At 42.7% G+C, this 144,179-nt stretch overlaps 1 protein-coding gene across 1 annotated transcript; it reads right to left on the bottom strand.

The window, feature by feature from the left end:
- Positions 1–24,186: 24,186 nt before the first annotated feature.
- Positions 24,187–142,699, bottom strand: LAMTOR5 (late endosomal/lysosomal adaptor, MAPK and MTOR activator 5). Its single transcript, XM_089653883.1, has 4 exons — positions 142,562–142,699; positions 68,803–68,864; positions 60,468–60,585; positions 24,187–25,519 (listed from the first exon to the last, which is right to left on the bottom strand). Exons 1-4 carry the CDS (start codon positions 142,594–142,596, stop codon positions 25,459–25,461), a joined length of 276 nt encoding a protein of 91 aa, XP_089510009.1. The 5' UTR covers positions 142,597–142,699; the 3' UTR covers positions 24,187–25,458.
- Positions 142,700–144,179: the final 1,480 nt, after the last annotated feature.

Raw genomic sequence — 144,179 nt, 5'->3', positions numbered from 1 at the left:
CTTGTGATTCCATAAAAAGAATGAACATAGTTTCTTACAAGAAGCAAAGAATTTCATAGGAAGTTGAATTGGCAAAGTTTGGAAGAGACGCGGAAGTATATTCATTTTAATAATTGCAGCCCTACCAAACCAAGAGAAGCAAGGGCGATGCCACTTGTTTAGGTCTTCCTGTATGACTTTGAAAACCGTTAAGAAATTTTTGGCATAAAGGTCGTCCAGATTACGGGTTAGATGTATACCAAGATATGGAAGGGCATCCCTCACCCACTGAAATGGAAAATGAGACTCACAGAAGGAGACGAGATCAGCGGGAAGGGTTATGTTGAGGGCGAATGACTTTGAAAAATTAATTTTCAGGTTCGACAAAAAGCGGAAAAAAGCTAAATCTTTCAGCAAACTCGGTAGAGTGGTGCGAGGGTCAGCCAAAAAAGAAGGATATCATCCGCATAAGCAGCAATTTTGTATTCTTTGTCTGCTATCCTGATCCCCTTAATATCTGGATTAGCGCGAAGTTGTCTCAAAAGAGGTTCAAGGGAAATGACGAACAGAAGCGGGGATAGGGGGCAACCCTGACGAGTGCCATTTCCAAGGCGGAAAGGGTTTGATAAGTGTCCATTAACGCGAACTTGAGCTGTAGGGCCCGAGTATAGGGTCATAATAAAGTTCAGCATTTTCTTTCCCAGGCCCAAAGCTACCAGCGATCCCCGCAAATAATCCCAAGCAATCCTGTCAAAGGCCTTCTCAGCGTCCAATGAAAGGAAGAAGGCCGGAGAGTTTGATTTGCAAAGCCAGTGTTGGAGATTAAGGGCCTTGATAGTGTTGTCCCTTGCTTCTCTACCAGGGATAAATCCCACCTGATCCAAGTTAATGAGGGATGGGAGCAAAGGGAGAAGTCGGTTAGCAAGCATCTTTGCAAACAACTCAATATCCACATTTAGCAGGGAGATGGGTCTGTAATTAGACACCTGGGAGATATCTTTACCGCTTTTGGGGATGACGGAAATGTGTGCTTCCAACAGCCTATGATGTGGCCTAGGGGACTGAGAAAGTGTATTGAAAGCGGAAAGAAATGGAGTACTCAGAATGTCCAGAAAGGATTTATAATAAGCCGCAGACAAGCCGTCAGGACCCGGACTTTTGCCCGCTTTCAACTGCCGTACCGCGCACTGCAATTCGCTTAAGGTCAGATCTTGGTCCAGCGATAAAACCGTCTCCTCAGAGAGAGCGTTTGGACCATGAAGACGAAGAAATTCAGAGATGAGGAACACTCTAGGCCTGTCAATGTGCATCGGGGGATGTTCTGGTGGAAGATTATAAAGTGACTTATAAAAATGTTCGAACTGAGAGGCAATATCAGGATTGGATGTGGCCATCACACCCCCAGGGCCTCTTATTTTATGAATAGTCAAATGGGATTGTTTTTCCCGAAGAGCCCGAGCTAGAAACCTCCCGCTTTTATTGGCAAACTCATAATAAAGCTTTTGGGAGAGGATGAATCTTTTCTTGACCACTTTGCCCAGCTCAGTGAGAAGTCGCAAGCGAGCATTTGTGAGTTCCGAAAGAGTCGACGCAGCCAGAGTCTGTTTATGTGCCCTCTCCAGAAAGCGTATCCTATCTGTAAGTAGCTGCAAACGTTGCTGTCTGTCTTTCTTACGTCTCGTTGCTGCCGCTATAAGGCAACCCCGGATAACACATTTATGAGCTTCCCACTGCGTAAGGGGGGAGGTATCCGAAGAGCCATTTAAAGAGAAATATTCATGCAGATGAGAGCGAATGTCTTGTTCAATAGCACAGTCTGCTAGAAGCGAGGCGTCTAAGCGCCATAGCTTCGAGCGAGCAAGTTTCTCCGGGAGCCGCAAGGTTACGGTTATGGGGTGGTGATCGGAGAGAACCATCGGCTCTATGGAAGCAGCATGTAGAAATGGGAGGTCCAATTGTGACAGAAAAAGGTAATCAATCCTAGAATACTTATTGTGCGGCGGAGAAAAGAACGTGTAATCCTTAACAGTGGGGTGGAGTGTGCGCCAGGAGTCATGTAATTGCAAGTGTTGCAACTGCAAATGTATCTGCCTAAGGGCCTTAAAAGGCAAAAACGAACTGCCTGAGGAGGAGTCTAGCAATGGGTTTAATGGGACATTCAAGTCCCCCCCCAGTATCAGCATACCCGATTGAAACTCAGCCAAAGTAGCAGCAGTCATACGCATGAACGTGACCTGTTTGGTATTGGGAGCATAAATGTTGGCAAGTGTGATGGGTCTGTTGGAAAAAGACCCCTTTACAAACAGATATCTGCCCTCCGGGTCAGCAAGGGAATCCTGTAGCACGAATGGGAGATGTCTGGCAAACAGGATAGCCACTCCTTTCGATTTAGCCAGTGGATTGGTGGCATGAAGAACAGTAGGGTATCTGAAGTTAAAAAGCTTGGGTATGGAGTCCCTGCGAAAATTCGTTTCCTGGAGGAGGAGTATATCCGCCTTTTGCTTATGCGCGTAAGAAAGCAACATAGATCGCTTTTCGGGAGTGTTCAAACCCTGAACATTGAGTGAAAGAATTTTTAAGGACAGCAGTCCCGCGTTAGAGGCGGGAGAAAGCATGACTGTCGAGCTTGTTCGCGGAAGCCTGATGACACAACTGCAAATGTGCAGGGAGGGAGGAGAAAAAAAAAAATGGGGGGGGGGTTGAGTAGGAGAAGAGGGAGAGAAGTAAGGGGGTAGAGAGCGAGAAAAAAGAGAAAGAAAAAGAGAACTCCCAAGAGAGAAAAAAAAGAGAGGGAGGAAAGGGGGGGAAAGTACTACACGGCTCGGGGAGAAGACCAGCTAGTCCACGTATGAAAGGAAGAGTACAGAAAGAAGGAGGAAAAATAGAAAAAGAAAGAAATTAGAGCCAAAGAGAGAGAAAAAAAAAGAGAAAAAAAAAAGGGGTGAGAAAAACGAGAGAGAAGAAAAAGTAGAGGAGAGAAAACTAATAATAGTAGCCTAATGTAGGAGGTGAGTGAAAGCTCACAGAGCTCACTGTGTGGGGAACGAAGTAAGCGTTGAGCCAAGAGTGAAGCAACCGCCGGCCGGTCGCCTTGTAAAGTGCATAACCAAAAAGACAAAACTAAAGAAGGGTGAGTGTTGAAAAGGGGGGGCTCAAGCAAGGCATGTAATACTGTGTACTGTAAAGGCCAAGCTAAAAGGGAAAAGACCTTGGACAACCCCAAGAGGTGACAAGCCAGGAGGCGTATGCGGGTGCCCGCGGCGGGCACGCTGGCAAAAAGGGGCAACAGTGACGGGATAATAGGTCACAGATATTCCAATATACGTATTGAGAAGATATCTAGGGGCTAACCAATCCTGCATGAGGACAAGGCAAATTATATCCGTATAAGAACAGAACCTACAGGCAGGATATGTAAAACAGTGGATCTGTGAGAGGCCGTAAGGAGTAATACAGGCTTATCAATTAAAGAAGCAATAATACAACATAACATATGAACAAATGCCATACAGGAAAAACAAATTTCAATACAAAAACTGAGGTCAGGAGAGAACCCTAGAAAACAGTATACCCCAGCTTCAGGCATCTATACTACTCAGGATCCCCAGACTCAGTGCCAGAACTGTTACCCCGTGGAGACGAGCTCATCTAAGTATTGCAAAATATGGAACGGATTCTACCAAAACCCCTGTGACACCCACGAGAATGAGCAGCACCTCTCCCATAACCAATGCTGAAAGGAGGGGGGGGGGCACACCCCCAGGACTGGGGGGATGCATAGAGCCCCAAAACAGCCGTAAGCGCTTACATAAGAGCAGGTCACAGGGGAGTACACCAACCGGCTCCGTGAGGCCTCAAACAAAGTGCGCAGAGGTGATGGTCATTCACGCGGCGTCGTTCAGAATGTAACAGAGCTCCCATCAATCTCCTGGCAGCAACATTGTGAGGTAGATCCCTCTCCCCCCCATCCCACCCCCCTCCCCCTAAATAACAACTGCCCCTCATCAAAATCCCGTATCTAGTGCAGAACTCAAAAAGGATATCAGATGTAACCACGGGTATCATATAGAGCACGTGTCCGAAGCAGGAGCAGAGGCAACTCCCTCCGGTCAAATAGACCCCAAAAGGCTGCAAAAATCCCTCAGATGAAGCCGGGTGATGGCCTGGGCTTGTAGTGCAGTACAAACTTGAAGGAGCCGGCCTTCCCGAGAGCTTTCACCAAACCGGAACGAGAGGAGTTTAAGACAGGAAGTGAACCGGGCACCCGGAAGGAGATAAAGACCCCTGCCGTGGGAGCAAGACCATTCTTCTTCAATAGTCAATATACTGCTGAGAGATAGCTCCACGATGCAATAGGCGCAGAGATCCATAGCAAGAGCAGAAGGCTTGTTAGAGCAAGGAGAATCCGCAAACTAATGTGGTGTATACCGGGTGTCGATCTTGAACAAGTCTCCTGACCTGTACGCTAATAAATATCACCCCAAAACCTGGGGAGGTGGCATATCCACATGGATGACTGAAGCCTGCGGGAGCGACTGTAATGAGGCAACAGTAACCGTTGGGGCAAACCAGTAGAGCCCAACTCAAAGCAAAAGTAGCTGGCCAATCACAACAGGAAAACTGGAAAAACGGAGGCTGAAAGCCTGCTGGTGTGGCGGATCATTGGTTCTCGTGCCGAGGCTTCCTGTGCGCCGGGGAGGCCGTGGGACTGGAAGTGTCCATAGAGGCCCCTGCAGGGAGTCTTGGAGGTGTCGAAGGGACCATCCGGCGCCGTCGTTGAGCAGGGTTAGGCCCGCCCGTTGCACCATCTTCAGCTCTCAGATCTGGGGCACGTGGCAACCTCATAGACCCGTTCCAATCGGGTAAGGCAATCGGAGGAATATCCAAAGCAGAGCAAAAAGATGGCAGTTCTTCAGGAACCCGTAGGTTGAAATTACGGCCATTCACTTGAGCAGAAAGGCAGAACAGAAACCGCCACCTATAGGGGATGTTGCGCGTGCGGAGAGTATCCAATAGGGGGCGCAGCGCCTGCCTTTGTTGCAGGATCAGATTGGAGAGGTCCTGATATAGCTGTATCTCCGCCCCCTCATAGGCAAGATGTCTTCTCCCCCTAGCGCATTTAAGGATATCCTCTTTAAGCGGGTAACTTTCAAGACAGCAAATTATGTCCCTGGGAGGGTCTGTGTCTCCCCCCCTAGGACGGGTCGCCCGGTGTACACGTTCAATAGCAATCATGGTTGAAGGTGGGCGACCTAGGAGGTCATTAAAGATAGCTATTACCGCTTTAGGGACATCACAAGGTTCCACTGATTCAAGAAGGCCCCGGACCCTAATGTTGCGTCTGCGTCCACGATTGTCTAAGTCCTCAATGTGTCTATAAAAATCTCAAATGGTCGACACGTGCAGCGCTGATTGTTGTTGTAAATCAGAAATTGCCACCTGATTCTGCCTGGTATCCAGCTCCACCCGCTCCACCCTTGTGCCCACAGAGCGGATGTCATCCCTTAATTCAGTGAGGGCAGAGGTTAATGTGGTGGTTAAGGTGGTCTTTATATCAGCTGCCACAGCCTGGAGGTCCCTTAATGATAGGGAATGTGTAGCAGGTGAAGAATCCAGCTGTGGCACTGTGTCCAGCACAGCATACTCGGCTGTGCTTGTAGAGCAGCCTGTGTCAGAGACTGCAGAGGGAGGGGGAGAGGGGGATGAAGCTGGAGAGGGAGAGGGCTGCGGCCCGTATTTCTGCTGGGAGCAGAAGAGCTCCTTTATATGCCTCCCCTGAGTGTGCTGACCCCGCGGGGACTGCGATCTGGCCCCAGAGGGTGCCCTGTCGGTCTTCCCCATAGCAGAGGGGAGATGTCTCACCCGTCAATGCAGAGCGGCAGCAAGGTAGGATCCGGCTGGCGGGAGCTCCATAATTATGCGGCCATCTTCACTCGTGGCTCGGCCACGCCCCCGAAGTACATTACTTTATATTTCTTTTCACAGAAATCTTCTATACATCAATGTACTGTCCTTATCCTAAGATGACCTAAACTATACTACAAAAGTAGTGTAAAACTTAGGTATTACAGGACGCAACATTTTTTTGGTCGGGACTCAAAACCCTGTTTTCACAAAGGTTTTGTATCACCCCAGAAATGACAATGGACTATGTCTTTGTTCTCAGCTCTATAAAATTAGAAATATGCGTTACTGTTTTCTGTGCTAAAGCTATTATTCTAGTGTTAGACTGTTCTGCAGTAACAAGTACTGGTTCAATACCTTGCACAGTTCTTATGCTGAAAATGTGAGGTACAGAGTTTTCAGTTACAGCTGTACAAACACATAGTATGCTTTCCTGAAGATGTCTTCCTGTTACATCTATTTGAATATGTTTGGCTGACAATGCTCTAAACCATTGAAGATACTTTTCATGACATTCTCTGAAACCATAGAATTTCTCTTAGTGAGTAGTCAGATGACTGTAAAATAATCTTGTTTGACTTAACTATGCTCTTTGTTGCTTTGATTGTATAATAAACACTTAGCAGTTGCTGTTGCAGTTGCATAAGGCTGCATTCTTGCTGTGATTGGTCACAGCTTGTCACATGGTACAAGGCTGTTGTGAATAGCCTTGTACCATGTGACCTCTGTGATCATTCACAGATTTCACACGTAGTAAGCATCTTGCTTACTATTTTGCATGTGATCACTGATGGGCCAATCAGTGATCACATGATCGGGACCTCGCACAGAGGTCCTGTACGACGATCGGTGTTCCACTGTGTCGGGAGGACACAGCGGGCACTGGATCGCGGTGCTGTGCGCTTCCAGGGAGGAGTCACAGTCCAAAATGGTGGGCACCATTTATGCACAGCAACCCACCCCTGGACTGCCACCTTCCGGCCGTTTATATACAGCAGCTGGATGGCAAACGGTTAAAGCAGACACCCTAGTAAATAAAATGGTGGGTGCTGCAATTTTTTATGTCACATAGTACTTCAAACTCAAATTTCTTGAGAAAAATACACTTTTTTTTTACTTTTAATGCACAAGAACATACTATATTGACCAATTATTTGGTAAAGTATAAAAGATGATGGTATGCCAAGTAAATAGATACCAAACATGACATGCTGTAAAAGTGCGCATGCCCCATGCAATGGCGTCAAACTGCATACGTTTTTAATATCCATAGGCAATGCTTTACAAACTACCATTTTAGATTTACAGAGGCAGTCTACTGCTAGAATTACTGCCCTTGATTTGTTGTTCGTGGCGATACCTCACATGCATGGTGCAACCGCTGCTTACATACTGGCACAGGGTCAATGCTCACGCACCTGTACTATCAGGGAACAAGAAGATCACCGCAGCACATGAATCTGTGCTTGCGCAGGATCCCGACAAAGCATACAGGCGGGCAGGCACTAGGACCCAGGCGCGCCTGTCACCAATGGCGGCACCGGGCAGGCACTAGGACCCAGGCATGCCTGTCGGCGCTGGGCAGGCTATTTAACTTCTTGCCGACCTTGCATAGCCGAATGACGGCTGCACTGGCCAGTTCTGGGAGGGCGTCATATGACGTCCTCCCGTGATCGTGCTTCTCACGCTCGCCCGGCGGCGCGCATCGGGAACTGTCAGTGACGGCTGTGTCCCTCGGACACAGCACATTTGGAAGAGGGGGCCACTTACAGCTGCTGTTTACATTTGTGATTGCTCGTCATTGGACAGAGCGATCACAAATGTAAACACAGCAGGGTCATGGCTGAGTTTTCTCTCTCCTTTCCTCACACCAATACCGAGTGTGAGGAAAGGAGAGAGAATCGGTTCTTACAACTGTGAGTGTGATCTACACTGCTCTATCTGAAATCTACACTGCCCTATCTGTGATCTACAGTGCCCTGTCTGTGATCTACAGTGCCCACCTGTGCTCTACAGTGCCCATCAGTGCTCTACAGTGCCCATCTGTGATCTACAGTGCCCATCTGTGCTCATCAGTGCCTGCCAGTGTGTATATCAGTGCCTGTCAGTGCTCCTCGGTGCCCGTCAGTGCCCATCTGTGCTCCTCGGTGCCCACCAGTGAGTGCTCATCTGTCCTCATCAGTACTCGCCAGTGAGTGCACATCAGTGCCCATCAGTGCTCCTCGGTGCCAGTCAGTGCCCATCTGTGCTCATCAGTGCCCACCAGTGAGTGCCCATCTGTGCTCATCAGTGCCTGCCAGTGTGTATATCAGTGCCCATCTGTGCTCCTCAGTGCCCACCAGTGAGTGCTCGTCTGTGCCCGTCAGTGCCCATCTGTGCTCATCGGTGCCTGTCAGTGCCCATCTGTGCATGTCAGTGCCCACCAGTGAGTGTCCATCTGTGCTCATTAGTACCCACCAGTGAGTGCACATCAGTGCTCATCGGAGCCAGTCAGTGTGAATCTGTGCTCATCGGTGCCTGTCAGTGCCCATCTGTGCTCATCAGCGCCCACCAGTGAGTGCCCATCTGTCCTCATCAGTGTCCGCCAGTGAGTGCACATCAGTGCCCATCTGCTCATCTGCTCCTTTCAGTACCCATCTGTGCCCACCAGTGAGTGCCCATCAGTGCCCACCTGTGCATATCGGTGCTCATCAGTGCCCATCTGTGCACATCAGTGCCCATCAGCAAGGGCTCATCCTTGCTTATCAGTGCCCATTAGTGAGGGCTCATCAGTGTCCACCAGTGCTGCTTCATCACTGCAGCTTATCAGTGCTCATCAGTGCTGTCTCATCACTGCAACTTATCGGTGCTCATCAGTGTCCACCAGTGCTGCTTCATCACTGCAGCTTATCAGTGCTGTCTCATCACTGCAACTTATCGGTGCTCATCAGTTACCATCAGTGCTACCTAATTACTGCAGCTTATCAGTGTACATCAGTGCCACTTATTCATACACATCAGTACCACCCTATCAGTGGATCCTCATTAGCACCCATCAGAGCACATCAGTGGCAGTTTATCAGTGCAGCCCATTATTGCACATCAGTGCAACCTCATCAGTGCCCATTAGTGCAGCTTCATCAGCACCCATCAGTGCACCCCCAACATCACACTCCCATCAGCGCCCAGCAGTGCACCCCCATCAGCACCCACAAGTGCAGCTTCATCAGCACCCAGCAGTGCAGCCTCATCTGTCCCAGTATGTCCAAAAAAAAACCCCTATGGCTTCCCTCTAACTCTGGAGCAGCTAACATCCCCCCTTTTACTGCCCAGCCAGGAGTCCAGGTGAACACAGAAAATTTTGCCCCTATTGATTTTTTTAATTTAATTTTTACCAATGACTTTCTAAATTTAATTGTGGACCAGTGCAACCTCTATGCCCAACAGTTCATAGCTACCAACCCAGATTCATGTTATGCCCGTCCCTATGAATGGAAGCAGTTGACAGTGGAGGAATTTAGAACATTTTTGGGCCTCGCATTTAATATGGTACTCACCAAAAAAAGTCAATTACACTCCTACTGGTCTACCCGCCCAATCTATCACATGCCAATTTTCTCATCAGTCATGTCCAGAACAATATACCAAATGATCATGAGGTTCCTGCATTACAACGATAACACCCAGTGCCTTCCCCAAAATGACCCAGAATATGATAAACTATATAAAATTTGACCACTCCTTAATTTTTTCTCTGATAAATTTGCCCAATTATTTGTCCCAGACAAACACAATCTGCGTGGATGAGTCACTTGTCCCCTTCACTGACAGGCTGAGTTTCAAGCAGTTTATCCCCAGCAAAAGGGCCCGATATGGGGTTAAACTCTATAAACTATGCGACAGAGCCATGGGGTACGTGTACGCCTTCCTCGTGTACGAAGGAAAGGACAGCCAACTGCATCCCTCTGAATGCCCAGATTACATTGGAGCAAGTGGAAAAGTTGTTTGGGAGCTTGTGTTTCCACTCTTTGAAAAGGGTTATCATCTATATGTTGATAACTTTTACACCAGCTTACCCCTTTTCCGCAATCTTCACCAAAGGAGAACACTAGCATGTGGCACCGTGAGAGCTAATAGGAAGGGCTTCCCGCAAAGGCTGGTGAACACAAGACTACAGAGAGGGGAGTCAGTGACTTTGTGGAACAAAGAGATATTGGCTTTGAAGTGGAGGGACAAACGAGACATCTACATGCTCTCATCGATTCATGACACCCACGTGCAAATCACCAGAAGAAATGGCAAATTCCAAAAACCAGAATGTGTCCATGATTATAATTTATTCACGGGGGGAGTTGACTTCAATGATCAGATGATCCAGCTCTACCTTGCTGTAAGAAGAACCCGCCATTGGTATAAAAAAGTCTCCATTTATTTTTTTAATTTGGCCATTTATAACACATATATAATCTACTGGAAATCCACCGAGACAGCCATGTCCTTTCTTTGGTATCAGGAAGAAACTGTCACTGCCCTTTTTTACCCTGGAGGCCCACCAGAAAGTGTTCGCTCAGGTGCAGTGAGTAGACTCCACGAACAGCCATTTCCTGAAAAAGTCCCTCGCAGAGAAGGAGGTCAAAGACGTCAAGAAAAAAGGCGGGTGTGCTCCAGAAGAGGAGTTAGACGAGACACCAGCTTTTATTGTCCTCAGTGTCCTTCCCAACTAGGCCTCTGCATAGGTTACTGTTTCCGCTGTTACCATACTTCTGTACAATATTAGTGAAGTATGGTAAACGTAATTCTGAATTTCCTGCCATTCACTCCTCATGCCTCTGCCTGCTCCTGAAATGACCCTAGCTTGTTATTTGACAACGCCACTGCCTGCTGCCTAAACTGACCATACCTCTGCCTGTTCTGGAACTGACCCTGGCCTGTTATTCGACCACGCCTCTGCCTGCCGCCTAAACTGACCATATCTCTGCCTGCTCTGGAAATGACCCTGGCCTGTTTATTGACGATGCCTCTGCTTGCCATCTGAACTGACCTCGGCTTGTTAATTGACCACGATTTTTGCCCGCTGCTTGGACTGATCTTCTGTCTTGCTTTTGTGGTATTAGGATTCAAAATAATACAGGAGTCTCACATATGTGAGGGGCTTCGGAGTGGAGAAAAATAAGTTTTTGGTGTTCTCTGGGTTTTATAATTCCCGAAAAGGGTCTGTTAGTCCGGAGGTGGGACGAAGCCTCTACCCCTGTCTTAGCTGACCGGGGCCCTAAGCCTGATATTTCTGCCTGCTGCCAACTTATTGCCAACATGCATCTGCCCGACACATGAACTGACCACACCTCTGCCTGCTACCTTTACCATGTTCCTGCCTACTGCCGGAACTGATATTTTGGCTATGCTGTGTCTCTGCCTTGACAATTCCTTTGGCTGCTGACCACATCTCTGCCTGCTGCCTGGACCAATGGTTTGGCTGCGCTGATGATATATCTGCCTGCTTCCTGTACTGACTATGGACAATAATCCTGTTTGCTGCCTGGACAATTGCTTTTGATGTCACTGACCACGTCCCTGCCTGCTGCCTGGATCAATGCTCTCCTCTATGGACAACTGCACTACTAAAACCACAGGTAATCTTTTGCTTACCATTTTCTCAAATGTATTTTGGGGTATAATTCTTGGTATGTACATGCTATGTGTTAGAAATATGAAGGGCCTTCAAAAATGATAGGTTGTCTGGAAATTAGATGTGTAATTTATGTCCCTAGAACACCTGACAATGCTACCTGGATGTTGGCCTCTGTATGTGGACAGGCTGTTATAAAGTGTCACACTGAGTATTTCCATACTCAGGAGGAGTAGCAGAATGTATTTTGGGGTATATTTTGTGGTATTTACATGCTATGTGTTAGAAATATCTTATAAATGAACAACTTTGTGTAAAAAAAATACATTTTCATTTTCTTTTCACATATTCCGAAAACTTGTGGAAAAAAATGACACGTTCAAAAGACTCATTATGCCTCATAGAATATATGTTGGGGTGTTTGCTTCTCAAAATGGGGTCATTTTGTTGGTAATTCCATTGTCCTGGGGCTTCAGGGCCTTCAAAAATGTAATAGGTAGTCAAGATATTAGATGTGTAATTTATGTCCCTAGAACACCTGATGGTGCTCCTTGCATGTTGGGCCTCTCTATGTGGTGAGGCTGCAGAAAAGTTTCATACATTTGGTATCGTTATATTCAGGAGGAGTAGCAGAATGTATTTTGGAGTGTATTTTGTGGTATTTACATGCTATGCGTTAGAAATATCTTATAAGTGGACAACTTTGTGTAAAAAAATATATATTTTCATTTTCTTCCCGCATTTTCCGAAAACTTTTGGAAATAAACGACATGTTCAAAAGACTCATTATGCCTCATGGATTCTAGGTTGGGGTGTTTGCTTCTCAAAATGGGGTCATTGTGTGGGTAATTCCATTGTCCTGGTGCTTTAAGGCCTTCGAAATTGTAATAGGTAGTCAAGATGTTAGATGTGTAATTTATGTCCCTAGAACACCTGTTGATGCTCCTTGCATGTTGGGCCTCTCTATGTGATCACGCTGTTCAAAAGTCTAACACATTTGGTATCATTATATTCAGGAGAAGCAGCAGAAAATATTTTGGGGTGTAGTTGCAAGTATGCCTGTGCTGTGTGTGAGAAATAACTTGTTAATATGCCAATTTTTTTTGAAAAAATAAAATAAAATTTAATTTCCAAAGAATCTTTGGAAAAAATTACAACTTCAAAAAACTCACCATGCCTCTTACTAAATACTTTGGAATGTCTACTTTCCAAAAAGGGGTCATTTAGGGGGTTTGTACTGTTCTGGCTTGTTAGGGCCTCAAGAAATGAGATAGGGCATCGGTACATCAGGTGTGATCAGGTGTGATCAGGTGTGATCAATTTTCAATGATTGGTACCATATCTTGTAGACTTTCTAGCTTTCACACAGACCAAATAATATGCACTGATTGGTGTTATTTTTACCAAAGAAATGTAGTAGTATAAATTTTGGTGAAGATATATGAAGAAAAATTACTTATTTGAAAAATTTTATAACAAAAACTAAGAAAAATGCATTTTTTTTTTAAATTTTCAGTCTTTTTTCGTTTATAGTGCAAAAAATAAAAAACCCAGTGGTGAGTAAATACCACCAAAATAATTCTCTATTTGTGTGAAAAAAAGGATGAAAATTTTATATGGGTGCAGTGTTGCATGACTGAGTAATTATCATTCAAAGTGTGAGAGCGCTGAAAGCTGAAAATTGGCCTGGTGAGGAAGGGGGTATAAGTGCCCGGTAGGCAAGTGGTTAAAGAGCACCTCGGTGCTGATTCTGTGCTGACTGGTCTTCAGCTTCCCCAGTGTCCTGCTTGTTTCCTGTGCGATTCCTTTGGTGCTGACCCGGCTTGTTCCTGACCCGACTCTGAGTTGTCTTCTGCCCCCGGTTCCTGACTTCGGCTCTGTTCCGGACTTTGGCATTTTCCTCCTGATCCTATACCGCGCTGCCCAACTGTTATGACCCTGGCTATCCTACAACTCCGCTCCAGTCCTGTGTCCTGGCTGCAAACCTGGCTCTGCTGTGCATCTGACAATCCACTGTACCTGCCTGGTCTATTTCTACAGTATCCGAATCAGTGGATATCCTGCTTACCAAGGTCACCATCTGAAGCCGACCTCGTCAATTCAGTCTACCATCAGGTACATGACAGTACCAGTCAGCCAATGATGGAGTATGAAAGGGAGGCCTCACAACTGGGGGACATTCCCCAAACTGTGACTTCCTTGTCCAACATAATACATGACCTGCAGAGAAACTTCCAATACCTGGAGAGCAAACTGCGAACCGACTCTAATGTCCTCTCCGACACAGTAACCTGTGGTACAGCCACTCAAACCGAGATCAGTATGTTCCTTGAAACCTCGGTTCTACCGGAATTCCGGGTACCTATGCCTGAGTTCTTTACAGGAGATCGCCGGAAGTTCAGGACTTTTCGTAACTCCTGTGAATTATATTTCTCTCTGCTCCCCAGGACCTTCTCCTCACCAAGCACTAAAGTAGGGTTTGTCATCACCCTTCTTAGAAATGAACCCCAGTCCTGGGCATACCATCTTCGTGAACAACATGATCCGGCCCTAACCTCGGTGGATTCATTCTTTTCAGCAACGGCGCAATTTTATGCAGATCCCTTCCAGCGCCAAACTGCAGAGGCTATGATCAGTAAACTACAACAAGACCAAAGGCCTGTGGAGGATTATGTCACTGACTTCCGTATCCGGAGTTCTGATACTCAGTGGAATGAGTCTGCACTCTGTCATCAGTTCCGCCTTGGTCTTTCTGACACCCTCAAGGATGAGCTGGCCCGAGTGGGGGTACCAAGAAGACTGGAGACTCTGATAGACCTAACGATCCATATCGATCGTTGGATTCGGGAAAGGTTAAATGAAAGGACCAGTGGGAAACCACTGTTATGCCCTGAAGTTGGGCCAGCTAAGAATTTGTCCTGTCTGAGTCATCCACCAATCCAGCTAGAAGGAGCTTTTGGAGACCACAGTTATCCGCAGCAGAACGTCTCCGTCGGCAGAAGTCCAATCTCTGCCTCTACTGTGGTGAAGCGGGACATTTCGTGGCTACCTGCCTGATCAAACCTCACAAATCTTCGCCCAACTGCTTCTACATGATGCATCCACAGGGAACTGACCGAACACACCTCTCTTTCCAGCTGCAATTACAACTGGCCGAAAGGACTATCACGGTCCCGGCCATCATTGACTCAGGTGCCTGTAGCTGCTTCATGGATTCCCATTTTGCTACTCAGAATCATATTCCCCTCCCCATGAAAATACAGAGGCTTGCAGTTCATCTGGCAGACGGGTCTGGTATTAGTTCCGGTCCGGTAACACAAGAAACCTTGCCAATATTTTGCTGTTCTCGGTCGGGACACCAAGAATTCCTATGTCTGGACATTATCACTTCCCTGATTTTTCCAATTATCCTTGGTATGCCTTGGTTAAACGCACATAACCCAACCATCAATTGGTTGACTGGAGAGATCTCTTTCCCTTCTGAATATTGTCAGAGTCACTGCACCCTCAAAGAGACCGGTGGGACAACCCCTCTCCTCAGTATTCATTCTGACCCAGAAACCCTGAAGCTTGTCCCTACAGTTTACCACGAATACCTGGATGTGTTCAATAAGAAGAGTGCCAACACCCTTCCTCCACATCATCCTTATGATTGTCCAATTGAGCTCCTGCCCGGCGCCAAAATTCCTTTCGGTAGGATTTACCCTCTGTCCGAAGTCGAATTAAGGTCATCCGGGAATATATAGATGAAAGCATGGAAAAAGGGTTTATTCGGCCATCTACTTCACCAGCAGGAGCCGGCATATTCTTCGTGGAAAAGAAGGATGGCACTTTGAGACCTTGTATAGATTATCAGGACTTGAACAAAATCACAGTCAAAACCCGTTATCCTCTACCTCTGATCCCCGAGTTGTTCCAAAGATTGTGAGGAGCATGCTTTTTCTCAAAGTTGGATCTAAGGGGTGCTTACAATCTAGTAAAAATTTGGGAGGGAGACGAATGGAAGACAGCCTTCCGAACCAGATTCGGGCACTTTGCGTATCTGGTAATGCCCTTTGGTCTCTGCAATGCCCCAGCAACCTTCCAACACCTGGTAAACGATGTTTTTCGGGACTACCTGGATTTATTTTTAATCGTGAATCTGGATGATATCTTGCTTTTTTCTTGTTCCATCGAAAGTCATCGTGACCATGTAAAAAAGACACTGGAGGGACTACGTCAACACCACCTCCATGCAAAAGCTGAAAAATGCGAGTTCGAGAAACAATCTATCCAATTCCTCGGGCTGGTGATCACTCTGGAAGGCATCTCCATGGACCCTCAGAAGGTGTCTTGGAATGGCCCCTCCCTGAAGATAGGAAAGCTGTGCAGCGCTTTATAGGCTTCACAAACCTCTATAGGAAGTTTATCAAGGATTGCTCTGGAATCCTAGCGCCAGTGACACAGCTCACCAGGCAACATGTGCCCTTCAAATGGACTCCTGAGGCCCAAACAGCCTTTGAGCAGCTAAAGATCATGTTCACAACCGCACCCATCCTGAAACACCCTGCCCTAGCCTTCATCCTTGAAGTTGATGCTTCAGAAAACACGGTAGGAGCCATCTTGTCACAAAGGCAGGGGCCCAAATCCCTTCTGCATCCTGTCACTTTCTTCCCCCGAAAATTGAACGTCTCTGAGAGAAATTATGATGTGGGAGACAGGGAATTACTAGCCATCAAAGCAGCATTGGAAGAATGGCGCTATTTACTAGAGGGAGCAGCCCATCCTATTCTCATCTTTACTGACCACAAGAATCTAGAGTACTTGAGAACTGAAAAATGGCTCAGGCCACGACAAGCTAGGTGGGCACTATTTTTCTCACGCTTCGTCTTCCATCTGACCTACCATCCGGGATCAAAGAATGGTAAACCTGATGCACTCTCCTGCATGTTTCCTGACCCAGTTGTTTAGTCAGAACCCAATACGATCTTGCCAGCCAAGAACTTTCTACTTCTGCAAACGGATCACGTAACTCAGATAAAAGAAGCCATGGACAATCTCCCACCTCCTGTAAATATGCATCTACAATTTAAGGATGGCCTGTACTTCCACAAGGGACAGATCTTTGTGCCTGAAGGACTTCGAGCACTTATTCTCCAGAGTTGTCACGACCATCCCTTAGCAGGTCACTTTGGGATTCGCAAAACATCTGAGTTAGTCTCTCGCTCTTTTTGGTGGCCTAACGCAGCAAAAGATTGCCAGGACTATGTAAAATCGTGCACAGTCTGTCTGAGGAATAAGTCGGATAGAGCAAAGACTTGGGGCCTGCTGGAATCCGTGCCTGTACCAGAAAAACTTTGGAGCATGATCTCCATGGATTTTATTGTGGAACTCCCCCCATCTGAGGAATTCACCACTATTTTAGTAGTAGCTGACCGCTTGTCCAAGATGGCCCACTTCATTCCCTTGAAAGGGACTCCTTCCGCTACAGAAACGGCTTCTGCTTTCATCAAGGAAATTGTAAGGCTACATGGTGTTCCCTTAAATATTGTGTCGGATCAAGGGGTACAATTTACGTCTAAATTTTGGAAGGCTCTGTGTGAGGTATTAGAGATCGAGTTACGCTTCTCTGCTTATCATCCTCAAACAAATGGACAAACGGAGAGGACAAATCAAACGCTGGAGCAATACCTCTGATGCTTCTCCTCATACTCACAGGATGACTGGGCATCACTCCTTCCTTTAGCGGAGTTCGCATATACATTCCGCCACCAAACAATCCCCTTTTACTCTAATTACGGATACCACCCCTCCTTTCTTCCGGAAATACCAGTGGAGGCCGCTGTCCCGGCAGTAGAAGAAAGGATGGAGTTCCCCAGGAGGAACAGCAAAATATTACAAAAAACGATTTCTGAGGCCCAAGAGAGTAACAAAAAAATTTTTTGATAGAAAAAGAAGGGGCAACTTGAAACTAAAACAAGGGGATAAAGTCTGACTGTCCACGGCTAATCTGAAATTAAATTGGCCATCAAAAAAGCTTGGTCCGAGATACCTGGGACCATTTTCTGTCAAGAGAAGGGTTAACCCTGTAGCATTTGAATTGAAACTACCAGCTAACCTAGAGATCCACCCGGTATTTCATTGTTCTTTACTGAAACCACACGTCCCAAGTGGGTTCCCCAACCGGAATTCTGAGGCACCTGCTCCACTCTTGGTGGATGGAAATGAAGAATATGAAGTGGAGGCTATCCTGAACTGTAGGAAGAGGGGCGGACAGACCCAGTTCCTCATCAAATGGAAGGGTTATGGACCTGAGGATAACTCCTGGGAACCGTCCACTAATGTCCATGCCCCACGGGTACTTCAAGCCTACCTCCGTCGTCATCCTGAGAAACGAGCCCTAGTAGGCATCCGGAGGCTGCCCATAGGGGGGGCAATATTAGAGAAAAAGAGGATCGCTGCAGCACATGAATCTGCGCATGCGCAGGATCCTAACAAGGCATACAGGCAGGCTATTTAAAGAGCACCTCGGTGCCGATTCAGTGCTGACTGGTCTTCAGCTTCCCCAGTGTCCTGCTTGTTTCCTGTGCGATTCCTTTGGTGCTGACCCGGCTTGTTCCTGACCCGACTGAGTTATCTTCTGCCTCCCCATTCCTGACTTTGGCATTTTCCTCCTGATCCTGTACCGTGCTGCCCGACTGTTATGACCCTGGCTATCCTATGACTCCGCTCCAGTCCTGTGTCCTGGCTGCAAACCTGGCTCTGCTGTGCATCTGACAATCCACTGTACCTGCCTGGTCTATTTCTACAGTATCCGAAGCAGTGGATATCCTGCTTACCAAGGTCATCATCTGCAAGAGCCGCAAGCAAAACCCTGGCGCTCTTGTCCCCCTGGTCCTTAGACACCCTCTGTTCCAACCTCAGCGGGCTCAGGATTAGTGACACAAGTGAGGCCAACAATTCAGTCTCCCATCAGGTACGTGATATGTATGGCGTGCGGGGGGTTGGTGTGCGAGGGTGCTTTTTTTTGGTTATTTTGATTTTTTAAAATTATTTTTACACTGTCCCCTTAATTTTTTTTTATCACTTTTATTCTTAACACAGGCAATGCAAATATTCCCTATAAATTCAATGGGCATTGTCATATACAGTAAAGGAAATAAGTATTTGATCCCCTGCTGATTTTGAATGTTTGAACACTCACAAAGAAATGATCAGTCTAAAAATCGAATGGTAGGTGTATTGTAACACTGAGAGACAGAATAGCAACAAAACAGAAATGCATGTCTAACAGATTATGCACTGATTTGCATGTTCATGAGGGAAATAAGTATTTGATCCCCTATCATTCAGCAGGATTTCTGGCTACCAGGTGTCTTTCATACAGATAAACTGAGATTAGAAGCAGTCTCTTAAAGGGAGTTCTGCTAATCTCATTTTGTTACCTGTATAAAAGACACCTGTTCACAGGAGCAAAACCAGATTCCAAACTCTCCACCATGGCAAAGCCCAAAGAGCTGTCCAAGGATGTCAGGGACAAGATTGTAGACCTACACAAGGCTGGACTGGGCTACCAAACTATAGCCAAGCAGCTTGGTGAGAAGGTGACAACAGTTGGTGCAATCATTTGCAAATGGAAGAAACACAAAACAACTGTCAGTCTCCCTAGCAGACCTATTGCACCATGCAAGATCTCACCTCGTGAAGTGTCAATGATCATGAGAACAGTGAGGAGTCATCCCAGAACTACACGTGAGGATCTTGTAAATGATCTCCAGGCAGCTGGGACCACAGTCACCACGAAAACAATTGGTAACACATTACACCAAGAATTGAAATCCTGCAGTGCCCGCAAGGTCCATCTGCTCAAGAAAGCACATGTCCAGGCCTGTCTGAAGTTTGCCACTGAACATCTGAATGATGCAGAGGAGGACTGGTTGAAAGTGTTGTGGTCAGATGAGACCAAAATCAAGCTTTTTGGTATCAACTCAATTCGCCATGTTTAGAGGAGGAGGAATGCTGCCTATGACCCCAAGAACACCATCCCAACTGTCAAACATGGTGGGGGAAACATTCTGCTTTGGGGGTGTTTTTCTGCTAAGGGGACAGGACAACTGCACCACATGAAAGGGACGATGGACAGGGTAATGTACCGTCAAATCTTGGGTGAGAACCTTCTTTCCTCAGCCAGGGCATTGAAAATTGGGATGTGGATGGTGTCGCAATCGTACACCCAGAGATGGATGCGGTTCAACCATTTTGGCTTCAACTTCCATCTTGGCCAAGGGGTTAACCATCCTGACAAACATATTTCCCCCTCATTCTCCCCCTTCCCTCTCTGTTAATTCACAGGGACATATGTGTGTTGGAAGTGTCACAGGAGGCTAGAGCCCAGCAGGGGGCCACGAGCTATAAGACCACCAAGGGAGCTGGGGTGTAGCTGTCCAAAGAACCTGTGCAACCTAGCACCTCGTAAAAAGATAACGCAAGGCTTCCCAGGAGTTCATGGCATTCCATAGAAGCAGGAAACTAGACAACACTTTTAAAATCCATTTTTCCCGTCTCATATCTTGGAATATGAGAGACTTACATAAAAACCAGGCATATCTTCAAATTGGCCAAGAAAAGATGAACAGTTTGATAGGTCACTCTCCTTGGTTGGAATACATAGGAAAGCAGAAACGTAGATCTCATGAGCCATTCTGTGTAGAATTTCCTATTTCATATCTAATCAATCCTCAGACGTGTCTGCATAATAATCTACCCACGGGTGGAGTGTCACTTGTGCACATGAAAAGCTATGAGCCAAAATATGAACTAGAAGAGATGTTGGCTCTAGTTTAGGTCTACGCCCAGACCTGCCCGCCCTAAACGGGGTATTGGTCCTTGACTTCAGAGACACCCCCTGCTGGGGAACTACAAATTGGGTTGTCAGGCCTAAGAAAAGAAAAATTGAAGAATTCTCCCATTTAACATCAGGACCACCTGGGGAGATCCGTGCCCTTACGCTCTGAAACTTGATCTGCTAGCCCAGGACTTTGGCAAGTACTTTAACCCTTTAACCTCCTATCATCTCTTTGCTGTGCTGTTGTTCTTTGTATATTTATATATATTGGTTACATCTTTTTTCTGTAAATATTTTTATTGCACCCTTTTCAACCTATTAGTAATAAATCTTTCCTTCTGAAAGTGTTGAACTGTTTCTTTGGCTCTTTATTGTAATTTACGAATTCCTGCCTTTAAAAGAGCGCTACTGTGTTTGTTTAACCCTCTGTATAACTGGCCTGCGGTGACCATGTTATAAAGACGATTATCTCAACCATTATAGTGTTATAGCTGATATCGCCGAGTTTCCTCTTTCTCTGTACAAAAAGGAGGTTGTGGCAGTGTGAAGGGTTAATTGCGTAATTAACCTGACCCAGTAACAATCACTCAGATCCAATTAGCTGGAAAATCGTTGTGCAGGGTGCAGCTGGGTGTGGCATTGTTATGCACGTGACATCGCGGTTTTAGATTGGCTAGTCCTTCGGTCACGAGTTTGGTGATGAGGGCTGGGGTCTGACACCACGTTCGTCACAGGTGGGTGTTGTAGCATGACAATGACCCAAAACACATGGCCAAGGCAACAAACGAGTGGCTTAAGAAGAAGCACATTAAGGTCCTGGAGTGGTCTAGCCAGTCTCAAGATCTTAAACCGATTGAAAATCTGTGGAGGGAGCTGAAAGTTCGAGTTGCAAAACGTCAGCCACCAAACCTTAATGACCTGGAGAGGATCTGACAATAGGAGTGGGCCAAAATCCCTCCTGAGATGTGGGCCAAAATCCCTCCTGAGATGTGTGCAAACCTGGTGGCCAGCTACAGGAAACGTCTGACCTCTGTGATTGCCAACAAGGGATTTGCCACCAAGTACGAAGTCTTGTTTTGTGAAGGGGATCAAACACTTTTTTCCCTCATGAACATGCAAATCAGTGCATAATTTTTTAGACATGCATTTCTTTAGAATTTTTTGTTGCTATTCTGTCTCTGTGTTACAGTACACCTACCACTCGATTTTTAGACTGATCATTTCTTTGGGAGTGGGCATTTAAAATCAGCAGGGGTTCAAATACTTATTTCCTTCAACCATTTCTACACCTGATCTGGCCTAGATGACCCTTTTGGATGACACCTGGATACATTATATAATGCGCATAATTACTGCGCTTCCGGTGAGTGCGGATTTCTTCTATTCATGAAAGCACAACCACCAACCAAAGCTAGTCACCTTCACAAACTACTAATCATATATTATATTTATGTTTTGTTACTCATATCATATGAACTTTGCACCTTTATATTACCATTTAATTTTAAAGCGCTGCACTTTTATACTTAATTTTTTTTTGTATGCAGCCTGTGGACTGAATGAAAAAAAAGAGAAGAAATCTCTGCCAGAAAAAGTGTGTGGTATGTCCACCATTCGAATATACCGCCCTGCATGCACCCACTTCTAATGGTGGGCACACATTAGGTCGCATGGTGCCACATGCGACAATTCCAACATTTTACAAATGTCTAAATAGTGACACGATTGAATAAAAATTGGAAAGAGGATGACACCAAGTCCCAAACTATCTTGCCACTCCCCATGTAGTCTGGGCTTGCGGGGGGCTCCAAGTGACTATCTTTTCACTCATAAATCTGAAACATATGTATAGCCTGTTACCCTCTCACAGGTCTTATATATCTTGACCCCATCTCTGACACGTTTGCTGGGGAGAAAAAGGTTAAAAGGGAAAGGCAGTATTTGACCTATGGAATTTGGGTCATAAAAGGTGATGAGAGTATATATGTATGTCTCTGGTGGAGAAGCACCTATAGGAATATATGTGGATATAAGCAATAAAGAGCACCTGTTTGTGAACAAATTATAAAGGCACGGATCAAGAACACATTATGGACTTTTATGTTGTATTCACCGTTGTTGCATAATCACATGGTTTGGATGCTTTAATTCATATGAGGTTATAGATATATGTGCAGCCCTATTTTATGATATATCTTTTCTGTATGGAAATGCATGTGTCAGCAGCATTTGGTATACATAGGAAGTTGAGGTGTTGTTGCGCTGAAGTATTATTTGTACACATTTCACTAGTGCAGTGTGGTCTTCACCCGGGATGGTTGTTCGCCGGTCTTTAGATTCCTGGCACCGCCATCTTGGCTGTGGGAGTTAGCTGTGACTTTCTGCTGTTTCACAGCCAGCTCCCCACTGCACATGCGAAAGATTGTGCTGTGCTTTCAGCCTAGTCCCGAAGCCTCCTGAGAATGTGACATGTCCCAGGTGGTTACAGGCAGGGAAGGTGGTGGGTCAAACTTCTGTAATTCTCACCAAAGGTACCCACTTCCAGAAAAACAAAGTGCCAGTAGTGTTACATGAGGTGGGGAGGAGGATGATGAGTGGAACTTTCAAGTGAAGTTCTGCTTTAAAATACTGATCCCAACCTCTATGTCCATCATAAACAGTATTTGCCCCAAAACAGAAAGTTGGGCACAACACTCACCTCCCTAGACCATGCTGAATTATTTATCACTACTCACTGCTCCCATTCCTGAAGCCAACCTTCTATCCATGAAGATTTTGCCTGCACACCTATAGACCTCAGTTAAAAACTGTGGGACAGTGTCAAATGTTTTTGCAAAATCAAGATAAATGTCTACTGCCTTACTTCTGTCCAAGCTACTGTTCATTTCGTCATTAACCTCCCTAGCGGTATTCCCGCGTGTAGCTCGGGGTAAAGTTTCAGTACCAAAAGCGGTAACCCCAAGCTACACTCAGGCTTACCATGCGGCATTGCTCAGGGATTCCCTGCAGCGCTTACCTTGTCCAGCTGATGCCGGCATCCGGCTTCTGTGTTCCAGTCCCTGCAAGCATTGGGACGTACGGGGCCGGAACCGGCAGCAAATTTAATGCCTGTGTTCACCCTTCATGGGACACACATTGTCCTAGCCCTCTTACTGTTGATATATTTGTAGAATTTTTTCAGATTTGTCTTACTTTCTGCAGCAATGTGTCTTTCATAGTCTATTTGAGCTGTCCTGCTTGCTCTCTTGCATCTCTTAATGAATCCCATGTTACTATGAATGATCAAATCTGTCCCATCCATTGTGTTCTTTAAAAGCCAGTTTTCTTTTATTTGCCATTTAGGACACAGGTTTTCACATTTTTTCCTCTATTCGTATTGCTCAATTGAATACACCTGCAAATGTCCTTGTTTAACATCCTTAAAACACTCCCATTTCTCCTCTGTGTTCTTTGGTGAGACTATTTGGTCCCATTTAGTATTGCACACTAAGCAGCACACAGCTTATTGAAGTTTGCCTTTCTGCAATTTAGAGTTGCTCATCTTCATATCCATAAACCTTTCAGGATCACTAATTTATAACATTGATAAAATGTACAGCACTGAGCGAACTATTGGCGCTTTATAAATACTGTATAATAATAATAATAATGTACTTCTCATAGTCCTATATAAAAAAAAAAAAAAAAAAAAGCTCTCAGATATTTGTTGTAGCAGATAGACAACACTTTACATCTAGAACTTACCTTTTTTTTATCCTCTCTTACAGTTGTCAGATGAATTCCAGTACATGTTCCCCAGTCCCTGACTTCAAGCTCAGTCAGTATAAATCCATTTTTCTACCACTCTTCTTTTCAGCAAGCAATACAAGTCACATGTCAGTTGAATTTTTATTTCTGTGCCTCCGCAATCAGAGACAGCAATTAATGTATTTACATTATACACTGTGTATTGTAGACCTATGTTTAAGTGGTGCTAAAACTGCAGAAAGGTGATTTTTTTTTTTTTCAGACCAACATACTGATGTTGGATTCTGTCTTATAGCCACCCAGTTTCTTCAGTATGTTCAAGTCTATGAAAAGTAATTTCTGTTCTAAAGGGAGTATCCACATTAGACCTCACAGTAATTTGGAAATCCCCATCTCCGACCCCCTTTTGAAGATGAAAAACTGTTACAGAAAAAATGTATGTAGCACAAGTTACAAATAAGGAACATTTCATCCTTGAGATCATTCACTTTGGACAGTTCTGTACAAAGATGAGCTCATTAATTTGCTTCTGAACCTTTACTTATGACCAAGCTGTACTGCTTATCTGCAATACAGTCTACAACAGGAAGGTCCATGACCTGGCTGTGCCTGGAATAATTAATTACACAGAAATGCAAACTCCCTGGTAGGTATAACGTTTCAGATATAGTTCATTTCACTGTCTGCATAGGTTTCAGCTTTAAAATATGGGAACAATTATTTGTAAATGTTACAGCAGACAACATACAATCAGGGCCAGTATCCATTGTGTTAATGGAGGGGAGACTTACATTTTCCCATTTACAATAGAAAATCTCTGTCATTTATTTTGACAGATTTACATTTACACTACAGGCCAAATACCAATGTGTAATTTTGCATTATGCTGCACTGCCTTCAGGCAAATCCTTTTCTCTAGTCTTGTCTAGTTTTTACTGTTGCCGTGTCCCGATTTGGAAACTATCTCCTAAAGCAGGATATACATGCACATTTTTTTTGTTCAACCAGCACGTTGAAGAAAAAAAAAAAAAAACCCACTAATAAATCCCAACATTCACACAATTGATGTGAATGCAGGGATCTCTCCTGCTGTGCATTCTGACAGCAAGAACAACTCCAGTACACTGACTTCTTTTGAACAGAGAGTACACACATACTGAAATTTGTGTACCTGGCTTAACTTTTTGCCTGAGATGCCGTCCAAATGAAAATGTTCAGTCAAAAGTGATTACAGAAAAAGTTTTGCTTCATATTCATAAAGAAACACTGCTATAAAATGGTCCAGTTACACTATGGCAATTGTAAATATCAGTGGAGCTGCCATAATCTTCATGCTTCAGAAACAGCAGACACTATAAAAAAAGATAGGGAGTCATATTCAGTCTTCACACAGAAAGCTTTAGGAGGACATTTTGTGGACTGCTACGGTCAGCCGGTCATGCTTCTGAATCATAATGGTTCTAAGAAAAAAAAACAAAAAAGCATGAGGTTACCATTTTTTCATTGTGAAGTTCTACAATCATTAACCCCGATTCATTATATGCAGTAACAGAGTGGATATAGCCATCAGCAGTGAATGTTGTATTCTGATGGCTGTGAAACCGCCCACTGTCAGAATACAAAAGCTCTGCAGGACAAATGCCCTCATCAACACTGAATGCGCTGATGGGGGAAATGAAAATTGTTTAATGTATGGCTGACTTAAGATACACTAGCAAACTGAAACACAACTCCAGCTAACACAGTTAAGCTAAGCAGTTACAGCAGATTTGTTCCTTTTGGGATAAAAAGTTCTAAATAAACAAAAGCTGATCATTTCACAAAGCATCTCTGTCAGTAGTAAATGGTTTGTCTCAACCCTGTAGCTGCTACATCTGCAGAACAGTTTGTTCTGTTGAAAAACAACAGGCTTATGGGCAAGATCACCAAGTGAAAATAACTGAAAGAAATCCTAAAATAAATAATGCAACCATCACATCTAATTGGTACGCTGCACTATAAATATTTACTTTCAAGTTTAATACTGCTTTATTGTACAAATAGTCTCAATTTATATGTTTTCAGTAACGTTTTACTTAGCTCCCACCCCCCCTCCATCAATAAAAAAGTAAACTGTAGCTGCCTTGGGTTTTCCACACATTGACGTTAGAGAAAAATATGAATGAGGAGCTGTAATGGAACCGGAACCCGACCACTCTTGGGTGTCTTCCGTTATACCGCAGCTTCCCCTGTCCGAACACCATCCATGGACCACACCCTGGAAATCCCTCAGGAAATAGACAGCACCCAGCTCTTCTTAAAACAGGAAGGGAACTCTTTTATTTTACACAAACAACATGTTTTATACAGAGGGCGGGGAAAGACAACCAGGAACAGGAAACACATCATCAGCCCGCCCCATCAGTAGGAGGGCTGCAGGAAATACCTCATCAGCCAGCCCCATCCAGCCAAGACAAAGAACAATGGGGCAGCACATGGCAAGGACAATAGACAGCCATGTGGCCGAGACAAAAGAATAACCACATGGCAGTACAATACAGGAACACATGCGTCCCATAATAGTTTGCTGGCCAGCATGACACAGAACAATGGGATGAAACACATGGCATAGAACAATAGGCAACCACATGGCAGGGACAAAGGAATACACAATATCAAGACAGTCACATGTACACACCCTGCACCCCTTAACAGGCACAGGGTGCCTTAAACATAATGGGGAGAACATGAGCTGACGTAGAGGTCCCCCCACCCCCAAAAGTCACTCCCATCAAAGGAGCGATCTGTGAAAATGAGATCTGCTGAAAATGTGTTAAAAAGAGATGTACGGGCATATTTAAAAAAAAAAAAAAATCATACTTACCTAGGTGGATGCAGAATCTGTACCCCGCTGGCTCTAAGGGTGAGACCTGAGACTTTAGAGCAGACTTTAATTTGTTGCTGGCTGAAAACAGGTCACAGGAGTGGAGAATGAACTGCACTCCTGTGATTGACAGGATAAGTGCAGCCAAACTATCTTTGGCTGCACTTCTCCTTTAACTGCAGCAACGCTCAGTAAATTTAAAAAGAAAAGGTTTACCTGTAAAAATCCTTTTCTTGGAGTACATCATATGACATAGTACATTATTATATGAATGTCCCAAAGTACTGAATATGAGGAGAGGGCAACAAGTCGACTGGCCCCAAACAACTAAATCAAAACAGGTTAGAACCTAACAGCAACTTGCAAAAAAAGGTAGTATTCTCAGTGGCTCTAACATCCACTTGGTAAAACTACATAAAAGTCTGAATCAGATATAGCTTGCAAACCTAAGACCAGGAAGACCCATACTCTTAATAGAATGAGCTGTTACTAAAAGTGGTGAAACTTTGCCCTTTACATCCTAAGCCTGACAAACAGGCTCACGAATCCAAATGGTAGTGTGACCATTCCTCAGCTCTTCAGGAAGCACAAAGAGGGAATCTGACTCAAAAAAATGCAGCAGTTGACTACAGGTAACACCAGATAGCAAAAAGCACATTCAAACTGTGAAGAGCTTCATACCCTGGTGCCTGTGACTTAGGCTAGAAAGATGGTAACATACTGTCCTGGTTAGATAGGAATAAAGCCACCATAAGCAGAAAAAGATAATGAAGGTTGTGGAATCATCTTGTCACAGTGGAGCACCGAGGAAACAGTTTCTACAAAAGATCAGGCAATTCCAGAACTCAGAGCCAAGTAATGGAAATCAGAAAAAAATAACCTTCCAAATCAGAAAAACTAAAAGAATATACCAGGTAGGTTCAACAGATAAGTTCATCGACAAAGAAAGTACCGAATTGTCCTGACCGGCGGATTAATACATTATTATTATACAGTATAATTATACAGTATAAAGCGCCGATAGTTCGCTCAGCGCTGTACATTACAAAGGGGGACAGAACATGTGACAGAACAATAACAATACAATGCAAAACATGAGGGGATCGAGGGCCCTGCTCTTTCGAGCTTACAATCTACAATGTGATGTCTTGCACACACCAAGAAAAGAGAAGCAATCTATCTCTGAAAAGGACAGCCATGGACAAAATCAGTGAAGTGAAACAACAAGAAGCGCACCAACCTTGTGCATTACCTCAGTAACCAAAATTTATTTAATGAAGGAATGGTACTCACAAACAGCGAATAAAAACAGGCATGTAAGTCCACCCAGGGACTTCAAAGGCAAGAGGCCAGCGCGAATCCCATCATGGGTGTAGGTACTCAGTCCAGCTGACGCATTTCGAAGGTCAAGCCTTCTTCCTCAGAGCTGACTGGACTGAGAGTGTATGCTCCCATTTATGCCCACAGACTGAAATGGGACCCTCCCAAATGGGTTGGGCTGTCCTGGGCTGGGGGGAGGGGCCCGGGTATCAACAAAGTACAGTAATCCAAATATAAATCATAAAATTAAAATAAAATGTATATAGATGGTGAATAATACATTATATATTAAAAAATGCAGCTTATCAATACAATAGTAGGAATAAAAAATTCAAAATTTAAAATTAGTTATTAGCATTATACTGATCATCGGATGCATAAAATGTATATAAAAAATATATATATACATAAAAATATATAAATATACATATCAATGGACATAGAGGAACCCACACAATTGCATGAACTATACATTGTTTGTTTGTTCATAAACGATGAGCAATTCAGCTAGAGTGTTTGTTAAAAATACCAGAATTCATAGAATTAATAAAATTGAATAAAAAAAAAATTATTAGATTAGATTGATAGTAGTGGTAGCATTCATTAGTGTAAAGTTATATATGAACACAAGTACAAAGGAAAAAGTATAAACATTCATTCATATTACCAAAGCCGGGGGATGTTTCATATAGAATGGAGGGAGAGGATGGTAAATTCCAAGTGGAGTTCATTACATTTGTGTATTACTATTCTGCAGCAGAGTGAGAGCTTGTAGTCATGATCAAAGAGCAGACAGTATCCGCCTGTGGATCTCTGTATTATTGTCTGTTCGGCAGCAGAGGGAGATCTTGTAAGCCTAATATGGCTGCAGACCGGAACAGCCTGTGGAGCGCACGCCGCTGTGGAGCGCACGCCGCTGTGGAGCGCACGCCGCTGTGGAGCGCACGCCGCTGTGGCGTGGTACTAAATGCGCATGCGCGAACCAATCCGCGCCTGCGCATTACGAGCGGCATTCGCACAATCACAGTGGTCCATGCGCGCGCACATATCCAGCGGCGCTGCTCGATCCCCACAGGGTCTTAGATTCTCTATCTCCCCACTGACTGGCTCCCCACTGCGATGGATGTTAAAGGGTTATGGATGTCTATCAAGACTTGATAGTAATGGGGCCAGGTCATCAAAGCAATTGCCAATGTGATAGCCAAACCCTATAGCTGAAACTCATCGTCAGAACTCACCATAATAGTCAATTATAAAAAACACCATTTTTTTAAAAAACGTGACAGAACAATAACAATACAATGCAAAACATGAGGGGATCGAGGGCCCTGCTCTTTCGAGCTTACAATCAATTTTTTAAAAAAAATGGTGTTTTTTATAATTGACTATTATGGCGAGTTCTGACGATGAGTTTCAGCTATAGGGTTTGGCTATCACATTGGCAATTGCTTTGATGACCTGGCCCCATTACTATCAAGTCTTGATAGACATCCATAACCCTTTAACATACATCGCAGTGGGGAGCCAGTCAGTGGGGAGATAGAGAATCTAAGACGCTGTGGGGATCGAGCAGCGCCGCCGGATATGTGCGCGCGCATGGACCACTGTGATTGTGCGAATGCCGCTCGTAATGCGCAGGCGCGGATTGGTTTGCGCATGCGCATTTAGTACCACGCCACAGCGGCGTGCGCTCCACAGGCTGTTCCGGTCTGCAGCCATATTAGGCTTACAAGATCTCCCTCTGCTGCCGAACAGACAATAATACAGAGATCCACAGGCGGATCCTGTCTGCTCTTTGATCATGACTACAAGCTCTCACTCTGCTGCAGAATAGTAATACACAAATGTAATGAACTCCACTTGGAATTTACCATCCTCTCCCTCCATTCTATATGAAACATCCCCCGGCTTTGGTAATATGAATGAATGTTTATACTTTTTCCTTTGTACTTGTGTTCATATATAACTTTACACTAATGAATGCTACCACTACTATCAATCTAATCTAATAATTTTTTTTTTTTATTCAATTTTATTAATTCTATGAATTCTGGTATTTTTAACAAACACTCTAGCTGAATTGTTCATCGTTTATGAACAAACAATGTATAGTTCATGCAATTGTGTGGGTTCCTCTATGTCCATTGATATGTATATTTATATATTTTTATGTATATATATATATATATATATATATATTTTTTTTTTTATATACATTTTATGCATCCGATGATCAGTATAATGCTAATAACTAATTTTAAAATTTTGAATTTTTTATTCCTACTATTGTATTGATAAGCTGCATTTTTTAATATATAATGTATTATTCACCATCTATATACATTTTATTTTAATTTTATGATTTATATTTATCTGGATTACTGTACTTTGTTGATACCTGGGCCCCTCCCCCCGGCCCAGGACAGCCCAACTAATTTGGAAGGGTCCCATTTCAGTCTGTGGGCATAAATGGGAGCATACACTCTCAGTCCAGTCAGCTCTGAGGAAGAAGGCTTGACCTTCGAAACGCGTCAGCTGGACTGAGTACCTACACCCATGATGGGATTCGCGCTGGCCTCTTGCCTTTGAAGTCCCTGGGTGGACTTACATGCCTGTTTTTATTCGCTGTTTGTGAGTACCATTCCTTCATTAAATAAATTTTGGTTACTGAGGTAATGCACAAGGTTGGTGCGCTTCTTGTTGTTTCACTTCACAGTTTGTTCGGGCTTCCCCAGCCTTGGTTTGGAGCTGCACGACTTTGGATACTCCGGTGGTTGCTTCTCTGGAGGTTTTAATTCCATCTACTCGCCACCGGCCTGGGTCCCGGAGCGCAGGAGAAATCGCTTTTGGTTTATGGACAAAATCAGACCAGTGAGCACATGCAAGCAATACAATTTCCAAATGCTGTGGTTAATCTTCCTTGAATTCACCTTCCAAGCCTTCAGTAGGGTAGGAACCACTGAATCAAAGACACCCCTTTCTCCCAAGACCCTGGCTTCAACAGCCATGTAGTGAAATATAGCGACTGTAAGAAAGATGGAAGCTAGAGGCTTTGTAACAAGAAAGGTTGGATTAATGCAGAAGCATCCAACATGTTCACAATTGTGGAGTACCATTTTCCCCTGGCCAGGCCAGGGTGAGCAAAGTCACCAGAGTTTCTTTCTCTTGAATCCTGTGAAGCAGACAAGGTAGAAGCTGAAATGGTGAATTATTATACAGGATTTATATAGCGCCGAAAGTTTGCTCAGCTCTTTACATTATGGTGGGAGACAGTATACAAGACAGTACAGTAACAATACAAATTCAAAACAAGAGGGATTCGAGGGCCCTGCTCCTTGGAGCTTAAAATCTAGGAGGGAGGGGATAGAGGTACAAGAGGTAGTAACTGTGGGGGATGGAGTAGTTAGAAGAGTAGAGGATTCCAGTATTAGCTGAGGGCGGGGTAGGCTTCCTTGAAGAGATAGGTTTTCAGAGCGCGCCTAAAAGTGAGCAGAGTAGGCGATAGTCTGATGTATTGGGTATGGAGTTCCAGAGGATGGGGGAAGCCCTGGAGACAAGCATGGGAGGAGGAGACAAGGGAGCTAGAGAGCAGGAGGTCTTGTGAGGAGTGGAGAGTACGGTTTGGGTGATATTTGAAGACAAGATTGGGGATGTAGTTTGGGGCAGTGTTATGAACGGCTTTATACATCAGTGTTAGCATTTTGAATTTTATCCGTTGGGCAATTGGAAGCCAGTGGTGGGATTGGCAGAGAGGGGTGGCAGATACAGAACGGTTAGTAAGGTGGATGAGTCTGGCAGCAGCATTCATGATAGACTGGAGTGGGGATAGCCTGCGGTGAGGTAGGCCAGTGAGGAGGGAGTTACAGTAGTCGAGGCGTGATATAATAATGGAGTGAATGAGTTGCTTAGTGGTTTCCAAGGTTAGGAACAGTCGTATTTTGGAGATGTTGCGCAGGTGAAGTCTACATGAGTTTGTCAGGGATAGGACATGGGGCTGAAAGGACAGATTGGAGTCAAGGATGACACCTAGTACCCTGGCTTGGGGGGTGGGACTGATAATAGTGTTGTTGGTCTTGATGGAGAAGTCGAGGGGGGGGGGGTGCGGGCTGGGGGGAATACTAGGAGCTCAGTTTTGGAGTGAAAGCATTAATCAAGAAGAACTGGCCCCATAGTGTCACCAAAGCATTTACCACAACACTAGAGGATCCCTGGTCCTGGAGACAAACCTGTCCAGCTTCACACTGAACCTGGACACCAGAAATCTACATCCAATTTTCCTCACCGTCAGCAGATTTCCGTGAACACCTCTGGGAGAAGAGTTCACTCTCCTGGAGACAGTTGCTGATGGCTGAGAAAAAAATCTGCCTGCCACATTTTCACACCTGGAATTTGGACTGCTGACAATGCAAAAACATGGAATTGTGCCCAAGCCAGGATGAAAACAACTACCTTCTAAGCAGCCAGACCATGACTCCTTGATGGATTATGTATGCCATAGTAGTGGCATTGGACTTTTTTTTTACAGGAAGGCCCAGCAGCTGCACCAATAAAAGCAGTAGGGTAAGGCAAATTGCCCTCAATTCTAAAATGTGAACACCCTCACCTGTGGTGACTAAGTTCCCTAGACCTAGGGATTTTCCAGAGCTTCACCTTAGCCCAACAGGCTAATATCTGCCATCAGGGCCCTCCAGGATGGAGGGAGGAACTTTTTTCCCCATCTACAACATTTGAGTGTAGATCCGCCAGTCTAGAGACCTTCTTCTGCTGGCATTTAACAAAATCGAGGAATGGAACTTCATCCTCCTAAATTCATGCCGATAAGATATGACATAGGAGGGGCCTGGAAATAGGGAACTGCCTCTGAGGCTACTATCTTTCCCAGGACCCCATGCAAAATCAAGAGATATATCAGAGAGCAAATCCATGAGCCTCAGAGCATGACATTTGTCCAGAGGTACAGCCTCACCTGGATGTTATCCAAGGTCAAGCCTAAAGATGCCAATCAGTGTTGGGACCAAGCCTGACTTATGCAAATTCAGAGCCTGTCCAAACATCTCCAGATTGTGCATCGTGTGAGACTTAGTGAAGTGGAAGCTCCCTCAGAAGTTATCCAGAATATACCCCATGTAAGCAGTAGCCCCAAAACAAGAGCCAAACCCTTAGTGAACACTCAAGGTGATGTGTACAGGTCAAAGAACAAACTGAAAATGGCTGCTCTCCACTGCAACCACAGAAAACATTTGGTGAAGTGGATAGAACAGAACTGGCAGGAAAACTCCATGCTGAACAGACACCACCACCACACTGTTTCCATCTGAACATCTGCACTCATTGAGTTTCCAGGATGGGATGAACATCGCTGGTTGGTTTTTGACCATTAAAAAATTTGAGAAGAAAATGCAAAAACTTTTGTCCTGGAACCGGAATAATCACTCCATGAAATGGAAGATACTTGAGAATTTGCAGAAGTGCAATTATTCTTTATGTAGTCAAAGAAACATTTTAAACCACAAGACCCTAGTTGGGAGAGGTCAGCAAAAGAAAAAAAAAAAAAAAAACTAGTAGCCACATTCTGCTAGATCATGGACCCACTTGTCTGCAATCTTCCCCTGCCAAACCTCAGTGAAAGCATGAAACATCCCCCACACCCGAGCTAGTGGGGGAACACCTTCATTGTGAAGAGGACTTGTTCCCTGCATAGTGGGCTTTGGAGACCATGTTTTTATTACAGAACTGGGAATTGGCTTGCAACCGTAGGCCTGAGATTTGCAAAATGAATGTGTATTTCAAGCAACAGTGGCAGGTTTTTGAACTAAGTGATGGCAGAGTACTCTTGCTCAGAGTCACCTTTGAGAGGAGTCATCCAAGCAGGCTCACGTTTCCACGTTTCTTATAGGGTTATTCCCCGAAACAACACTTCAGGCATAGATCCTGTGCATGTGTATGTACAAGATCCCAAGATGCAAAGCTGCTATATGGAGTCCTTTATCCTCCCTGGCGGTATTCCTGAGTGTAGCTCGGGGTAAAGTTTCAGTACCACAAGCGGTAATCCTGAGCTACACTCGGGAATACCATGCAGCGCTGCTCCACGATCCCTCGATCACTTACCTTGTCCTGCGCTCCCGCAATGTCCCTCCTGCAATGTCCCAGGCAATGTAATCCGGCGGATGCTGGCATCTGTCTTCTGGGTTCCGTCCCGAGAGCGTCAGGACGTACGGGGGACGGAATGGCGGGAAATTTGAAAATGACAAAAAGTGACATTCACTAAAATCACATAGTAAAACATTACTGTATCAAACCATTTCACATACATTTTGTCCCTAGTGCTTTGTCCTGTGCCCTGCCTGCATTTTTACTGTTCTTATTGCCTGGAAACTGAGAAGCGCCCCTTTAGGTCAAAAGCGGCTTTAGACCAGCTAGAGAACAGCGATAGTAAATCAGAACCACTTGCAGAATTGAGTGATGATTCGTGGGGAAATTCGTCATCAGACACTGAAAACAATTTTGCGACTTTGCTCAGTGATATTTAAAATTTCAGTGTTTTTGGTTTGATTATATTATGGAGTTAAATTTATTATTAGATTATTTTTTATGATTATTTATTAAATTATAATTTATGAGTTTGTGTTTCAAGTTTTATCCTACTTGGGATGTTTACTAGACTCTTGTTCGGACAGATTTCAGCGAGTTATTCCTAAGAATTACAGGCCTACAATATAAAACGCCAAATTTCCATGCAAAATAATGGTACCACTTTCAGCACCAAAAATCTGAAATAATCATACCGCCAGGGAGGTTAATACACCCACTGAGAAGCTAAGAGCAAGAAGAAAGTCCACTAGTGGTATCTATCTCTCATATCATGTGATGAACCAGACTTTAAAAGGATACATTCACCTTTTTGACAAAAATAATAAATTCACTTTTTTGCAGGTAGAAAAATGTGCATTTATTATTGTCTATTGAAAGCACTGCACCAGCGATCAGCAGATCACTGATGCCATGCAGGTCTCCTGCAGACCTGTCAGAATATCTGCTTGCCATATGGGATTAATAAGAAGCAAGCAGATATTCTGACAGGAAGTTGCAATGAACTACCACGGCGCTCCAGTGCCGTGGTAGTTCATTGAAAACGACAAGCCGTCAACCGCTAAGGTTTCCGGGACCTGAAGTTTATTCATTCATGGAAGTTTGTGAATGAATGACGTGGCCGTGTGGGCGGAGCCCCGCATGGCCACACTATTTTCAAATTTGACAGATAATATGGGGAGTCTTCTCCCCGTACTGTCAGAGGGAGGGGGTCGTCAGGCACGGCTGCGGCTATGGGAGCATCTTACATGTTCCACCCTAACAAGTGGAACATGCAACATGTTCCCAAAGGTGAACTTATCCTTTAAGGCTCTGACACATGCCAACAGCTGCAATCAATGGTTGCAACATTGCTGCCACCAGCGCAAATGGATAAAACCTCCAGGCATTTGTCTGAGGCATCTTAAAATACCAGTACCTTGTCTGCTGGGAATGTTTAGACTGCTATATCCACCTAAAGCATACTCCATTTCTTAGTGAACGCATGCTCCATGGGGTATTGCTGAGTGAACCTCTTTGGTGGAATGAACACTCTTTCAGGGTGGGCCCAGTACACATGTAAAAACATTGTTCAAATGAGGATGTACAGGGAGGACTGGGTATGCAGTGGCAGATGCCATGATCCCAATTCTGTAACCTCTGAAATGAAAGACTCAGGAAGCGTCCACTAAAAAATAGTTGAAACTACTTCCATGAGAAAACTCACAAAAGGCCTTTTTGGGTCTGGGGTAATCTTCTGCTGCCCCTTCTACTGGAACATTTGCGACTTTCTCTACTTCGTCCTACCTGCATGTCCAGATTGGAGTCTGGGTACCATACCTCCGAGCAATGAAAGGCTGCAGGAAACGGATCCGGATAAAAACGGTAATTTTTTTCGTGCAGAGAGCTGTACAGGTGTAACCAGACATTAGCCAAAAAAGAAAAAAAACTGAAGCTTTGCCTAACAAGGGGGGGGGGGGGGGGAGGGATTATGGCTGGGAGGGGGTTTCCAGTCTTGCTTTTTTTTTGCTAGTGTGAAATCACCTGAAGGTGGCAGCATAACCCCATCATAATGGATATGAAGATGCTCTGTGTCCCATGAGCGTTACATAGTCTGGTTAAAAAAAAACATCTAGTCCAACCAATAAAAAGGAAAACAAATTATACAATCCTATACCCACAGTTGATCCAGAGAAAGATGATGTATGTTAAAGCATAAAAACAGGCTGCAAAAAAAAAAAAAATAAAATTATACCACAACCCCCACATTTCTCCTGTGGCCAGGCCTGGAAAAAAAAAAGAAGCTGTGAATAGCCTCAGTACAGGGGCGGACTGACCATTTGGAAAATCGGGCACTGCCCGAGGGCCCGGGGTCAGTAGGGGGCCCCATGAGATGCCCCTGGTACCTTTTTTATAGGCTTTTTTTAGTTTGGGCAAGGACACAGGGGCCCCATGATCCCCTATTGCCCGGGGGACCCATGAGTTGTCAGTCCGCCCCTGCCTCAGTAAGATAGTTTATGCTGATTAACAGAATGTAACTAGTGTAGGTGTGATGATCAGCCATCAGGAAATGCCACAACAAAAAAGGGCATCTTCACAGTGCTATATATCTATCTTACTCCTCATTGGAGTGTGGGAGAAGATCTGCCAATCTGGCTTGGTAACATAGCTATAGGAAGATGAGCACCCAATAATAATCCGTCACTTTATTGATGCGTACTCAAGGTTCCTTATATATGTTATGCAGTATCAAACACCACAAATTTCTTGGGGCTCTGGATCTACATCATCATTCAGCAGAACCAGAAGACCACTATACAGAATACAGATCAGTTGGATGTTACGTTCACCTTTTGAAAAAATAATGCACATATTTTTGCAGGTAAAAATGTGCATTTATCATATATTTGTTAGTAGCATGCAGAGCATTGTACCCATGGGCCGACCATTCCCGAGCTGGAAGAAGTGTGCCTGCAATTCACTGAAGCTACAGGTAAGTTATCAATGGTTGCAGACGAGACCTGTAGTTTTTTCATTCACAGATTCCTGTGAGTGAATGATGTAACTGTGTGGGTGGAGCACTTCCAATAAGAAAACTTTGCACTTTTGATGCAAAGTCCACTTTAAGGGTCAGATTTTGGCCTTTGCAATCTTATTCCAGTGACCTCTAGTCACTCACAACCTTATCTTTTCAGTTGTTCAGAGGCCTGTCCTCTCAATGAGTCACCCTTATGCTCTTATCTCTGAATTTGGCCTTGCTTACTGCCACCTCATAGGCAAGGATGGCCTCAGAATTAGCTGCCTTGCAAGGAGCTACAACTTATCCTTCACAGGGATAAGAATATTTTGAGACTCAAGCCTTCATCTGTGCCTAGTGTTTTCTGCTTTCCACTTTAGTGAGGATATTGCATGTACCTCCTTTTGTCCAGCTGCTGTCCAAAGACATTGCTCTACATTCCCTTGATGCAGTGCAGGCAGTCAGGGTCTAATTGCTACAGCTTATTCTAAAAGACCATCTCTCTTTGTTGTTCCCCACAAGGGCTCCCAGGTTTTCAGTGCCACCATATCCAGATGGATTTGGCATATTACCAAAAGGCTGATCACCAGTGTCAATATAGATATCTCACAGGACACTTAATAAACCAACATCATTGCGCCAATGTACTTCAATGAAAATTATAAATGGTAGGAGCTGCTAATAATAATAATAATGAGTGTAAATAATGAAAAATGTGATGGCAACCAACCACAAATAATAGCGCAACCCTACACCTACAGTTAAATAAATATATAAATATGTGAATGTTCGTATATAAAATAAATAAATAAATATATCCACCACCACATATGTGCACATTAATAAATATCCAAAATCAATAACTCCATTCAAAAAAAGTCCATGAATGATCCTTTCATAAATGAAATAATGGGATTATGAGATCCTCCTTCACCAACGTGACATCCAGGCTTTCAGTGCCACCATATCCAGATGGATTTGGCATATTATTTCTGCGGCATATTCTCTTAAGGTACCCCTGTTTCTGTCACTGCCTATTCTACTAGGGCATTAAGCACTTCCTGAGCATTTCAGCACCAGGCTTCTGTTTTTCAGGTCTGTAAGGCTGCTACCTGGTCCTCAGCAAATAGAGTATTTCCTTTCTTGAACTCTACAGGGTGAACGTGGCTGCCTTGGCAGATGCTAGCTTTGGGCAGAATGTCCTGGAGGTGGTAGTGCAATTCATCACAAATTTGACACTAGAGTCCTATAACATTCAATTAACCCTATGAGAAATAGGAATTGTATGCTTGCCATACAATTCTCTTTCCAGTAGTTAATTGAAGGACACAGTTCCCTCTACACTGATAGGTTCACTTGCTGTTGTTGGTCTATTGCCACAGTTTTAAAAAATGCTATGGAAAGTGGTTTTTATCTTTTGTTATTCATAGCCTTACTACTACTGAGCTAGTATGTAGGCGCAGGGGTATAGCCACTAGATGAAGATTAATTTGCATAGTGTCTAAACTTCCTAGAGTCAGGACCTAAACAAGAACTGAACCCTATGAACCACTGGAGAAAAAGGAATTTAGGATGAGTGCAAACAAAACCCTATTTTCACAATGATCAACCATGGCCTGGTCACTCAGTAGAAAAAAAGCATGGGATGTCTCAAGTTTACTGATCCTTTAAAGGGAAACTAATATGTTTGTGTTAATTTAAATGTTTTACTAGTTTATTATACTTTTTAAACTGCTGTTCTATAACTAGTGCCTTGAAAAAGTATTCCTACCCCTTGAAATTTTCCACATTTTGACACGTTAGAACCAAAAACAAATGTATTTCACATGGATTTTATGTGATAGACTAATACAAAGTGGCACATAATTGTGAAGTGGAAGGAATAAGATATATGGTTTTCAAAATTGTTTTACAAATAAATATCTGAAAAATGTGGCATGCATTTGTATTCCGCCCCCGTCGATCAATAGTTTGTAGAACCACCATTCACTGCAATTACAGCTGCATCTCTTTTTTTGGGTATGTCTCTACCAGCTTTACACATCTGCAGAGTAAAATTGTTGCCCATTCTTTTTTGCAAAATAGTCCAAGCTCTGTCAGATTGGGTGGAGAACATCTGTGAACAGCAACATTCAAGTCTTGCCATAGATTTCCACTTAGATTTAGGTCTGGACTTTGACTGAGCCATTCTAACACATGAATATGCTTTGATCTAAAGCATTCCATTGTAGCTCTGTCTGTATGTTTAGGGTTGTTGTCTTGCTGAAAGGTGAACCTCCGCCCCAGTCTCAAGTCTTCTGAAGACTCTAACAGGTTTTCTTCTAAGATTGTCCTGTATTTGGCTCTATCCATCTTCCCATCAACTCTGATCAGCATCCCTGTCCCTGCTGAAGAAAAGCAACCCCACAACATGATGCCGCCACGTTTCACAGTGGGGATGGTGTTCAGGGTGATGTGCAGTGTTAGTTTTCCTTCACACATAGCGTTTTGCTTTTAGGTCAAACAGTTCAATTTTGGTCTCATCTGACCAAAGCAACTTCTTCGACGTTTGCTGTGCCCCCACATTGCTCCTCGCAAACTGCAAACAGGACTTCTTATGGCTTTCTTTCAACAAAGACTTTCTTCTTGACACTCTTCCATAAAGGCCATGTTTGTGGAATGCCCGATTAATAGTTGTCCTGTGGACAGATTCTCCCACCTGTGGATCTCTGCAGCTCCTCCAGAGTTACCATAGGCCTCTTGGCTGTTTCTCTGATTAATGTTGCCCGGCCTGTCCGTTTAGGTGGATGGCCATGTCTTTGTAGGTTTGCAGTTGTGCCATACTCTTTCCATTTTTAGATGATGGAACAGTGCTCCGTGAGATGTTCAAAGTTTGGTATTTCTTTTTATAACCTAACCCTGCTTTAAACTTCTCCACAACTTTATCCCTGACCTGTCTGGTGTGTTCCTTGTCCTTCATGATGCTGTTTGTTCACTAACAAACCTCTGAGGGCTTCACAGAATAGCTGTATTTATACTGAGATTAAATTAAACACAGGTGGACTCTATTCACTAATTAGGTGACTTCTGAAGGCAACTGGTTCCACTAGATTTTTGTTAGGGGTATCATAGTAAAGGAGGCTGAATACAAATATTTATTGGTAAAACATTTTGAAACCATTTATCATTTTCATTCCACTTCAAAATTATGTGCCACTTTATGCTGGTCTATCACATAAAATCCCAATAAAATACATGTACGTCTTTGGTTGTAACATAACAAAATGTGGAAAATCTCAAGGGGTATGAATACTTTTTCAAGGCACTACATTTTTATACTACTGCTATAACATTTTACCTTGCAAATAAAAATGTAACAAATGTTAAGGATAGATACAGCACTAAAGGTCTCTTAAAGGGCAAAGCTTGGACCTGTGTGAGCAGACCAGATACACAGAAGAAGAAACATGGACAAAGCCACTTGTGAACTCACTCAGATGTGTGTAAAGTTGGGCATTGTAAACAAGCTATTTGCAGCACAGCAGATAAAAATAAAACAGCTAATCACATTTTATGTGATGATGGGGAATTTGCAACTAGAGATGAATCACCAGCAGCAAAATCGCCTGTCAGTCCCATGGAATCAATCCCTCTTTAGGCAGATGCAGTGCAGGTGTCACTGTTTTTGGCACAAATGCTGCTTAATCTCGTTTGCTAGAAATAGGAGCAATAAGTTGCTGGCTCGGCCACAGAGAGAAAGGGATTTTAACCGTTTGCCGCCCTGCCACTGTATATATACGTGTGCAGGGCGACAGTGGAGCGCAAAAGCACGTTTTAAAACGGGCTCCGCGCTCCCAACACTTTCGCGGGTAGGGGGCGCGCGCTCCCGCCGTCCCGCGGGTGACACCATTCGATCCAGGAGGGATCAATCATTAGATTTCAGCCAGTGATTTCTGGCTGAAATCGGATGATCGGTCCCTGTCCTATCCTGTCCTGTGTTGACATTTACACAGGGCAGGATATGATGTAATTCTTCTCTGCCTGGACACATTCCGTTCCAGACAGAGAAGAAGAAACATTTAAACGTGAGTAAAACAGCACACTGACAGTTAGAACACTCTAGAGGACACATTTAACCCCCTGATCGCCCCCCTCAGTTAACCCCTTCACTGCCCTGTCACCAGTGTCACTGATCAGTGAAGCGATTTTTACTGATCACTGTATCAGTGTCGCTGGCGACTTCCAATAGTGTTAGCGCCCCTCCCAGATAGCACCAGATTGCCCGCTAATACACCAGTAGTCCCGTCTAACCCCTTAATCTCCCCCCCCCCCCCCCCCGAGTTGACCCCTTCACTGCCCTGTCACCAGTGTCACTGATCAGTGAACCAATTTTTACTGATCACTGTATCAGTGTCGCTGGCGACTTCCAATAGTGTTAGCGCCCCTCCCAGTTTGCCCGCCAGTACATCAGTAATCCAATTTAACTCCTTGATCGCCCCCCCCCCCAGTTAACCCCTTCACTGCCCTGTCACCAGTGTCATTGATTACAGTGAACAGATTTTTACTGATCACTGTATTAGTGTCACTGGTGACTTCTGATAGTTTTATCTCCCCTCCCAGATAGCGTCAGTTTGCCCGCTAGTACACAAATAATCACATTTGACCCCTTGATTGCCAGGAACACGCTTACTTGCACGCTAAACCTCCATTGCTAGGATAGTGTCTGATTGGATCAATATCTTTGATCAGATCAGCGCTATACCAGCATTCACATTACTATAGTATCCCCAAAAATGCAGTGTTAGCGGGATCAGCCCCAACACCTGCCAGCACCTGCGTTTAGCCCCTACGCCCCCCCCCCTTCTCCCCCAGCAAGTGCAGTGTCAGTAGATAACTGTCACTTGATACATATTACACACAAAACTGCAGTGTTCACAGAATCAGGCCTGATCTCTGTTAGCACTTGTCGGTAAATTTTTTGTAGCGGTTCAAGCAGTCCCTGACAGCCAGGTGCTCTTTTTCCCGTGAGTCGCACTAGGTACCTGTAAATTTAGTGGCCAAAATGTCTAAGCAAAGGTACACTAGTGAAGAGGCCTATAGGATTCTGAGCATGTCAAGTGAGAGCGAAGGGGAAGACTCACTGGCAGAATCAGGCTCAGAATACGAACCTATAGACAGCAGCGGCACCCTGACAGGTAGCTCAGACGACGAGGAAGTGGTCCCTGCTAAGGTCAGGCGTACCCGATCCCATTCACAGGTTGCTGAGGTGGTACAAATGCATGATGACTCTCATATGCAGCAGAGTGCCAGTACTAGTGCCGCAGTATCTTTTGGTGAACTGGCGAGCACCAGCGGCCTAGTACATCCTGGTCGTATGCATACCGGCACTGCAGTATCACTTTGGTGACGTGGCGAGTCCCATAAGTGCAGTACAAGCTGGTGCGGTGGCAAGCACAAGTAGTGTCCCGCGGCCACCAAGAATTCGCAGGCAGGCCCATAGAGCCCCTAGTGTCCTTCCGGATGTGCTTGCAAATCCCGATTGGCAGCCCACAAATTCTGCAGCACCCGTACTTCCCCCATTCACTGCCCAACCCGGAATTCAGGTGGAAACAGCAAATTTAAATACTCCCCTTAATTTTTTTGAGTTGTTTTTCACAGAAGATCACTCCTCCCTTGCCTCTTCCTTTTGGCCTCCTGGGCTTTTTCTGTACTTCTGGCCTAATGGCTTGCATTGATTGTGGATCAAAGCAATTTATATGCACGACAATATATCGCCGCCAACCCAAATTCAAACCTTGCCAGACCATTCGCATGGAAACCCATTATGGTTTCCGAATTTAAAGTTTTTTTAGGCCTAACCCTCAACATGGGCATTAATGATAAAAATCAATTGCGGTTGTATTGGTCCACAGACCCGCTTGTTTACATGTCCGTGTTCTCTGCTGCCATAGCCAGGCATAGATATGAGACGATAATGCGTTTTATGCACTTCTACGACAACACACTCAGTCGTCCTCAGGGTGACCCTGAATTTGACCGGCTCCACAAAATTCGGCCCTTCGTAAATCACTTTAACCAAAAATTTGCAGATGTGTATACTCCCCAGAAAAACATCTGCATCGATGAGTCCCTCATTCAATATTCTGGCCGCCTTCTAATCAAACAATATCTCCCCAGCAAGCGTGCCAGATATGGGATAAAGATGTATAAGACCTGTGAGAAGGCAACAGGCTATACATGTAAGTTTCGGGTTTACAAGGGAAAAGATAGTCACTTGGAGCCCCCCGGGTGCCCAGACTACATGGGGAGCAGTGGCAAGATAGTTTGGGACTTGGCGTCATCCTATTTCCATATGGGGTACCACTTATACGTGGACAATTTTTATTCAAGCGTGCCACTATTTAGACATTTGTTCAATTTGGGAATTTGCGCATGTGGCACTGTGCGATCTAATCGCCGAGGCTTCCCCCAACGGCTTGTAAATACCCATCCTAAAAAGGGGGAAAAAGCCTGCTTGAGAACTGAAGAATTGCTTGCAGTGAAGTGGAAGGACAAACGGGATGTTTACCTCTTGTCTTCCATTCACGCAGATACGACCGTCCAAATTACCACGGCAGCTGGTGTTGTTGAGAAGCCCCTCTGTGTCCACGATTATAACCTTAACATGGGAGGGGTGGACTTCAACGACCAGATGATGCAGCCGTACTTAGTTTCCCGAAAATCCAGACGCTGGTACATAAAAGTGTCTGTTTATTTATTTCAATTGGCTGTATATAACGCTTTTGTTCTCTATAAAGCAACTGGACATAGTGGATCATACCTAAATTTCCAGTTAGAGATCAGGGCCCTTTTGTATCCAGAAGGTGCTGCGCCCCAAACCCCCATCCCAGATGCAGTTAGCCGTCTGCATGAGAGACATTTTCCCAATACCATTCCTGGTACCCCAATCCAAAGAAGACCCCAAAAAAGATGTCGTGTCTACACCAAACGTGGAATTAGGCGTGACAGCCGCTATTGTTGTCCCTCCTGTCCTGGCCAACCTGGCCTCTGCGTCAAGCCCTGCTTCCGCCTCTACCATACACTAGTGAACTATTAGTATAGGGTACAGCACGGCACAGATCAGGGCACATTTACACAGGGTCTCGAAAGATGTTAGGTAGTCAGGAAACTGGCTATCGCATTTGGAGAGACCCTACCAGCTGTTTAAATGTTTGAAGTTTGGAAAAAAAAAGTTAAAAAAAATAAAGTACAAAAACCCCCCAAAAAAATAAAAAAATGTAAAAACCAAAAATAGTTATAGTTTTTTTTGTTGTTGTAATTTTTGTGATTGTTCGACTTTTACTGTTTTATTGTTATTGTTTTATTGTTAACCATTTCTGTTTGCAGGAATGCTTTCAGCTGCAGCGCTGACCTGTTTATTCTGACAGCAACAGGAACTTGCTCTCAGAATAGACATAAGTCAGCGTGGGCAGCGCTGTTGGATGAGATTTTTCATCCGCAGTTATAAAAAAGAGAATATATGCCAAAGCATGGGGGCCTGGGGTGGCCAGTGGGTGGATGGCCCCTATGCTTCGGCATATATATTTTATATTTGTTGGTACATTTCATGTGTGCCCACCATTAGAAGTGGGTGGATTGAGGGAGGTTTCTAATGGTGGGCATACTTCCACACACTTTTCCTTATAAAGTTGTTTTATTGAGTTTATGTTTTATTGTTAACCATTGTTGATTTCTTTGCAGGAACGTCAAACTGCAGCACTGACCTGTTTATTCTGACAGCAACAGAGTCTTGCTTTCAGAATAGACATAAGTAGGTGTGTGCAGTGCTGTCGGATGAGATTTTTCATCCGCAGTTAAAAAAAAAAAAAAAAAGAGAATATATGCCAAAGCATGGGGGCCTGGGGTGGCCAGTGGGTGGATGGCCCCTATGCTTCGGCATATATATTTTATATTTGTTGGCACATTTCATATGTGCCCACCATTAGAAGTGGATGGATTGAGGGAGGTTTCTAATGGTGGGCATACCACACACTTTTTCTGGCAGAGATTTCATCTCTTTTTTTTCATTCAGCCCACAGGCTGCATAAAGAAAAAAAGAACATAGCATATAATTCCAACAAGGACCAGTGACGTACTGGTACATCATTGGACTTTGAATGGTTATACCAGGGCTGCAGGCATCACCCTGGTATCATTTTTTTCAGCCGGCAATGGGCTTTCATGTAAAAGCATTCCTAGTGGTCAATTAGCTGCAGAATTGCCTTTACAAGCAGCGGGAGAAAATGCCCCCCTCCCCCTCCCTGAGATAGCATTAAAAGTGATAAAAAAAAAAAAAAAAAATTAAAAGGGACAGTGTAAAAATAATTAAATAAATCAGAAAAAAAGAAGAAAAAAAAAAAAAAAGGACCCTTGCCCATCCGTGCACGCGCACACCTGCGGTCATGAGCGTTGACCCTGTGCCAGCATGGAAACAGCGATTGCACCATGCATGTGAGGTATCACCACGAACGTCAGATCAAGGGCAGTAATTATAGCTCTAGACCTCCTCTGTAAATCTAAAATGGTAGCTTGTAAAGGCTTTTAAAGAGTTGCCTATAGATATTAAAAATGTATGCAGTTTGTCGCCATTGCACAGGGCATATGTAATTTTAAAGCATGTCATGTTTGGTATCTATTTACTCAGCATAGAATCATCTTTTATATCATACCAAATAATTGGCCAATATATTGTGTTTTTGTGCATTAAAATTAAAAAAAGTGTATATTTTTCAAAAAAATTGCGTTTGAAAAATCGCTGTGTAAGTAATATGTGAGATAAAAAATTGCAACACCCACCATTTTATTTACTAGGGTGTCTGCTCTAAAAATATATATAATGTTTGGGGGTTCACTTTAATTTCCTAGCAAAAATACAGATTTTTTTAATGTGAACAAAAAGTGTCAGAAAAGGCTTGGTCTTCAGGTGGTTAGAAGAGTGAGTGATGTGTGGCATAAACTTCTAATGCTGGGCATAAAATGCCCCCACCCCTCAAAATGACCCCTTTTTGAAAAGTAGACACCCCAAACTATTTGCCGAGAGGCATGTTGAATCAATAGAAGAATTTATTTTTTTACCACAAGTTTTTGGAAAATGAAGAAAGAAAATAAAAATATATTTTTTCTTTTCTTTTTTATATTTCAAAACCTTGTGAGAAAAAATGAGATCTGCAAAATACTTACCATGCCTCTTTTTAAATTCCTTGGAGTGTCTACTTTCCAAAAAGGGGTCATTTGGGGGGGTTTGGTGCTATCCTGGCATTACAGGGCCTCCGAAACTGTGATAGGTAGTGGGGAAGTGAAATGAAGACGTTACGCACCTTCAGGCTTTCAAAGTGCTCATTGGATTTCAGGCTCCTGTATGTGGCTAGGCTCCAAAAAAGTGTCACACGTGTGGTATCCTCATACTCGGTAGAAGTAGCAGAATGTATTTTGGGGTATAATTCCACATATACCCATGGCTTGTGCAAGAAATAAATCATTTAAATGACAATTTTGTGTAAAAAAAAAAAAACAAAAAAAAAAATGTTTTTGTCATTTTCCAGAAACTTGTGGAAAAAAAATAAATCTTCCATGGACACAATGGGGTTTATTTACTAAAGCTGGAGAGTCCAAAATCAGACTCCCTTCTGCATAGAAACCAATCAGCTTCCAGGTTTCATTGCCAAAGCTTCATTGAACAAGCTGAGGTTAGAAGCGGATTGGTTTCTATGCAGAAGGGAGTCTGATTTTGGACTCTCCAGCTTTAGTAAATAAACCCCAATATGTCTCTCAGCAGATAGCTTAGGGTGTCTGCTTTCCGAAAAGGGGTCATTTGGGGGTGTTTGTTCTATCCTGGTATTTTAGCACCTCAAGAGATGTGATGGGCGGTCAGAAAGTAAAAGCTGTGTAAATTTCAAATTATCTATACCATAGGTTGTAGACGCTATAACTTTCACACAAAGCAATCAATATACACTTATTGGGATTTTTTTTTACCAAAAACATGTAGCAGAATACATTTTGGCTTACATTTATGACTAACTTTGAGTTTACGATATATTTTTTATAGCTGAAAGTAGAAAATATTGTTTTTTTTCAAAATTTTTGTGTTTTTTCTTTGTTTATAGCGCAGAAAATAAAAAGCGCACAGGTGATCAAATACCACCAAAAGAAAGCTCTATTTGTGTGAAAAGAAGGACGTAAATTTCATTTGGGTACAGCATTGCATGACCGCGCAATTATCATTTGAATTAGTGCAGCGCTGTATAGCAAAAAAAGGCATAAATTACAGTATCTATACCATAGTTTGTAGACGCCATAACGTTCACACAAAGCAATCAATAAACACTTATTGGGATTTTTTTTACCAAAAACATGTAGCAGAATACATTTTGGATTAAATTTATGACTAACTTTGAGTTTACAATATATTTTTTATAGCTGAAAGTAGAAAATATTGTTTTTTTTCAAAATTTTCGTGTTTTTTTTGTTTATAGCGCAGAAAATAAAAAGCGCACAGGTGATCAAATACCACCAAAACAAAGCTCTATTTGTGTGAGAAAAAGGACGTAAATTTTGTTTGGGTACAGCATTGCATGACTGCGCAATTATCATTTGAATTAGTGCAGCACCAAACAGCAAAAAAAGGCCTGGTCATTAAGGGGGGTAAATCCTCTGGAGCTCAAGTGGTTAACGAAAAAAAAAATCCCATTTTCTCTTATGTTAATTGACGGACACAGATTTTTCTTCTTTAACCTTGAGAAAACAGGGATGTCCCCAAGCAGTGTCATAATGAAGGGGTGGGCAAACCAACTAGTGGAGAAAAAGCCCAGGGCAACATGCCAACATGCTAAGCCACCCCAAGGGGTACCCAGGAATCCTAAACAGCTGCCCGCAAAACTTTGCAGCCAAAACTAGCATCGGAAGATGCCAACACATCAACTTCATAAAAGTTAGGAAAAGTGTACACAGATGGCAAAGTCGCTGCTCGAAAACCGAAGAAACAGATACCGCATGTCAGAATTCCCAGGAAATGCCAACCACCCTGATGGAATGTGCTGCACCCACTTCTGGGGATTACATTTTTCCCCACCCTGTGCTTGGAGCTTCCTCTTAAAAGGAAAGCTTTTTTCCTGTCTGAAGTGCGATCCAGCATCATCTCAAGCCATGGGCTGAAAAGAAAATCTCAAGTGAACAGAATGTCTCAAAGTTTAACTTGGGAGGCGATATCCCCCTGCCATGTCTTGAGCCACAGGGCAGGGGTTAGTTAAGTTAAGGCCGCTGACCTCATCATCATCCTTGCTGACTCTGGTGAGGCATCTGCCCACCCCCTGTAGTAAGGTCTGGAAGGAGGATAACATTTTGTCCTTCGGGGATCCTGCTACGATATGGGCCTGCAGCGGTGTGAGCCAATACTCCATGTTCCGAGCTACCACTGTAGTGGACATGGCAGGCTTTAAGTTGGATTGTGTGGAGTTCCCGGATTTTTTAAGATGGGAATCGACCCTTCTATTCATGGTGTTAGACAAGACCCCCATGTCCTCAAAGGCAAGATCCATCTTCCTGGCTACCTGAGAGAAAGCTGCGTCGAGCTTGGTGCTTTTGTTCCAAACCACGGACGAATCCTTGTCAAACAGGAATCTGCGTTTGAGAGATTTGGCAAATAAAAGTTCTCTCCAGATCCTGCCACTTCCTCTTTATGGTTTCTACTAGCACTTCGTGGACTATGCGTTTGTTCCTCCATACCATGATATATTTGATTATGCAACGTGAGGGGCTTATCTTCCTTAATATCCAAGGTAGCATAAATGGCTCCTAGTAGGTCATCCTCCAGGGAGAACTTGTATCTAGAGGCGCCTCTGGACTCGCTCAAGGGACCCTCCCCTTCAGAGTCTGCTTGTGAATCTGAGACTGGGGAAGGACGGACACCAACTCGGCTCTAGGACCCCCCACCTCCCTACTGGGAATCCTCGATCTTTTGGGGGAAAGAAGTGTGGTCTGAGGCAGAGATACATTTTCAACTAGAGATCTAAAGGAATCAAAAGGTAGCCGTCAGTTCCCTGACTTAACCAGGTCCCCTTGAGAAGGGACCTCCTCCCTGATCAGGCTCTCAATGCAGGACTCGCACAGCACCTTCGTCCAGGAGTCCGTGAGGGTCACCTTGCTTGAGGGACATTTCTTTTTAGCCCTGTGGTGTGGCTTGGGCTTCTCCCTGGCTTTTACCTGCAATGTAGCAAACAGAACCGGGGATTGCATTAACCAGGGACTGGCCGCCTGACTGCTGCCCCTGGCAGGGCGTGGGAGACTTCTAGCTGGGACCCCTCCCACCCCCTGCTCTAGTCCCTCTGACCACCAGGAGGGCTGGGGACACCCCCTGGAGCTAGGGGCCAAACAGATAGGGAAACAAAGGCCCCTCTGAACCACCGACCTGAGGCTGGCTGGTGCCGGCATCCCCTGGTCCTAATGCCTCCGCTCCGGACATGTTCCAGGTCGTGGTCCGCCCCGAGGTCCTAAGTCACCTGCCTCTGCAGGAAGCAGCCCTCAACACTGCCGAACTCCAGCCCAAGCTTCAAGGGACGCTACCGGAAGCTGAATCCCAGGAAGAAGTCCTGCCCCTCTGCCGAAAGTGATGTCCCTCGTCTTTCGACCCGGCCAGAGCTCCATTGCCGGCACAATGTGGGGAGGAGGTTCCTCTCCCTTGGTCTCTCTGGACACTGAACCTTGGGCGCCTGGCACCCCAGGCCTCCCCTGGTGGGCCGGGGCAGACTAAGAGGCAGGTAATGGACACAATTTTATACATATTTATTTGTACAGCGCTGCACTGCACTGTACTTTATGATTATTGGCTCTTGGAGGTTCTATGGTACCTTTTTGTGTCCTAACAGCTGTATAGTATATTAGCGCTCACTCAAATTTCACCTTACATATCTGTTTTCACCATTGTTTTGCTACAGCTGATATATATATATATATATATATATATATATAGTAATAACTTAACTTAAGTTAATATGGTGGATACCTTTGAATTAAGATCTATGCGTACCAAAATATCAGATGATGTGTTCACAGTTGATCTCCATCCAGATGAAGAGCTAAAAAGTTTGACACACCTACATAATTTAACCTCTGCAGAGATTCGAACTCTCTGGGACATTTCCTTCCTAGACAGATATATTAGGGAGGAAAGGGTCCCACGATCTGTAAGATGGAATGTGTCACCTGAATGTGAGGATATTAATAGGACAGTTTGGTACCAATTTTTCAATAGAGCAGGCATGGACCTGTTGAAATTTTTGGTAATAAAAAAGAAAAAGAAATTGATACACCTTGATGTAGAAATTAACAAGGTTAGAAAAAAATTAATCCCTTATAAAGATAACAGTGAATACATGATAGAGTCTAATAAACTTAACCGTTTCAATACCGTGCAATTTTACACCTTCCTGCCCAGGCCATTTTTCAGGTTTCAGCGCTCTCACATTTTGAATGACAATTGCGCGGTCATACAACACTGTACCCAAACTAAAATTTTATCATTTTCTTCACACAACTAGAGCTTTCTTTTGGTGGTATTTAATCACCGCTGGGGTTTTTATTTTTTGCTAAATTAACAAAAAAAGACCAAAAACTTTGAAAAAAAAACCACATTGTTCTTTGTTTCTGTTATAAAAGTTTACAAATAAATAATTGTTCTTCATAAATTTAGGCCGAGATGTATTCTGCTACATGTCTTTGGTGAAAATAACCCAAATTAGGATGTATTTTTTAGTTTGTAGGAAAGTTATAGAGTTCACAAACTATGGTATAGATTTGAATATTGATCAATCCTGAAGTACTGACGGCCAATCTAATTTCTTGAGGTCCAAGAATGTCAGAATAGTACAGATATCCCCAAATGACCCCTTTTTGTAGAGTAGACAGTCCGACGTACTTCATAAGAGGCATGGCGAGTTTTTTGAAGTTGTATTTTTTTGTCATAATGTTTCCGAAAATGAAAAAAATGAAAAAAATTATTTTCACTATTTTTTTTTTACATACTGTCACCAGTGCAGTACAGCGTCATCATATAACTGGCATGGCGGTGAACAGGGACACTGACTGGTGACAGTATGAAAAAAAATATATATATATATATATTTTTTAAATTTTTTTAAATTTTTTTATTATATTAAATTTTTTATTACATTTCTTTTTATTTTTTTAAAGATTTTTTTCATATTTTACTATGACCAAAATAGTACAATGTTACCATAGTAACATTGTACTACTTTGGGGAAGTGATCAGTATTTTTTTTTTTTTTACACAATTTGCTTATAGCAAAGAATTACTTTGCTATAAGCAAGCATTTACCTGAATGAAATCGATTCATTCAGCTTTTTTTTTTTTTTTTTGTGCATGTGATTAGCTGTGACCATTCACAGCTAGGCACTAGTATACAATGGATGGCATCATGAATGAAGCCATCCATGTATACAACTGTCATGTGACCTGCTGTGATTGGTCACAGCAGGTCACATGGTACCAGCAACGGGAGCAGGTACTCGGATCTGTCATCGGCCGTGTCCGAGGTGCACGGCCGCCGACAGATCGCACTGCTGCGCCGCTCTGCACTAGCGCAAACGGCGCATGTGCGGGAGCACGCCAAATGGCGTGCACCCGGAATGGAGGAGCACATCTGAAGCCGCCAAACGCCCATTGGCCGGGCGGCTAATGGTTAAAACACACATGGAATATTTGGAGAAAAAAAAAAAAACGCAAAAAATATTCCCAGGACCATAGGGATTATCAAGACCAACAGGTCTTTAAGTGGCAAATTAAACAAGAAGAAACTATTGTATCAAATCCTCCTGTAATAAGTGCCCCCATGCACTCCCCATATCTCGAAAGCCACCATATAAGTTTAATAATTCAGTGAGACAAAGACATAGAACACATAGTCAACATATACTGACTGAACACAATATACCGGTGAATAATAAGTATGACTCTCTACAATCCAACTATGACGATAATGTGGGCTCACGCAATTTGAGATGGCATCCCAGGCAGCAGAATAATAACTCTCATCACGAAGTATCCTGGACGCAAAGCCACCCCTAACCAACAACATACACACTTTAGACCTCAATACTCCTCACCTGGAATCAATAGAGCTAGAGCCCTCCAACAATATTGGAGGAACCCAAATCATAGACCTTTTGTACAACAAAACAGGTCTGAAAATAAAACATCCCATTTTTCAAATAATTATAACCGCTCTAATAATGAACAAATGAACAAAGAATATACTCCGGTTCATTTTTTAGAGGAAAATCGAGCACGCAAAAGAGGTGCCACAGGAGAGGAAAGAGGGGTTGCTCAAGGGTTAACAAACCCCAAAAAAAGAAAGATGTAAATGACAAGAGCATCTTTACCTTAAGCAAGGTGGAATTATCCAAACAGGAACTAGAATTATTAAACAAGGGACTAAAATTTACCCAAAAAGTGACCCTCAATAAATTTCAAACATATATTGACATCAGAAAATTCATCAGACAAGTATCTTTGAAGAAATATTTTTACAGTAATCCCATTATACGTAATGCAGTTAATAATGGGAGTATTAATTCTAATTTACGTAATGCTTCTTTAACCCGCCGTCACAAACTAATGCTTACATTAATGCTTTTAGAGAAACTGTTTTTAAGGCTCTTGAAGCGATACCAATCAAATCGGTTAAACATTATGATTCATCCCGTGAAGCGATTGACTCACTGTTAGAAAGAAGGGACCTTGTTGTTCGTCCAGCAGACAAAGGAGGAAGGGTAGTTAGTAGTCTTGAGTAAAACCGACTACATGGAGGAAGTTTACAATATTCTTAATGATGACAATACTTACCTTCCTCTACAAAGGAACCCGTTAGGACAATACAAAAAGGCACTTAAGACCATCATCCAAAAGGGATATGATGATCATATCAGCAAAAAAGAAAAACACTTTCTTTGCCCCTCAGCCCCCAAACACCCAATAATGAATATATTACCAAAAATACATAAAGATCCGTAAATCCTCCTGGCAGACCGATTATTAGCGGCATTGTATCTCTTTGCTCCAGAGCAGGGGAGTATATTGATCATTTTTTGCAGCTGCTTGTCACTAAAACTCCTGCTTACCTAAGAGACAGTAAACAAGTGCTCCAAGAGATTAAGCAAGTGTCTTTAGATCCCAATACGTTTTTAGTCACAGCAGATGTGACGTCATTATATACCAGTATTAACCATTCTGACGGTATGAAAGCGGTGAGGTTTTATTTAGAAGATTTTAATGAGATGTCCAATTCACAAAAAGAATTTATATTGATTTTATAGATTTTGCAATGACAAAGAACTATTTCTGGTTCGATCAGAAATTTTATTTACAAACTAAAGAAGTTGCAATGGGGACTAAGTTTGACCCCAGCCTGGCCAACCTGTTTAGATCTCGCGTAGGCGAGAGAATGGCCAGAACTCTCTTTTTATAAAAGATACATAGATGACTTGGTGTCATTCTGGACTCCAACCTATCCTTCCAGCCCCAAGTCCAATCTTTAACAAACTCGTGCAGACTCCACCTCCGTAACATCGCCAAAATACGCACGTTCCTAACCCCAGAAACCACTAAACAGCTCATCCACTCCCTCATCATATCACGACTAGACTACTGCAACTCCCTCCTCACTGGCCTGCCTTGCTGCTGGCTATCCCCGCTTCAGTCGATCCTGAATACGGCTGCCAGACTCATTCACCTTTCCAACGGCTCCATTTCCGCCACCCCCCTCTGCCAATCCCTCCACTGGCTTCCAATTGCGCAACGGATCAAATTCAAAATCCTAACACTAACGTACAAAGCTGTCCACCATACTGCCCCGAACTACATCACTGACCTAATATCCAAGTACCGCCCAGCACGCATACTCCGCTCCTCACAAGACCTCCTTCTCTCTAGTTCCCTGGTCTCCTACTCCCATGCCCGCCTCCAGGACTTCTCCAGGGTGTCACCCATCCTCTGGAACTCCCTGCCCAACCCATCAGATTATCACCTACTCTCTTCTCCTTTAGGCGCACCCTGAAAACCCATTTCTTCAGGGAAGCCTACCCCACCCCCTGCTAACTTACCGACCTCCTCCACTCTTCCTACCACCCCATCCCCCACAGCTATCTCCTCCTCTGCCACCATCCCCTCCCTCCTAGATTGTAAGGACGAAAGAGCAGGCCCCTCAATCCCCTCATGTTTTGCATTGTATTGGTATTGTTCTGTTACATGTTCTGTCCCCCTTTGTAATGTACAGCGCTGAGCGAACTATTGGCGCTTTATAAATACTGTATAATAATAATAATGACATCCTCCTGGTATGGAAAGGTGACGAACATTAATAAATTTTTTCGGGACCTTAAACAATAACACACTAAACATTAAATTGACTTACAATTACAGCAAACACAGCCTTAACTTCTTAGACCTAACCTTACTTAATCAAGGAGGTAGAATTATAACGGAGTCCTTCTTCAAACAAACTGATCGTAACAGTTACATACCACTGGATAGTTGCCATCATCCAGTTTGGTTACAGAATATCCCTAAGGGACAAGTCACCCAAATTAGAAGTAACTGTACGAATATTGACACATATTACACACAAGCAAATGTTATCAAAAACAAATTTTTAGAAAAAGGATACGAGAAATCTATGCTAAATCAAGTATTAGAAGAAGTAGGTAACTCCAATAGAGAAGAAATGATTAATGATACCGTGAAACAAAAAAGACAAAAAATTTGCTCATTCGTCACCAATTTTTCCATCCAACATAAAACCATCACCAAAGTTATTAACAATAATGGGAAAATTTTTAAATCAGACCCCATTTTAAATCATATTTTACCCGATAAGCCCGAGATTAGTTTTAGAAGAGCCATGCCACTGAGAAATCGCATAGCCCCTAACATAATTGATCCTCCTAAGAACATCAAGTTTTTTTCAGAAATGAAGGGTTTTTACCCCTGCCGTAAGTGTGTAATCTGCAAATGCAGTAAATTCACACTCAGAGCCGATTGTTTTACTTCCACTGTCAAAAAAGGCACACATAAGATTGAAGATTTTATTACGTGCAACACTAGGCATGTAGTCTACTTATTACAGTGCCCATGTAATATGCAATACATTGGACGTACTACGAGAAGACTCAGGGACAGATTGAGGGAACATGTTAGTAACATCAAAAAAGGGTTCAAAGAACATTTCCTCTCCCAACACTACCGAATCTGTCATAATAGAGATCCTTCTTCTCTCAGATTTATGGGTATCGGCATTATTAGAACCCATTGAAGAGGTTTAAACAAAAAACGTCACAACTAGGATCGAAGTGGATCTTCGAATTAGGTTCTCTACATCCCAAAGGGCTTAATGTGGAATTTGATATAAATTGATTTATTGAGAACAGTTAAAGAAACATTTTTTAACCATTTATGTTTTCGTGGCAGTTTACACCTAGTTATGCTGGTATTAATATTCAGCGGCATAATGGTTCTTTGTCATTGCTATTTTTACATGGTTTTAGGACTACATTATTAAATGTTTTAGTGATCCTTTTTATATACGTTATATATCACATACAGTGGACCTTTTAGATTGGACAATTTTACATTATTATTGATTTATTTGTATATTTTTATGATTATTCTTATTGTGTTGTTTTTATCTATATGCACATTATTATTGCGAATTTTACTATATTTTATCATATATTAACGTGTATATTTATGAGATTCATGAATATTATTATCGTTTACGTGATTTTATGTCAATACCTATATGCATTTCACCACTGCCCATGATATTATGAAATTTTCTGTGTATACGGTTTTAGAACATTGCTTTCCATTTTTACTATTGATTTGACATTAGCTTACCAGTTTTTACTATTGATTTGACATCCATATTAGATGTCATTAATGGGACTATTTTTATCCAATATTAATGTACAATTTCATACATACATATAGCAATAAGTTCCAAGCGTATCGACCAGATTGTATATGTATGGAGGGAGGGACATACTGCTTAATAGCAGTTTTTGAGAAAATACAGGATCTCCTATTAACATCGGGAAACTTATTAACATAACTCCCCAGCTCCCTTAATACATTTAGGATAAATGACGAAATTTATCCCACTCTTTTATTGAATTTTTATCATATCCCACTTTACTCTGGTAAGCGCATCGTCTTGTCATTTATTCTGATAGCCAACAAAATGGCGCCGTTGTGCGCACGGTTCATTGAATCCAGTGTCCTGATCCGCGCTGCTGTGCGCATGCGCGCTTTTTCAGACTTTGTGAGAATATTTGATCTACAACAAAATGGCGCTGGCGCACAGCGCATGCGCCAGATAGCCGGCAAGATGGCGGGCGCAATAACGAGCGCTCGCCATTCCTTGCTATAAATAAGACTGAGGAAACGTCTGATGCTATAATGCACCCTATGATTAAGTGCTTAGTACGAAACGCGGCAGAGGAAGGGGCTACAGCATCCAGACGTCACGCCACCCCAGGCGGCCATATTTACCTTCATGGTCAGTGGTTTTTATTCTTCTTGTTTGTACCCTATTTGGAATAAACTCCCCATTTGAAATACATTATCACGCTATGTGGCATTATTCTTGGGCTGTGAGTTTCACCACTCGCAGACGGCTTTTTAGAATTATCCTGAGACAGTGATACCATTTTGAGGGTCCTTGAAGAGAACGGGAACAACAACCTGACCTTACCTGTGAATGAGTGATCTGGCTGACCGATTGAGAATAGTAGTGATCTCAAATGCGCATTTATTGGGCACTTCTGGTGAGTGCGCAATTTATTTATTTTCAGTCACGTCACCTATCACTCCAGATATAGAGGACACCTGCTACAATCCTCAAGTTATCACCTGGACTTTTGATCTATATTCCACTTTAACCACTCATCTGTGGCTTTAATAGTTTTTTTTGCACTTTATATGCACATATTTAGTGTATTCATTGTGGTAACATTTACATCCTTTCTGCACTTTATATTTATTTAAGTCGCATTACTGGATTCAGTTAATTAGGAATTTTATACATATTTATTTGTGCAGCGCTGCACTGCACTTTATGATTATTGGCTCCTGGAGGTTCTATGGTACCTTTTTGTGTCCTAGCAGCTGTATAGTATATTAGCACTCGCTCAAATTTCACCTTACATAACAGCAGGAAAATGCCTGTAGCTGCAGGCATCATCTCGGTATAACACTTGAAAGCCGCAACATAAATATACATATTGCAGTCTTCAAGTGGTCAAGAAGTGCAAACCCTACTGGCCAATCACAGTTCTTGTTCTGGGAACCAATCAAATGGAAGTAACTGCAATAAACTTTTCTTAGAAGTTAAGGAAAGTCAGTTTCGCTGTTTGCTCTGTAAAAAAAAAAAAAAAAAAAAAAAAAAAGGACTGTCAGCGGTGTAAGTGAATCGTAATTGAAGGTTGTGTGAAAATTGTTTGTATTTAACGTGTAGATATAGTAGATTACATTGCAGCTTTCAAGTGATTACAGGAGGCTTTTATATAACTAAGCCACTGGATTGCTTTTACAGGCGGCAGGAGGGGTCGCCCTCGCTTTCCTGCTGTCGCCTCTCTGAGCACTGTGGGCATGTGCAATTTTAAAAAATGACATGTTAGTTATCTAGTTACTCGGTGTAACCCCATCTTTTATATTTTACCAATACATTGGGTATTATATTGTTTGTGTGCATTAAAATTCATTAAAAGTGTATTTTTTTCAGAACAATTTGCATTCGAAAAACCACTGCACAAATACAAACAGTTGTAAAACCCACCATTTTATTCTCTGCTAAAAAAAATAATAATGTTGAGGGGTTCTAAGTAATTTTCCAGCAAAAAAAAAAAAATCTGATGTTTACATATAAACAAAAAAAGTGTCAGAAAAGGCCTGCTCTTCACACTTGTGTTTTTTTTTTTTAGACTAAAGAAGTAAGCATAACCTTTTTATACTGAATATATTTGAATTCTGTTTTCTGTATTGAATTCAGCATTAAATGGTGTTTAAATTGACATAATATTTGCATTTGGTGCAAAATAATATTTTCTATAAGCCAGCAAAGTTGCAAAGCAATACATAAATAATACACACACACTAAAATAAGTACTGAACATATTACCATTTTTCTCAGTAAAAATATTCCTAAAGGTGTTCTTGACATGAAAATTTTCAGCACGTCGGTAACAACCCATGCAATCCATACATACAAAGAAACCAAAACAAATACATTCAGAAATGAATGGAATGACACAGGGAAAAAGTATTGAATAAGCTAGCCGAACTGTATTTAATATTTCGTATAAAATTCTTTGTTGGTAATGACAGCTTCAAGACACCTCCTCTATGGAGAAACTAGTCTCATGCATTGCTCAGGTGTGATTTTGGCCCATTCTTCCACACTATTGAATTCAAGTCAGCTTTATATTCTCTTTCTTTGAAACCAGTTGAGAGTTTCCTTGGCTTTGTGTTTGGGATCATTGTCTTGCTGAAATGTCCAACCCTTGTTTCATATTCATCATCCTGGTAGATGGCAGCTGATTTTTATCAAGAATGTCTTGGTACATTTTTCCATTCATCCTTCCTTCAATGATATTACGTTTGCCAGTACCATATGCTGAAAAACAGCCCCACACTATGATGTTCCCACCTCCAAACTTCACTGTTGGTGTGGTGTTTTGGGGTGATGTGCAGTGCCATTTGACCTCCAAACATGGTATTCAAAGAGTTTGGTCTCATCTGACCAGACTATATTCACCCAGTATTTCACAAGCTTGTCTAAAATGTTGTCTAGCAAACTTTAAAACAAGCTTCAACAACATTATTCAACAGTCTTGCATGATGAGTGTAAACAAATATACATATTCGCCAGCACACTATGGATCTCCAATATGGTCCAAAAAGGTTTTTATTGCAAAAAGTACACATCACAAAAGAAAGTGCATGTGATGCCTGACAAAGGGGTTCTGCGCCGCTCTGAAACGTTACATTTTCTTTTGCGATTCGATCCTTTTGCAATAAAAACCTTTTTTGGACCATAGTGGAGATCCATGGTGTGCTGGCAAATATGTGCATTTGCTTATGATGTTTCCAGTCCCAGCTGGTAGTCGCTACAGCGCCTACCATTGATGAGCCGTGTTTCCAGGCATGTGTGCGATGGGAATATAGATAAGATTACATGGTGAGCGTGCATACAGGCCATGGCGGTTGAGTGCATTATTTATTGTTTTCTTTGAAACAATTGTACTTGCTAATTCCAGGTCTTTCTGAAGCTCTCCATAAGTGGTCTTTGGCTCTTGGACAACTTTTCTGATAATTCTTTTCCCTCCTCTGTCAAAAATTTTGCAAGGAGCACATGTTGTGGCCGGTTTATGGTGAAAATTATGTTCCTTCCACTGCCGGCCCCAACAGTGTTCAATGGAACATTCAGAAGTTTAGAAATCCTTCTGTAACCATCATGCCATTTGTATGTTTTGCAACAATAAGGGTGCAAAGGTCTTGAGAGAGCTCTTTGCTTTTACCCATCAAGAGATGTTTGTGTGACACTTTGGTAAAGAGACACCTTTCCATAGGCCATCAGTTAAGAACCTGAACCAGCTGATATTAATCTGCTCTAACAAGTGGCAGGATTGCTTTCTAATTACTGAGATTTCAGCTGGTGTCTTGACTTTCCATGCTTTTTTTGCACCCCCCTTTCTTCATGTGTGCAATACTTTTTCCCTGTGTCATTCCATTTTATTACAAATAACTTAATTTCTGAACAGAATTATTTTGGTTTCTTTATATGTATGGATTGCATGTGTGGTTACCAACGTGGTGAAAATTTCATGTCAATAGCACCTTTAGAAATATATTTACTGAGAAAAATGGTGACGTGTTCAATACTTATTTTACGCGCTCTGTGTGTGTGTTTATATATATATATTTATATATACACACATACACAAATATATATATATATCATTTTACACACGCACACACACACATATACACATACATGTATATAACTACATCCATATATTTTAAAGAAAAATCCTATTGAAGATTATGTCTTACCCAGAATCTGATTCCAAGCAAACAACAGGAACATCAGTGTGGTCCGCAGTGAGTTTAGCTGCTAGCTGAGGAAGTATGGAAATTATGCCAGCATGCTCATCAGATAGGCTCCCACAGCCTATAGAAGAATAAAAACATTAAGGTTTATTCAAAAGCACAAATTAACCCCAAAAAACAACCAGGATTATTTTGTGTTGTATTGTATTGCAGGAATAAAAAAGCAATTACAGTACAGCTGCATAATGAACATACTACACAGGATTTCTCTTTGTAGCATACAGATAAAATAATGTATCAAAGTCTAATTTAACATTCTAATGTTTATTTTTTACTGTCCGCAAGTGCCATTTTCTTGAAGCCCAATATTAGTGTTCTGTTGGCACCTGGCATCTGCAGTCTGCCAACTAACCATATGCAGTGAGCTTGCCTGTCCTCAGCCCCAACTACCGCTCTGAAGTACTCAATATTGCCAGCAAATGGCTGTTCAGACACACACAGCACATACTCTCTCTATTGCCCTTCTGAAGTCTCTGGCACTTGTTTGGTAAGCCCAGAAAGACAGCGAGTTTGCCTGCCCCAGACCACACCCACCTTAAGAAATTCCAACAATCCACGTTAAAATTTTCCCCATGGTCAGTGTTGTTGTGAGCTGTCACCTATTGCAGCTATACAGGACACAACCATCATTATTTAGGCAACTGCACCACTCCTGACACCCTCCAGGCAGCAAACAATAAAGGATTAGAGGGAGAAGAGAGGAAGAAAGCAATAAGATTTAAAGTCACCTCCTTCCACAGACTGGCTGCACCAAGAGAAGTCTTTCTCCCTATGCCTAAGGCTTGTGTCAATTGACTTTTTAGCTTTGATAGTATCTGCCTACTAACCCTTCCTTTCCTATATCCTCCCTCTGTCAGTCTTTCCAACCTGCCTTCCATTTGTACTGGCTGAGTGTAAAATTTATCACGAATAGCCACTTCTGGATAAGCTGCGATAACTATAGATATATCGTGACCTATTCCTTCAAGGAACAAAGGTCCAGGATGCAGAAAACCTGCGTTCCAGACATTTATCCATGAACACACAGAGCCCAAACTGCAGGTACTACTCAGTACGGTGTTCAGCCCTGTCCAGCCGCAGCCTGCTATAGACTTTAACAGGCTGCAGGCAGCGGGGCTGGCCCTGGAACCTGCCGCTCGTTAGCACGCTAAAATGGCAGAAGGACACGCTACAGCTAAACGACCATGTGCAAGCAGCCTATGGAGACATATTCTGCAGCAGGGAAGACATGATTCAGCTTGCATGGCTACTGTGCCTTCTGTTACCTCATCTGCTCCCACTGCTCTTTATTGTTAAGCCCAGTACACAAGATAAGAAAATCAGATGAAAAAACCTGCCTTAATAAAAACCAATCGTTGGATAATCTATTCATTAATACACAGCTTCCGACAGCCGATCATGAAAGTGAAAACTATTCTCTTTAGGAAAGAGAGTGAAAGATTTTCATGTAATTAGTATAGTAATACAAAAAAAAAAAAAAAAAAAAAAACACGTATGTGCATGACTGAAAAACAGAAGAACAACCCAGAAAAAGAAAAGGGCAACGAAAACAACTGTAGTCTAAAAAAACAAAACAAAAGAAACAAAAAAAAAAAAAAAAAGTAGTCTGCATATCATTTGATCTTTTATTAAAATTCCCACTTTTGATTCCACGCTGGAACGTAGCTACGTACGTGGGAAGCTGTATTCTGTCATACGAGAATTTTTGTACCTATAGTAACCCTCTCATTTTCGAGACTAGAAAGAAAAAATAAATAAAAAAATATTGTTTGTCCTATTTTCTCATTGTATGTAATAGGCATTAGTTACAGCAATAGAAATACCACTGCCAGAATGGGCAGCTTATAGCCAGATGAAAGCAGAGCTGCTTAGCTAAGTGTCCAAAGCATGCATCCAAAAGGTATACTACTTTTTTTTAACAGGCCTGACTGTTGCTTACTATAAATTATGACACATGAGGATAAGACCAAACCAAATTCAAACTGTTGTACTCTTCATTACAATTATATATTTTTTTTGCAATTTGTCCGTCTACTTTTCAGATGAGCCGTTTTAAGTACATTTATTTAATGAAACAGTGGACACATTAAATTCAGTTATGGCTTTTGAAGAAAACAGGAATTTTGTGGGTTTCTCTTAAAGAGACCCTGTCCACATACCATTCATTTCAACAATCTTTCCATAAGATAGGTGCAACCACACTCTAGAAGGGTTTCCTTTTTCTCCTCCCTTAGCAGCTACATAAAAGGTTATGCAGGGGCAAACACTACCAGAAGTGGAGACGGCTATGGTGTACAAGGTGGGAGGATGCTGTGCTAGGGAATCAACTCTTCCCAAAGAAGTAATATTTGTTAGCAAGTTCAAAGTCACATTGCAATTGAATTAAAATTGATTTGTGGAAAGGAAAATGCTTCAGGTAAGCATTCTGAAGTAGTTGATTTTTCCGTGCTTTTACCTGCAATTTGTTAACTTGATGATAGGGTCTTGTTAAATCATAGGACTGCAAAGGATGCCACATACAAACCTTCACAAGTATCCTGCTTTCACGTAGGTTAAACATGGTTGCTTGGCATAGGAGTATAGAAGGCATGAAAATTGAGTATCAGCTGCCTCTTTTGGTGACCTTTTTGCTGTTTTTTCCCATGTCCAAGGATGGGTAAAAAGTTTCAGAAATGTGGTCAGTCACTGATGTTTATATTATGCCTCTAATGCTAATTGTTTTTAACTATCATACAATGCCTGGTATTCTCATACAGAGGGGCCCAAAAAATGTATACACACTTCAACATGAAAAATATATGCATAAACATTTAATTACAAGATTTATATAAACATAAAAGGATATCTGTAAGTCATGTGTGAATAATGCAATCACATTAGGTGCTTAAAGTGGTCACCATTGGCATCCAGACACTTTTGATTTTGGCGAACTACTGCATGAACAACATTGACTAGAGCAGTGATGGCGAACCTTTTTGAGCCCGAGTGCCCAAACTGCAACCCAAAACCATCTTATTTCTTTCAAAGTGCCAACACTGCAATGAAACCTGAATATCGAGCTTTTGGTTTAGAAAAAACAACTCGTACAGTAGTGCAAACTAATTAACAGTACAGGGATGACCAGAGACTGCGGACACAGTACAGGGATGACCAGAGACTGCGGACACAGTACAGGGATGACCAGAGACTGCGGACAGTACAGGGATGACCAGAGACTGCGGACAGTACAGGGATGACCAGAGACTGCGGGGACAGTACAGGGATGACCAGAGACTGCGGGGACAGTACAGGGATGACCAGAGACTGCGGACACAGTACAGGGATGACCAGAGACTGCGGACATAGTACAGGGATGACCAGAGACTGCGGACAGTACAGGGATGACCAGAGACTGCGGACATAGTACAGGAGATGACCAGAGACTGCGGACAGTACAGGGATGACCAGAGACTGCGGACACAGTACAGGGATGACCAGAGACTGCAGACACAGTACAGGGATGACCAGAGACTGCAGACACAGTACAGGGATGACCAGAGACTGCGGACAGTACAGGGATGACCAGAGACTGCGGACACAGTACAGGGATGACCAGAGACTGCGGACACAGTACAGGAGATGACCAGAGACTGCGGACACAGTACAGGAGATGACCAGAGACTGCGGACACAGTACAGGAGATGACCAGAGACTGCGGACACAGTACAGGAGATGACCAGAGACTGCGGACACAGTACAGGAGATGACCAGAGACTGCGGACACAGTACAGGAGATGACCAGAGACTGCGAACAGTACAGGAGATGACCAGAGACTGCGGACAGTACAGGGATGACCAGAGACTGCGGACAGTACAGGGATGACCAGAGACTGCGGACACAGTACAGGGATGACCAGAGACTGCGGACACAGTACAGGGATGACCAGAGACTGCGGACACAGTACAGGGATGACCAGAGACTGCGGACAGTACAGGGATGACCAGAGACTGCGGACAGTACAGGGATGACCAGAGACTGCGGACACAGTACAGGGAAGACCAGAGACTGCGGACACCGTACAGGGATGACCAGAGACTGCGGACACAGTACAGGAGATGACCAGAGACTGCGGACAGTACAGGGATGACCAGAGACTGCGGACAGTACAGGGATGACCAGAGACTGCGGACACAGTACAGGGATGACCAGAGACTGCGGACAGTACAGGGATGACCAGAGACTGCGGACACAGTACAGGGATGACCAGAGACTGCGGACACAGTACAGGAGATGACCAGAGACTGCGGACACAGTACAGGAGATGACCAGAGACTGCGGACACAGTACAGGAGATGACCAGAGACTGCGGACACAGTACAGGAGATGACCAGAGACTGCGGACACAGTACAGGAGATGACCAGAGACTGCGGACACAGTACAGGAGATGACCAGAGACTGCGGACAGTACAGGAGATGACCAGAGACTGCGGACAGTACAGGGATGACCAGAGACTGCGGACAGTACAGGAGATGACCAGAGACTGCGGACACAGTACAGGAGATGACCAGAGACTGCGGACACTACAGGAGATGACCAGAGACTGCGGACAGTACAGGGATGACCAGAGACTGCGGACAGTACAGGGATGACCAGAGACTGCAGACACAGTACAGGGATGACCAGAAACTGCAGACACAGTACAGGGATGACCAGAGACTGCAGACACAGTACAGGGATGACCAGAGACTGCGGACACAGTACAGGAGATGACCAGAGACTGCGGACACAGTACAGAAGATGACCAGAGACTGCAAACAGTACAGAAGATGACCAGAGACTGCAAACAGTACAGGAGATGACCAGAGACTGCGGACAGTACAGGGATGACCAGAGACTGCGGACAGTACAGGGATGACCAGAGACTGCGGACAGTACAGGGATGACCAGAGACTGCGGACACAGTACAGGGATGACCAGAGACTGCGGACAGTACAGGGATGACCAGAGACTGCGGACACAGTACAGGGATGACCAGAGACTGCAGACACAGTACAGGGATGACCAGAGACTGCAGACACAGTACAGGGATGACCAGAGACTGCGGACAGTACAGGGATGACCAGAGACTGCGGACACAGTACAGGGATGACCAGAGACTGCGGACACAGTACAGGAGATGACCAGAGACTGCGGACACAGTACAGGAGATGACCAGAGACTGCGGACACAGTACAGGAGATGACCAGAGACTGCGGACACAGTACAGGAGATGACCAGAGACTGCGGACACAGTACAGGAGATGACCAGAGACTGCGGACACAGTACAGGAGATGACCAGAGACTGCGAACAGTACAGGAGATGACCAGAGACTGCGGACAGTACAGGGATGACCAGAGACTGCGGACAGTACAGGGATGACCAGAGACTGCGGACACAGTACAGGGATGACCAGAGACTGCGGACACAGTACAGGGATGACCAGAGACTGCGGACACAGTACAGGGATGACCAGAGACTGCGGACAGTACAGGGATGACCAGAGACTGCGGACAGTACAGGGATGACCAGAGACTGCGGACACAGTACAGGGAAGACCAGAGACTGCGGACACCGTACAGGGATGACCAGAGACTGCGGACACAGTACAGGAGATGACCAGAGACTGCGGACAGTACAGGGATGACCAGAGACTGCGGACAGTACAGGGATGACCAGAGACTGCGGACACAGTACAGGGATGACCAGAGACTGCGGACAGTACAGGGATGACCAGAGACTGCGGACACAGTACAGGGATGACCAGAGACTGCGGACACAGTACAGGAGATGACCAGAGACTGCGGACACAGTACAGGAGATGACCAGAGACTGCGGACACAGTACAGGAGATGACCAGAGACTGCGGACACAGTACAGGAGATGACCAGAGACTGCGGACACAGTACAGGAGATGACCAGAGACTGCGGACACAGTACAGGAGATGACCAGAGACTGCGGACAGTACAGGAGATGACCAGAGACTGCGGACAGTACAGGGATGACCAGAGACTGCGGACAGTACAGGAGATGACCAGAGACTGCGGACACAGTACAGGAGATGACCAGAGACTGCGGACACTACAGGAGATGACCAGAGACTGCGGACAGTACAGGGATGACCAGAGACTGCGGACAGTACAGGGATGACCAGAGACTGCAGACACAGTACAGGGATGACCAGAAACTGCAGACACAGTACAGGGATGACCAGAGACTGCAGACACAGTACAGGGATGACCAGAGACTGCGGACACAGTACAGGAGATGACCAGAGACTGCGGACACAGTACAGAAGATGACCAGAGACTGCAAACAGTACAGAAGATGACCAGAGACTGCAAACAGTACAGAAGATGACCAGAGACTGCAAACAGTACAGGAGATGACCAGAGACTGCGGACAGTACAGGGATGACCAGAGACTGCGGACAGTACAGGGATGACCAGAGACTGCGGACAGTACAGGGATGACCAGAGACTGCGGACACAGTACAGGGATGACCAGAGACTGCGGACACAGTACAGGGATGACCAGAGACTGCGGACACAGTACAGGGATGACCAGAGACTGCGGACACAGTACAGGGATGACCAGAGACTGCGGACACAGTACAGGGATGACCAGAGACTGCGGACACAGTACAGGGATGACCAGAGACTGCGGACACAGTACAGGAGATGACCAGAGACTGCGGACACAGTACAGGGATGACCAGAGACTGCGGACACAGTACAGGAGATGACCAGAGACTGCGGACAGTACAGGGATGACCAGAGACTGCGGACACAGTACAGGGATGACCAGAGACTGCGGACAGCACAGGGATGACCAGAGACTGCGGACAGTACAGGGGATGACCAGAGACTGCGGACAGTACAGGAGATGACCAGAGACTGCGGACAGTACAGGAGATGACCAGAGACTGCGGACAGTACAGGGGATGACCAGAGACTGCGGACAGCACAGGGATGACCAGAGACTGCGGACAGCACAGGGATGACCAGAGACTGCGGACAGCACAGGGATGACCAGAGACTGCGGACAGCACAGGGATGACCAGAGACTGCGGACAGTACAGAGATGACTGCTGATCTTTGGGGAGGGAGGGGGAGCGGGTACCTGAATTTGACAGGTACCCGCTCTTACTTCCGCAGAGTTTTTTTTTTTATCTTACCTGTTCCTTTATCCAGCTGCGCATTGTCTTCCCGGCTTCTGTAGTGTGGGCCCTCGTCGGACAGCCGGATGCCCAGTGCGCATGCGCGAGAAGCGCTGCGCTTTGTGATTGGTCCGGCGGCTTCTGGGATCTGTCATGTGTCCCAGGTACCGCCTTACCATTCACAAAGAGCACTGCTTCTTGTGCATGCGCACTTGGGACCCGGCTGTCACGCACACTACAGCCGGGAAGACAGCGCGCCGCTGGATTCTCCTGGCGTGCCCACAGATAAGGCTCAGCGTGCCGGCTGTGGCACGCGTGCCACGGGTTCGCCATCACTGGACTAGAGTGTCCACAGGAATTGTTCTGCATGAGGTTTCAATTTCCTCCCCTAGTGCAGTCAGCGTGGGTGGCTTTCATTCACACCACATCCTTCCACGGTTCCCACAGAGAGAAATCGAGGGGTGTTAAGTCTGGGGAACATGGAGGGAATTTAACAGCACCTCTATGTCCTATCCAACAGAATGGCAGAATATCATTGAGATAGGCTTTCACATCTCGGTGGTAGTGAGGTGATGCACCATCTTGCTAAAAGTAAAATTGCTCATCCACATAAATTGCACAAATGGCTGGTAAAATGGATGTGCAAAGCATATCGCGGTACACGGGACCAGTGGCCGTGCCTTCAAAAAAAAAAAAAAATTTCCAATTAAACCCCTGGACCCCTGGATGACAGTCCACACCAGATATTGAGCTCTGGTAAATTGACTGCTTTGTCCACATGAATGTAAGGATTTTCCGTAGCCCAATAGCTGTAGTTCGCAAACTCGAAAGTGTCTGGATGCTAATGGTGACCACTTTCAGCACCTAATGTGATTGCATAATTCAAACGTGACTTACAACTACCCTTTGATGTTTATATAAATTTAGCAAAAACATTGTAATGCATATATCTTTTATGTTGAACTGTGTATACATTTTTTTGCCCCTCTGTATTCCTGTAGGATTTTGGCATAAAACATACTCACAGAGCATAGAACACAACAATTCCATACAGCAAGATGTGAAATACATAGTTATTTATTAGTATAACCAACTTACACCCCAAGTTTAATCCTTGTGAGTCAGTGCATAACACTCCAACAATGGATGGATTTTTCATCCTGCAATAGAATAGAAAAAACAGGAGACTCCCATCAGGTAAACATCATGCCGTAGACTAATAATTTCTAGACACAACGGGTAGACATTCAAAAAGTTTCAATTTAATGGGCAGAAAATACGACCTTTGGGTGGCAAAAATTATTACATTTGATATACGTATACTCTAAAGACAATAAGAGGTTGAGAAAAAACAGGGCCCCCGTGTGCTCCCCTTGGAGTGCTGCCTGATTCCCCTCCTCCCCTATCCCACCTGTTGTTGTGGGGGATCCTTTCAGGATGGAGATCAAAAGAAGGGGATCACTGCCAATCAATGTGTTCATTCAAAACTGAAGCAGAGTAAACACAGTTTACTATGCTGCAGTTATGTACAGTTGTGTTCAAAATAAAAGAAGTCAGACGTCACTAACCTGATCACTGTTTTTGGTAGAAATAATATTTCTACATGGCAAATAATTTACTAGCAGGTGTAGTAGAGTAATAGAAATCCAACAGACCCAACAGTCATGACATCCATGCTGCTGATTCTGTGTAACTGAATCACTAATTGAAAGGGGCATGTTCAAAATAATAGCAGGGTGGAGTTCTATTAGTGAGGTCATTCATTCTTTGAAAAACAGGTGGCAATTATTGCCCTTATTTAAGAAAGGAAGGCAGCAAATGTTGTACATGCTGGTTACAGTGCATTTCTCCCTGAAATTCTGGAGAAAATGGGTCGTTCCAGACATTGTTCAGAAGAATAGCGTACCTTGATTAAAAAGTTGATTGCAGAGGGGAAAACATATAAAGAAGTGCAGAAAATGATAGGCTGCTCAGCTAAAATGATCGCAAATGCTTTAAAATGGCAACCAAAACCTGAAAGACCTGGAAGAAAGCGAAAAACTACCATTCGAATGGATAGAAGAATAGCCAAAATGGCAAGGACTCAGCCAACAATCAGCTCCAGGAAGATCAAAGAAGGTCTAAAGTTACCCGTGAGTACTGTTACAATTAGAAGACGCCTATGTGAAGCCAAGCTATCTGCAAGAAGCCCCTGCAAAGTCCCACTGTTGAAAAAAAGACGTGCTGAAGAGGTTACAATTTGCCAAAGAGCACATTGACTGGCCTAAAGAGAAATGGCGCAACATTTTGTGGACTGATGAAAGTAAGATTGTTCTTTTTGGGTCTAGCGGCCGGAGACCGGACGACCCCCAAACACTGAATTCAAGCCACAGTACACTGTGAAGACAATGAAGCATGGTTGCGCAAGCATCATGATATGGGGATGTTTCTCATACTACGGTGTTGGGTCTATTTATCGCATATCAGGGATCATGGATTAGTTTGAATACATCAGAATACTTGAAGAGGTCATGCTGCCTTATGCTGAAGAGGAAACGCCCTTGAAATGGGTGTTCCAACAAGACAACAACCCCAAGCACACCAGTAAATGTGCAATCCCCGGATCTTAATCCAATAGAAAACCTGTGGGGTGATATCAAAAATGCAGTTTCTGAGGCAAAACCAAGAAATAGAGAAGAACTGTGGAACGTAGTACAATCATCCTGGGCTGGAATACCTGTTCACAGGTACCAGAAGTTGGTTGACTCCATGCAACATAGATGTACAGCAGTTCTCAGAAACAGTGGTTATACAACTAAATAGTAATTAAGTGATTCAAAGGAAAGCAAAATCTTCAAACATTTTTCAGTTTATATAGTGAATGTTTGAGTTTGTAAAGAAGAATACAAACACTGCTATTTTTTTGAACAGTCTAATATTCACCTTTCTTCAATTTTTTTAGGAGGAACAACACAAATTTGATATATTTTTCTTCATGTTTTGATTTGGAATAGAATGTGTAGTGTTCCCAATGCATTTGTGTGTATGGAAATAAAAGCTATTAGAAGGATTTTGAGCTTTATTCACTTTTTTCAACACACTGCTATTATTTTGAACACAACTGTATAAACAGGGTGAATTTTCAGAGCTCATCCTGTTCATTCATTCTGTGTACCTGAGGCTGCAGAGATGGACGTTGAATGGGGAGGGGGTGGCAGTGAACCCCAGTGACCTTTCTACTCCTGCCTTAGTGGATTCTTTGGGACCTGTGCAAAATGGAGGCCATCATGGAAAAATGTTAAAAAATATTCTTGTTGGGCAGAGTTTGCAAAATGCTCACCCTCCTGGCAAAAGCAAGGCCAGAAAGAAGGCTATTTGTAATATTAAATAATCAAAGCACACCCCCCTTCTCCCCCCAAAAATATACTGAAGCTTCATTCTGGCTTTGATTTTTACTTAAAGTCTAAAAGGTTTTTTTCCCCTTAATGCATTCTCTGCATTAAAATATGTGAACCCTCACCTTGTAAAACAACCAATTCCGTTTAACACAGAAATGGAAGTTAAAACATTTGTGTATACATATAAAAAACATTATAAATATCTTTTTCACTTTATCAGCGATCACATAACCTCTGCTCTCAGCTGCACAAGATGCTGAGAGAGCTACAGAGTAGTAAAACAACAGCACATTGGTCTTCCCAGTAAATGGCTGTGCATGGGGGTGGGGGGTGGGGGGTGTCAGCAGAAGTCTGATCATTGGAAGAGAGTATTCAGAGTTGACAGCACAGCCAGAAATCTGACCACACAGTGTTCCCATGCCTTGTGTGGTCAGCTTTTTATTAGGAAAGCAGAGGGACTGGTAAGGACAGCAGGTATTTCACACAAAGGAAGCAATACAAAGAACAGGATACATTTATGGTACAGCAGACACATATTAGAAATATGAAATGTTAAGATAATATTCTCAAAAGTAAACAACCTTCGACTGTCTGTTCCCCACCTTCTCCTCCCTAACACTTAATCGGACTCCTGCATTCATCCAGTGCTTTGCCCAGCTGAGGGTCTTCTCTCTCTTCCTGGTCTCACAAGCTTTATTGAGAGCAGCCAAAGGCTCCTGCTTCTGTCAGTTGAATCCAGTAAGCAGAGAGTGGGGTGAGTGGGTTGAGCAGTACTGTGTCTATGGATGCACAGACGACCTTGGCCTGGGAGCCAGTTGCTATGGTGGCGAACAGAGAAGAGAAGGAGCCTACACTGCCAGCAGGAGATCCGAAGGAGGAGGTTTGGGGCAGCTCTGTGCAAAATTGCTCCAAATAGTATGACTTTGTACACAAAATATATTTATGGACATCAATCAAATACGTATAGTTTAAGAAAAACATCAATAGGTAATACCTCCACCTGCCACACTATTAAAAAGTGACAACATTGTCATCAATTAAAAGAACTAGAGTCTGGACGTAAACATAGCAGTAGTGCTCACAGCAATCATCAGCTCATGCCACTTAACAACTTAAGAATACTGCTATCTATCTAACCCTATGCATTATCGAATGAACAGTCAGCATTGGATTTTTTTCCACCTTGGTTTATTCCCCATATGTTTATAGTAGTGTCGCTGTTTGACTAACTTATGCTTATACAGCAAAGGGGAAATGCTTGGTAGTTAAAAAACGCAGCTGACTGCGCTAAGCCAGGGGTAGTTAACCCTTGGCACTAGTGACAGAGGTGGCACGCAACAGCGTCAAAGGACGGCACCCGAAGGGAGCCCTGGGAGAAGAAGCAGCGCAGCTGGTGCCCGCCCACCTCTATTCCCATTGGTGTTGGTTCCTGCTTTGCTCTCTCCACACTGAAGCTGTATCAAGCCGAATTCTCCAAGCTGCTTGCTCTCGCTTTGAAATTATATTCAGTATTTTTCCTCCTCTGTGGCACGGTTTTAGCCTGAGCTGGTTCATTACCAGGCTTTTACTTTCAGTGTACCTGCCATCCCTCCGAACATTTCTCTCTCTCAGCATCCATGCACCTGGGTCACCTTGGAGGGGATATAGCCAGAGAGGTTTATCTTCAAATGGCTATTAACCCCTTCCACAGCAATCTTTTAAGAGTAACAATGCAAAGAAGGATTTAATGTGGAGGGAGAAGGGTTCTAAAGGCTTTTCTGACATAACGGCTATTGCAAATCTGCTGATTCCTGCTGCTGTTTTGACACCAGTACCCAGTTAGTTGCAGCTGCCAAGCTCGTATAGTACACTAGAATGACAGGTCACTGGGTGCTGCAGCTATTTGTGACCGTTCACACAGTTAGGGATTACCAACAGTGATGGCTGCTGAACACACACTTAGTGTGTATTCAGCAGCTATCACCACAGGTTGTGTAAACAGCCACAAATAGCTACGGCCCCCGGAAATTTGTCATAAATATGTACTGTACATGCTTGGAGGCTGCAGTTAGCCATTCACAGGTGTCAAAAAAAATCAGCAGATTCCTGCTGCCATTCACCATGGTGTCCAAACAGAAGGCACTACTACTTTAAAACAAGGTTTGCTAACTACTACTTTAGAATGTCTATTGGGAACTGCAACTTCAGAACAGAGACTGGTAACTACCACCTTAGAAAAAGGAATTCGGAACTACAGGAATTGTGACTCAATTCTCCAATTCTACTGCATGGTACAGGCGGTGCCATCTTGACTAGAGCAATGGCTGATGTTCATTTCTGGTCATCTATATGGAAACTGCTTGGTCCATTTATGCCAGAAGGTGCAGGAATTGGGGCTGATCTGAGGCCTGACAGAGCAGAAATTGTGGCTGATCTGGGGTGTAAAAGTGCAGGAATTAGGGTGGGCTGAGGTGTGAAAGTCCATTAATTAGGCGAACAGGTGTATGAAGGTGCATGAATTGGGGCGATCCAAGGTGGGAAAGTGCAGGATTTGGGGTGAACTGAAGAGTGAAGGTGCAGTAATTGGGGTGATATGAGCTGTAAGAGTGCAGGAATTGGAGATGAACAGAGGTGTAATGGTGCAGGTATTTGGGTGATCTGAAGAGGGAAAATGCAGGAATTGGAACTGATCTGAGGCCAGAAGGAACAGGAATTGGGGCTAATCTGGGTGTAAAAATGCAGAAATTGGGGTGAACCGAGGTCTGGAGGTGCAGAAATTAAGACTGAACTGAGATGTGAAAGTGCAGGAATTGGAGCTGATTTGAAGTGTGAAGGTTTGGGAATTGGGGCTGATCTGAGGCTCGGAGGTGCAGGAATTGGCATCTGAGGTGTGAAGGTGCAGGAATTGTAATGAGAATTCTGGGGGTTCAAGAATTGGGACTTATCTGGGGCCTGAAAGAGCAGGAGTTGGGGTTGAGCGGATACCTGAAGGCACAAGAATCGTTGCTGGAGAATGGGGTCTGAAGTTGCAGGAATTGGGGTGAGCTGAGGTGTGGAGGAGCAGAAATTGGGGCTGATCTGAGACCTGGAGGTGCAGGGAATTGGGACTGACCTGAGGTGTGAAGGTGCAGGAATTGGGGCTGATCTGAGGTCTGGAGGTGCAGGAACTGGGACGAGCTTAGGTGTGAAGGTGCAGAAATTATTAATATTATTATTATTATACAAGATTTACATAGCACCAACAGTTTGTCCAGCACTTTACAAAATTAAGGCAGACATTAGTTACAATACAACGTTGTACAAGAGGAATCAGAGGGCCCTGCTCGTTAGAGCTTAGCATCTAAAAGGGAGGGTCAAGTGATACAAAAGGCCTTTGATAGGGTTAATTGGGGATTTATGCTCGACACGTTGGAAACACTGGGAATGGGGCCTAAAATGCTGAAATGCATAAAAAGGTATATAAATCCAACAGCGGCGGTTAAAGTAAATGGAGCTCTATCACAATATTTTAGAATGTATAATCGTACTAGACAGGGATGCCCCTTGTCCCCCTTACTATTTATTCTGTCTTTAGAAGCTTTTCTGGAGAGGATTGACCTCCTCTTTGGAAAATTTATATAAGGTAAACTATATCCCACTAATAAATGAAATTAAGGAAGAACTGAGAAGATTATCAAAAGGAGGAGCTTCATGGATTGGACGAATAAATCTGGTTAAGATGGTGATACTCCCAAAAATTTTATATAAATTCCACATGCTGCCGATCGCCCTACCAGGGTCTTTTTTTGGGATAATTAAAAAGATGATTACTAAATTTGGGCAAATAAGAAACCAAGAATTAGCTATGAGGTTCTAAGCAGAGCTAAAGGAAATGGAGGCTTTGGATTACCTAATGTGAGGATGTACTACACAGCTGTTTTTTTATCATGAGTAGTGGACTGGACATATAATTCACAGGGGAAGGGATGGGTGAATATGGAAGGGGTATTAGGTAAATCAGAGTTAGAGAAGAGTATTTGGATTCCGCACAGGTTCGATGCAGACATTAGTTCACTGACTAAGATAGTTAATACATAGTCAAAAAAAATGGGAATTTAATTCACTAAGGATTCCATTAGCGGGAACTGAGTTTTTTCCCCTGGGGAAGGATAATATTAGTGGGAATTGGATAAAGGATAATAATACACATTTGAAAGACATTATAAAAGATGGGAAATTGCACGCGTTTCAAGATTTAAAAAAGAATAAGGATTTATTTTGCATGTTGGATAATTGGAGGTATTACCAGCTAAACCATTTTGTAGCGAGCCTCCCACAACCGATCAGGACTGTGGAAGAAATGTACCCATTTGAAAAATTATTAAATGGAGATAAGATCCCAAAACATGTTACCTCAAAAATATATAAGATCCTTATAGACGTGGAAGGAGGTGATCCTCCTGGGTATACGGGGAAGTGGGAGAGGGAACTGGGAGTAGAAATTAATCAACAGCAAAGGAGAATGGTTTTTAAATTGACCCATAAGGCGACAAATATGCGTATAGTAGAAATAAACTATAAATGTCTGGCCAGATGGTATATAACACCAAGGGTACCCCATAAGCAGCAAGTTGAAAAATCCCCATTGTGCTGGAGAGGATGTGGAGAGGGAGGTACAATGGCGCATATTTGGTGGAGTTGTCCAAAGATACAGAAATATTGGAAGGAAATAAACCAACTGATCCAGGAAATATGCGAGATAACATTGCAGAGAGACCCATGGAAATGTTTATTTTATTATTGTGAACCCTCATTGGAATTACATAAAAATAAACTATTGTATCCCATGTTAAGTGCGGCAAGGGTTTGATTCCGAAGTACTGGCAGGAGACCGAGGTACCAAAAATTGGAGATTGGATAGAAAGAGTAGATGTTATCTTTAGAATAGAGGAATATTATTTGGAAGAGGATAGAATGGAAAAATTTGGAAAAATATGGAAAAGCTGGATTAAATTTAAAACATCGGAAACATATATAGATTTAATAAGAGTAACAGGGGAAGTATAGAAACCTGTAAATAATTATTATGGCAAATATAGGAGAAAGATGAAAGTAGTACAGAGATACAGGTATGAGAGGTAAACTAGAATGGGGGGTAAGATGTGGACGAGGGAGGGAGAGGGAGAGGAAAGGGAAAATGGGAAAAATTGAGGTTACTCAATTTTCAATATTTATATAACTGATGATTCTTATTTTGTATAATACTCAAATAAAAATTTAAATTAAAAAAAAGTGATACAAAGGGTAATAGCTGTGTAGGATGAGCTGATCGAGAAAGTAAACACAGTGCATTAGGAAAAATCAGGATAGGCTTCTTCAAAAAGAATGGTTTTCGGGGATTGTCTAAAGGTGTGTAGCTCCCTCCTAGTTTAGTTAGGGGGATCTAGATTCCAATGGTTAGACAGGAGCTGGTTAGCAGCTCAGGTGTAATAGAGGGGTCAAATTGCAGGTCAGCCCCTCTGGAAATTCCCCCTGCTCTGAGGATTTTGGAGGATGGCCTTGGAGGCAGTGGGTGGCTGTACTCTTGAGGGACCGCAGCCAATCCCCAACAGAAGGCTTGGCAAGGGGCTGGGACTCCCTTGAAAGTGTAGGAGCCTACTCAATAGCAGTAGTGTGGAGAGTTGGGTGGAAGGAGTAGGAAGATGTGAGGATGGAGGAGGAAGGCTGCCATGAGGCCTAGTGGGATGGGGCCTGCCTGCGAGCCTGGAGCTGGAGAGGAGGAAAACTTAGAGCTCAATGGCCCTCTACGTGAGGGCCATTGCATGGTAGAGAAGGAGCAGCCCAGCTGATAGGCCTGGTAGCAACAGCCAACCCGCAAGCAGTACAGGAGAGAATCTAAGTAAGTACACCTGCATGCCCTGGGCAGATAGGGGAAGGAGCACTCTGGTGGGGAAACCAGATTAGCCCCTACTAGTGACTGTTCACCTATTCAAAAGGCACAGGAGCCAGATACCCTGCTCAATAAAAGTCTCCAGATTGCTGGGTGAAGGGGAGTTAATCTAGGGTCTGGGGTGGTACAACAAGGAGATGCTGGCTAGTACTCCAAAAGAGACTGTTTTGCAGAGGAATCTTATGAATAGTTCCAGGAAGTTTGCTCTCAGTCATTGGTTCCCTTGGGCATTCTATGTACCCCTTACCCTATCCCAATTAAATACCCTCAAATAACAAAACAGCTCAAGGTCCGATTTCTGACTCAGAAAGCAAGTATGTGTGGAGAATGCAAATTGACTGGCTGTGCAGGATTATGGGGGGACCCAATTAATCAGCAATTCCTAAGGGGGTAGTGCTAAAGGTGGATATATTAGGAGGAATTGGAGCAAATCTGAAATGTGAAGGCAAAGGAATTAGGGCTGATCTGAGGCCTGAAGAAACAGGAAAGTGCAGGAATTGGAGGGATCTGAATTGTGAAGATGCAGAAATCGGGGCTGATCTGGGGCATGAAAGTGCAGAAACTGAAAATGATCTGAGGCCTAAAGAAACATGTATTGGGCCTGATCTGGGGTGCAAAAATGTAGTATTTGGAGTGATCGGAGGTGTGCAGGTGCAGGAATCAGGGGTGATGTGAGGGGTGAAGGTGCAGAAATCGGGTGCAATCTGAGGTGTGAAGGTGCAGGAATTGGTGGGATCTGAGGTGTGAAGGTGCAGGAATTGGTGGGATCTTGAGGTGTGAATGTGCAGGAATTGGTGGGATCTGAGGTGTGAAGGTGCAGGAATGAGGGCTGATTTAAGGTTTGAAGGTGGGTTTGATCTGAGAGAACTTTATTAGGGAGACCACTATCACCTCACACTTCATTTCCAACTGTATATTTGGCAGACGTCCTCGGTTGACATATTCGTTTCACCCTTACCATACTTGCCTCACAGCACAAATTCTGCACATCTGTTCTGGAAAAGGGGTAAGTTACCATTTACCATCCTCGAAAGCGCAATGTTTTCTTTCTATTATTCAACTAGTTTTCAGCATTTACTGTATAAGAAATCCTTTTTGTGATTGTGTAAGGTTGACATATATATATAAAAAAAACTGGCACTCTCAATTTCTTTGAAAACTATGCCTAAAAAGGTTGCCTACCCCTGGTATAGGCGTTTGAGGAGTGTTACAAACGCCCTCAAATGCCTGCTTTCAATGCTAGTGTGAACTATGCTTTAGCGTTTTAGTTTTAGTCCCTCGGTCTCCTCCTCCTGTGCACGAGTGGAGGTGGATAACCAGAATAGATATGTCTTTTTATTGTGTGCCTTAGGAGACCAGACATACATATGGCAGTACAAAGATGGCAAACATCTTTGTACTGCCATAAGAAAAATTCGATCTTTCATGCATTATTCTGCTTCATGGCACAATATCCCACTGTCTCTGTTGTGGCTGTTGGAGATTTTAATAATATACTGAATCTGACAATGAATAGATATGCTAGGGTGGTGAGGTGCATGTAACTAGTTTTGTTAGACAACTGATGGAGCTGGGATTGTATGATGTATGCTGAGTGCAACATCCACATGAGCTTGCGTAATCTTGCTGTTCTAACTCTTATCAATCTATATTTCATTGACTTAGCACTATGTTAAATGGTTGTTCTTCCACGGGTTGAGTCCTCTGCCTCTGGTCCTCGAGGCCTGTCGAATCATTCTCTGATCCTTAAGTTTGCTAAACAAGGGGCGCAGGGGCTCATCTCCTGGAAAGTCAACCCTTTCTGGCTCTCCATAATTATGGATTCAGATATGGTAGTCAAGCTTAAAGTTAAATCTTAACTTTTTTTTTTAATTGTTCTAAAGAATACTTCTGGTAATTTAATTGGTATCATTTGAAATTTATATAAATTTTTTGGAACAATCACCATTTTTATCAGATTTATACGACCTATCCATGACAGGGTTCCCCCTCCTAATTTCCTTAGTTCATCCTTGATCTCATTTAACAATGGGATAGAATTCAATTTATATAGGTTCTTGGAGAATACAGTTAATTTTATTCCTAAATATTTTAATTCTTTTTCTCTCCAAACAAAGGGAAATTCCTCCTGTAGCCTATTTTTCTCTCTTTTCGGAAAGTTTATATTTACAATCTCTGTTTTTGTTGGATTAATCTTTAAATGTGATATCTCCCCATACTCTTTCAGTGATCTCAATAAATTTGGCAATGTTATCCTTGGGTTTCCCAGATAAAACAGCATATCATCTGCATAAGATACCACCTTATGCTCTGTGTCTCCTATCCATATTCCCTATATATCTATATTATTCCTTATTGTAGCCAATAGAGATTCCAATGAGAAAACATATAGACGTGGAGACAGAGGGCATCCTTGTCTTGTTCCATTTAGCATCCCAAAACACTCTGATAATTCCCGGTTAACCATGATTGCTGCAGGGGGTGACTATATAGTTTCCTTATCCATTCTCTCATTCTACGTCCCATCCCCAATACTTCCAATGTATCCATAATATATCCCCAATCTACTTTATCAAATGCCTTTTCAGCGTCAATCAAGAGTACCACTGCAGGAGCTCTCCCTTTCCTACCTTTTTGTATGAAAAACAAAGATCTCAAGTCCATTGTCTCTACCCTCTCTCCCTTGATTTACTTGTAGCCATTCCGGCATTAGATCGTTTAACCTGTTTGCCAGAACTTTTGCATATAATTTAGTATCGGTGTTCAATAAGGAAATCGGTCTATAACTTGAACAGTGAGTAACATCCTTACCTTCCTTATGTATGAGAACTACATGTGCTTGTAGGGATTTAGTACATGATCAGGGTATATATTTTTTATGTTTCCACTACAATTATCCCTCTTTGGTTTCCATTATAGGAAGTCATTCCATTTATTGTGGTGTTTACCAAAGAATATTTCTGAAGAATGATCTCCCTATCCAGATACCATGTGGAACCATATGGAAATCTTTGATTATGTGGTTAGGGAACTTCATTGCCTTATATGGATTCCTTTTTGCCGACAAACAACCAGATTTGAAGACGCCAAATGTTTTTAAATTTTTTGATTTTATTATGATTTGTTCACCGTGTCAATGTCTAACCTCTTTATGATCTATGTGATCAAATAAAATATTTTTGTAGCTACTATCTATGCAGTTACATTACTCCACATGGGTTTTCAATTAACCACTTTTTGCAGGCAGTGCTGCACTTGTCATACTGCCATTTTTTCTATTTAGTATCTTAGGTGTCAGGGCTCCCAGGTGTGACCAGAGGTGTGTGGCTGACGCAGGGAAACGCAGACCTCAGATATGTTATAAACAATATAATTTATTAACACTAACAATACAAACAAACGCAGTGCAATACTAAAACATAATACAGTGCAAACAAACCAAACCAAACCAAACCAACCACCCACAGATAACAGTACATACAAGCAAGCGTCGTCAGGCAGGCCAGGTCAATATCAATAGGGCAGGTAGGTACAGGGGGAGCAAGCGGAGATTGGTCGGGGTCACAGGCCAGGTTCAGCAGGTAGCAAGCAGCGTAGTACAGAGGGTAAGGCAGAGGGATGGTCAGGGTCACAAGCCAGGGATCAGAACAGGTAGCAAGCAGCGTAGTACAGAGGGTCAGGCAGAGGGATGGTCAGACAAGCCAGGGATCAGAGCAGGGTCAGCAGAGAATCAGACAGGAACAGAGAGCAGGAACAGGATACAGGGCCCAAGAGAACACAACACCAAGGCAGAGTCTGCAAGTCTGGCCATCCCTTAAATACCCCAGCATAATCAGTTCCAGGTGTTAGCTGGCTGCAAAGTTGAGTCTCTGATTGCTGGGAGCACCCGCTGGCCAGCCCTGGTACTGCAGATCAAAAGGCAGGTGAGTCCCACCATTGCTGGCTAGTCCATTCCTGACATTAGGTTTATAAATCCACATTTATATTGTAAGTGAGACGGAGATACCACTATGACACGGATATACGTGTCAAATTAGGTGGCTTTGTTTGGTATATATTCTTAAAGGTTATTATAACCTGTTCTGCCACCTGTTCTGCCATGAGGTTTTGACTTTTTTTGACATTTTTCACGGTGAATACTTTTTTGTGACTAGGAAAAATGGCCTATCAGATTGATGAGGAAATGGATGCAGAAATTAAATCTGCATTTACAAAGAATTTTTATCACCAGACGAATAATGGCAGTGTGGACATTAAAACTAAATGTAATATACATAAGAAATTAACTACTAAATCTTTGAATAGAAAAGAGGATATTACATCTTTGGAATCGTATATAGAAAAGAGGATTATCCCTAGAGGGCTAAGGGAGAGAGTAATTCCGGCGGAACATCTCCATACCCCTAGGTTTTCAGAAAGATGGAAAGATGTTTGCATTAAACATGGTATTGAGGTTATGAGAATAATAGTGGAGGAGGAGAAGGTTCAATTAAACGAACTATCTAAACAAATCAATGCCAGAATCAAATCCCTGGACCCTCTGAAGGATAACCCTGAATTTGAAAAATAGAATGATTTTATTAAAAAAGAGATAAAAAAAAACAAAAGAATTTGAAATTTACTAAACAACAAAAATTTCAAAGAGACCTGGAGGACTGGGAAAGAGGAGAGATCTTTGATCTATCTAATAATAGAGGAAGAAGTCGATCTAGACGTAAGAGACACTTCTCTAGAAACAGTAGACAGTACTCATCAATGAGTGAGGACGATGATGAGAACAATAGGAGATCTGTTAGTTTTTTAGGGGAGGAAAAAACTGCAGGGGAAAACCAGGGTATTTTAAAACAGGTAAACAAACAAACAAATATGACAAAAGATGAAAGAAGTACCATGGTTACCCCCAAACCCCCCAATCAAAATCGAACTCTGAGTCACAAGAGATAGTATTAAAACCCCAGGATAAAGATCTGAAGGTAATAAATCTAATTTCATTTTAAAAGAGAGACATTATGATCTACTGCGTAAGGGACTGACCTTTTCTCCTACTGATAAAATGGATTTGTTTGAGGTCTATAAAGACCTGAATTTATTCTTGAGAAAAATTGTTAAGAATTCCATATATTTCTAAAAATTAACAGAACCCGTTTGGTTTAGATTCAGAAAAAGAAAAACGGGCAATTAAAGATCTTCTAAGTCTCTTAGATGAGGCCTTCACCATGAAGGAATCTGGTGAAGAGTTTATCTCTAATAAATGGAAAAGACACACTAGACTAAACTCCCTCTAGGAGAATGCCCAATATTAGAGAGAACAAATGGCTCAGTACCTTTTTAGACCTGGTGCATGATGATCTGTGTAAAATTAATTGGTCTATGAGGAATTCGGACAACCTTACTAGAGATGAAAGAAGAGCACTTATGGAGTTAAAAAAATGTGAAAGATATTGTGATAAAGAAGAGTGATAAAGGGGGAAATGTAGTATTATTACAGAGTGATGACTATGAGAAGGAAGTTTTGAGACAACTGAGGGACTCTAATACATACTGTAAACTTCATATGAACCCTTTCCCTAAATTAGTTGAGGCTTTAAATAGGAAGGTAAAATGGGCATTTGAAGTAAACCTTCTAACAAAACAAGAACGTGATATGTTGACAGTAGATACTTATAATATCCCTACATTCTATGTTATTCCTAAAATACATAAGAATCCCTCCCAACCACCGGGACATCCAATAGTATCAGCTATATAAGGCCCACTTGAGACAGTCGGTAAATTTGTTGATGACCTTATTAAAGATCTGGTCATCAAACTTAGATCATATGTAAGGGATAACGGAGATGTATTGGCAAAAATTGGAAATCTCAGGGTACCAGAAGGAGCACTTTTGGTGGGCATAGATGTTGAATCGTTATATACCTCAATCCCACATGTTTTTGGTTTGAGAGCCATAGCATTTTTTCTGGAGGCACAATTCCCAGAAATGGGGGCTCAGAATGAATTCATCATGGACCTCTTGGAATTTGTGCTGACCCATAATTGCTTTCAATTTCAGGGGGCCTTCTACCAAAAAATATGTGGTACTTCTATGGGAGCACCTTGGGCTCCGGCCTATGCATGTCTTCACCTGGGCCTGTGGGAAAAAGATTTGGTATATCCATCTATTCCCTTTAATCAACATGTGGTGAAATGGCTGAGATATATTGATGACATCCTGATGGTGTGGGATGGTGATATGGGACAATTGGAATGTTTTCTTAGATCTTTGAATGAGAATGATAGGAATATCAGACTAACATACACTGCTGACAGTGAAGTAATTTCATTCTTGGATCTCTCAATCTCAATATATGAGAATAGACTAATTACTAAAACATTTAGAAAAGAAACAGCAGAAAATACACTTTTACATGCTACTAGTTACCATCCGGAAAGTTTAAAACAGGGTATACCTATTGGTCAATTTCAGAGAATTAACAGGAACTGTACTGATGACGCCCAATACAGAGCTGAATCTATTCAACTTTATAAAAGGTTTAGAGAAAGGGGGTACTCACATAGAACTTTGAGAAGGGCCAAACGAAGAGCCTCTTATAAAACAAGAGATTAATCAATAGATCAAAACCATTAGCTGGGGATAAATCTTTAAATCAACCAGTAAGGTTTATAACGAAATTTGGACAACAATGCAAGGAAGTTAAGAGGGTTCTGGATTCACATTGGCATTTACTAACTCAAAATCCAGGAATAGCACAAATTGTAGGTGAAAGTCTACATATAAATAAATAATTTGCGCTAGCAAATGTGTATAAAAAGAAATCATCAAATCATAAGTCCAGAAAAAAAATATATATATGCCAATACCACAAAAAAAAAATAAAAAAACTTTTAAGTGCAAAAAACTTTTGTGCAAAAAAAGTGTCTAAATATGAAACATTTTCACCAAAAAACCTTGATAATATAATGGCAGATCATCCATAAATATATCTTCAGAAACGGAAACTCTGCAACACACCGATGCTCATCGATCGAAATAACAGGATGAAAAACTTTGTAGTTAATCGAAAATCCACTTCTCCAATAGATAAAGGACCACCTTCAAACGTATCCATGGGGGGAAATGCCAAGCACTCGAGAGAAACAGAAAGACTTCATGGTGCAATATTATAAAAACCAATTCCTTTATTAGGTACTCATTGCACTTACTCAAGAGGTGTCCCAGCCGACACCAGCATCAACAGCATAACAGCAATCACATAAACGAGCCTGGCTACTCAGCACATGCGCAGTAGCTGGCAGCCAAAAACGTAATGACGTCACATCAATCAAGCTCCGCCCTGCGCTTTTCGTCATCGACGTCCTCACGGAGCGGATAGATGTGAGACGTCTCAACCTCCTTAAATATTCACTCACAGGAAACGAACAGCTGACATCAATGGGGAATCAAGCAAAGCAAGCCGCCCCACAGATGACAGGAGTCCACAAAGGATATACAATGTATCCAATATATTTGCCATCACAAACAAAAAAAACTTTAAAACAAGAGAACAAAAATAGAATAAAAAGAAATTTGAATAAAACACTAATGATAAATAAATTAAATAAGTAAATACATTAGCGGGCCAGCACCCTCTAAGACTGTGTTTCAAAAAGGGAACTTAAAGGGCCAGTAACACTTTCAACACAAATAAAGGGGAACTCTAGTAAAAATACAAAAATAATGCAAAAATTGTACAAAAAACATACAATCTCCCATATATCATCTTTAAACAGTTGCCTATATAAAAATATACTTAAAATAACATAAAAATTAAAAATGTGTGAGAAAACAATTCAAATCTATATCGACATTTAACCCAAATGGTTGCAAGGAATTTAGTTCATAAATCCAAAACGTCTCTTTTTTGGAAATCTCATTAACCAAATCCGAGCCCCTCCAATGGGGTTTTACCATCTCGATCCCATAAAAGGTAAGTAAGCTCGGATCACAATTATGTACCAATTTGAAATGTTTGGATACACTATGTTTATCAAATCCTTTTACTATGTTTCTTATATGTTCGCCTATTCTTGTTTTTAAACATCTCCCAGTTCTCCCAATATATCTCAAATGACATGGACATTCTAAAACACAAATCACATGTGTAGAATTGCATGTAATCAGGGATTTAATATCATATTCTTTTTTGGAAAATGAAGAGCAGAATGACTTTCTTTTTTTATTATTACCAACTTTTACAGTCCTACAAACTTTACACTTCCTACAAGGAAAAAAAACCATTTAAATTTGGAAACAGATCGAACTTTTTTGGGGGTTCGATGACATTGCGAGCCAGTTTCATCCTAAGAGACTTATTTTTCTTATAAATGAATTTAGGAGTTTTAGATAAGAATTTATTTAGTATATCATCTTTTAACAAAATGGGCCAATATTTTTTAAAAATTCGTTCAATATTTTTGTATTGCATATTATAGTTAGTAATAAAGGGTACATTATTTTCAAATCCCAAATGAGCCTTTCTATTTCCAAGAAACGTCTCCCTATCTTTAATACCAATCGAATTTCTCTCTTTAATCAAAAAGGTCTTATCATACCCTTTCTCTATAAATCTTTCAATTAACACTTCAGATTGGTCGAAAAAATCTTTGTTAGCGCTACAATTTCTTTATAATCTGGTAAACTGACTTTTTGGAGTGCTATATAACCAATTTGGATGATGTCCACTAGAAATAGGTATATAGCTGTTTTTGTCCACTTCCTTGAAGTAAGTTTTGGTACAAATTTGGCCATTATCTTTGTATAGGACCAGATCCAAAAAATTAATTTGCTCAAAATCACTCATAACAGTGAATCTCAATCCATAGCGGTTCATATTAATATATTCCATAAAGGAATCGAGCTTTTCTCTGGATCCATCCCATACCATTATAATGTCATCAATATACCTCTTGTATAGCGCCATCTCTGGCCATTTATTGAAAATACTTTCTTCCTCCCATTTATCCATTACCAGATTTGCCACACTGGGAGCATACTTAGCTCCCATGGCAACACCCTTACATTGCTGAAAAAAAGTGTTGTTGTACCAAAAGAAATTGTTATTCATCGCAAATTCAAGTAATTCAACAACAAATTTCCTCTGCGATCTTTTCAGGAGTGATTTATGTTTAAGGGCCCATTTTACTGCATTAATTCCATCATTTTGATCGATGTTAGTATATAAAGATTCTACATCTATAGTAACCAACATACAATTATCAACATTATGTAATTCTTTAAGGATGTTAATAAGATGTCCACCATCTCTCAGAAAAGCCCTATTTGTCATAACAATGTTTTTCAGAAAAGTATCAACATATTCACCAACTCTTGCAAATAAAGAATTTATCCCACTCACAATGGGTCTCCCCGGTGGGTTCTCCTTATTTTTGTGTATTTTTGGTAAATAGTATATAGTAGGTATTTTCGGATGTTTAATCAATAAATATTTTGCTTCTTTTTCAGTTAATACCCCCAACTCTTTTCCTTTGTAAATAATACACTTAAGTAGTAATTTAAGTTTCTTAGTGGGATTTTTTTGCAAAATTTTATATGTATCTTCAGATTGTAATAATCTCTTCATTTCTTTTTCATAGTCATTCTTATTTAAAACAACAATACTTCCCCCTTTATCAGCACTTCTAATTACTATATTCTTTCTCTTTTCAAGATCATCAATACCCAATTTTATATCTGGTGGAATACAGTACGAATTTTTAACATTAATACTCTTAATCTCATTTTCTACCATATTTTTAAATACCTCCAGAAAAGCATTACCAGAAATCTTAGGGTTAAATGTAGAAGCATTTTTTAAACCACTATTTTGAAAACCATGAGAAGATGAAGTAGGATTGTTTCCTTGAGATTTATTCAATTCAAAAAAATTTTTAATATTAAGTTTTCTCACAAATTTTTGCAAATCAATAAAAACATCGAATTTATTTAAATTCGTCCTAGGTATATATTTCAAACCAAGGTCCAAAACTTTAATTTCTTTTTCAGAAAAAGTAACATCACTCAAGTTATAGATTCCTGCCCCTATTATTCTCTTTTTGTCTCCTTTCTCCTCTTTTGCCTCTGTATTTCTTATTCCCTCTTCTCTGCCATAATTCCCTTGTTCTCTCCAATCTTTCTCCTGTGGTCTGTAACCCCTTGGTGCCATATTCCACCCCCGGTGATGGTATGAAAAACCCCCCTCGATGGAAAAAAATTTTGGTTTTGATAACCTCCTCTCCTATATCCATTACCCCTATATCCACCTTGACCTCTATAGTTGGAAAAACCTCTTGAAGGTCTACCACTATATTCATATTGATGAGGTGATTTATCATGAACATTTTCAGGTGTTCTATTGCCAGAATTCTGAAATGTCACTTTTTGTTTAGGAGGAGATATAGTGGTTTGATTAACCGTTGGGGATTTTAAATTAGGTATAATAATTTTTTCAGGTGTAGAAAGTTGGGAGTCACACCCATCTGTAGTGATCTTATCTTGCCATTTATACACTCTATTATTCCTATAATCTTCAGTGTCTCTTTTATATTTTTTAACCTTTTTGTTTTTAGTATCCTTATCGACTTTAACAATATGATCCTGTAAATTCTTTGATCGATCTTTATAATCATTGGTATCTGCAAAAGGTAACATCACATCCTTCAACTCTTTAATTTTAAAGTCTACTTTCCTCAATTTAACCTGTCGCCTTTTTATAATTAATTCCAATAAACTGCTTTCACAATGGTTAAAAAACTGAAACCACTCATCTACTAATTCTCGATCATCCATCCCATCATTGGCAGGTATATCCCATCTCAACCTCCTGGGAGTAATTTTCTCTTTTAGATAGAGTTCCAAAGTATTCACATCCCACCATATTTTAATTTGCTTCTCCAAAAGATATTTTAAACTTTTGAAATTTTCTTCTAAATTCATACTATTTGAAATACCCATGGGATTGAAAACTTCACTAAGATCAACTTTTCTTTTTTCCATATATCCAAAAATATCCATGGCTGCCAATTATAAAATCCCTCTAAAAAGAGAAATTACTAAAAATAAGAAAAATTAATAATAGCGCCTATGGTCAAAATTATATAACTTACTAATAGTGTACCAGCTGCAAAAAATCACCATATATAAAGTGTACCAATAAATAAATAATTTGCGCTAGTAAATGTGTATAAAAAGAAATCATCAAATCATAAGTCCAGAAAAAAATATATATATGCCAATACCACAAAAAAAAAAAATAAAAAAACTTTTAAGTGCAAAAAACTTTTGTGCAAAAAAAGTGTCTAAATATGAAACATTTTCACCAAAAAACCTTGATAATATAATGGCAGATCATCCATAAATATATCTTCAGAAACGGAAACTCTGCAACACACCGATCCTCATCGATCTAAATAACAGGATGAAAAACTTTGTAGTTAATTGAAAATCCACTTCTCCAATAGATAAAGGACCACCTTCAAACGTATCCATGGGGGGAAATGCCAAGCACTCGAGAGAAACAGAAAGACTTCATGGTGCAATATTATAAAAACCAATTCCTTTATTAGGTACTCATTGCACTTACTCAAGAGGTGTCCCAGCCGACACCAGCATCAATAGCATAACAGCAATCACATAAACGAGCCTGGCTACTCAGCACATGTGCAGTAGCTGGCAGCCAAAAACGTAATGACGTCACATCAATCAAGCTCCGCCCTACGCGTTTCGTCATCGACGTCCTCACGGAGCGGATAGATGTGAGACGTCTCAACCTCCTTAAATATTCACTCACAGGAAACGAACAGCTGACATCAATGGGGAATCAAGCAAAGCAAGCCGCCCCACAGATTACAGGAGTCCACAAAGGATATACAATGTATCCAATATATTTGCCATCACAAGCAAAAAAAACTTTAAAACAAGAGAACAAAAATAGAATAAAAAGAAATTTGAATAAAACACTAATGATAAATAAATTAAATAAGTAAATACATTAGCGGGCCAGCATCCTCTAAGACTGTGTTTCAAAAAGGGAACTTAAAGGGCCAGTAACACTTTCAACACAAATAAAGGGGAACTCTAGTAATAATACAAAAATAATGCAAAAATTGTACAAAAAACATACAATCTCCCATATATCATCTTTAAACAGTTGCCTATATAAAAATATACTTAAAATAACATAAAAATTAAAAATTTGTGAGAAAACAATTCAAATCTATATCGACATTTAACCCAAATGGTTGCAAGGAATTTAGTTCATAAATCCAAAACGTCTCTTTTTTGGAAATCCCTGATTACATGCAATTCTACACATGTGATTTATGTTTTAGAATGTCCATGTCATTTGAGATATATTGGGAGAACTGGGAGATGTTTAAAAACAAGAATAGGCGAACATATAAGAAACATAGTAAAAGGATTTGATAAACAGTGTATCCAAACATTTCAAATTGGTACATAATTGTGATCCGAGCTTACTTACCTTTTATGGGATCGAGATGGTAAAACCCCATTGGAGGGGCTCGGATTTGGTTAATGAGATTTCCAAAAAAGAGACGTTTTGGATTTATGAACTAAATTCCTTGCAACCATTTGGGTTAAATGTCGATATAGATTTGAATTGTTTTCTCACAAATTTTTAATTTTTATGTTATTTTAAGTATACTTTTATATAGGCAACTGTTTAAAGATGATATATGGAAGATTGTATGTTTTTTGTACAATTTTTGCATTATTTTTGTATTATTACTAGAGTTCCCATTTATTTGTGTTGAAAGTGTTACTGGCCCTTTAAGTTCCCTTTTTGAAACACAGTCTTAGAGGGTGCTGGCCCGCTAATGTATTTACTTATTTAATTTATTTATCATTAGTGTTTTATTCAAATTTCTTTTTATTCTATTTTTGTTCTCTTGTTTTAAAGTTTTTTTTGCTTGTGATGGCAAATATATTGGATACATTGTATATCCTTTGTGGACTCCTGTCATCTGTGGGGCGGCTTGCTTTGCTTGATTCCCCATTGATGTCAGCTGTTCGTTTCCTGTGAGTGAATATTTAAGGAGGTTGAGACGTCTCACATCTATCCGCTCCGTGAGGACGTCGATGACGAAACGCGTAGGGCGGAGCTTGATTGATGTGACGTCATTACGTTTTTGGCTGCCAGCTACTGCGCATGTGCTGCGTAGCCAGGCTCGTGTATGTGATTGCTGTTATGCTGTTGATGCTGGTGTCGGCTGGGACACCTCTTGAGTAAGTGCAATGAGTACCTAATAAAGGAATTGGTTTTTATAATATTGCACCATGAAGTCTTTCTGTTTCTCTCGAGTGCTTGGCATTTCCCCCCATGGATACGTTTGAAGGTGGTCCTTTATCTATTGGAGAAGTGGATTTTCAATTAACTACAAAGTTTTTCATCCTGTTATTTCGATCGATGAGGATCGGTGTGTTGCAGAGTTTCCGTTTCTGAAGATATATTTATGGATGATCTGCCATTATATTATCAAGGTTTTTTGGTGAAAATGTTTCATATTTAGACACTTTTTTTGCACAAAAGTTTTTTGCACTTAAAAGTTTTTTTATTTTTTTTTTTTGTGGTATTGGCATATATATATTTTTTTCTGGACTTATGATTTGATGATTTCTTTTTATACACATTTACTAGCGCAAATTATTTATTTATTGGTACACTTTATATATGGTGATTTTTTGCAGCTGGTACACTATTAGTAAGTTATATAATTTTGACCATAGGCGCTATTATTAATTTTTCTTATTGAAAGTCTACATATGGTAGCTAAAAGAGCCCATAACCTAAATGATATTTTAGTACAGTCCGAATTTCAAAGGGTCCCCCAAACAAATTGGTTAACTAGGCAAAACCGTATAAATGGCATGTTTCCGTGTGGCCATTGTCAAATTTGTCCATATGTACATAAGACCAATCAGTTCTTTAATGCAGATGAATCCCAGGTGTTTCAAACAAGAAATTTTATCAATTGTTCTAGTAATAAAGTAATCTATATGATAGAATGTCCATGTAAAAAGATGTATATAGGGAAAACCAAAAGGACTCTTAGAACCAGGATTGGTGAACATCTGAGAGACATTACAAATGAGAATAAGAAAAGGAATGAAAGAGAGAAAGAGGATATGCCCACACTGCCATTTGAGTCTATGGAATTATATTCCTTTTTTCCAATTTTTCACTTGATAATCTACTTGAAGATTTTTTCTTTTGAATAAGGCCTTCCTTGCAATGTCACTATTAATTATTTGTCTTTTTATGTAATTTTGGATTTTAATGTAGTGATGATTTTTCAACACAAGAGGGTGACAATTATGTGCAATTAAGGCACTATATAACGCAATGGAAGAGAAGTCCCCTCCCAGTTCTGACGAAGTCTGAGGTGATTGGCGGATGAAACGCATCAACGTGATGACATCATTACGCTCGGCGTCTTCATAGGGTGCGGTGCCCACGAGGAGGGAAAAAGCAGTTTGCTTCAGCTCCATATTGGAAAGGCACGAGGCATCAAGACCACGATGAGGCTATCATCCTAAGCAGCCCGTTCATGGCGACTTAGAGTCACGGCTCACTTACACCGGTTGCAAGTTATTAGCTTGTTTGGCTTAGATAGCCTCAATCGCTATTTTTATACGGGGAGTATACTCTGTACATTGGGAATCATGTGCCCATAAGCCCCTCTTTTGGGGGAATTTTTGAACTCCTATTGGAGGAATACGTTTATATTACGCTACAAATGTGCTGTGACGTGATATCAGTCTCATATATATCTTAAAGGAACCACATTTTTTCTCAGTAAGAGCAATTTTTGGAAACCCTGCTTTGGGTATATATATTCAGGTACATACTGCCTGCTATAACCTGCCTGGATTTTATATGTATAGACCACCTGGTTTTCCACCCCCATATTCATCATCAGAAACACAAAGACCTGATCCCATTTCAAGTGAGGTGGAGTCTCCTTGATCTTATATATGGTAATATATTTTTTTACCCTTATATTTATTCTATTCAGGTATTTTGTTTGTTATTCATGATTTATATTTACACATTCCTAGAATCACTTGCTATTGTGGATTAATTTCCATTTGGGGTGGTCACCCAGGAAGGCTCTACATTAATTTTTTTATGATGGTCAAGCTCATGAGAAGGTAATGGAATTATTAGTTTACCAAGTATGTTATCTTGTTTTAGTACATGATCAGTGTATATATTTTTTATGTTTCCACTACAATTATCCCTCTTTGGTTTTCATTATAGGAAGTCATTCCATTTATTGTGGTGTTTACCAAAGAATATTTCTGAAGAATGATCTCCCTATCCAGATACCATGTGGAACCATATGGAAATCTTTGATTATGTGGTTAGGGAACTTCATTGCCTTATATGGATTCCTTTTTGCCGACAAACAACCAGATTTGAAGATGCCAAATGTTTTTTAATTTTTTGATTTTATTATGATTTGTTCACTGTGTCAATGTCTAACCTCTTTATGATCTATGTGATCAAATAAAATATTTTTGTAGCTACTATCCATACAGTTACATTACTCCGCATGGGTTTTCAATTAACCACTTTTTGCAGGCAGTGCTGCACTTGTCATACTGCCATTTTTTCTATTTAGTATCTTAGGTTTATAAATCCACATTTATATTGTAAGTGAGATGGAAATACCACTATGACACGGATATACATGTCAAATTAGGTGGCTTTTTTCTTTTTGTTTGCTTGTAGGTATTCTCTCCTCATTTCCATCTCTCCCGCCAATGCATTCATATATATCCTCAATTTGGGTACTAATAGTTCTTTATATTTTTTATAATACCTCACAGAATATCCATCTGGACCAGGACTTTTCCCAGATGCAGTACTTTTTAGTGCTAGTTGTATTTCTTCATGGGCTATTGCTAATTTGAGAGTTTTTAATTGTTCCTCACATAATTTCGGTAATCCCGCATTTTTTAAGTATGACTATCTTTTTTCTATTTTTCCTACTCCATCTTTATAGAACTTTAACCCCTTGACGCCGACGTAACACAAATATGCGGCCTCACGGACCTGGGCTTTTTTCCGTGGGGCCGCATATTTGCGTACCTGTCTTTGTGTTGGGAGCGCGCCCCTCAGCGCGCTCCCAGCACCGAGACCGCGGTGTCACTGAGAGCACCGGGTCCCGTTCTAACGATCGGGACCCGGGACTCCCGGTTCCGGGTCACATGATCGCTGTGATAGCCTCTGATTGGCTATCACAGTGATCAGTCACTGTGCAGCCCGGCCCCCTTGTTTTTTTTCTCTCTCTCTCTCTATGAATGGAGAAGAGAGATACATTGTATCTCTCGAACTCCTGTCAGAGAGAAGGAAAAAAAAAAGTTTGTAAAAAAAAAAAAAAAAAAAAAGATAAATAAATATTAAAAAAATAAAAGAAAAAATAAAAAAAAATACCTAGATCAAGGTTTGATCTAGTTCAGTGCCAGGGTTAGTGTTTAGGTCAGGGTCAAGGTCAAAGGTCAGGGTCAAGGTCAAAGGTCAGGGTCAAAAGTCAAGGTCAGGATTTAAAAAAAATTGGTATCAGTGTCAGTTAATCTTAATGTCAGTGTCAGTTAGTGTCAGTGTGTTTTAGGTAAAAAAAAAAAAAAAAAGACAAAAACAAAATGCGCACTATGGTTTCTGGGCTGTACTAAGGGTACAAACAACAAATAACATACACATATATGGTATCGCTGCGATCGTCAAGAGCTGGAGAATTTATTTTGGGTTTCTCTTTGGTGGTAGGTTATGGTCATAACAAGAAACACATAGCTAAATTAAAATAAAAGGATTTTTTTTACTATTTTTGGCCAGTTTTCCTTTGATAATAAAAAAAAAATCAGGAGATATCCATTACCATTTACCACCAAATGAAAGCCCAATTTGTCCTGAAAAAATCAAGGTATAATCCACCTGGATGTGCAAAGTAGTTGTGATGATATGTACGGTTTTGCTATCACATGTCAACGGTGCAGAATTGTGCTTAGGCATTTAGATTTGTTTTACCCTTAGGCGTGAAGGGGTTAAAGAATACTATAATAATTTATATAATATTATTCCCCAAACACTTTAGCTATATCTTTAGTTGAATACACCAATTCTCCTTTGGGATCTCTTATTTTCTCTATTTAGTTCCTGGATTTTGTTTTCTCTAAACCCTCATTAAATACTTTCCTGGGGGGCGCATGTGCGGCCGGCTCACGGATGGACGCGGCTTGAGACCCACTCCGTCCCAGCGCCAGTAACACAGCGGCACTCACCGGCCATGAGGTTTCTATCCCGGACAGCTGCACACATGAAGGGTGTACAACCCTCAAGAACAATGCCACGCCACTGCAAAACCCCTGGACCACCAGGGAAACTGACAAGTTTCTTCCTGGCCGAAATCCAAGATGGCGCCGGCTCTCTGACAAGCAGGCACAGCAGCAAGGAGGGAGACAGCACAGCCCAGCACCCAGATGTTCGGCTGAGAGCTTCTCCATACCCTGGGGACCCGGGTGAGTCATCTCCTCCACTCTCACCCACTACTAGTAGCCCAGCAAAGTCGAGACCACGCTTGGAGGGGGATTCCTTTTCTGAAAGCCCACCACCCTTCCCACTATCACTCCAGATCAATGCAGAACCCTCAGAGATAGAATCATTCCCAGCGTGAGATCAGCCCATTACAGAAATCTGCATGAAAAATATGTTACTATCCTTGCGTCAAACGCTGCACAGCGACCTAACATCTCTATCTCAGATCTCCAATGTGGTTCAAAAACAAGACCATAGAATACACCATGTTGAAACGAGAATGGGAGATTTGATCTCAGCACATAATGACCTAATTGACGCACATGCAGACCACACTACGGATCTTGAGCAAATAAATTTAAAGTTAGCAGACCTGGAAGATTGCTCGAGACGCAACAATATTAAACTGAGGGGGATACCTGAGAATATCACAAATGACGCACTACCCTCATACATCCAGCAATACATGAAACACCTGCTCCCGTCTATCTCAGATTTAGAGCTAGCCATAGATCGAGCGCATCAGATACCCAAACCATCCTTTCTCTCAGCTTCTATCCCGAGAGATGTACTGGCCCGCATCCACTTTTACCACGTAAAAGAAAGAATAATGTCTGCAGCCAGAAATCCCCCACCACTCCCGCCTTCTCATGCAAACATCAGGTTATACGCAGATCTGTCAAAAGCTACGCTCTCTAACCGTAAAAAGCTGGTAACTGTCACTAAAGCCCTCCGTAACCATGGTATAAGTTACCAATGGGGCTTCCCTACAAAACTGATGGTTAAGCAACATGGCAGAATATACACTGTTAAAAATCTGGAGGCTGGCATCGACTTGCTAAATTCCTGGAACCCCCACGATCCGCCTTTCATAACAGCCAACAAATGGAAGCAGAATGATCCCGTCTCGGTACATCCTCAAGTACTCCAACTGTACCACCTCGGGCACTGTAACCTGACAAATACAATACTGGCGAACGGCCTCCCTCAAGTATATTGTTGATCCAAGTGCAAGTTCGGTATGACCTCTATCATGGTCAACGCCAAATCGCACCCCCATGTTTTGCAGTGGCAATCACTGCTACTCATGTTTCTTGTGTTTTGCGCAAGTTTTTTTTACCCCTCCGTACTCTCTTTTCTTACCACCAGTCGCACGTCTGAAGCAACTTGTATAGTGCAACATGTTTGTTGTTTCGGAACACAACCTCTAAAGCTTCACTCAAGACGTCACTACCTTGCCATCTTTCTCGAATTATCATGCTCAGGACCGCTTATCTCCAACTTCTTCCACATTCTCAAGAACCGACATCATTAATCGACTCTATAATTCTCAGGATGATTAATATCACATCTCTCAATGTCCGCGGCCTGAACTCTCCATTTAAGAGATCAATGCTTCAAAAAGAGACCTGCAAGCTCCACGCCGATGTTCTCTTTCTACAAGAGACGCATTTAGCATCTGCCAAATCTCCCAAATTGACCTTACATGGATTTTGTCACATCTATATGGCTAACAATCCAGAAAAAAAAATGTCGTCATTACAGCTATCAAAGATTCTGCACAATTCCAGCTCATGTCTGAGTTAGCGGACGCTCAAGGTCGATTTCCATATCCTAGTCTGCACAATCAACAGTATTCCATATACTCTGGTCAACGTTTATGGCCGTAACACCAAGCAAATGAGATTTTACAAGAAACTCTACTCCGCTATCTCTTCTCAAACACGAGGTAGACTCATCATTGGAGGTGACTTCAACATCATTGGAAATCCATCTCTGGACTCTTCCTCGACCAAATGATCCTCTAACCAGGGCTTCAACAGCTTTCTGCATACCCATGATCTTTTCGATATTTGGCGATGTCAACATGGCACGGAAAGAGACTACACATTTTTCCCCTCCCCACCTGTCCTCCAGAATTGACTTTTTTATTACAAACAAATGGACCCTACAACATGTCACCTTGTCCACTATCAGCAGTATAACCTGGTCGGACCACAGTCCAATCAACATAACCCTGGATGGCAATCAACACTCCTCAATCCCACGCATCTGGAAACTGAACTCAACAATTCTGAAAAGCCCTGATAACCAGAAGTACCTGTTAGATGCCCATAAGGTATTTTTTGAATGCAATGACACACCCGATATATCCATATCCACACTGTGGACCACTTACAAAGCCTATATGAGAGGTATTCTTATCCAACTTAACTCACGCATAAACAAAATCCGATCACAGCAAATTGACCAACTCAACCAATTCAATACCGGGCAATTTTACACCTTCCTGTCCAGGCCATTTTTCAGGTTTCAGCACTCTCACACTTTGAATGACAATTGCGCGGTCATACAACATTGTACCCAAACTAAAATGTTATTTTCTTCACATAACTAGAGCTTTTCTTTTGGTGGTATTTAATCACCGCTGGGGTTTTTATTTTTTGCTAAATTAACAAAAAAAGACCAAAAATTTTGAAAAAAAAAAAAACGTTTTTCTTTGTTTCTGTTATAAAAGTTTACAAATAAATAATTGTTCTTCATAAATTTAGGCCAAGATGTATTCTGCTACATGTCTTTGGTGAAAATAACCCAAATTAGGATGTATTATTTAGTTTGTAGGAAAGTTATAGAGTTCACAAACTATGGTATAGATTTGAATATTGATCAATCCTGAAGTACTGACGGCCAATCTAATTTCTTGAGGTCCAAGAATGTCAGAATAGTACAGATATCCCCAAATGACCCCTTTTTGTAGAGTAGACAGTCCGACGTACTTCATAAGAGGCATGGCGAGTTTTTTGAAGTTGTATTTTTTTGTCATAATTTTTCCGAAAATGAAAAAAAAATTATTTTCACTATTTTTTTTTTTACATACTGTCACCAGTGCAGTACAGCGTCATCATATAACTGGCATGGCGGTGAACAGGGACACTGACTGGTGACAGTATGAAAAAAAAAAAAAAAAATTAATTTTTTTATTTTTAATTTTTCTATTACTTTTTTTTATTTTTTTAAAGATTTTTTTTCATATTTTACTATGACCAAAGTAGTACAATGTTACCATAGTAACATTGTACTACTTTGGGGAAGTGATCAGTATTTTTTTTTTTTTTTTACACAATTTGCTTATAGCAAAGAATTACTTTGCTATAAGCAAGCATTTACCTGAATGACATCGATTCATTCAGGTTTTTTTTTTGTGCTTAGCTGTGATTTGGCCACAGCTAATCACATGACGTGCATGTGACCTGCTGTGACCATTCACAGCTAGACACTAGTATACAATTAATGGCATGAATGAAGCCATCCATTGTATACAACTGTCATGTGACCTGCTGTGATTGGTCACAGCAGATCACATGGTACCGGCAACAGGGGCCGGTACTCAGATCTGTCATCGGACGTGTCCAAGGTACGCACCGCTGCGCGGCTCTGCAACTGCGCGAACTGCGCATGTGCGGGAGGACGCCAAATGGCATACACCCCGGGAAGCTAATGCATTTTTGCAGCCGCCAAACGGCTATAGGCCGGGCGGCAAATGGTTAACATCTATAAAACTTAAAGAAGAATCCAATAAACAAAATCCCTCTCCCTCCACAACCGCATCTCTCACCTCTGATAGGAACAAACTCCGTATACTCCTACTGCACAACTATGACCTTAACTTACAAAAAACAAAAGCACGATTCTACTCTCTCGCCAATAAAGCGAACTCACTCTTAACCAAAACAATTAAACAAAAACGCCTTAAAGCTAAAATCTCTTCCATCCAACACCCTACCACACAATCCTCCCTCACGAACCCGCAAGATATAGTCAATGCGTTTGCGGACTACTACACGACATTATATAACATCAAAGATGATCCACATACATCTCAACCAACTTTCACCGCCATACAAAAATTTTTAGACAATACGAATCTTCCTCATCTTACACCAGCGCAACTCGAGTCAATATCTACCCCAATATCCCCTTTGGAAGTAGGAAAAACCATTCAATTATTGCCTCTCAACAAATCCCCGGGTACTGAGGGCTTTACTAATGAATTTTATAGAACCTTTGCTCTGACACTGGCTCCGTATCTCTCTACTCTTTTTAACCATGGGGCCTCCGTGGGTACATTTCCGAAATAAATGTTACAATTCATAATCACGACCATCCGAAAACCAGGCAAAAACTCCCAACTAACTCAGAACTATAGACCAATCTCACTATTAAACACGGACATCAAACTTTACGCTAAAATAGCAGCTCAAAGACTCCTACCCCTCCTGCCTATGTTAATCCACCCAGACCAAGTAGGATTCATCCCAGGTCACCAGGCACCTGACGCCACCAGAAGACTCCTATCACAACCCCCTGATGAAGCCACGTGACCAGTGGCGTAACGCGTAGGGGTGGGGCTGCATGTCACTTGGAGAAAGCCGGATTGTTTGACAGACGGCGGGTGCATGACTCAACGGCTGGCGGATTACACGTGCTGCGCAATTTATCTTATACCTCATACAATATATGTGAGTGTACCTGTTGGAAGCAATAAAGCAGAAATCTTTTTATAAGGATAAAACACTATGTTTGGCAATTTGTCCCCACATATGGAGAAACGCATGGAGAGGAAAGCATAAGGGAATTTGAGTATCGGAAAGAGTGATCAATCCCATATGGGCTTGATAAGGATAACGGATATCCACATTTCACAATCTGTAAAGGAGGAATTCCATCTAAGCAGGTTCCATAGGAGGTGAACCACAAGTGTGTATAGCCTAATTGCAGGCTAATAAGGAGGTGAGCATACATCTTCACTAATTAAGGATTCAAAGAGAGTCACGAATTAGTCACCAAGTCAAGATTTAATCAAGCACAAAGTCACTGAATTTAAAGGACATTATTACCACAAATTAATTATTTATTTATGTACAGTATATATATATCTATATTTCATTTTTATTTTTTTTATATATTTCACATTTTTTGATTATTCACCAATCATGATGTTATATTGATTTATATATATTTATTTTCAAGTACACATCATATCACGTATTTCTTTGGGGATATTATTTTCACATTTACATATTTTTTATATTAGTGGATAATATAAAAAAAATTTTTTTGCATTACCATATATAATTTCATTTTCATATATTTTTGTATATCACTTGATTATATATATGTTTACCATGGGTAAATAGAATTATTAACACAATAGAGATTAATACCGGGAGCGCAACACATTATGAATTATTAACTTTATGGACACAGAGGTAGTTGTGTGTTGAGTGTTTGCGATCCTATTTACATTTGGGACAGTTTGTGTCCATTTTTTGGTGATCTTGGGAGGTTGTTATTGGGTGGATATAATTTGGCTCGCAAGGCATACAAATATCTGTTACCAGAAGACTCCTATCCCTCCTCCACAAACTAGACCACACTAAACAACCCTCCATATTTCTGTCCCTAGACGCAGAAAAAGCTTTCAACCGTATTCATTGGCAATTCATGAAATTATTAAAATAAACAGTGTAGCGCTAACAATACTAAAAATAAGTGAATAGGTGATTGAAATACACAAACTTAATACATATTAAACCATCCCCTTAATGTGCACATCAGGGAAATTTACAAAAATAAATCAATAAATAAATAGTGTCATGCGTGAATTCCCTCTCATAGGGAATATCCAATGCACATGGTGAAATATAAAACCCTAATTGAATAATGTGAAAAAAACACAATAGTGCACACCAACTGTGAACAAATAATTAGTTCCAAAATTTCCAAAAAACACGATGCTTATAGTGGTCCTCCCACTCACTCTTCATGCAAATATCGTGCTGTGTATGTGATTCACACGTGCCAATCCTTCAATATCCGAAATGCCCCCTCACCTCCTTACTTAGACCCCACAGGGCCAGCTCGCTTTAGGGATCAACCGATCCTGTAAGAACAGACTCCTCTCAGGATTCCCCTCACTGATGGTAAGCGTCTCTAGCTTTCACCAAACTAGCATACTATACTGCAGCCCTGCTAGACCAGATTTATTTCTGGTGGCACCCTAATCAGGAGAAAACATGATCAACTATGGAAACTATCCCGCACACCCCGCTCTCATCTCGAGATATTCTATTTCTACCGCGAATGCTCCAGACCACCACCATATTTAATCATCCTTGTATTCGGGCATCTTTACAGGCATGGTATGATCTCATAAGTTGCACTTCGAATGAAACCACATCACTACCTACCCCTATTGCCACTCTCCGAATCATAATTCCCTTTTTAAACCTATTACAGTGGGAACAACGAGGAATCACCCACTTACAGCACTTATATACAGATGAAACCTTAGATTCTTTCTCCACTCTACAAAGGAAATTTAATCTTCCTGATACGGAACACTTTACGTACTTGAGAATTGCACACTCCCTACAAAAAACAAAGCTCCCACTTATGTTGAACATCCCTACCGTAGCGTACAATTTTTTCAATAAAACACAATACCCACGGAAAGGAATTTCTACTTTTTACACGTATATTACCAACTCTCAATTCTCCCTATTAACAACTTCCCTAATCAACTGGGAGAAACTTTTCTCTCAACATATTCCGTCACACACATGGGAAAAATCCTTTACCATTACCTATAAAGCTTCCCGGTGTAGCTCCCACTGGGAATCATATATAAAAATTTTGCACCAATGGTACTTCACACCAGTTAAGCTCTCCCTATTCTATCCTCAGCACTCCGCGGCGTGTTGGAGACAGTGCAGAGACATAGGATCAACTCTCCATATACTTTAGACGTGCAAATCCATCAGATCTTACAGGAATAGTTTGTTTCACTTGATCTCAACACTAACTGATTCTTCAGTAGCTCCCGACCCTGCCCTTGCATTACTTCACATAGGAATTGATCAGTTCCCAAATGATTCCCGCACTGTTATTCACACACTAGCAACAGCTAAAATCAATCTCACTAGATTGTGGAACTCTACTAAAACTCCCTCTATTACCTCGCTGATGGTGGACCTCAACGTCCAATGTGATATGGAGAGAAGATCGACCCTTAATAACTTTTCATACCATAAGTTCCAATTCCAATGGGCTAGATGGCTACGAAACCCGAACTGTTCTGTAATATGTTGATGACTTATATGTACGAAACTTGAACTTTCTGAACTCTCTGCACTAGACTGGTATGGTGGTATTACCCTACCTATCTCCCTCCCTTCCCTTAACCCCTTTTTTACCTCCTTTCCCTACCTGTTATTCCCCTTGTTTATATTAACTATACGAAGGATTGCGGTTCTTTCACCCAAAAATCTTCTCAGGTTAAGTTAACTAATGCTAACTATTTCCCCAGCCAAATGGTGGGGTTTCTATTTTGCATATTCATTGTGTAATGTTTAATTTGTTGATTGAACCGTTTCTTGTTACCATGTCTCAAATTTTCAATAAAAAACAATTGAACAAATACTTTCCTGGCCTGTCTCCCCATCTATATCTCTCACTTATCATTTTATTAAACACTCTTCTCTTATCTTCCAGAAAATAATTTAATTCTCTTTTATTACCCTCTGCATAATCTCTTGTTACTCTATATTTATGTGTCTGCTCAAGCTCACAGAGTTCCCCAAGAAGCGCATTCATTTTTTCTCTTCTTTCCCTCTTCTTCTTTGCTCCAATCGCTATCAGGATTCCTCTAATATAGGCCTTATGAGCCTCCCAAACCATTGCTAAAGGCACTTCCCCAGAATAATTTTTTTCAAAAAATTGCTCTATTTCTTTTTTAATTTTTTGATCCATCTCTTGATCCTGGAGGAGTGTCTCATTCAACCTCCATACTTTTCCCCCTTTCGGCTCCTCTCCCCATAATAATTGCATTGTGACCAGAGCATGGTCCGATATTGACATCACTTCTATTTTTACTTTGACCAAAGACTCAATAAGTCATTGTTCCAGCAATATATAGTCCAATATTGAATACATCTCATGTGCATGGGAGTAAAACATATAATCTCTGTCCTTCACGTGCTTAATTCTCCATATATCCACAAGTTGGCATTGGAATATCATTTTTTTCAAGGATCTCAGAGATCTACTTTCCTCTCTCTGCACAGGAGATGTCATGTCTATCTGATGGTCCATACAGAGATTATTATTATTTTTTATTATTATACAGTATTTATAAAGCGCCAATAGTTCGCTCAGCGCTGTACATTACAAAGGGGGACAGACCATGTGACAGAACAATACCAATACAATGTGATACACGAGGGGTTCGAGGGCCCTGCTCTTTCGAGCTTACAATCTAGGAGGGAGGGGATGGTGGCACAGGAGGAGATAGCTGTGGGGGATGGAGTGGTAGGAAGAGTGGAGGAGGTCGGCAAGTTAGCAGGGGGTGGGGTAGGCTTCCCTGAAGAGATGGGTTTTCAGGGTGCGCCTAAAGGAGAGGAGAGTAAGTGATAATCTGATGGGTTGGGGCAGGGAGTTCCAGAGGATGGGTGACACCCTGGAGAAGTCCTGGAGGCGGGCATGGGAGGAGGAGACCAGGGAACTAGAGAGAAGGAGGTCTTGTGAGGAGCGTGCGTGCTGGGCGGTACTTGGATATTAGGTCAGTGATGTAGTTCGGGGCAGTATGGTGGACAGCTTTGTACGTCAGCGTTAGGATTTTGAATTTGATCCGTTGCGCAATCGGAAGCCAGTGGAGGGATTGGCAGAGGGGGGTGGCGGAGACAGAGCGGTTGGAAAGGTGAATGAGTCTGGCAGCCGTATTCAGGATCGACTGAAGCGGGGATAGCCAGCGGAGAGGCAGGCTAGTGAGGAGGGAGTTGCAGTAGTCGAGTCGTGATATGATGAGAGAGTGGATGAGCTGTTTAGTGGTTTCTGGGGTTAGGAACGTGCGGATTTTGGCGATGTTGCGGAGGTGGAGTCTGCACGAGTTTGTTAAAGATTGGACTTGGGGCTGGAAGGATAGGTTGGAGTCCAGAATGACACCCAGTACTCTGGCCTGCAGGGCAGGTTTGATGGTAGCGTTGTTGGATGTGACGGAGAAATCAATGGGGGGTGGTGTCCGGGCTGGGGGAAGACAAGAAATTCGGTTTTGGAGAGGTTCAATTTAAGGAAGTGGAGCGACATCCAGTCTGATATGTCACTCAGTAGGTGTGTGATTCGGGCTGAGACCAAGGGGGTGAGGTGGGGGGTTGAGAGATAGATTTGTGTGTCGTCGGCATAGAGGTGGTAGTTGAAGCCGTGAGAGTGTATGAGTTGGCCAAGGGAGGAGGTATAGATGGAGAAGAGAAGGGGCCCAAGGACAGAGCCTTGAGGGACCCCAACAGAGAGGGGGAGTGAGGGGGAGGTGGTAGCATTATAGGTAACGCTGAAGGAGCGTTGTGACAGGTAGGATGAGAGCCAGGAGAGAGCAGAATCTCTGAGGCCGAGGGAGTGTAGTTTTTTGAGGAGGAGGGGGTGGTCGACTGTGTCGAAGGCCGCAGAGAGGTCAAGGAGTAGGAGCACTGAATAGTGGCCATTAGCTTTGGCGGTTAGCAGGTCGTTGGAGAGTTTGAGTAAGGCAGTTTCGGTGGAGTGTAGGGGACGGAAGCCAGACTGTAGGGGATCGAGGAGGTTGTTGTCGTTGAGGTGAGAGCATAGGCGGGTGTAGACTAGGCGCTTGAGGAGTTTAGATGTAAATGGGAGCAGGGAGATGGGTCTGAGGTTGTTCGGGTCATTGGGGTCCAGGGAGGGCTTTTTAAGTATGGGGGTGATGTGTGCATGTTTCAGAGGGGAGGGGAAAGTGCCTGAGGAGAGGGAGAGATTGAAGATGTGGGTGAGGGAGCGTAGGATAGAGGAGGAGGAAGGTCGTAGGAGTTGTGAGGGAATAGGGTCGAGGGGGCAGGTGGTGAGGTGGGCATCAGAGAGGATCTTGGAGACTTCCTCGATGGTAGTAAGGTCAAAGGTGTGGAGTGTGGGGGGAGCTTCAGTATGAGGAATGTAGGGTGGGGTGGAAGAGGAGGTCAGAGCAGTGGTGGGGCCGTGGGAGAGGGGTGATGAGGGGGTAGCTGAGTGAGGGTGAAGGGGGTTGGAGAGAGTTTGAGCAGCGACGAAGTCCCTGCGGGTTATGTCAAGGGGGAGGGGGGATAAGGGGGTAGCTGTGTGAGAGGGGACGGTTTGAGAGGGTGTGTGAGTTGCGGCAATGTCCTTGCGAATTGTGTCAATCTTGTTTTTGAAGTGATTGGCAATCTCAAGGGCAGTGAGTGAGGTGCTGGGTGGAGGTGGGGGTGGAGAGAGTAGAGAGTTGAAGGCAGAGAAGAGTTGGCGAGGATTGGAGGAGAGGGCCTTGATGAGGGTCAAGAAGTAGGCCTGTTTGGCAGCATGGAGGGAGGAGGTGTAGGTGTGGAAGGCAGATTTGTAGCGGGTGAAGGCTTGTTGGGATTTGGTTTTGCGCCATAGTCGCTCCAGGGCACGACTTTGTCGTTTGAGGGTTTTGGTGTGATCAGTCTGCCAGGGCTGGAGCGGTCGGGGTCTGATGTTGCGTGTGGTTAAAGGCGCTAGTGAGTCAAGGGCTGTTGAGAGCGCATTGTTGTAGGCGGTCAAAGCCAAGTCAGGGCAGGACAGGGGGAGGATGCGGTCGTGGAGTTGATCAGCTGCAGAGTGGAGGGAGGCAGGGTTAAGGTTGCGGAGGTTACGGCTGGTAGTAGTGTGACATTTGGAGGGGTAGGCGTTGGAGGACGAGGAGATAGAGAAGGTGATCAGGTTGTGGTCAGAGAGAGGGAAGGGGGTGTTAGTGAGGTTGTGGGGAGCGCAGCGGTTGGAGAAGACAAGGTCCAGGATATTTCCGTCGGAGTGGGTGGTGGATTGTATGCACTGTGCAAGTGCAAAGGAGGAGGTTAGGTGGAGGAGACGGGCTGTGTCTGGGTTGTCGAGGTTGACAGGGATGTTGAAATCCCCAAGGATGATGGTGGGTAGCTCAGAGGAGAGGAAGAAGGGTAGCCAGGAGGAGAAGTCATCCAGGAAGCGGGGTATGGATCCAGGAGGCCGGTATATCACAGCAATCTTCAGGGGGGTTGGGGAGAATAGTCGGACGCAGTGGGCCTCGAAGGAGGAGAAGGATAGGGAGGGGGGGTTTGGGAGGACTCGGAAGGTGCTCTGCGGTGACAGGAGCAGACCAATTCCACCACCTTTGCGACCGTTAGGCCTGGGTGAGTGGGTCCAGGTGAGACCTCCGTAGGAGAGTGCAGCAGGGGAGGTAGAGTCAGTGGGCTGGATCCAGGTTTCCGTGATCGCTAGGAGGTTGAGGGAGCGGGAAACAAAGAGGTCGTGGATGGCGGTAAGCTTGTTGCACACCGATCGGGCGTTCAGGAGTGCACATGAAAATGGGGGGGATTTTAGGGAGCAGGGGGACAGATACTAAGTTGTGGGGGTTGCAGTAGGACGTGGAGGTGGGAGGGTGTTGAGCGGGTGAGGGAGGTGGAGGGCCAGGATTCGGGGAGATGTCCCCCGCGGCTAGGAGGAGGAGAAGGGTGAGAAAGGTGGCATGGGAGCGGGATGTGCAGGAGCGTGAGAAACTACTAGTGGAGGTGTTGGGGTCAGTGGGAGAGTGGAGTAATAGGAGGAGGTGGTGGGTGCCATAGAGGGGCGAAGGAAGAAGTGAGGACACAATATGCAATTGTTTGGGAGGGGCAGAGGGATATAGTGAATGGATTTTGGGAATGGAGGAGAGGAAAATGAGAAGGAGTGGAAGAGGCATTTTGGGGAGGTGAAGAGAGCAATAGTAGGGAGATGATAGCAGTGAGGGGGAGATGTACAGGTTGTGGGGTGGAGCAGAGGGGTAAAGAAATTAGATTTGGGAACAGAGGATAGTAATATGATAAGGAGAAGAGGGGCGTATTATATAAAGGTACAGAGATTGAAATCTCCTGCCACAATTGGACTCCCTTTTTTGAAATCCATTTTTTTTAGGAATATTTCCGGTTTCTTGTGCGGGCAATACATATTTGCTAATGTACATTCTATTTCTTGCAGTTTTCCTTTCAGAAACTGAAATCTCCCTTCAGGATCTACCAGTCTGTCTTCTAACTTAAACCTTATATTTTTCGCAAAACCTATTGCCACTCCCTTAGCTCTTCTAATTGGGGAATCTGCATTGAATCACAATGGATAATATCTAGAATTTAATTTCACATTTGTTTCTCGCCCCAAATGTGTCTCTTGTAAGAAAACCACAGAACACAATCTATGCTGAATCTCTTTAAAAATACTAAATCTCTTTCCAGGGCTATTTAATCCATTAACATTATAAGTCACGAAGTGTATCTCTTCTATTTTTCCCTTATTCTCCTATCCTCTCCTCCTTCTCGCCTGTCCATATCTTCCCCTTCGTTCTCTAGGACTTCTCCAAACTAATATATCTCCTACTATATCACAGAGTCTTACACTACCTACCCCCTCCCATCCCTCCACTCCTTCCCTGTCAGGGTCCTGTCCACTGCAGGAGTTCTGGAAGATCTGGCACTTCTGCCAATACTCTATAGGGCTGCAGAAGTACACATCAGCCTCAGTCTGGTGCCAGATGGCCTTTATAAGGAGGTTTATCACTTCCTCTGGTTCCTGGATGATCTCTAGCTCCCCGTGCTCTGTTTCCTGTGTTCTGACTTGTGATATCCTGTTACCGACTTGGCGTGCTCCTGGACCTGTCTACTCTGATTTACCCCTGACCTGACCTCGGCTTGGCTTACGGATACCCTCTCTTGCTCCTCTGTGAATGACCTCGGCTTTCCCATCTGACCACGTCCGCTCTGATTCCCACCTGGTACCTGACCTTGGCTTGAACGACTACCCAGTAAACATCCAAATCCCGGAAGGGCTTGCGTACCACGCACAGGCGCCCCCTGTCTGCAGACCTATCTCCGTGCACCAGCTATGCTTCTGAGTGGACCACCATCAGCACTCCTACAGGCGACCTGTGAAACCTTGGGCCTGACTCCCGCTGTCCCACTCTCAGGGGAGTCCAGAACTTAGCCGCAAGGGAAGCCCTCTCTCCATTTGCCTCCATCACCAGGTACGGGATATTCCCCCTCCCTCTCACTCCCCTCCCTCCCCAACCTCCTTTAGGCTTATATTTTGCCTATGAATCATTAGTGGTCCTAACCCCACCTTTGATTCTACTTTTATGGTGAAGCTCTAACCACAAACTTTTCACCAATGAGCATGTCTCATCCTCCGTGTCCTGCCATGCTCTAGGAAACTCAAGGATCGTAAGAGAGAAGCAGAAATGGAGGGAGAGAAAAAAAAAAAAAAAAAAAACCTCCCTCCTATCTTATTTCTCCTTACTATTGCTACTCTCTATTCCTCCTTAGAGCTGCCTGCCACCCCTCTTTCTCCATAGCCCACATCTCTCCTTCCTCCCAACTGGGGATATTTATTCTCTGTATATCAAGTCTCTCACAAAAGTCTCTCAGATCTTCAGGGAATCTCAGTCTTGCTGAATGACCATTTTTCCATCCAACTAAACACGCTGGAAACCCCCAGCTATATCGAACATTCTGCTTTCTCATCTCTTCTAATAATGGTTTCAAGGATCTCCTTATTGTTTCCACTGTAAATCAGCAAAGATCTGTATATTTATTTCCCCATATTTTATTACTGCTCTTCCTTTTATCTTCTTCCAAAGCTCTTCTTTATCCCGATAATTATGGAATTGCACTATTACATCTCTCGGATTTTCCTTTCTACCTTCTTGTACCTATTCTATAGACTCCATCCATTTTGAGAGGCTCTGTTATAGTCCTTTCCATTACAGTATTCAGCATCTTCGTTATTATTCCCATCAAATCTTCTCCTTGGGAGATCTCTGGAAGACCTCGTATCCTTAGGTTGCGTCTCCTATCCCTATTCTCCTGGTCTTCCAGTTTGTATAGCAGATTTGTTTGTTCTTTTCTCATTTCCATCGTCCGTTTTTCTAATTTCTGTATATTTTGGGCATGTTTATCCAGTTTTTCTTCCGTCTTCTCCATCCTTGATAATATTTGCCCCAGATCTTTATGTAATTTCGCCATTTCCTGTTTAAGGATCTTTCAAGTCCTTTAAACATTTCTGCGATTTCTGTTTTAGTAGGCATTTGTGAGCTCTCGTTCTTCTACATTATCCTTATCCACTTCTTCTATATGTTGACTACTGTTAGCTATTCCCAGGGATAGTCTGGAACATTCTCTGCTGTTTTCCCTCTCACCTCTTACACTTATTCCCTCTCTCTGGAGTCTGTTTCTCCTGTGAGGGTATATATTTTTTAATTGACCCTGTTTGGGAAGCCTTAGGCCTTTCTCCCTTTAATACTTTATTTGTCATACTTTCAGGGACTGTTTCAATTTTCCGCAGTTCTGGTTCCGGGGGTCTGGTTCTGGTTCTGTTGTCTTTCAGAGATATCACCCTCTCAGTTCTTCTCTTCCTTTTTCTCTCCCCCCACTCCCAAACTCATCTGCCAGGGTCCACTTCTTCTGGGTCTTTATCGGTTTTAAATTGTCCTCCTTCCACTTTTTCCTCTAAGACCCCCTGGGTGAACCCCTCCTCAGTTTAAACATACAGTTCAGTTCATATAGTTCAATTCCCATGCAATATATTAATCTCAGTACTCTTTCTGCTCTCACTCACCCTCTTGTCCCCAATCCGGCTTTTCCTCCGTATGAGATCTCCGATGTGTGTGAATACGGGACTTCTCCGACAACGCCGGCCAGCTTTTCTACCTCCCAGAGCTCCCTTGCGGTGGATCACCTGATTGCCCGGCGTCCACTGAGCTCTGGGGAACAAAGAGCACCGGAACGAGAGCGCAGGCAGTCCTAATGTGATGACCGCCACCCTCAGGGGTCCACGCAGCTCCGCTCACCGGTACTTCACCAAGCCCGCAGGACCCGCACCCCACCAGGCAAGCCTCCTCTCTTTACGGTAAGTCTCTCTAGGGCTTCTCTTACATTATTTCCTTTACCGGCAGGACAATGGTGGTGTTTGTAAGCCAGGAGCCCTCACATTGAGCTCCCGCTCCAAGCCATGGTCAAGCTCCTCCTTCCTTATGGAGATTTAAATACGCAAGTTTGGAACCATTTCACAAGCATGCGCAATCTTAAACCGTGACATTTTTTATATCCATTTACTTGACCCAACAACATATTTTATATTTTAAAAGCATAGCTGGGACAGCATGGATAGACATCCCAAGTAACATAGTTGACCTTTAGTTGATAAGAATGTACAGTCATGACCAAAAATATTAGTACCCCTGCATTCCTGTCATATGCACCACTTCACCCACAAAATTGTTGCAATTACAAATGTTTAGGCCAGGGGTAGTCAACCCCTGACACATGTGCCAGACATGGCCCGCAGTTGCAGTTATGATGGCATGCAAGCTGGGTTGCCAACCAGCAGTACTGTCTTTCAACCCACTGCCGCTGCATGCAATCCTCACCTCTCCATCGATTCCCGATGCAGACATGCTCATTGACTATGTCCAGGTCCAGAGATGGCGGCATGTGCCAGTTGCCTAGTGCCCACGCTGGGCATGATGTTACACTCCAGTTCCTGGCGGTGCCAGCTCTGGCAGGACTACTATGGAGGCAACGGCTGCAGTCTTGTGCCACTTGAAAGCTGGGACACACTGAAGGAGGCGCGGCTGTATTAGGTACTTGCTGGCTTTGCTTTTTTTCCCCCTACTTCCTCTTCAGTCTGGGTCCATTGGGTTTGGTTTGTTTGCTCTTGGTTGAGGGTATGGAACTAAGAGGCTATGAATGCAAGTGGATGTGCAAGTGGGTGATCTGAGGTGTGAAGGTGCAGAAAATGGGGCTGATCTGCAGTCTGAAGGTGCATGAATTGAGGCTGCTTTGAGGTGTGAAGGAGCAGGAATTGGGACTGATCAGAGGTCTAATGTTCTGAGAATTTAGGTGATTTGAGGTGTGAAAATGCAGGAATTGGAGTGATTTGGAAGTAAGAAAGTGCAGAAACTGGGGCTGATCTGAGGTGTGAAGATGCGGGAATTGGGACTGATCTGCGGCGTGCAGGAGCGGGAATTGGGACTGATCTGCGGCGTGCAGGAGCGGGAATTGGGACTGATCTGCGGCGTGCAGGAGCGGGAATTGGGACTGATCTGCGGCGTGCAGGAGCGGGAATTGGGACTGATCTGCGGCGTGCAGGAGCGGGAATTGGGATTGATCTGCGGCGTGAAGGTGCGGGAATTGGGACTTTTAAACAAGGGTAAGTTACCACTGATCTTTCAAAGCACAATGTTAATTTCTTAGTAATATACAAGTAATTTTTCCTTTTCATCATTGAGAGTGTGAAGTTAACTTTTTTTTACATAACTGGCACTCTCAATTTCCTTTAAAACATTTCTTGGCACACTGTGCTCAAAATGTTGCCTACAACTGGTTTAGGCACTCGTGTTTCTTTTGTTTGCATTGATATGGCACAAGAAAGTGGAGAAACAAAAAGCCAAATCTGACACATACCACGCAAAACCCCTAAAGTAGACTGGACAAAATTATTGGCATCCTCAATTAATATTTGGTAGCACAACCCTAGGAAAAAAATTACTGAAATCAACTGTTTCCTGTAACCATCAATGAGTTTATTACACCTCTCTACTGGAATTTTGGACCACTCTTCTTTTGACAACTGCTCAAGGTCTCTCAAATTGATGGTTTCCTTTCCCAACTGCTATTTTGAGATCTCTCCACAGGTGCTCTATTGGATTTAGAGGCTGACTCATTGCTGGCCAGTTCAGTACTCTCCAGCGCTTTGTCTTAAACCATTTCTGGGTGCTTTCCATTACATGTGCTTTAGGTCATTGCCCTGCTGTAAGACCCATGACCTCTGACAGAGACCCAACTTTCTGACACTGGGCCCTACATTGCACCCCAGAATTCTTTGGTAATCTTCAGGTTTGCCATGCACACGGTCAAGACATCCAGAGCAGACATTTGGTCAGTTGGCTCTGAGGAAGAGGCAAGTCCTCGAAACGTGTCAGCCTTTTGGATGTCTAAACTTCCTATTGCGGACTGTTACTCAGCGCGGTGTTGATCCAGCTGTTCTTTTATGATGTGCCTTGACTACATTGTCGTTTGTGAGTACAACACCTACTTTATTTTTTATTAAACATTTTTTATGGTAATGCACTAGGCCTGTGCACCCTCTTTTTGTTCTTTCCCCATTCAGTATATTTGGATTCCCCCGGTCCATTTGAGGGCAGCAAGGTGTGCATGTTCCAGGACATTCTTAATGTGGTTGTAGCATCGAGTCCATCCCCAAGCGCAGGAGCATTTGTGTTTGCTGGTTCTCAAGACATCCAGTGCCTGAAGCAGCAAAGTAACCCCAAAACATCAGTGAACCTACACCATGTTTGTTGTATTCTTTTATTTAAAGGCCTCATTTCTTTTTCTGAAAACAGTAGAACGATGGGCTTTACCAAATAGTTGTAATTTTGTTTAATCTGTACATAGCACATTCTTACAAAAGGATTGTGGCTTCCTCAGGTAAGTTTTGGAAAACTCCAATCTGGCTATTTTTATGTTTCTGTGTCACCAATGGGGTTCTCCTGGCTCTCCTGCCATAGCGTCCCTTTTCATTCAGATGGCGACGTGTAGAGCGAGCGGACACAGTTGTACCCTGTGCCTGAAGGTCAGCTTGAATTTGTCTGGAAGTTGACTGAGGTTCTTTATCCACTATTTGAACAATCCTTTGTTGCAATCTTTGATCAATTTTTCTCTTTCATCCACGTCCAGGAAGATAAGCTACAGTGCCATGGACTTCTTGACCATGTTGCACACCGTGGACACAGGAACATTAAAATCTCTGGAGATGGACTTGTAACCTTGAGATTGTCCATGCTTTTCCACAATTTTTGTTCTCAAATCCTCAGACAATTCTTTGCTGCTCTCTCTCTTCTCCATGCGGCACACATACACACAACAGAAAGGTTGAGTCAATTTTTCACAGATGTGATTTCTATATTGTCAGCATCTGTTAATTGATACAGGTGAGTTTGATTACAAATTACATGAGTATCACAAACTTGGAATGCAATTATTTCTAACAATTTTCCACTCTGTCATACCAATACAAACATAAGAACTAAGCATGAGAATGCCTAAACATTTGTAATAGCAACAATTTTCTGGGCAACTTCATGCATTATCTGACAGAAATGCAGAAGTAACAATATTTTTGGCCATGAATATAGGTATGATTTTTCTACATGGGGATTATGAGTGGAATATCATGGTTAAGCATAGAAACAACATTTATTAACCTGTTTAACTTTTCTACATGGGGATTATGGGTAGATTACTGTGGACAGGGCTGATGCTTCCAGTACGCAAACTAGGCAGTCGTTTAGGGCGCTCTGCCACCTAGGGGCACAGCACACTCTCTGTGTGGCCTATGGACCTCTTGTATGAATTCTTAATTTCTCTGCAGAGTCCCCCTCTCTTCATACACAGGGAATGATTATGGAATTATTATTATTACAGGTACTTATATAGCGTCGTCAATTTATGCAGCGCTTTACATATATATTGTACATTCATATCAGTCCCTAACCCTCAAGGGGCGTACAATCTAAAGTCTCTAACTCACATTCATACATACACATATTAGGGCCAATTTAGACAGGATCCAATTAACCTAGCAACATGTCTTTGTAGTGTGGGAGGAAACCCACACAGGCATAGGGAGAACATGCAAACTCCAGGCAGGTGGTTCTGTGGTTGGGATTAGAACCAATGACCCTAGTACTGCCAGGCAATGACCCTAGTACTGCCAGGCGAAATTGCTAACCATTTAGTCACTGTGCTGCCCACTGAATGATGGTATCTTTAATCTGCACAATTGTCTCACAGCTTGTCCAAACACATGACCATTTAATACATATATACACACATATTTAATATATATATATATATATATATATACACATACATACACATATATACATATATATACACACACACACACACATACATACATACACACACCTGTATTCCATGTTTCAGTGAGGTGTCGGCTCCCTCTAGGATGGGAAGTGATGACATTAGCCCAGGACCCCGGCCAGTCAGCAGTCTCTCATTGAAGGATTGGTCCATACATCTCCGGTACTCACATTGGCACATACGATCCTCCAGCTGTAAAGGGGAGCTGGCTAGTGACTGAATGGGGCGTGTCCAGCACTGGCTCTGCCTCCTTCTACACAGCTGGAGCCAATCAATTGGCAGAAATGTGCTCCGGTTGCAGGGTTAACCCTTTATGAATAGGATGATCAGGGCGTGATGTGTATGAGAGGGAAGCGGTGTAGTGCTGGGAGTCTGCTTGTCCTCACTGAGAGCCACAGCCTGGACTCCGCACCCAGCCACAAGCCATCAGAAGTGAGCCGAGCCTAGAAGGATGGTGGGTCATGGAGGTGACAGCAGGAGGAGGGGGGTGAACAATGGTTGGAGTGAGGGTAGCGGATGATGATTGATCGTGTGGGACACCGCCACATCATGAATGATCCTTCAGCTGAGGGGTGTTCCTCTCAGACTCAGTCCCAAATACTCTTTGTTTCTCTGTCTGGTTAATTTATATTTGGTTAATATATATTTTGACTTTAATATTGGTGCTGGTGGCATCTTATGGCACTTACTTTTGCAAATTAAAAGACATTTAGCAGTTTCATATTTTTGCTTGTATTTAATATTTTAGACTGTTTTTGATTTTTTATTTTTTTTTGGGGGGGGGGGGGGGGGTTTAGCAGCTGGTCTTGCCTAGGGCAAAAAATAGTCTAGCACCGGCCCCGATTGTGGATACACATGCCAATTAACTTATCTTACCTGTGTCTGAAAAGAATATGGGTACAATTATTTTTCTACAAGGGGATTATGGGGGGGGGGGATAACATTGTTACACATCCATCTAATGTATTGGATTGGTTTCTGATCACAACATAAGCATACTTATTGTACTGCATGGGGATTATAGATAGAATATCATGGTTACACTTGATTTCGATGATATACTAACATAATTGACCAGTTTCTGATAGGAAAAAGGATATAATTTTCATATATGGGGATTATGGGAGGAGTATCATGGTTACACATTTCATCGAACCTATATCTAATAGGAATATGCATATAATTAGTTTTTCTACATGGGGACTATTGGTGGAATATTGTGGTTACACATTCCAAGGAACATATTTAATCAGTTTCTGAAAAAGAATATGGGTGTAATTAGTTTTCTATATGAGAATTATGGATGGAATATCGAGGTTACACATGCCAAGGACCATAATTGACCTGTGTCTGATAAGGATATGGGTAAAATTATTCTACAAGGGGCTTATGGTGGTGGGGGAATATCATTGTTACCTATCCTATGTATAGGATGTATTTGATCTGTTTCTGATAGGAACATAGGCCTAATTATTGTACTGCATGGTTACACTTAAAGGACAAGTTGACCTTTTAAAAAAATAATAAATGCACATTTTTTCCAGGTTAAAAAAAAGTATATTTATTATTTTTAGTTGCAGGAGCCTCTAAAACAGGGGAAAGCAACCTTTTAAACATAGTGTGCCGAAAAATGTTTTCAAAACATTTGAGATCTGCCCCGGGGAAGCCCCTGCCCGTTCAGCTTGTGTGGCCGCCATGGCATGAGTAGAATGCGCCATGATGCCCTCTGGAACCTCTAGGCCCTCAGCCTCATACGCCTGCCCGATTGCCAATCTTAACCACTTGCCGCCCAGCCACTGTAGATATACGGTGGCAGGGCGGCACTCACAGGCAAAACCACGTTTTAAAACATGGTTCTGCAAAACAGGTAGGGGGCGCACGCGAGGCGCGTGCACGCCCTACCTGTCCCGTGGGTGTCATCAGCAGGTCCCAGCCGCCGGGTCACGGCCAGTGATTACCGGCTTTTTGGCCGCGATGAGCTGTGATCACTGACAGATAGCACGGCTGCATTGTTTACACACAGCCCTGTTATCTGTCAGTTGCTCAACTCGTGACAAGCTGCAGAGGGTTTCTCTCCCTCGATCAGCTCCCCCCTCCCTCCACCCCCTCCAGCACACACCCCCTCCCCCTAGTAAAACACTCCCTCACACAGTGAACACTAAAAATGTTAACCCCTTCCTCCCCATTGCCATTAGTACAGTTTCAGTGGGTTTTTTTTCACTGATCACTGTATTGGTGTCACTGGGGATGTCAGTGACCCCAAGTCAGTTCCCCCCCAGTGTCAAAATGTCCGCCACAGTCCCGCCATAAGTTGCTGGTCGCCGTCATATGTCGCTGATCGCCACCATTATTAGTATAAATAAAATAAAAAATCCCAGTATCTTTCCCGCCATTTGTAAACGCTATAACTTTCACCAACTTAAACCAATTAATTTACACGTATTGGGAATTTTTTTAGCAGAGACATGTCGCAGAATGCATTTTGGATGAAATTTGTGACAAAATTTGATTTTTTTATTTTTTTTACTAGACATGTTTTATAGCAAAAAGTCCAAAATATTGTTTTTTTGTCTCAAAATTGTCAGCCTTTTTTTTATAGCGCAAAAAATTTAAAACGCACAGGCAATCAAATACCACCAAAAGAAAGCTCAATTTGTGGAGAAAAAAGGATGTAAATTTAATTTGGGTGCAGTGTTGCATGACCGCGCAATTGTCAGTTAAAGTAACGCAGCGCCATAACACAAACCTCTTCTGTAACCGCTTCCTTACCACCCTACAGCAGAAATACTACTACAGGGCGGCATGGGTACGCAAAATCACATATATATATACGTAATTCGCGCTCCCGTGGTTTTCACACCCCTCCCAGATAGTGTCAGATTGCCCGACAGTACACCAGTCATCACATTTAACCCCTTGATTGCCAGGAGCACACCCATGTACAATAAACCTCCATTGCTAGTATAGTGTCTGAACGGGTCAATATCTTTGATCAGGTCAGCACTATACCAGCGTTCACATTAGTATAGCGTCCCCAAAAACGCAGTGTTAGCGGGATCAGCCCCTGCACCTGCCAACACCTGCGTTAAGCCCCTACGCTTACCCCCCCCTTCTCCCCCAGCAAGTGCAGTGTCAGTAGATCACTGTCACTTCATACATTGCACACAAAACCTCAGTGTTCGCAGAATCAGGCCTGATCTCTGTTAGCACTTGTCGGTAAATTTTGATGACTCTCATATGCAGCAGAGTGCCAGTACTAGTGCCGCTCTACCTTTTGGTGAACTGGCGAGTACCAGCGGTCTAGTACATCTTGGTCTTTCACATACCTCCTTGATTTTTGGAGCTGTTTTTCACGGAATATCTGTATGCGTTGATTGTGGATCAAAGCAGTCTATATGCACAACAATTTATCGCCGCCAACCCAAATTCAAACCTTGCCAGACCATTCGCATGGAAACTCATTACGGTTTTCAAATTTAAATTTTTTTTGGGCCTAACCCTCAACATGGGCATTACTAAAAGAAATGAATTGCGGTTGTATTGGTCCGCAGACCCCATTCATCATATGCCGTGTTCTCTGCTGCCATGGTCAGGCATAGATATGAGAGTATAATGTGTTTTATACATTTCAGCGACAATACACTCTGTCATCCTCGGGGTAACCCTGAATTTGATGGCTCCACAAAATTCAGCCCCTCGCAAATCACCTTACCCTAAAGTTTGCAGATGTCTATACTCCCCAGCAAAACATCTGCGTTGATGAGTCCCTTATTATTTTTTCTGGCTGCCTTGCATTCAAACAATTTCTCCCCTGCAAGCGTGCCAGATATGGGGTCAAGATGTAGAAGACCTGTGAGAGAACAAGCTATGCTTGTAAGTTTCGGATTTACGAGGGAAAAGATAGTCACGTGGAGCCCGCCCGGATGCCCAGACTACATAGGGAGCAGTTTGGGACTTGGTGTCATCATTTCTCCATACGGGGTACCACTTATACGTGGACAATTTTTATTCAAGCGTGCCACTATTTAGACATTTATTCAATCTTGGAACTGGCACTTGTGGCAAAGTGTGACCTAATGTGTGCCCATCATTAGAAGTGGGTGGATGCAGGGCAGTATATTCTAATGGTGGGCATACCACACACTTTTTCTGGCAGATATTTCTTCTCATTTTTTCATTGAGTCCACAGGCTGCATACAAAAAAAAAGAACATAGCATATATACCCAACAAGGACCAGCGACGTACTGGTACATCACTGGATTTGAATGGTTATACTAGGATGATGCCTACAGCTGCAGGCATCATCCTGGTATCGTTTTTTTCAGCCGGTGATCGGCTTTCATGTAAAAGCAATCCTAGTGGCTAATTAGCTGCAAGATTGCTTTTACAAGCAGTGGAAGATTATGTCCCTCCTCCCCCGCTGCCTTCCACGGCCTTCTCGGGCAGTTTCGTCCCATCGGGGGAACCTGAGAATGCAGCTGGTGTTTCTGCCAGCTGACCATAGAGTTGATTGGACACCAGAATGATGCCAATCATCTCTATAGTCTAAGAATTCGGAAGCTACAAGCATTTCATCACTTCAGTTTCGCAGGATATAAACAGCGCCATTTGTAAATTGGGAAAGCATCTGATCACACCGATTTTGGTTTGATTAGATAATGTAAGAGCAGAGGAGATATCTAGAGTCTGATAGACCCCAGATTTCTCAAAAAAAAATATATGACAATGCCCATTGAAGTTATAGGGGTTATTTACATTCCCTGTTATAGCATTAAAAGTGATTAAAAAAAAAAAAAATGAAAAGGTACAATGTAAAAATAATAAAAGAAAAATCAAAATAACTATAAAAAAAAAAAAAAAAAAAATTTTTCCTCCCATGTGCGCACACCTGTATGCACAAGCCTTGACTCTGTGCCGTTATGTAAACAGCGGTTGAACCATGCATGTGAGGTATTGCCGTGAACGTCAGATCGAGGGCAGTAATTCTAACACTAGACCTCCTCTGTAAATCTAAAATGGTGATTTTAAAGGCTATTAAAGCGCTGCCTATGGATATTAAAAATGTTTGCAGTTTGTCGCCATTGAACGTGGCATGCGCAGTTTTAAAGCATGTCATGTTTGGTATCTATTTACTCGGCATACCATTATCTTTTATATTTTAACAAACAATTGCCCAATATATTGTGTTTTTGTGCATTAAAAGTAAAAAAAGTGTTTTTTTTTTTTTAAAAAATTGCATGCGCGAGTACTATGTGCCATAAAAAATTGTAGTACCCACCATTTTATTCACTAGGGTGCCTGCTTTAAAAAAATATATAATGTTTGGGGGTTTAAATTAATTTCCTAGCAAAAAATACTGATTGTTTTCATGTGAACAAAAAGGCTTGGTCTTCAGGTGGTTAGAAGAGTGAATGAAGTGTGGCATAAACTTCTAATGCTGGGCATAAAACGCCCCCACCCCCCAAAATGACCCCTTTTTGGAAAGTAGTCACCCCAAACTATTTGCTGAGAGGAATGTTGAATCAATAGAAGAATTTATTTTTTTACCACAAGTTTTTGGAAAATGACAAAAATAATTTTTATTTTTTTTTTAAACAAAATTGTCACTTAAATTATTTACTGCTGACACATGCCATGGTTATATGTGGAATTACTCCCCAAAATACATTTTGCTACTTCTTCTGAAGTCGGGTACCACATGTGAGAGACGTTTTGGCAGTCTAGCCAAGTACAGGACCCCAAAATCCAATAAGCACCTTCAGGCTTTTAAAGGGCTTTATTTCCTCATTACACTTCCAGACTACCTATCACAGTTTCGGAGGCCCTGAAATGCCAGGATAGCACCTAACCCCCCCCAAATTACCCCTTTTTGGAAAGTAGACACCCCAAGGAATTTGATAAGAGGCACGGTAAGTATTTTGCAGATCTCATTTGTTGCCACAAGTTTTTGGAAAATGAAGAAAAAAAACAAAAACATTTTTTCTGTTCTTTTTTTATATTTCAAAACCTTGTGAGAAAAAATGAGATCTGCAAAATACTCACCATGCTTCTTTTTAAATTCCTTGGGGTGTCTACTTTCCAGAAAGAGGTCATTTGGGGGGGTTTGAGGCTATACTGGCATGTCAGGGCCTTCGAAACTGTGATGAGTAGTGAGGAAGTGTAATGAGGAAGTTACGCACCTTCAGGCTTTCAAAGTGGTCATTGGATTTCAGGCTCCTGTATGTGGCTAGGCTCCCAAAAAGTCTCACATGTGGTATCCCCATACTCAGTAGAAGTAGCAAAATGTATTTTGGGGTGTAATTCCACATATACCCATGGCTTGTGCGAGAAAAAAATCATTTAAATGACGTGTAAAAAAAACTTTTTCCAGAAACTTGTGGAAAAAAATAAATCTTCCATGGACTCAATATGCCTCTCAGCAGATAGCTTAGGGTGTCTAATTTCCAAGAAGGGGTCATTTGAGGGTGTTTGTACTATTCTGGTATTTTAGCACCTCAAGAAATGTGATGGGCAGTCAGAAAGTAAAAGCTGTGTAAATTCCATTATCTATACCATAGTTTGTAGATGCTATAACTTTCACAAAAAGCAATCAATATACACTTATTTGGATTTTTTTAACCAAAAACATGTAGCAGAATACATTTTGGCCTAATTTTATGACGAAATTTTAGTTTTTTTAGATATTTTTTATGATCAAAATGTGGAAAATATTGTTTTTTTCAAAAAAAAATTTTTTATTTCAAAATGTTTCTGGTTATAACGCCAAAAATAAAAAGTGCACAGGTGATCAAATACCACCAAAAGAATGCTCTATTTGTGTTAAAAAAATGACATAAATTTCATTTATGTACAATATTGCATGACCGCGCAATTGTCTGTTAAACTAGCGCAGCGCTGTATAGCAAAAAAATGTCGTAAATTGCAGTATCTATTCCATAGTTTGTAGACGCTATAACTTTCACACAAAGCAATATACACTTATTGGGATTTTTTTTACCAAAAACATGTAGCAGAATACATTTTGGCCTAAATTTATAACCAACTTTGAGTTTAGTATATATTTTTTATAGCTGAAAGTAAAAAATATTGTTTTTCTTCAAATTATTTGGTCTTTTTTTGTTTATAGCGTAAAAAAATAAAAAGCGCACAGGTGGTCAAATACCACCGAAAGAAAGCTCTATTTGTGTGAAAAAAAGGACGTAAATTTAGTTTAGGTGCAGCATTGCATGACCGCACAATTATCAGTTGAATTAGTGCAGCGCCAAGTAGCAAAAAGAGGCCTGGTCATTAAGGGGGGTAAATCCTCTGGAGCTCAAGTGGTTAACCACCTGGCTAACGTGCGTCTGGAAGCTTTCTGTCCCTTTCTTACCCCCGAAAAAGAAACAAAAAATGAATCGGACTTACAAAACTCTTTCGTCCTATCCAAATAAAGGAGCACACACACCTCCTCACATCCAACGTGTGAAACTTTACTTCCCTATCACACGAAGGATTAGCGCAAAATGAAGGCAAAATAATGTCTTGACCTCTGTGGAAATTTGAGGCCACTTTGGGTACAAAGGCTGGGTCCGTCCTGAATGTAACCCTGTCCAAAAAAACTTGAAAAAAGGAGCTCTGATCGACAGAGCTTCCAGTTTGCTCACTCTTCTTGCCGTAGTGATCGCTACCAAAAAAACCTGTCTTGAACGTGAGGGCCCTCAGGGAGCTGGAAACTAAATGCTCAAATGGGGACCCTGTTAGTACCTTCAGCACCATCGACAGATCCCACTTTGGAAACGGTCTATTCCCCGCCGGTCTATTCCCCGCCCTAAAAAACATAACCACACACTTAAGAGCCGATATACTAACCCCTTATCTGCCCCTGCCTGCAAAAATTCTAGAACCGACACCAGGTTATTAACGTCCATCGAGGCCCGGGAACACCAATCATTTAAGCACCTCCAGACCTTCAAATAGATTGCCCGGGTCTCCTGCTTTCTACGCTCTAGGAGCGTGGTCACTACCCTACCTGAGAGTCCCTTTGCGAGCAAGAGCTGTTCTTCAGAAACCACGCTGCCAAATTCCATCTTTCCACCCTGGGACACAAGACCGGGCCCTGCCATAGCAAGTCCCTCTGAAGTGGTAATACCCAAGGTGGACAAATTGCTAAGGCCACCAGCGTCGAGAACCACGCTTGTCGAGGCCAATATGGAGCTATTAAAATCAGAGAAGTCTGCTCTGTTCTGAATTTTTTTTAATACTGCCGATAGCAAGGCGACTGGGGGGAAAGGCATCCCACCGGTTTAGTGAGAACACTGGGACCTTGTTGTAGTGAAGCGAGCAAAGCTGATGCCTTTTGTGTACACCTGGGCAGGTTCGTTACCAACAACCTGCGTGGCGGTGGCTTTGAGAACCCCCTTCCCACGATGCCTAGTACAAAGGGGCTGGAGATCTGTGCTTTCCATTGTGGGAGGAAGACCCCCAATCTTCCTCCCACCGGAGGGAACAAAGTTATTGTGGCTTCTGGGGCTGCTCAGGAGGAGGGAATATCCCTCCTCCTTTGCCCCTACCTCTCTGCCCCCATGGCCTCTTCTGACCCTCTGGCCTAAGGACCTGCATCCTCTTTTTGGGGCAAAACTTACTTCCCCCATGCCTCTGCAGTTTTCGCTTAAGGGGAAAGAATGACTTTTTCCTGTCCGCCATGCGATCTAGCACTGTCTCTAGCCCTGGGCCAAACAGGAGATCTCCAGTAAACAGAATGCCACATAACTTGACTTTAGAGGCAATGTCTCCCTGCCACGTCTTGAGCCAGAGGACCCTACGTGCCGAATTGATACGGGCCGCTGACCTAGTTGACATCCTCACCGACTCTGCCGAAGAATCCACAATGTAGCCTACCCCTTGTAGTAACGTTTGAAAAGACGCCAGGATCTTATCCTTAGGAGAATCAGCCACAATGTGCACCTGCAATTGCGTAAGCCAGTATTCCATATTTCTGGCTACTACCGTAGTAGCCATGGCGGGCTTTAACTTGGATATAGAGTCCCACGACTTTTTAAGGAGGAATCTGCCCTCCTGTCCATAATGTCCAGTAAAACCCCCATATCCTCAAACGCCAAGTCCATCCTAGCTATTTGGGAAAACGCAGCGTCCAACCTGGGATTCTTATTCCACAAAGCGGACGGGTCCTCATCAAACGGGAATCCACGTTTAAGGGATCGAATAAAGGCTTCCTTTCAGGATCTTGCCACTCCTTTTTAATCGTATCAACTAATACCTTATGGACGGGAAAAACCCTACGTTTTTGCTCTTCCATGCCCTAATACATCTGGTCGTGCAACGATAGGGGTTTTTTATCCTCTTTAATGTCCAGAATGGCATAGATAGCCCCCGACAAGTCGTCAACCTCCTCCAGGGACAATTTGTATCTAGAGGAGCCTCTGGGTTGGTCTGAGGGGCCCTCCCCTTTGGAATCCTCCTCGGACTGGGAGCCCAGGGATGGCTTGCACTCCGCAGCCTCTTGGCCTTCCGTCCCTCTACTAGTTGAAGGAAGAACCTGCTGGGGGGGACGGGGCGTGGCCTGGAGCAATGCCAAATTCTCAACTACAGATTTAAAGGAATCAAAGGTATTAATCAGTTCTCTGACTTAACCAGGTCCCCCTGTGACGGAATCTCCTCCCTAACTAATCCCTCAATACAGGGCCCACATAGCACCTTTTTCCAAGAATCTCTTAGGGTCACCTTACATGAAGGGCACTTCCGCTTAGACACCTGGTGCTTGAGCTTTTCACGGGCCTTACCCTGCATAAATGAGAAGAGAAGAGGAGAGGAGATCCAGGGAACCTATTACCCTTCTTCAAAACCACCTGCCCAACCCCCCCGGCAGGGAGTAGGGGCCTGGACCTGGGCCTCTCCACCAGCCTCTCCCACCCCCCCACCCTGGCACCTCTGACCACAAAGTGGGCTGGGAACACCCCCTGGACCTAGGGGCCCAAAGGTAGGGAAAAAAGGACTCCACTGAGCCGCCTACCTGTGCCTGGCTGGTGCTGGCCTCGCCTGGTCCCCGTGCCTCTGCTTCGGACATCTTCAGGTGGGTGGTCGCGTTGGTACTGTGTCGCCTGCCTCTGCAGGATACAGTACCCACACCGCCATCTTCACGCACTGCCCCTCGTGTCTTCTGGTCCGCAGCCGGAAGCAGTGACCCCGGGAGAAGCCCCGCCTCTTCCGACGGAAATGACGTCTCCCAACATCCGGCCAGGCGCGCTCCAATATGCCGGCACGCATGGGACAGCGGGACTCCTCCCCCGGTCCCTCTGGACACCGCCATGAGGACGCCCCGGCTCCCACAACCCTCCGAAGGGGGCCGGGGCGCAGCTTAAACAGGTCAGTGCAGCACCCTCCCCTGTCTCTACAGGGGAGGCAGCCCTGCCAATGCAACGCCCTCGGGGAAAGAAACCAACTTTCCAGCCTTCACCCCACCGCTGCACAGTCTCCATAACACTACAAGTCCCGCGGGCCCCTGACAGCACCAGGACAGGCCTCCACAGATGTCTCCCCACCAGAGGAAACACAAGAACTGAGGTCGGAGGGGAGTGTCAGAGGCTTTATTTTGGGTGGAGGTGTTTCCTCAGGTGGGGAGGAGCCGAGGTCTCAAGGTGTTGTCCTGAAAGACGAATGCTGTAAACCATTAGAATAACATTAAGAAAACATTGAGCTTTTAAGGATGGTAAATGGTAACTTACCCCTTTTCCAGAACACATGTGCAGAACATATGTGAAGTAAGGCAAGTATGGTAAGGTTAAAATAAATATGTCAACCAAGGACTTCTGCAAAATATACAGTTGGAGGTGATAGTGGTCACCCTAAAAAAGTTCTCTCAAACCAAATCTCTGCGCCTTTACCCCTCAGATCACCCCAATTTCTGCACCTTCACACCTCAGCTTATCCCAATTCCTGTACCTCCAAGACCTCAGATCAGCCCCAATTCCCGTACCTCCAAGACCTCAGATCAGCCCCAATTCCCGTACCTCCAAGACCTCAGATCAGCCCCAATTCCCGCACCTCCAAGCCTCAGATCAGCATCAATTTGTGCATGTCAGGGCTCCCGGGTGTGACCAGAGGTGTGTGACTGACGCAGGGAAACGCAGACTTCAGATATGTTATAAACGATGTAATTTATTAACACTAACAATACAAACATAAACGCAGTGCAATACTAAAACATAACAGTGCAAACAAACCAAACCAACCACCCACAGATAACAGTACATACAATGCAAGCGTCGTCAAGCAGGCCGGGTCAATATCAATCGGGCAGGTAGGTACAGGGGGAGCAAGCAGAGAATGGTCAGGGTCACAAGCCAGGTTCAGCAGGTAGCGGGCAGCGTGGTACAGAGGGTCAGGCAGAGGAGAATGGTCGGGCCCCCAGGCGGAGCGGCGGGCGCCGGACCCCCAGGCGGAGCGACAGGTCTCGGGCCCCCAGGCGGAGTGGCGGGCACCGAGTCACCAGGCACGACAGTGGGCACCGAGTCGTCTGGCAAGACTGCGGGCACCGAGTCGACTGGCGGAACAGCGGGCATCGAGTTGACTGGCAAGACTGCGGGCACCGAGTCGTCTGGCAAGACTGCGGGCACCGAGTCGTCTGGCAAGACTGCGGGCACCGAGTCGTCTGGCAAGACTGCGGGCACCGAGTCAATTGGTACGACAGCGGGCACCGGATCAGGTACCGGATCATCTGGATCAACAGCGGGCATCGAGTCAACTGGCCTAATAGGATCATCAGGCTGGATCAGTTCATTATGCTGGGTAGAAGCATCCGGCTGAGTAGAGGCTTCAGGCTGAGTAGAGGCTTCAGGCTGAGTAGAGGCTTCAGGCTGAGTAGAGGCTTCAGGCTGAGTAGAGGCTTCAGGCTGAACCACGGAAGGCAGGTTCTCAGACGGTAGGCTCACCGGTTTGGATACTGGCAGGATGGTATTGGTTGGAAAGAATTTTCGCTTTTTTCTGGTTTTAACTACTGGGGCACTGCAAGTGAACGCAGGTCTGCAAATGAATGGAGCAGCTGGAGACAGAGAAGAGCTGGAGGATGGAACAGGGGAAGGAACAGTCGCTACAGAGGGCTTCTTTACAGGGTTAAAGGCAGGATAGGTGCAGCGAGTGGGAACAGGGTACTGACATGCGGTAGATAGCCAAGTATACTGGGCTGTAACTGGAGGAGCTGTTGGGAATACAGGAGTAGAGCTTTGAGGAGATAGATTAGAAGCAGGACTGGGTCTTTGTAAGCTGACTGAGGCTGGGTGTAACAAATCTGTCCATGTCTGCAGTATGGGTCGAACAAAGCTGAGCTTACACAAAGCCTGTCTGACCAAAGACTGCACTGCGTTTATACAATCTCTTAGTACCTGTGGTGAACATGTGGAATAACGCTCCAGAAAGTAATCCACATCATCCTCTAATAACCATACCAGGGACTCTACCTGGTCTGCACTAAATGGTGGCAAAAATTCATCCCTGCATTCGGGGGTACCAGATGAAACCAACTCAGCACAAACCTCAATCAATGGCTGCACCTCAGAGAACTCTGTGCCCTGATCTACTAGAACATGAGCGAGCCGTATACATTCTAGCAGTTCATCCCGGGGATACTCCTTCAGAGTTTGATAAGCATACTCCCTGTCATCAAACACTAGCAGATATAAATACGCAACCTCATCCAGATCCATCCTTCCCATCAACAAACCAAGATGGCTTCCCTGTGCAGCCACTTCTGGTCAGGATTGGCCTTGGTGTAATGTCAGGGCTCCCGGGTGTGACCAGAGGTGTGTGACTGACGCAGGGAAACGCAGACTTCAGATATGTTATAAACGATGTAATTTATTAACACTAACAATACAAACATAAACGCAGTGCAATACTAAAACATAACAGTGCAAACAAACCAAACCAACCACCCACAGATAACAGTACATACAATGCAAGCGTCGTCAGGCAGGCCGGGTCAATATCAATCGGGCAGGTAGGTACAGGGGGAGCAAGCGGAGAATGGTCGGGGTCACAAGCCAGGTTCAGCAGGTAGCGGGCAGCGTGGTACAGACGGTCAGGCAGAGGAGAATGGTCAGACAAGCCAGGGATCAGGAGCAGGAGAATGGTCAGACAAGCCAGGGATCAGAGCAGGGTCAGCAGAGAATCAGACAGGAACAGGAAACAGGGCCCAGGAGAAACACAACACCAAGGCCGAGTCTGCAGGTCTGAATGTCCCTTAAATACACCAGTATAATTAGTTCCAGGTGTTTGACTGGCTGCAAGGTTGAGTCTCTGATTGCTGGGAGCACCCGCTGGCCAGCCCTGGTACTGCAGCTCATAAGGCAGGTGAGTCCCACTATTGCTGGCCAGTCCATTCCTGACAGTGCACCTTCACACTTCAGATCAACCCAATTCCTGCATCTTCACATCTCAAATCAGTCCCAATTCTTGTACCTTAACACCTCAGGTTACCCTAATTTCTGCACCCCTGGACTTCAATTCACCCCCATTCCTGCATTCTTACTACCCAGATCAGCCCCAATTCCTGTTCTTTCAGGCCTTTGATTAGTCCTAATTCAAGAATGTTCACACCTCAGATCACGCAAATACCAGCAGCTGGGTACTGCAGCTATACCTCCGATTGTCTCCAATTCCTGCGCTCTTACAGCTCATATCACCCCAATTCCAGCACCTTCAGGCCTCACATCAGCCCCAGTCCCTGCACCTTCAGGCCTCACATCAGCCCCAGTCCCTGCACCTTCAGGCCTCACATCAGCCCCAGTCCCTGCACCTTCAGGCCTCACATCAGCCCCAGTCCCTGCACCTTCAGGCCTCACATCAGCCCCAGTCCCTGCACCTTCAGGCCTCACATCAGCCCCAGTCCCTGCACCTTCAGGCCTCACATCAGCCCCAGTCCCTGCACCTTCAGGCCTCACATCAGCCCCAGTCCCTGCACCTTCAGGCCTCACATCAGCCCCAGTCCCTGCACCTTCACACCTTGGCTCACCCCAATTCCTGCAACGTCACACCATGTTGTCCAGCGACAATTTCTGTGCCTTCAGGCCTCAGATCAGATCCAATTCCTGCTCCTTCAGGCCTCAGATAAGCCCCAATTCTTGAACCCTCAGAACTCTGATCACAATTCCTGCACCTTCACACCTCAGATCATCCCAATTCCTGAACCCCCAGACCTCAGATCAGCCCCAACTTCTACACCTTCAAGCATCAGATGAGCCCCAATTCCTGCACCTTCACACCTCAAGTCAGTCCCAATTTTTGCACCTTCACACCTCAGGCCAGTTCCAATTTCTGCACCTCCAGACCTTAGTTTAGCCCAATTCCTGCATTTGTACAACCCAGATCAGCCCCAATTCCTGTTCCTTCAGCCCTCATCAGTCCCAATTCCTGGATTTTCCCACCTCAGATCTCCCAAATACAGTGGAGGAAAAAGGTATTTAGTCAGCCACCAATTGTGCAAGTTCTCTCACTTAAAAAGATGAGAGAGGCCTGTAATTGGCATCATAGGTAGACCTCAACTATGAGAGACAAAATGAGAAAAAAAATCCAGACAATCACATTGGATGATTTGGAAAGAATTTATTTGCAAATTATGGTGGAAAATAAGTATTTGGTCACCTACAAACAAGCAAGATTTCTGGCTCTCACAGACCTGTACCTTCTTCTTTAAGAGGCTCCTCTGTCCTGCACTCATTACCTGTATCAATGGCACCTGTTTGAACTTGTTATCAGTATAAAAGAAACAGTCACACTCCAAACTCCACTATGGTGAAGACCGAAAAGCTGTCAAAGGAAACCAGAAACAAAATTGTAGACCTGCACCAGGCTGGGAAGACTGAATCTGCCATAGGCAAGCAGCTTGGTGTGAACAAATCAACTGTGGGAGCAATAATTAGAAAATGGAAGACATACAAAACCACTGATAATCTCCCTCAATCTGGGGCTCCACGCAAGATCTCACCCCGTGGGGTCGAAATTATCACAAGAACGATGAGCAAAAATCCCAGGACCAGACGGGGGGACCTAGTGAATGACCTGCAGAGAGCTGGGACCAACGTAACAAAGGCTGCCATCAGTAACACACTACGCCGCCAGGGACTCAGATCCTGCAGTGCCAGGCGTGTCCCCCTGCTTAAGCCAGTACATGTCCGGGCCCGTCTGAAGTTTGCTAGAGAGCATTTGGATGATCCAGAAGAGGATTGGGAGAATGTCATATGGTCAGATGAAACCAAAATAGAACTGTTTGGTAGAAACACAACTTGTGTTTGGAGGAGAGAGAATGCCGAGTTGCATCCAAAGAACACCAAACCTACTGTGAAGCATGGGGGTGGCAACATCATGCTTTGGGGCTGTTTCTCCGCAAAGGGACCAGGACAACTGATCTATGTACAGGACAGAATGAATGGGGCCATGTATTGTGAGATTTTGAGTGCAAACCTCCTTCCATCAGCAAGGGCATTGAAGATGAAACGTGGCTGGATCTTCCAACATGACAATGATCCCAAACATACCGTCCGGGCAACGAAGGAGTGGCTTCGTAAGAAGCATTTCAAGGTCCTGGAGTGGCCTAGCCAGTCTCCAGATCTCAACCCCATAGAAAACCTTTGGAGGGAGTTGAAAGTCTGTGGTGCCCAGCGACAGCCCCAAAACATCACTGCTCTAGAGGAGATCTGCAAGAAGGAATGGGCCAACATACCAGCAACAGTGTGTGCCAACCTTGTGAAGACTTACAGGAAACGTTTGACCTCTGTCATTGCCAACAAAGGATATATAACAAAGTATTGAGATGAACTTTTGATATTGATCAAATACTTATTTTCCACCATAATTTGCAAATAAATTCTTTCCAAATCAGCCAATGTGATTGTCTGGATTTTCTTTCTCATTTTGTCTCTCATAGTGGAGGTCTACCTATGATGCCAATTACAGGCCTCTCTCATCTTTTTAAGTGGGAGAACTTGCACAATTGGTGGCTGACTAAATACTTTTTTCCCCACTGTACCTGCACCTTTATACCTCTGATCATCTCCAATTCCTGCACGCTTACAGTTCATATCACCCCAACTACTGCACCTTCACACCTCTGATCACCTACTTAATGGACTTTCAAACCTCAGCCCACCCCAATTCCTGCTTTTGCACCCTAGATCAGCCATAATTTCTGCTCTGTCAGGCCTCAGGCCTTCTGGCATAAAATGGACCAAGCAGTTTCCACGTAGATCCTCCAGAAATAAACATCAGTCATTGCTCTAGTCAAGATGGCACCGCCTGTACCATGCAGTAGAATTGCAGAACTGAGTCCCAATTCCTGCAGTTCCTAATTCCTATTTCGAAGGTGGTAGTTACCAGTATGTTCTGAAGTTGTAGTTCCCAATAGACATTCTAAAGTAGTAGTTAGCAAACCTTGTTTTAAAATCTCTTTCAGTCCTCTCTTTCAGGCCTCAGATCACGTAATTGCTGCTGAATGCACACAAAGTGTGTGTTCAGCAGCCATCACTGCCTGTGTGAACAGTCACAAATAGCTGCAGTACCCAGTAACCTGTCATAGCATACTGTATGGGCTTGGTGGCTGCAGCTAACTACTCACTGGTGTCAAAAACAGCAGCACGAATCAGCAGATTCCTGCCGCTGCCATTCGCATCGCGGTGAAATGCCAGTGCGAATGTAGCTTAAATTAGTAGTTCCTAATAGTGGTTATGTCAGAAAGGCCTTAAAACCCTTCTCCCTCTACATGAAATCCTTCTTTGCATTGAGTTACTCATGAAAGATTGCTGTGGAAGGGGGGGCCAATAGCCATTTGAAGATAAACCTCTCAGACTATATTCCAAAGCTGAGCCAGGTGCATGGATGCTGAGGGAGAGAAATATTCAGAGGGAGGGCAGGTACACCAATAATAAAAGCCTGGCCATGAGCCGGCTCAGGCTTAAACAGTGCTTTACCACAGAGGAGTGAAAATACTGAATATAATTTCAAAGTGAGAACAAGCAGTTTGGGGGAATCCGACACAGCTTCAGTGTGGAGAAAGCAATGCAGGAATTGATGCCAGTGGGAATAGAGGTGCAGCTGCGCTGCTTCTTCTGTATGCAGCCACTGGCCAGCTTTATTGTTTGGGAGGTGGGTCTCCCAGAACTCCCCTTGAGTACTGCCGTTGATGCAGTCACATACCACCTCTGGCACTAGTGCCAGGGGTTGCCTACCCTGCTCTAAAGCATTGCACCAGTGATAAGCAAAAGCACCAGTGATCCATGCAGGATGTACAGGCAAGCAGATATGCTGACAGGGAGATTCAATGAACTACCACGGTGCTCCACAGCGCCGTGGTAGTTAATTGAGAACTACAAGCCAACAGCCGCTAAGGCTGTCGGGACTGGTAGTTCGATCATTCACAGAACCCTGTGAATGAATAACGCGGCTGTGTGGATGGAGTCCAGATATAATTAGCTTCCTACAAGGGGATTATGGGTTGAATAGCAAGGCTAAACATGCCTAAGAACACAATTGACCTATTTATGATAAGAACGTGGGTATAATTTTTTTTATACACAGGGATTATGGGAATACCATTACATCCTATGTAATGCATTTGACCTGTTTCTGATAGGAAAATTGTTATAATTATTGCTCTTCATGGGGAATATCATGGTTACATGATAACATGGAACATATTTAACCTATTTCTGATAAGAATATGATTTCATTATTTTTCTGCATGGGTATTGTGGGTGGAATATTGAAGTTCCATATGCCAAGGACCATACTTGACATTCTAAGCAACGTTTCTGATAGGAATATGAGTATAATTGTTATTCTTCATGGGAATTATGGATGGAATATCATAGTTAAATTTAATAAAGGAACATAATTAATCTATTTCTTATATGAATATGCATAGAATAATTTTTCTACATGTGGAAGATGGGTGGATAATTGAAGTTCCACATCATAGTTTGCCTGTGTCTAAGAATATGGCTAAAATTATTTTTCTACAAGAGGATTATTGAGGGGGGATATCATCGTTACACATACTACGTAATGTAACTGACCTGTTTCTGATAGGAATATTATTATTATTCTTCATGGGAATTCTGCATGGCATATCACGGTTAAATTTAATAAGGTCTATAATTAACCTATTTCTGATAAGGATATGCATATGATTATTTTTCTACAAGGGAATTATTGATAGAATATAATGGTTAAACATGCCTAGGAACATATTTAACCTGTTTCTGAAAACAATATGGATATAATTATTGTGCTGTTAGGGGATCATGGATAGAATATCATGGTTACACTTAACAAGGGATATATTTAACCTATTTCTTTTAAGAATATGCATTTCCTACATAGGGATTATGGGTAGAATAACATGGTTACATATTCCCAGGAACATAATTATGTTTTTGGTAAAATAATGGAAATAATTATTTTTCTACTAGGGGAAAATGGGTGGAATATCATGGTTACACATGCCAAAGAACACATTTGACCTGTTTCTGAGAGCAATAGATGTATAATTATTTTTATAAATGGAGATTATGGGTGAAACATCAGAGTTACACATAAGTAACTTATTTGATCTGTTGTGGATATGAATATGGGAATAATTATTTTTATACATTGGGATTACGGGTGAAATATTATAGTTTCTGATAAGAGTATAGGCACAATTATTGTTTTGCCTTTCATTATACTTTAGATAGCGAGGCTTGGATTACATTTCTGCATAAAGACAATAAATCTTCCCTTCTGGAGTGGCTGGAAAGATGTAATATGGTGGCCCTCATGCAGCTTAATTAATTCCACTTTTCAGACTGTTGGAATATTGTATGAGTTTTGTCTAATGATGGAGAGAATACACAAATGAAAGCAAACACCTGAAAGACAGCATGTATAATGTACTTCATGTATTCAGGGGTGGGTTCGTCTGTCTGCGGTGGACTCCTGATTAATTAAAGCATTGTTTGGGTGCTTGGCTGTTTATTAGTCCCCGCTATTGTACAGCGCTGAGCAAACCCTTTGGCACTATATAAATGCTCTATAATAATTAGCTATTAATTAGATCACTGTTAGCTGTACTGTTTACACGGTTTAGGATAATGAGATCAAGAGCTTACCTAAACAGGGCGGGATGTTTATCTCAATGTGTAATATTTGTTTATTGTGGGGACTGCCCCTATTTCTGAAGTATATAAAAACTTTTGTTCTTGTTCAATAAAGTAGTTCCAGTTTGGCATCCAAGCTAGTCTCATCTAGTCTTGAGTACAATGCCCAGCTATAATACCTTGGTCCTGTGTCCCAGTGGCAAGGAAGCGGTTCTCTGATGGAGTCACCTAATTGGGGTGATAGGCGTTCCGTCACAGATATTGTGGCTAAATATGCCTAGGAACACATTTGACCTGTTTCTGATAAGAATATGGGTATAATTACTTTCTCTATATGGGAATATCATGATTACACATACCAAGGAACACACATTTGACCTGTTTATGATAATAATATGGACAAATCTGAATTTATATATTGGGATTATGGGGGAAATATCATGCGTACACTTCACAAGGAACATATTTAACCTTTTTCTTAATAGCTTATATGGATATAATTATTTTTCTATATGGGGATTATTGGTGGAACATCATGGTTTACCATGCCAAGGAACAAATTTGAATGGTTGTGATAATATGTGGGATTGTATAACCATCATATTCCACACAATCTTAATGTTGATAAATAATGTTAACCATATACTTATTTTAAAAAAGGTCAAATATGTTCCTTTTTAAGTGTAACCATGCTATTCCATCCATAATCCATATATCTTATCCTGAGCTGAGGCCTGTGTAGATGGTTCTGGGATGTCCTCAGAGGTGTAAATAGCCCTTAGGAGCCCTTCCATATCATCCGCCACAAAGAGGTGTTTACCTGGTCTAGATTCCTCACTAGCTTGGCAATCACCTTCCAATTCTTCCCCCTCATCCAGGGAGCTTTGGTTAGAAACTTCAGCCTCCTCCAGGTCCTCTGTGGCCTGTGAGGATGAGGGACCCAAACCCAAGTCCACTCCAGGGAAGATGGGGCCTCCCTAGGGAACCAAGTATCCACCTCTCTAGATGTCAGGGCCGTCTTGAAGGATTGTAAGGTGGCTAAAATTTCTGTTTGCACAGACAAAAAATCCTTCATAACCGAAGAGGTTTCTTTTCCTGATAACTTGGGGATACATTTGTAACAGAAGAGTCTGGCATGGTCTTGCGGAACTTTATCATTGCAATAACCACACCGCTTGCGGTGGTGGGTGGGGGGGCTTTATCCTTAGGTGTCTTGTGGGTGCTCTCTTGGGTGGTTTCTAGGGAAAGAAAAACAAGGTTTCCATTTAAATGGAGTGGGTAAAGACCTACCTCCCCTCCTCTCCCCGACCAGCCGAGTCAGACTCACCACCTGCGGCCTTCTCACTGGCTGCAGCCACTGCCTTCTCTTCCATCCTTAGCAGGGCTCTCTGGGACTGCGTTGCCTTTGCCAGGCTCCTGGGTCCATTCCCAGGGGTAATTCCTGGAGGCTCCTCACCGGCCTCATAAGGAAAGAAAACAAACTGGCGCCGACGTCTAAGTGTACTGAGAGCGAGGCTTGGATGGCAGCCTCAGTCCTACTTCTGGCCCTGCACCCACGGCCCTGGGCTCTCCACTGCCCTATTTTCCACCCACAGGGCTTCTGGCAGGCTAGCCGCGGACTGCATTGTGGCTGCCCATCACCCTACAGTGGCGCACCACGGAAACCACATGCCAGCCAGCGATCCCATACCTGCTCATCCCGAGAATGCCAGGCATACCTCCCTGGTGCTTGAGAAGTTCCACTGCATTGGGAACCCCCAGAGTGGGTAATTGCCCCTGGTTACAGTCTGCCCTCTCTGCTTCAGCTGTTCGCCCCCCAGGGGGGACCTTCCAGCCCCAGGCCTTCGGTCTGAAGAAAAAAAAACCCAAACATTTCACTATTCACTACAGGGAAACACAATCAAAATACTGAAGAGGAGAAGAAAGGGTGGGGAATTTAAACACTTGTCAATTTTTGATTGTGTTTCCTGTCAGGTGGAGCTAGTCATCTCTCAAGTATGCCGTCCTGGAAGATGACTGGAGAAAAGTAATTATACACATATTCTTATCAGAAACAGGCCAAATGTGTTCTAGGCATATTTAGCCAAGATATCCCAACACAAACCCCTTGTAGAAAAATAATTATACCCATATTCTTATCAGATATAGACCAAATATGTTCCTTGTTAAAGCGGAACTCACCCAAAAGGGAAAGTTCCACTTTAAAGACTGGTCCCCAGCTCCCCACTAAGGATTGGTACCTGGGGAAAGCAGGTACCCGAAATTCACAGATACCCACTCCCATTTCTGCTGCGACCGCCTAGGCAATTGGAAGCAGAAGTTGTCTTTCCCCTTCCCCGTAGCCTTTTGGAACACGTGACAGGTCCCAGAAGACTACGGGACCATTTAGAAAGCGCAGCACTACTCGCGCATGTGTAGTGTGCAACCAGCTGTGAAGCCGCAAGCTGTCACAGCTGGGTACCCACACTGAAGATGCTGGCGCTGGGTTTAGCAATCATGCGCACAGATATGGACGCGGACAACCATGTTGCTAAAGATCCTCCATCTTGGGTCATTCTCACTCCAAATTAGTTCCCCCTCCCTTTTTGTTATATGGCATGTGGTCTATGTGTGTGCCGAGTTCAGGAGTGCATCGGGCACAGCTGGATACATTTCATGGTTGTAAACCCAATTAGCTGGTGCCATAGTGTCTGGCAGACTCTTGCTCTGAGCTGATCGTAAAGCTATAAACCATTCAGTCACTAGACTTGGAAAGCATTCCAGAATAGCAGTAAAACCTACATCCCATGTGAAACCACTTTTACATACAATCTCATAATGCCCGAAATATGTACAATCAAACAAAGCATATATTCGGATAGGTCAGTTTAATGCGAGTCACCCGATACCTTACATCCCTAGATTACGTCTACCTGAGAGCAGAAAGCGATATCTCCTTAACCGTCCCAAGTAGATGTCATATTTGATGTCTGGACGTTCAGAATATCATTCTGCATATTATCCTACCAGTGGATAGGATGCTACATATACCTATGGAAGGTTATTGACCATGGTATAACTTGGACGGATTTTGGTCCCAGCCTGGGTCTCCGCCTAAATACCCCCTCCCCAAATGAGGCGATTGGCCCTTGGCTTCAGTAGACACCCCCTGCTGGGGGACAAGAAAATAGGCTGTCAGGCATGGAGAAGAAAGATGAAGAGATTCTCCCTTTTTAACATCAGGAACCAACTTTGGGAGAAACGGTACCCTTTTGCTCAGGACACTTGAATCTGCTTAAACCAAGTACTCTGGCAAGTATTCTACCTCTCTAAACTTCTTTCTGTTATCTCTCTGCTGTGTTATTGTTCTCCGTATATATATATATATATATATATATATATATATATATATATATGCTACATCTTTTTCTGTAAATATTTTTATTGCACCATTTTGACCTTTTTAGTAATAAATCCTATTTTCTGAAAAGTGTTGAACTGTTTCTAAAGCTCTTTAATGCACACTAAGAATCCCTGTCTCTGAAGAGTGCTACTGTGTGTTTTAAACTTCTGCATACATCTGCCTGCGGTGACAGTGTATATACAGATGCTTATTCAAACATCATAGTGTTACTGCTAAGATTGGCGAGTTTCCTCCTTCTCTGTACAAAAAGGCGGTGGTGGCAGTGTGAAGGGTTAATTGCGTAATTAACCTGACCCAGTAACAATCGCTCTCCAGTGAGCTGGAAAATCTTTGTGCAGGTTGCAGCTGAGTGTGGCATTGTTACGCACGTGACAGCACGGTTTTAGATTGGCTGGTCCTTCGGTCACAAGTTGGTCAGAAGGGCTGGGGGTCTGACGCCATGCCCGTCACACCAGGAACACTGGAAAAGGGCTGCGGGGACGACACCACAGGATCAAGGGACAGGTGAGCGTCTGTTTTTTTTAAAGTCAGCAACTACAGTTTTTGTAGCTGCTGACTTTTAGTTTTTTACACTGACTGGAACTCTACTTTAATTGTAACTATGATATTCCATCCATAATCCCCGTGTGGTATGATAATTATGCCATTATTTCTTTCAGAAACAGGTCAAATATGATCCTTGGCATGTGTATCCACAATAATACCCCCATAGTTCCCTTGCAGAATAATAACTATTCTCTTATTCCTATCAGAAACAGGTCAAAACGTGTTCCTAGGCGTGTGTAACCATGATATTCCACCCATAATCCCCATGTAGAACAATTTGGATTATAGGTGGAATATCATGGTTACATTTAGAAGGAAACATATTTAACGTGTTTCTGAAAAGATTATGGGTATTAGTTTTTTTTACATTATTAAAAGGATTATGGGTGGAATATTATGGTTAAACATGCCTATTAGCACAAATATAAATTTAGGGGAAGAAACCCTAATAAAGAAGGTAGCTTTTGTGATCCAAACAAATGGGTCTACACTGCTGAAAGTGCTATACTTCGAAATCATTTGCAGGACTGCCTCACATTGGATTAAAGAGACATTTACTGTGTGCTCTTATCCAAAAGCCATCCACTGCACTGCATATGGGCTAAAATAAATGTTATATTATTTGTGCTGGATTGATACTATCAATTAGTAAGCAGCTGTCAAGCGCATTCATCCAGCCTTTAATCCTGCTCCTGCTGGTCTCAAGTCTTCCTCTTGCCTTATCACTGTTGTTTGGATACATTATACAAGTTGTTTTGCATTAATTCGAAATAGGTGTTCAAAGTGTTGCAAGGAGTTGCTATCTTCAGCATTATGTCTTGTCACTTTCCTCCTTTTCAGTGGATACATTGTTTAATCTTTTTATGCCCAGTTTTGAGCAGAGGTCTATGAAACCTAGACATATTGCTTATGGTCAGACATTGTTCCCAAAGTCACTTTTAGTCCGGACTCGCTGGTTTTAAATTGACAACGTTGTCAAATTTTTAATGGTCATGGGTGGAGGTATATATATTTTTGTACCGACAAATCTTTTTTGTAATTTATTACTTTATGGTTCTTTAATAAATTTGTTACATAGTCAAACTATTTGGATCACGAAAGCTACCTTCTTTGTTAGGGTTTCTTCCCCTAAATTTATTTTTGTTGCTATGTCCTAGGTACTGTGATCCACACCTTATATGGTGTATTAGTGGACTTGAACTTTGCTCCCGTTCTTTTTAGGGTTCTGCTGGGATAGTTGCATTACCCTAAAGACATTTTATCAGTATAAATTTATGCCTAGGAACACATTTGACCTATTTCTGAATAAGAGTATATATAGTTTTCTACATGGGGATTATGGATTGAATATCATGATTACTCATAACAAACAACATATTTAACCTATGGCTGGCAAAAATATGCATATAATTATTTTTCTACATGGGGATTATGGGTGAAATATCATGATTACACTTAGCAAGGAACACATTTTATCTGTTTCTGACAATAATATGGGCAAAACTGAATTTATATATTGGGATTATGGGGAAATATTATGCGTACACTTCACAAGGAACATATTTAACCTTTTTCTTAAAAAGTTTATGGGTATAATTATTTTTCTACATGGGGAATATTGGTGGAATATCATGGTTTAACACGCCAAGGAAAACCTTTGAACCGTTTCTGATAATATGTGGAATATGTAACCATCATTTTCCACACAATCTCAATGTTGAAAAAAATGTTAACCATATTCTTATTTAAAAAATTTCAAATATGTCCCTTGTTAAATGCAACCATGATATTCCATCCATAATCCCCATGAGGTTCATAATCGTATTTCAATCAGAAACAGGTCAAATGCATTACATAGGATTTGTATAGATGAAATTCCACCCATAACTCGTATAGAAAAGTAATTATTCTTATCAGAAACAGGTCAAATGTGTTCCTAGGCATGTTTAACCATGATATTCTACTCATAATCCACATGTAGAACAATAATTACACCAATAATCTTTTCAGCAACAGGGTAACTATGTTCCTTGTTAAGTGTAAGAATGTGATCCCCCCTACCCACCATAATTCCCATATATTAAAGCATAACAAAAGGCAAAACAATAATTATATCCATATTCTTATCCAGCGGCGTATTTGTCATGAGGCAAACAAGAACCTTGGGCGCTGGTTCTCTTTATCACAGGGGCTGAGCAGCAAAGTGGAGTGAAGGGAGCGCCACCCCCCAGAAGAACGGCCGTTGGCTCTCCTCGGCAGCAGAGCGAAGTGAAGGGAGCGGCGTCCCCTGAAAGAACAGCCGCTGGTCCTCCGGGCAGCAGAGTGGAGGGGAGCCATGGGAGTAGACATGAAACTCCAGGAACAGAGCTACTGTGATGGCGAGTCTCTCTCTCTCCAGGGGGAAGGGGAAAGGGGGAGTCGCAGGGGCCGTGGTATGCAGGTGGGTCCCAGATTTTTTGAGTTGCCTAGGGCAACACAAATTCTAAATACACTCCTGCTCTTATCAGAAACCATAATATTTCACCTGTAATCTCCATGTATAAAAATAATTATTCCCATATTTATATCAGCAACAGATCAAATAAGTTACTTGATATGTGTAACCCTGATATTCCACCCATAATCTCCATGTATAAAAATAATTATACCCATTTTGCTCTCAGAAACAGGTCAAATGTGTTCCTTGGTATGTGTAACCATGATATTTCACCCATATTCCCTTAGAAGAAAAATAATTATACCTATTATCTTATCAGAAACAGCTTAACTATGTTCCTGGGAATATGCAACCATTTTATTCTACCCATAATTCCCATATAGAAAATGCATATTCTTATCAGAAATACACTATATTGCCAAAAGTATTAGGACACTCCTCCAAATCATTGGATTCAAGTTTTCCAATCACCTCCATGGTGTGGTACCATGATAGGTTGCCAACTGTGCAATAAATTCATCTGTGAAATTTCCTTGCTACTAAATATTTCACGGTCAGCTGTTAGTGGTATTATAACAAAGTGGAAGCAAATGGAAACAACAGCAACTCAGCCACGAAGCGGTAGGCCACGTAAAATGACAGAGCGGGATCAGAGAATGCTGAAGTCGCCAACTGTCTGCAGAGTCAATTAGCTAAAGACCTCCAAATTTTGTGTGGCCTTCAGATTAGCACAACAACAGTGCATGGAGAGCTTCATGGAATGGGTTTCCATGGCCGAGTAGCTGCATCCAAGCCTTACATTACCAAGTGCAGTGCAAAGTGTCGGATGCAGTGTTGTAAAGCACGCCGCCACTGGACACTAGAGCAGTGGAGACGTGTTCTCTGGAGTGACAAATCATGCTTCTCTGTCTGGCAATCCAATGGACGCATCTGGATTTGGCAGTTGCCAGGAGAACAGTACTTGCCTGACTGCATTGTGCCAAGTGTAAAGTTTTGGGGGGGGGGGGGGATTACGGTATGGAGTTGTTTTTCAGGGTTTGGGATTGGCCTATTAGTTCCAGTGAAGCGAACTCCTAAGACATCAGCATACCAAGACATTTTGGACAATTTCATGCTCCCACTTTGTGGGAACAGTTTGGGGATGACCCTTTCCTTTTCCAACATGACTGTACACCAGTGCACAAAGCAAGGTCCATAGGGACATTTATGAGTGAGTTTCGGGAGGAGGAACTTGACTGGCCCGCACAGAATCCTTACCTTAAACCGATAGAACACCTTTGGGATGAATTACAGTAAAGACTGCAAGCCAGGCCTTCTTGTCCGTCAAACATTCCCATGGACACACTCCTAAACATTATGAACAGCCTTCCTAGAAGAGTTGAAGCTGTTATAGCTGCAAAGGGTGGGCCAACTAAGACTAGGATGCTATTAAAGTTCATGTGCATGTAAAGGCAGGCGTCACAATACTTTTGGCAATATAGTGTAACCATGATAGTCCATCCATAATCCCCATGTAGTACAATAATTATACCCATATTCCTATCAGAAACAAGGAGAAAATTACATAGTATGTGTAACAATGATATCTCTCCCCCCCAATAATCCCTTTGTAGAAAAATAATTATACCCATATTCTTAGTAGACATAGGTGAAATATGATGCATGTGGAACTTCAATTATCCACCCATAATCCCCATGTAGAAAAATAATTACATGCATTTTCTTTGCAGAAATATGTTAAATATATTCTGTGTAGCTATGATATTCTGGCCATAATGCCCTAGTAGCACAATAATTATACTGATATTCTTTTCTGAATCAGGTTAAATATGTTTTTAGGTATGTTTAACCATGATATTCCATCAATAATTATCATGCAGAAAAATAATCATATGCATATTCTTACCAGAAATGGGTTAAATATGTTCCCCCATAATACCCATAAATTAAAGTATAACAAAAGGTAAAACTCTTTTCTTAGTTTTGTAGAGGGATTAGAACGCCTGTCAATATTTCTTGCTGTCTGCACGCCATTAGGGAGATTCACCCTATTTGTCCGGTGTACCAATATCATTGAAAGTAAAAGAAAATCCCACATTTTGGGTTGTCCCCAGAAAAGTAATAGAGGGGAAATCTTCCAAAAGGGACACTATTTCTGGTGACTTTGGGGGTCCCCAAGGAATTCCTTTAAATTGCAGTGATTTCCTCTCACTTCCTGTTTCGCTTTGGGACAGGAAGTGAAGGGAAATCTCTGCAATAGGACACAGATGGCGAAATAAAATCTTACGGGTTTTTTTTTTCATTTTGGATTGAGTAAGGGGGTTACTCAATCCAAAATGGAAAAAAAAAAAAATTTGCCTATAGTTCTACTTTAAAGTAATTTTACCCATATTCTTATCAGGAACAGGTCAAATGTATTATGTGGGATGTATTCATTATTTTTCCCATAATCCCCTTGTAGAAAAAGAATTATACCCATATACTTATGGGAAATAGGTTAAATATGTTCCTGGTTAAGAATAACCTTGATAATCCATCAATAATCCCCATTGTACAATAACAATTGTAACAATAATTATACCCATATTCCTAGCAGAAACAGTTCAAATACATTACATTTGAAGCATAACAATGACATTCCCCCGTAATCCCCTTCTAGAAAAATAAGTATACCCATATTCTTATCAAAAAAAGTAAAATATGTTACATGGGATGTGTATCCAAGCTATTTCACCCATGCTCACATTAAAAAAAGTGAAAAAAAATGTAAAAGTACAGCTGCATATATATATCAGCAAGTAAATAGTTAAAACACTTGCAACATAGTATCAAGCACTTAGGAAAACAAAAACATTCTAAGGAATCATTAACCCTCCTAACCCTCTTGTTGTGAACTGTATTGTCTCCCTTTATATTGTAAAGCGCTGAGCAAACTGTTGGCACTATATAAATCCTTCATTATAATAATACTGTATGCGTGTGAAAAGTATAATTGAACCTAGTGAGAGTGTTGAGCATTACAACCAACAATGCCATCATCCCAATAAGCAGTTTAGTACATCCCCACCAGAACAAAAAAAAAAAATAAATAAATAAAATAAAAAAAAAAAAAAAAAAAAAAAAAAAAAAAAGGAGGAATTCTTCCAATGGGAACAATAGTTCTGGTGACAACCAGGGATTCCCTCATTTTGGAGGGATTTCCTGTTTTGGCTTTTGCACAGGAAACCTCCCCAGTGAGGTACAGAGGGCAAATAAAAAAATAAATGACAGGCATATAACCCTCCTTTACTCTATCCAAAATTAAAAACAAAAAACTTTTACTTTAGTTCTACTCTAAAGAACAGTTTAGATTGAAAAGAAAATGTATTCGTAACAGAGCTTGGATATTTCTTATCCACACTCAAAATTAGCACAAACAACAGATAAAAGAAACACTTCTGCCAGCAAAGCTTAATTAGACACTCTTCATACAGTAACATCAAAAGACCCTTACGTATCCTCCAAATGCTGCTCCAAAGTCGCTTCCATGATTATAAAGCTGCGTCAACTTCCGTACACTGGGCACGTGAGTAAGTCAGCTGCTCGCGATAGTTCAGGAAACTCGCGATAGTTCAGGAAACCCAAAGCTGAGAGAACCTAATTTAGATGGCTTCCCTGTGAACGGAGAAACAGGGACCTCTAGTGGTGGAATATTACGAGTGTGAGTTTTGAGGTGTGTTGTAGTTTGCAGTATTGTACATTTATCGTGAACAGTTGTCTGAGAAACGTCGCTTGCAGGTTACACTCGCTGACCACAAGAAGTACGGACTATCTCGTTTTTACTCTCCTCTGTCAGCGTCACGTTGGCAGCATCTCCTAACGTGTAGATATGCTATAGGCGCTAGACTATATTAGCAAACGTGTTGAAGCTGGACGGTATAGAACGTTTCCGAACAAAAATTGTTAGTGCTCTCTCTGTTGGCAGCAATGTTTGCTACTAATAAATTAATTGTATTGCACCTGTCTAAAAATGGACAGGAAAGGGTTCGGGAGGGATTTTCAAATATTTAGCTGACTTTTTAAAAAAATTGCAATATACTATTTTTTTTAACAGTTTTTATTTAATTTATATTATCACCATATTGTGTTTGCTTATTACCAGTTTACTGTTTAAAGCCTAAGGCAGGCCATAGGCAACTACAAATCCAAAAGTTTGGGCAGCACAGTGGCTAAATGGTTAGCACTTCCACCTGGCAGTACTAGGGTCGTTAGTTCAAATCCCAACCATGGCACCACCTGCTTGGAGTTTGCATGTTTTCCCTGTGCCTGTCTGGTTTTCTCCCACACTCCAAAGACATGCTGGTAGGTTAATTGGCTCCTGTCTAAAATTGGCCGTAGTATGTGTATGTATGAATGTGAGTTCGGGACTTAAGATTGTACGCCCCTTGAGGGTTAGGGACTGATGTGAATGTACGATATATATGTAAAGTGCTCCATACATTGATGGTGCTATATAAGTACATGAAATAAGTGAAAAACAAAAATAGCTCATACGACCGTGCCATTACTTGTTTCATTTTTCTAATTAAAATCCATCATGTTGGATTAGGCACTTCCGACTGTGGCACAAAAAGCAAACTATTTTAAAATTTTTGTTCAGGTTTTTGCATTGGCTATGGCACACTCAAGTTTAGGTAAAAATTTAAATCAGCTTTACTTACTAATCTGATGTGTCCCTTGTAATGTTGGCTCCTGCATTTCTTGAAATCTTTCTCTTCCAATCCTCTCTACCCCTGCCACTGGTGTGACATAGGTTAAAATAGCAGAAGAGCTGTGAGAGGCATTCAACATCAGTGCCTGACTATGCTGCCCTTTTTGTCCCCCTCCTCCATTTGTAGAAGCCATTCTATCACTTCTATGAATGAAAAGAACTCTATGAATAGAGAGAGTGGACCTTTCAATCATCTAACCATCCTCCCATTATAGAGCGTTTTCCATTCATAGAAGCATTAGTACAGCCTTTATGAATGGAGGAAGGGGGCAAAAAGGGCAGGCATAATCAACACCCTTGATTTAGTGCCTGTTACAGTTTCCTCAACTCTATTAAACCAGAAGATTACAGTGACAGGGGG

Source organism: Staurois parvus, unplaced genomic scaffold (assembly GCF_062004578.1).
Source record: "Staurois parvus isolate SC_StPar_1 unplaced genomic scaffold, SC_StPar_1.0 ptg000725l, whole genome shotgun sequence".
Lineage (NCBI taxonomy): Eukaryota > Metazoa > Chordata > Amphibia > Anura > Ranidae > Staurois > Staurois parvus.
The sequence above is the reverse complement of the archived record's forward strand: the minus strand, read 5'-3'. Positions and strand labels throughout refer to the sequence as shown.

Coding starts and splice junctions, on each gene's coding strand:
- LAMTOR5 (XM_089653883.1), bottom strand. CDS start 142,596: ATGGAAGCGACTTTGGAGCAGCATTTGGAGGATAC. Junction 68,865..142,561: donor GAGCAGCATTTGGAGGATAC/GTAAGGGTCTTT, acceptor ATTCTATTGCAG/GATGAAAAATCCATCCATTG. Junction 25,520..60,467: donor TGCTTGGAATCAGATTCTGG/GTAAGACATAAT, acceptor TTTTTTTCTTAG/AACCATTATGATTCAGAAGC.